Source organism: Manacus vitellinus, unplaced genomic scaffold, assembly GCF_001715985.3.
Source record: "Manacus vitellinus isolate BGI_N305 unplaced genomic scaffold, ASM171598v3 scaffold_1_pilon, whole genome shotgun sequence".
Taxonomy (NCBI): Eukaryota; Metazoa; Chordata; class Aves; order Passeriformes; family Pipridae; genus Manacus; species Manacus vitellinus.
In genome coordinates, this window is record NW_021939396.1 from 23,484,258 (window position 1) to 23,628,436 (window position 144,179).

Consider the following 144,179-nt stretch of genomic DNA (forward strand, 5'->3'; position numbering starts at 1 on the left):
CAAGAAAGTGCAAGAGACTACAAGAGGGTGCTAGAGACACCCTCAGAGGCTGGGCCATGCTGCTATTGAGTAGTCTGCACAGATAGCAGCTGAGATAATAAATCAGAATTGCCATCCCATGGTTGGCTTGGGCACACTGGCATGGTCCCAGGCCTACTATTGCATCTGGCACTGGTTCAGGAACTTCTGCATCACCTCATTGCATGGTAAAGACAGGACCATGGCTCACTGGACACCAGTAGCTCTATCAGAAGCTCCACCAGTACAGTCCAGTGATACATTTGCTTTAGAAACTCAGATTAGTTCCTCATTAGTCAGGCTGTTCCTGGACTAACTTACTTAAAACTATTCCTGCAGCACACTTAAGAGAGAAGACAGATTCTCTGAAGCAAGACCTGAGGTTTTCTTTTAAAACAAGAAAACAAAAGTTTCCAAAACTGTAGGGGTTTTAACATTATCAAACTTCCTTCCCCACCACAGACTTTGTGTTTTGAATTGATTATGTTTCTACCTGGTAACTCTAAAAAAATTATGCCCCTTAGGTTTTGCAAAATTCACAGTCTCATGTCACCTACTATAGGGCTCTATTGTGACAGGAGATAATCCCAAATTGGAGATAAAGTGCGACACTATAACCATTAAATTATCAGTAGTAACTAGCCATTTCAGGTTTGTGGTGTTGTTTCTGTGCCACATCAAGTTAGTGGATAAAGGAAGTCCTGAATGCTCTGAATGGGAGCTAGGGGGCCAACATCCCTTTTTTTTAGGAGCTTTTCCTTGTGAAAATTTCAGTGCAACTCAAATGAACATCTGTTAATGCATAGAACTGACTGGCATAAACAGTGCCTGTATTCAGATGGAAGGTACAATAACTCTTCATGTTTAATTGCTTCCAAAGAGAAAACAGAGGACCAGAAGATCTGTCCTATAACATTTAAAAATTGAATAGATATAATTTTTGTATCAGAAACCAAGTACTCCCCATTAATACTGCAACACATGATGAATCCAAATATTTCTGGAAAGCTTTTCTTAATTCTGTCTTTCTAATAATGACTACAACAATGAAAGAATCCTTTGGTAGTAGGAAAGGAGATGAACTTGAGCAAAGCAGAAACTTCAAGGAGAATGTGTTATTTCAAAAGGGCTTGCCTTCCTGAGCTTTAACAGAATAACCTAGTTTTCATGATATAGTGTTGCCAAATTAGAAGAAAAACATATCTCAGAATACTCTTTGTTCCGTGAATGCATGTCTGTGTAACAGCAGCAGCATTGTTATTCTGTGCCATCCCTTGTTGACAAGCCTGTTTGAGTTCCAATAATGGAAAACTATCATGTTGATTTGCTTCAGATTAACCTCATCTTCTTGTCATACTACAGGTATTTTCCATTACAAGAAACAAATATATGGTGATAGGTAAATGATTTTAATAAAGTCTGACAAATATTTTAAAACAGACGCATAGCTGCTTATTTTATTTTAGAAAAAACAATAGCATCATAAAGACGGCATCTGTCAGATGTCTTTGGTAATTTTATCATTAGGTGTTGTCATGACTTTCTACATCTGGCTACAAGCAACAAATGCTTTTTTTCTCTGTAATAAATATTATTTTAAAAAGCATAGAATTCTAAACCAATCAGTAAGAAGAGCTGAAAATAGTGAAATGACCAGCAAAACTAACATTAAGGACTGTAAATAATTGCTCTAACCAATTATGGTATGTTAGCTTCAGGCTACAATAATTTCATATCCCAGGCACAGAGTTGCTGATTGCTTCTTTTATCTTTTTCCCTTCAGATTCAGGGCCTGGGAAAAGTGACTAGTGTCACAATGCAGAAAGTATCAAAGCATACAGAGGTACACACTTGTATAGTGTTTATAGTTAGCAATTACCAGAAGAGACACAAAGTCACCAACGTTTCTGGCTACAAGAAGACTTACCTCTTCAGTCCCTTCCAACAAAAATAAGTTGTGCAATTGAAACGCTAGAATTCTGTTCCAGAACTGCAATTACTTAGAATGTGTAGATATTGCAAGCCTCTATTTAATCACATACAGGTACTGTGGTGTGCATAGTAACTGCCTATTAGGAAAATAAAATATGAAGGCAGTCTTTGCTCTTTTTCTATAAATTTACCCTTTTAACACCTTTTGCTTATCAAGGGATAAGGAATGCTTGGCTGGTAACAAACCCTTTTGCTTTAACCTCTTTGGACGTCAGTGTGCAGAAGAATGCTGCATTGTGTTTTGTTTATGTTGGAGTCAAGTCACTGGGGAGAGACCTTGAACAAAAGTGGGACTACTGAAAAGCCTTGAGTTGTCCTCTGCATTCCATAATAATTCTGACTTCAGAGATGATTTTGGAAAACTTGTCAGGGGGCCTGCAGATCTTGGTCTGGTATGGAAAGAAAAACCCCATGTGCCCAAATGACAAATCATGTCTCCACTACAGGCATAGAAGGAGCTGGTAGTTCTGTCTAGTGATTTAATGCAAAGCCTTTTAAACTTGAACCCCATTGCCATTTTGATGCCTTAAGCCCCTAATGGTTTTTTTATTTTTCTAATACTTGTAAGTTTTATAAGTAGTGGAAGTAGAGTCTAAAAGCAGCAACCCTCCCTCCCTTGTCCCTTGTCCCTTTCCCTTTCTCTCTAGTACCCTTAGTTTACACATTCCTTAACCCTCTTACCCCATTCTATGCTCCCTATATCACTCCTACCCCCAAATCCAGTAGAAATGTTTAGTCTTCTGTCAAGGCAAGGCCTAGATTGTTGGCAGAACAGCATATCAGGGCCTAAACCACAGAACACAGTCAAAAACTGGGTGACTATGTACCCTTTGTGCTCTGATGAAGATGAAGACGGGATGAACAGAGGGTCCCAGAAAGCCCCCAGACCCATTTTTCAGGGGGTGGACCTGGGGCGGTCCAGAGTAAAGGTCACAGGGTGGACACATCTGGGTTTGGATGGGTGGTGTTATAAAATGTAACATCTCAGGCATGGACAGCGCAGGTCTTGTAACATCTTTGCCTTGGCATAATAAACCCTTTCTTATCTCACCCCTAATTAACTGCTCCAGGAGATTTTTTAAGCACCTAACTCCCACGGCAACAATTTGATGCCTAATTGGTCCATGTGAAAACATTCTCTGGTCTCTCTTCAACTACGATCAGAGAAATGGTCCAGCTACAAACCATCATCATGGTTAGCACTTAATGGGCCATCCTCGGAAAACAGGAGAAGGGCTGAACAGACAGCAAGGCAGAGCTGAACCCTCTGACACGAATCCTCTGAAATAGGATCTTCCTCCCTTGACAGTCCACAGGAAGGAAATTTACCTTGTCTTCATCCTCTCCATAGGTATTACCATCTAGCAGTACCAAATTAACAGCTCAGGGGATGTGAGACTCTGACAGAGACCTATTACAGACCATAGTAGCTGAGAAGGGGACTCCCCCTCTTGTCCCCGCTGTGTCTGCAAGTTCTGGGCACTGAGCCGAGCTTGCTCCTTCAGCTCATGAATGTCCTCTCACACATCCATGATCCCACTTTACCATCCATTTCCCTTTCCTACCTGTGTGAGGTAAGCACTTGGAATCAAATAAGGGTTTCTATTATTTCCACATAGGAAGATTTAGTGCACTTTTAGTGGTATTATTTGACAGTCTAGGCACGAAAGTAAGGTCAGATCTATTCCTAGGGCCCTGTTGGCATCTATAACTGCCTGAGTTGTGCTGTAACCATATGTGACACCCACCGAGTGAATTCATTGTAGCAATCACTTTGAGCATATCTCAAGGATTTCATCATCATATTTTGCTGCTTGCAATGCCAGAGAGAGAACAACAGAATGAAATAAAATGCACAGAACTTCGCCTCTTACGAAAGAGAAATGAAAGAACAGAAAACAGGCTGATTTTCTCCAGGGTAATTTTATGTAAAAGAAAGACCAGCAACATCCTTTAAGGTCTGAAATGTCAAGCTTGTAAAAATAGTATTCTTGGGAGTTGTATTTGATCATTTGTTAAATACTGTGATATAAAATGTAGAAATCCATGTGTAATGCTTCAAATCCCTAATCTGGTTTAAAAGGTCAGTTGAAGCCTAAAAGGACTTGACATTTTGCCTTTAAAAATCTGACTTTTTGACTCAGAGCTAACAACATTTGAGCCTGAATGACCTGAAGGATAAATACAAAAGCTGATTTCAATTGAACTATTTAGAAAGCAGGGGATCTTCTAATTTGTAAGATAGCATTCAGGGAGGTTTTTCCATTAAGAACTCAATCGACTGAAAAATGATTTCCTTGGGTATTCCACAATCTTTCAATGCTTGTGTAAATTTTACACAGGAGGGGGCAGTGAGTGAGACTGAAGATGTATAACACAATGCCAGGAGAGCAGAAAGCTCGTTATGAAACAGAGGTAACTGGTATTTGCCTAAAAAAAAAGTACCCTCTTTACTTCTTCCTTCACTGCCTTGGCAGACTGAATCTACTTCAAAATCTTTAGTGTCCAGTGCAGATGAGGTTTGCAAGCAAGTACCAATGTCTTGATAAGCACGACTATAGTCCCTTCCAGCAACACCCCTTCCCACACCTCAGACTTCATTTGGTTCACAATGAGTGCTTCATCAGAGTTTGATGGCTGCTTTTAGGAAGGTGTGCACTGACCACCTGCCTGGCTGTGTGGATGTGGTTCCTTGCAGAGCCTCTGGCTCTTCTGTCTGGCCCCAGCTCCACCAGAGGTTCACTGTGGCAACTGAAAGCACAGTCCCTTTTTCCTCCTCAAGCCTCCCCTATTCTCTGATCACCTCCCTCCCTCATGCTTTTCAGTGCCAGACCTCCTCCTGCTTGCTTTGTCACCATCTCATCTGTTTTTACCAATGCCATGATGGAGAAACTAGGGATGCCTGCAGGCAGGACAGCCTCACCCCTCAGGCCACTCATGCTCATGGGCATTGGCCCTGCTATGCACAGTCTTCCCAGTGCCCCGTGAGGGTGATGGAGGGGTGACCCCTCACAAAGCTCCCACAGAAACTTTCCTGTATTTGGTCAGGAGTGGGTGCCTGCTTTCCCTGGACAGTCAGTACACAGCTCCCTGAGGTGCGCTGAGCACCACTGTGCCACACTGACACCCGTCAGACAGAGCATACTCATCACTCTTGGGGACAGAAATACCATTGATTTAACAGTGTTGTCCCAGGATGAATGTCTTCCAGCTTCCCTGGCATTTGTTTTTGATAAATGCCTCAGTTTCAGCTCACATCCACCCAGCAGCTGGGGACTATTATGCTGTGACAACCTTCTATTCCATTGTCACAGTGTCAGATGCCTGAAAAGGATAATAGGTAGATATTTCTGCTTTTTGGATGTTAAGAAATAAGTGGCATTCCTATTTCTTATTTAGTTACTTCTTAATTTTAATTAATGGCTTTAGTGATAATTACCAGATTCCTATATTGATAAAAACTGGCACATTCTGCATGTTAATAATAGCACAAATTTTATATTTATGAACTGCTGTTCTTTTGCAAATATAGATATTTGCTAATCATCATTATGATGATAAAATTCATTATAATTTGAGAAACAACCTATTATCCCTTCTGCCCATCATCTTTTAATTAAGTAACACAGAAAGATTTTATAAGACTTTCCTAGTCACACTGTAGAGTATCCTTTCTGTAATGGAGTCTCTGTGTATAAAAATACCTTCATTTCAGTTTTGATAAACTTAATGAAAAGACTAAGAGAACACTGACAGTAGATTTATTCCAGAATGTATTTCAGACATTTCAAAAATTTTAACCACTCTTAGTTTAGCACATACTTGAAATTTGTTTGGAAGAAGACTGGAGTTTGAGTGTAGACTGCTGGAATCTATAATAGGATTTTTTAGTTTGCAATAGGAGAAAACTTTTATGATAATTTATTCTTCAGAAATTTCTAGCAGTATGACTGCTAGAAAATTTGTGAGGTCACTTACTCATATTAAAAGTTCACTTGTATATAAAATGACAAGTAATTCTCTTTTTTAACGTGGATTTGGCCAAGAATCAAAAAAGTATGGGGATGGATTAGATTCAGACACATTCAAACAGTGCAGGCATTTGATGAGGTTCAGTCAGAGCTCTCAGTCCTCATCTACTCCTGATCTATGTCATATTTAAAAATTTTAATCTGCATTTTGAATGACAAAAATATAAACAGTATTAAAATAAGTTTTTACTTTTGATCTCCTGGATATTAATATCAAGACAGAATAGATTTCTTAAGTAATAGGAGTGTTTTGTTGTTATAGTCACAACCTTTAGGGCTACATCCACAACAGGTAAAGTTTGTGTTATTTGATAATATCCTAAATTGAAATCTCAACTTGTCAACAAACACCTGATATTGTTACATTTTTAATGCATATATTTACCTGATTTAACCAAAGACTTACACTAACTTACTTTGGTGCTACCTTTTTAATCAGTAGAACTGTCAAAAATACTGCTTATTTTAAGAGTTTTTATATATTTTAATCTTATTCCTGATCACTTTGATGCTGGATAATACTCATGAGGGTAGCACATACAGCACCAGCAAATGTTTCAGGGAAAGATGCAGCCTGTGACTATCCTATCTTTGCCTTTCAGTCTTAACTAGGGCCTAATATACTAACATATCTGGCGGATTCTCATGCATACTGCGATACATCATCACTGTGTTCAGCCAAGAGTGAAGGAAGCAATTTTGTGAGGTCACAGGATGGTCAATGCTCTTCTATTTGAGTTTTTCTTGGGTTCATCCAGGCAATTTTAATCTCAAAAGGTTGTTCCCCTTCTTTACATAGTTAATTCCTTCCTCTAAAAATCTGACATAACTCATTTGAAGAAAGCTACATTGGAGTTTCTTCTTTCAGACACAATCTGGTGTCATACAGAGGCTATGATGACACAATCACAGACAAACTAATGAAAAAAAAACCCTCATGAAACAGAAGAACAAAATATTTCCTCTTACTGAGTCCAAAATTCACTCTCATGTTTTTTTTTTTTAAATTACTGAAGCTAGCTGGGTAAGTAAAATTCCCACTAGAAAAAAACCCCCAAAAATCCTAAACAAAAGACAACCAACCAAACAAGAAAACAAACCAAACAAACAAACCCCAAACAACAAACACTCCCCCCTATTTTAATTTTTTAAAAAAATAAAACCTCAAGAACTGAAATACTTTGTCGTAAATGCAAGAATTTAAAGTTGAATATGATTCTGCACCTGGGATTTGTGTTCCTTCTCTTCCCACCATTGTACGAGGGCTGACTTTCTTTGGCAAACTGATGCATCCAGTGATGCATGAGAACCACCTCTATTCTTGAAGAGTGATGGTATTTCAAGGAAAATACTATCCTGTCCACACAAACACCAGAATGAGGCAACTGGACTGCGACATCCAAGATGTGCTACAATTGTACTACAGAACAGGGGGGAAAAAAAAGCGCAAAACAGTTTGATCCCCAAATTGAGACCTTTTCTGTAACGTTTGCTTTAAAATCAAAGCACAGTCAGTTTTCTCAGTCTTTCTCTAAAAATCATATAGAATCACAAATTTTAGATTAATTTTCTGATAATCTGCAAATCAGTAGAAACCTGCTGGGGTGGTGAAAGCGTTTCCCTTCCTAAGTTTCAGAGTCTAAAGTGAAGTTACCTCTAATAATGCTGAATTTCTGTGAAAACATTTTACACAATTTTTGTTAAATATACAATTTTGTTGCTTTGAAATGACAGAGAAAACAAGCTATCTTAGTGCAGATAGTCTGCCAGTCCTCTGCTTGAGTACTGTCTTTCATGAGTAATAATAAAAAAGTGAAGGAAATATGATTTATATCTCCAGAAATTTCCAAGGGATTGCCAAATGTTGTCTTCAAGCACCCTGCTCTTAGGCAGCCGCTATAGTGAAAATGTTCCCAACATCTTTCCAATGCAGCAAGCAAGAATAATGTAACACTCTTCCTCCAGATGCATTACATTGTTAAGCACTTAATCTCAAGGACCTTTTTGAAGTACAGATAGTCCTACTTTATTCATCATCTAGTGTTTAGTTTAAAGTAACAAATGATTGAGCTGAAAGTCTTTCAGGAACAAAATTCCTTTTTTCTCCATACATAAACAGAGTTGCAGCCTTTGCATTTTTTGCCATCTGGCCCGCAGTGTGAAATGACATTAGTAGCATGTCAGGTTTATTCCCTTTCAAAGAAAGAAATGAAGAAAGAAAAAGAAAGAAAAAACATAATCCTAATCTATAGTATGAAGAGTATTAAAATGAAACATCTGCCTCGCTGAAATGAGTGGATGAACTCTGAAGTCTACAAGCTGCTGGAGTTTGTCAAGTACATGTTTACATTGCTGACTGTTGTAAATTTGCAGGATGATGACAAGAAGTCCACAAACTAAAATATCTTATTCAAATGTTTTTAAACATCTGTTTCAAACAGAAAAGGCCAGAACAATGAAGTGGCACAGTGATCACAGGCAGACTGGGGACGCAATAATATTATAACTTGGGTTACATAATAAAAGACAACGGAAACAGAGGCTGCAGTAACTGGCTTGTACTCGAAAGTCAATTGACTGAAATGCTGAGATGGTTGTGCCTGCTGTTGAACTATATGACTCCATCCAGTGTAAGGACAAAATACAGTCAAATGATCCTTAAAAAGTTGGCTTTTTCTACAGCACCTGCTGATTAAAAAGCCAAATAAATTCTGTGCGCTGGAGAACAGTTTTGAACACCTCCAGGAATGAAAGATATCAGGTTTCTCAAGAGCTTTGTAAAACCAAGAAGAACTTGACCAATGAGATTGTATTGTTTAGCAAACAGACTTTGTCTTTGCTATTGAAAGGTTTTGCTTTGCAGAACTTCAGATTAAAGTCCTGGGATGTAGTCCTTTTTTCATCACCATCATGAACTTGAGATGTTGTCATGTACTGAATAGTAATCTTTATTCTCACCCTAAAAAAATACAGAGATGGTTAATAAGAAGGCGTTAGATTTTTTTTACTTCTCACTTTTTTGAGAGGCAGCCAAGAATGAAACATAAAAACCCAGTATCTTCCTGGTTCATAGTCAGTACTTCTTTAAAAAACAATTTAATTAAAAACAATTATTATTACTTCCTTATTTTCTTTGTGAGATGATATAACATTCTTCCGAAAATCACTGAAGTCTTTTGGAGAAGACTGCTGGGACCTAAGCACTTTTGATATAAAGCAGGGAAAAATCTGGGATTTATATAAGTCCTTAACTCAAGTAAAATTACAATATTCCACTGTCTTCAAGATACCTTTGAGCTGATGAAGCACAGTACCAGGAAGCTAGGCAGAGTGACCATGGCAAAATATAGCCATGGCATTAACTATGGCCGGGGCTGTTCATACTATTTATCGTATTCCCCCATCCAGTTTTGACAGCTACTAGACAGGTGTGCTGAGGGACACTGAAAGGAATTAGGGTTGCTCCCCGATGGATTATGTAGGACAAAACTGTTTCTCTTGTATTTTTGGCAAATAGAAGGCAATATGAATTAAATTTAATTATATGGATACGAGATGTCCACTTGCTTTGAAAGTTAGAAAATTGTTCTTGGTCACTTTTATTTCCTAGTATCCTTATGATAATTTATTTCAGCTAGCATTATTACAAGCAACAGAATTTTACTGTGTATTTGATTAATCAGAATGATGCAATAGTACATTTGCACTATTGCTTCATCACATTATCTTGGGAGGATTAATTCCCAGTGACTTAATTTCATGTTTATGCACCTGGGTTAAGAATGCAGATGAATGACAATATTACTGACTGCATCAGAACAGAGCAGGGTGAACCATCTACCTGCAAGGGAAGTGCATGTCCCAGCAGTACAATCCAGGCTGCTCTGCCAGAATGACCAGACTAGGTACTAATGTATAGATGTAGGTGGAGTTTCTCAGGGCAGTCACACAGCAACACTACCACATTAATGTTGGATCTTCAAGGAGAGGAAGTAAGATGAAGGCATGAAAGGGAAGAAGGGTGATTTATAAGCTAATGATAAAGGAAGGAAAAAGGCACCCTCATCCATTGCCTGCTATAGAGCAGTACGGGTCCCTGTTCCGGAGACATAATTCAAGATACAATTTATAACAGAAAATGCAGTTAAGCTTCACAGTTGAGCTCTTATTCATCTTTAACATAATTATCTGATGGGTTTCAGATAGCTTTTAGTATCAGCTTTTTAATATTAGTGCCTGATTTACCATATCTCCACATTATCTCAACCTTGCTTAAACTTATAGTTAGCACTACTGACTAAGAGTCTTATTCTTTATTTTCAGGGTGCTTGCCCTAGAATTCCTTTCAAGGGGAGGATCCCCATAGCAAGTCGTCATCATGTAAAATACATGATTTTCTCAGAGGCTTTGTATAACTTACACTTTTAGAGCTTGGCTATCCCTTTAAAGTACATCTTAGCTTCTTTGTGCTTGCTCATAGTAGGATCCAAGATTAAGGATTTGACTTCTGTAGCATTTCACTTCATCTTTTAGGGTCCCTACAAACTTGGACTATATCACATAAAGACAGCACAGAAAAGTAACAGCCTGTATAGGAAAGAACACAAGTCTTATGAAAGTGGTTTAGACAAGGTATATTTAAAGTAACTTAAATTAAGAAATTACACAAATAATAATAATTGCTTCTGTACATAACAGTTTTGTCTAGGAGGTTCTTAAGTCTTCATAGACTTAATACCATTATATGTTCCTGTAAATACTTTTTTCTATGCTGAGATTGAACAGAGAGGTGGCGGTCATGTGTTTTGATAGGGAATTTTGGTGGAAAGCAAGCTAGGGTTTGACAGAGATACAGGGATGGATTGTTAATAAAGGTGTTAGGTCCAGCAGTCAGTTAGGCAACTTGCTTAGAAGTGTCTTCAGAAGCACTAAGAACCACTGGTTAGTACTTACCAAAGTAAAGGACTGCCACTTGCAACACTTCTGCTCAGCTGCCCCAGGCTTGGCTCTTTTTCTGGTGAGATCACTGCTCTTCAGCACATGTTCCCAAGTTAATGTGTAAATAAATTTTCTCCATCGAGGTGACATTTTCACCATCTCTTTTTTATTAACGTTTTTTATTTCACTTGAATGTAATACCCTCTTGCATCTAATTGTTCATTTATTAGGAAAAAAATGGTTATCACAAACTTATGTACTGGATTTTCTGACTCCTTTATTATCAGTGAATAGTGTTCTTAATTTAGCCTATTGTCCAGTTCAGCTAAAAGCACTGAAGTGAAATCTTTGAGTCTGAAAATTTAGGAGTTTAAGGGGTATGTAGTCATTCACTTAGTAAATCTATTCCTCCAGAAACCACAAAGCTTACAGTTACCAAATGTGCAGGCATCCCTGATGATAGAAGTATGTTTCTTAAACTTAGAAAAAAATAATCATGCCTTAGTTAATGATTTAAACGCTATTTAGATGGGAAAGAGAAGGTAAATACTCACAAAATAAAGTAGCCTTTACCTGCAGAGCACAACTTTCTTTCATATGTCTTGTGGGTTCTCAGTTCATCAGATTGAAGTTGAAACACAAGTTCAGAACAATTCAGAAAGAGGAGAAAATTTACAATCACAGAATCCTCTTCTATTGCCATAATTTCAATCAGCACTAAAGCACTGCCTTATTCTATCTAGAGGTATAGGGATATAATATGTATATGTAAATCCGTCTTGTGAAGATATGTGCATATGTTGTGTGCTGAATAGGCTTAAGAAAAGGTCATTTGTTGGACTGTATTTATACTGAGGGCAAAATCCACAGGGAAAGAACAAACAATCGACCTCACTCAAAATATGCTTCCAGCACACTGTCTAGGAGAGGGTATGACAAGCCCCTGTGGTGCTGGTAGACTAAACTGCATTTCATGGAAGGGCTTTCTGTGAAGCTGCAGCAATGCTAACAAAGATTTGTCATTCTGAGCACTCAGGAGCTGTGTCAGCTCCACACAAATGCAAGCGTAGCACAAAGCCCACTGGATCCTCTGTTGAAGTCACTGGAGTTACACAAATACATAATTTATTAAAATCTTTATCTAGACACAAGATTTCTGTTGTAGTGAGGCTGCCAGAAGCATTGTTAGTTTCTCCAACTCACTCTGAAAAAGTAAAAGGACTGATGAAGTATATCACATGCATGGGTTCACCTGCTATACTGCATGGCTACAAAAGAACAGAAAAAAAACATTTCATGAGAAGATAATGTTTTTGGAGAATTCGCTCTTCCTCTGTGAAAAGAAAATTATTCCTCATCAGTGCTAAAATAATTAAACTGATAGTTTATAAATATTATAAATATTAACTTTTTTTGCTGCAAACAGAAAGGCTTTTAATATGAACAAATAGTGGAAGAAATTGTGAAAATTAAGATGAATTAAGAAGAAATCTTTCTTTCCTATTCAGTGTTTTGGTAGGGAACAAGGAAGGGGTAGGAAAGTGTCTATGAAACCAAAACTCCAGACTGCAATTTAAAATCCACAGACTTTTAATCTGCTGAATTTTGATTGAAAGAAAGTAAGCTGGCAATTGAGCAGCCTTTCAGAAGCATGAGTATCTGAAAAGAATTTGAAAAGTGGAGGTTACTAAGGCTCCTAGAAATTACAGATTCCTAAATGAACAAGAAATTTGTACAATGGAAAAAAATTATAACAAAATATTAAGAGTATAATTGAAAATTATAATTGTGTTATGGCTAAATATTTTGGCAAATTCTTCATTCTATATAAAAATATATCAAAAATTTAATAATATAATGTACATTATACATTACACTACCTGCATTGCTCTTGTCAAGGAAAATATCCAATTTACCAAGTGTCTTTTACTGATAATAGAGTCGTTCAGCTTGACTTTAACTTGATAAAATTCTGACTTATCCAACAGAGTGCTTAGTACTTCCCTCATGAATTCCTGGGGTCTTCTCACATGCAAAATATTTCATGAAGGGCCAGGTTTTTCTAATTAAGGTGCTTCTGCTTTCCAGTTTATCTAAAAAATGCATTACTGAAAACCTTTTCCTTTCACAGGAATTTTGTCTATTGTTTATATAGGTATCACAGAGAGATATGTTTGATACAAATTGTTTCAGTTGGAAAGAGCTCTGCCAAAGAAAACAGACAGGCAGCTGTTTGCATTGCATATAAAAATTTTGTTAAATATGGCTGCACCTGTGTAAACACAAATTTATTTCCAAGAAGTACCCCTGCAGCTGCAAAAGCTTTCAGACATTGCCAGACAAGTTATTTTTATTAAACCATGTAACATACTAAATAGCTCTTTCAATGGTTGTCATGCCTTAAGAACATGTAACATAAAAAATCTTGTCCATTTTTAGGGAAGATATATTTTATTTTTATTTTTCAAAAGTTAACAGAGCAATGGGGCCACTTTATAAGTTAGCATTATGCTATATCAGTAAGAAAATGTAAGACAATGCATAGATGTATATAGTTTATGAAGTGTGTGCACACATATGTGGAATTTTATACTTTGTTAGTGCCTTAGTATCTGCCTGATCCAGGGTCTATCAGAGGTGATAGATTTTTTTTGCCTGCAGCAGACTATGAATCAGTGTTAATTTGAAATACTTGTATCTGGAGTGGTGTTATATTTTCTGTGCTTCACCTCCAGAAAGCTTAAACAAGACTATTTAAAGACTGGGAGATGTCCAGATGTCCCATGGCGGGCAGAGGTGGAAGATGGGGAAGGCACAGGGTCCCTATTTTCTGGCATCCACCAACACATTCATGCTTAAGTGAGACAGGAGCGGAGAGGTAACAAGTCTTCTGGGTGCTCCGGAAACCTGCTTGGATTGCTAGGAACCTGCAGCCAAATTAAATGGCGAAAGAAAGCAGCATGACCGTGCAGGATGAACTCAAGTGCTGTCTAGTTATAAGGTAGAATTTCTTCCCCAGCTCTGGTTACCCTCGAAGACACAAAAGCACCTTGCCAAAGTGGGTACAAATGAGTCTCCAGGGATGGCCTGTGTGACCGGGGGACACAGTCCATATTTACGAGTATGCATTCTCCAACCTTTAGTAGCCCCTGGGGTAGAATTATTGGACACGGTGTGCCTAGGCTCTGGGTTTCCCTATGCAGATGCATATTATGTAATTTGGTTGTTGTATCTGCAGTCACTCTGAGGACCATTCTGCTCCTGTGCCAGACTTGGCTAAAAATACATGTATCCTTATTTAAATCTATATGTATACACCTTCAGTCAATGTGCAACGCATCAAGTGGTCTACCTCTTCTTAATAAGTTCACAGATCTCCCACTGACATTTCTTTTAGTTATTTAAGGAGAAGAGAAGCGCTTTTATACACTCTAGGCTGTATGAATGGCTTCTCCAGAAAGCCGAAATCAATAGTGCTTAGTGATTCAATCAGTGTTAGGTGCAGAGCCAATTCAAGAATTAGGGAACTTCATTGAATGGGGCAATATGGTGCCATCTGAGCTTAGTTCTCCTTCCTGTCTCTCCAGGGTGATGCAGAGGACAGCACTTCTTGAATTACAAGTGTAAACTGAAGTAACAGTCAGTGTTTTAAACTAGAAAGTGATCTAGTTGGACGTAGTTCTTTTTTAAGGTGTATTTCTGGTAATTACTGTGTAAATGCAAACACACAGAGACACACATATATAAACATACTTTAAAAAGACATTTGTCAGTCATGTCTCTCTTGACCAGTGTTTCTCTGCTACCAATTCAAGTGCTAGAGAAAGGATCTTCAATAAATGCCATAGTACCTTTTCTCAGCAGCCTCAGTCTCACTACCCATGAAGACCTCAAGGGCAAAACTAATTGGTATGTTGGATATCATGAAGTTGCCACAGCAGCATTCAGTGAGAAATGTAAGCATCAGAGCAGGTTCTTATGCACTTTAACACAAATGCAACCTAAATCAGCAGGAGGAACAAGCCTGAAACACTGAGAGAAGTAGACTAAATATAGTTGGCATGTACTGCTTGTCATAAAGCACCCAGATTTCACATGCTACTCCATTTCTGACCAGCAACTCTGGTTGCAAAGGTGATAGTGACTCGAGTTTGGAGAGGGGAAGAAATGAAGCCTACAGATGTAGGAAAGAGAAATAAAGCAAAGGAAGTATGATAAAAAGGGATTACCAAGCAATTGCTTAAATTCCAAGGGGATGCTGTTTCTGTTCTTCACAAACAAGTTGCCTTTGGCTCCCACAAACCTTTAGAGAATGATTTTTTGAACATGTCTGCTGTGACAAGCACTGGGATCTGCCATGTTAGATCAGACAACCACTGGCATGTAACTTGCACCAGATACATGAGGAAAATGTTTATGGAACCTACAGGAGGTAAAGTTAGAAGTAATTTGGCTTTCAGAAGATCTCAGACAAGTCAAAAAGTAGGGATTCCCATAATTTCAAAGACTGAACTTTCAGGTTTCTGTAAGAATGAAGTGCTGAAGTATTGTGATTGTGGAGAATCTTGCTATTAAAGTGAGTTGCACATATGCATAAGACCACATAAAATTTATTGTTCACTACTGAGGAATTTTTTATTACTGTTTCATAATTTCAAGTTGTTCAAAGAAAAGAAATTATGAAACAAGTAATAAGAACAAGTGTCAAACAAATAAATGTTGAAATATGATTATGAATTCAGCCACAATTGAGTAATAAATATATAAAAATGACAAATCACACATTCATGAAGAAAAAGCAAAATCAAAACACAAGACCAGTAGAGGACAGGAGAAGGAAGAAAAAAGCCCATGTCCAAAGAAACACCCTCCCACATTCACATTTCTGCTGGTGGGGGAAAAACATGAACCTCAGATTGTATGTGCAGCTCTCCTACCTTGTAACAGAAGAGTTCATGCAGCAAGTGTCCATCCCAGAATCAGACTGTAAATAAACAAGTACGAGATTGAACTAAATTGTGTCCATATCCTGGGACCATGATGAGCAAAGAGTAACTGCTTTCTCTCCCATTAGTGCATGAGCGAAACTTTGATCCATGTTCTGGAAGTGGTTTACTCTATACTCATGACGATGGCTATAATTGTGAACTTGACTTCTGTGAACAGCATATTCTTTATTAGTTTATATGAAGCTGGTTAGTTAGAAAACAACTCAAAGCCAACAGAAAAATAAAAAAGACAACACCAATATGTCTCCAGTATTCTCGGTAAGACTTTCACATTCCTAACGAGGGAGTCTTGACTCCACCCGCTGGAAGAATATTCTCCTTCAGTAATAAGGACATAGTCCTGTGTCAGGAGGCAGAAATAGACAGTGCAGGACATACAGTTTCCTCAGTGGGAGGCATGATGGCATCTGCAACGGAAAAAACATGGCCATCAGTTTTCCTGCTCCATGGGTAAGGAAACTGATGACAGCTATCAGTTTGTTTTTTTTCCATCCAGTCAAGAAAGATCATTTTCTTAACTGTCTGCTGTGTCCAGAATGTACAAGAGTCATTTTGGTTTCCTTATTCCTGGGAAAAAGTGCAGCATGATTGCACAGCCAGCACTGTGCAAAGCCGTCATGAAATGTATTGTCCATGTGGTAATTCATTATTTATTGAAGAAAACCCTAAAATATAAAGTGTTGGTTGATTATGGGTAACCAAATCATGCTAGATGTCCATAAGCAATTATAATAAAATATTAAAATAGTTATATAGTCTAGCAAAAAAAGGATAAAAATATAGAGCCACATACTTTTGATTTAACTGCTTCAATTTCCTTTTTCGTACATTAAAAATGTATATAAGAACTGCCATTTCAGTTGCATAGGATATCAAGCCACTTTATTTTTTGAGAAACACCAACCTAAGTACAGTTGATTTGGCAAGTCACAAAGATTTGTCCCCACTAAGCTGCACATAACTGAGTTATGCTCATGATCCCTCCTTAAATAATAAATTTAGAATCCTTATTAGAGAAAGTGTTGCTGTCTAGCAGGAGATAAACTATGCTGCAGAAGTCTCTCGAAAAAGATAGAAATAAGTCGCTTAATAAAGTCTAAATCATTCCTTAGGTTAGCTAATAGAAGCACCCGTGGTTATAAAATTAATCAGTCTGTGCTATTACAGCAAATTGGTGAAGATTGTATTGACACATCTTCATCTGCATGTCTCATCAGAGGTGTCCGTGCCATTTAGCTACAAAACCCTGGAGGCTTTACTCTGCACAGAATCTTATAATACTTCAATTAAGGGACACCAAGCTGCCAGCCAGACAGCAGAGCATTTATTTCTTGATGACTCCTTAAGTTGTGCCACAGGCCTATCATTAAGAGAATATTTTTCACAGCATGTTGCAAAGATCCTCATGCCATTAAAAGGAATTGAAAAAGCATCAATTTGTTGTTTCCACCTAACACAGATATTTTTCATTGCTGGAACAGCCATTAAAAACAATCTGTTTTATTGCGTTCTGAAAAGATCACAGAAAGTACACATTGTGATTTTTTTTAAGTATGACATTAGTATTAAAGGTATAGAAAATCAGAAGTATTTGGAATATAATCTTAAGAAAACAAAGTATTAAATATGCTTTCTTAAAAATTTTGCTGAAAAATCCTTTGTCATGCTTTCATATGAGACCTTCAGAGATTCTTAAATGACCTTGAGGGGATCTTTGCTTTTTGAGAGTGAATAAGACTCTTTTGGCCATGTGACATTCAGAACTAATGAACAACACCATATAATGGATACAAAATTGAAAAGTGAATTTTTGTCCTCATATGCCTCTTGTGGCTGTGACCTTTCCTCAGTGTGGGTTAATACAACCTCCAGGCCAAGGCACAAGGAAGTTTTACATAGAATATAATATATATATTAAATAAATTACACTTTCTCTAACAATTTAGGACAGATCTGCAAAGGGACTTCAGCATTGCTCAGGCACTTGAAGTGTTTAACTTCAATAGCAGGAAAAACCGAGGTCCTCCAAAGCAACTAAATCCCCAAGTGCCCACATTTCCTTAAATACCGAGGAATTGCCAATATACCTGCCAGTGTGACAGTCCAGTTTAACCTTACAGACCTGCTGTGTGCCCAACACCTGTGTAATCTGAAGATCAGCAAGTCCACACTGATCACTCCTGCAAACTCTAATCTAGAGCTCATTCCCAGAACTGTCTCCTCACTGGAGTCAGGATGTCCAGGGTCTAGCTGAGTGATATGTACTGCATTCAGCTCTGGGGCCCCCAACATAAGAAGTACTTGGTCTTGCTGGAGCAAGTCCAGAGGAGGGTCATGAAGATGCTCAGAGGTCTGGAGCACCTCTGCTATGAAGACAGGCTGAGAGAGCTGGGGCTGTTCGTCCTGGAAAAGAGAAGGCTTTAGAGAGAGCCTATAGCACCTTACAGATCCTAAAGGGGGCTTAAAAGAAGGCTGGAGAGGGGCTTTTGACATGGGCACGTAGTGACAGAACAAGGGGTAATGGCTTTAAACTGAAAGAGGGTAGGTTTAGATTAGATATTAGAAAGAAATTTTTGTGAGGGTGGTCAGGCACTGGAACAGGTGTCCCAGAGAAGTTGTGGATGCCCCATCCCTGGAAATGTTCAAGACCGGGTTGGATGGGGCCCTGAGCAACCTGGTCTAGTGGAAGGTGCCCCTGTGGGGAGTGGGGCTGGAACAAGATCACAGAATTGCAGAGGTACAGAATATGATGAGTTGGAAGGGATTTACAAGGATTATCCCCCTGCACAGGACCATCCTCAAGAGTCACACCATGTACCTGAGTGTTCAAGAGTTCTTGAACTTTGTTGGGTTTAGTGATGTAACACTTCCCTGCGGAGCCTGGGAACCCTCTGTGTGAAAAACCTTTTTCTAGTATGTAACCTAAACTTTCCCTGACAAAACTTCAGGTTCTGTCACTGGTCACCACAAAGAAGACAATCTTTAAGCTCCCTTCCAAACCAAGCCATCCTATAAGTCTGTGATTCTATATACTTGGTTTTACCAAATTGGTCGAGTGAAATGAGGCTCTTCTCTTTTTTCCCATCATCACTCTCTGTAGAGCAAAAGTATAAGCACAATTATCTCCCACATGTGCAAGGGAGTCCGACATCTGCCAGGGTGTGCTCTCCTCTGGAGTAGGTCTCCTCTAGTGTCCCCTGCTACTATCGCTGGTGGACTCGGCCTTGGTGGGTCTATCTTGCATTTTCTCTGTCAGACATGGGGGGAACTTCTGGAAGCTTGTCACAGAAGCCACTTCTGTAGCCCTCTGCTACCAGAACATTGCCAAGGTTCAAGAACAACGCTGCATTTCTTTTCCGATCTTTCCACTTTAGCAGAGAGTTTCTTAAATTTTACTGCTAACTGTCCTATGTACAGAGTGGATAAGAACCTCTCCAGAGCCCACAGAACCCTTAAGTTGCCATTTTCTCCTGAATACCACCACTGCTACCTCTGTGTCCTGGAGTATATTTCTAAGCCACTTCCTTCTGCTTGTGCTTGAAGGAAAACCAACTCTCACTGAGTATGACGTCTTTCCAGTGCTTAGGTCCCTGGTGACCTCTGCCCTTCCACACTAATGCTGTAGTTTCATGGCCAATTTTGAAGGAAGTGGCTCTCCCATTTTACAGTTTAAGAGGAGCATCACTCTCTCCCTGGTGATGGCACAGCTATTTATACAGTCACGGACTTCAGCTGGGCAAATAGTAGGAGTTGAAGCTAAACCGACCAAAAAAATAGTTGTTTAGTTTTCAGCCTGATTGGTCCTTGACGTGTTCAATGTAGGGTTCCACAATTTCTTGGGTAGACACAGGTCAGAATGGGTTGAGAAGGGAGGAACAAACAACGTGGAGCAGAACAGAGCAAGAATCCTTTCACCAGGAATAGTGCCAAATTGTATTATTCCCTCATGGAATTTTAATGCTGGTATGTTGTTTAGTTAGAGCTGGTTAAGCAAAAAATAGCATATCTCAAATCTTATGAAAAGTTTGCCTCCAGAGCATCTCTAACATACAGAAATGAAAAGTAGAACTGAAAAGTGTTTGTCACCCAAATATGATTCCTTGAATTGCTGTTTCAGTGTAAAATGTTTGCTTAATACCAAAGAGCAATCAATTATATTAGCCAGTGGTTTATCTGACCTTAATATTGATCCTCATATGAACAATCCCACTGAATGAAAAAAGATCTTTACCAGGATTAAAACCTTCCTGAAGTAAATATTACTAGGATTAAGCTCCTTATTTGTAGTAAATTGTTTTGGGATGAGCCATTAGCAAGAGACATCTTCATTTTAAATCAGCACTAAACTATTATGGTAATATACCATATACAGAGAGAGATTAAATTATCTGGCCTCCTACCCTTATTCATAAATGTGAATTTCTGAAAATATATTGAAATAAGTAGCATTTGCAACTTAATCTCCTCTCCAATTAATTTATTTAAAACTAACGTATGGAGAATGACAATTTTGTGCAGAAAAAATACATTATATAACGAGGGCCAGACTCTATAGCTCAAATTCATGTGAATAGTCTTGCTTGCGTGAATAGTCCCATTGGTTTCAATGGACTATTCACACCAGTTCAATGGCATTATTCACACACTATGGCATTTGGGATGAAAGGTGCCATATAAATGTAAACTGTTATAAAAATATTAATAATATGCATTTTTAGTTACAGCAAAATATGGGTTTATCCTGGTAGCCGTTATAGCTCATAAGGTAAATCATGTTTGAGCTAAGAAACTCCTACTACATATCCAAAACATTTATTTAACTGTGCTACTAATAAGTAGGTTTTTTGTAAAAATACAAATACACATTTACATGAACGAAAATACTACATCTATTTAGGAAAAAGCTTTTGAGAGCTTTCAGGTAAATACTATGTATGTTTTCCCATTCCATTAGGGCAATATATTTTCTTTTTTCTTTTTCAGAATAAACAAAATACAAAGGTCCAAATTCATCTCTGCAGTAGTTCTATTGACTTCAACTGAGTTTTACCAAAACCAGGAAGGCAATTTCACACAAAGGGTATCACAAAAAAACTCTACTGCCAATGATTCAAAGGACCAATTTGCAATGTGTTGTGTGCAAGCAGTTCTTCCAAATCAGCATGCAACCCTTCAGCAGCTTCAGAGGAGTTGAATTGCACATTAGGCAATATTCACATTTCTAATGCCAAAACCTAGAAATCCATAGTTACTGTAGATCCACAGAAATTCATAGATATCATTCATAGATTGCAGTAATAATAATAATTAGAGAAAAACTGACATTCAAGTTACATATGAAGAACCTTTCCTCAATAAAATAGTGTATTAAAAAAACTCTGTGGGGGCACATCCACAGCCAGTGTGACTCTGCGGTCTTCAATTCAAAGTCAGCCAACTCCTAAAGAATAAAAAAGGGGAGAGAAAGCATGTGAGTGATGTACAGTTTTATGCCTCCCAAACTAATAGCTGTGCAGTGAATTAAAATCACATAGTCTAGGAAATCAGTCACTGTCATGGAAACAGTCTGCTAATTTATTTGTTTGTTATTAGTCTATTTTCTTATTTATTTATTTCTTGCCAATTCTTCAGGATGCCCAGTAATGCAGTGAGTATAATGCAAACCCCAGCAGTATCCCTTTGGCCTGAGAACCAGACCTTTTTAGGTAACCAGCATGACAACCTAGTGTAATGAAACCCTATGTTTGCGCTAGATGAAGCGGTTCCTCAGCTCTCTTCACACTTCTTATTCATTCTGCATAGGAGAGAAAATTGGTCAGAGATGATGGTTGGAACTTGTTTTTTTAGAGCTGAGCAATGTCACTTCCATCAGTGACCACTTGGGCTCAGCACTTCTACCAATATATTTCATCAATGTGTTTTTCCTGTCCCTATGTTGTGTTCCAACCAATGTGGATTTACAGGCATGAAAGAGAGGGAGCTGTGCCTGTTCAGCATTAGGAAGAGAAAACTGAGAGGGGACCTCATCAATATATATAAGTATTTGAAATGGGGATGTCAAGAGGATGGAGCCAGGCTCTTCTCAGTGATGCTAACCAATAGGACAAGAGGTAACAGGCAGAAACTGATGCACAGAAAGTTCCACCTGAACATGAGGAAGAACTTCTTTAACTGTGCACTGGATCAGATTGTCCAGGGAGGGTATGGAGTTTCCCTCACTGGAAATATTCAAGAAACATCTGGATGCAATCCTGTGCAATGTGCTGTGGGATGACCCTGCTTAAGGGAGATTGGATCAGATGACCCACTGTGGTACCTTCCAACCTTACTCATTCTGTGAGTCTGTGAATACCATACATCAGCATGGCACAGAGTAGGAAGGACTGAGGTTTGATTTGCTGGGGCCTTGAGTGGTTCCAGTACTGTAAGTCCACATTATGGTTTCAATGGCAAGGAGGTGTGGATCAGGTTCCAGTCCCAGGCACACACCACCTGTGCACAGAGGACAAACTGGTGGAGGATCCTGCAACCATGCTGTAGGTGCACCACACAGATTTTGTCACTGTGTCTTCAAATTCTTCCAGTAAAAAGGGAAACTTCAAGTGTAACAGTGTGTCTGAATGCATGCTGCATTGCTCCATGTATAGTCATAAGGCAAATTTACAGCCAAAAGAAGCCCTCCCATTTACTATATTGACAACTCAATGGAGATTTTAACCTTCTCCCTTCTTTCTTCCCTACTCCTGGTGCTGGTTCTGGTATGGTTGTAGCACCAGATGATTTTCATGTGTTGTGCTGCTCTATTTCTTCCTTAAATCCTTCATCCCATGTGTGAGACTTGAGAAGACAGAGAGAAGCAATGCACAAGGGTGAGAATAAAAAAGCAGAAGCTTCTCTCTGACAGGAGTCGTGCCATGTAGACCAGCCCCCTTCACATACCTCTCTACATTTCACAGGTACTAATTTTCAAAGCTCATTCAAACTACACTTGACTTTCCAAAGTGAATAATAAATTCTGATCTGAATGAGAACTGTAGTGGAATGACTTCAGTCACAGCTGAACTTGAACCAGAAGTATGCTAATCCATATCCCTCAGTCTCCTTTTTTTGGCTTGCCCTTGTTTTCTCCTTCCTCAGGTGAAGTATTTCATCACATCTCTACATATTTGCTTTCAGTTTTCTATCCCATTTCTTAATCTCAAAAAAACCACAACAAACCAAACCCCCAAAATAGTACATTATTCTAATAAGTCTGGAGATCTCAGAGGTCTTTTCCAACCTAACTGATTCTGTAATTGTGTATTCCACAGCAAAATATACTGGTCCCTGGGACTCTTCTTTCTTCCCCTTCCGCTTTTTGCAGTGGGGAAAGATGACTGATCAACTGAAAAGCACAAAATTAACAGGAGGGCCAAAAGTGAATGGAGATGACAACATGGAACTGCACAGCCCAGAGAAGAGAAAGCAGTTCTAATCCAGTGATCTGAATCTTACACAGTTTCGGTCCTGAGCTTAGTGACTAGGGAAAGGCAGCTGGGTGCCTGAGCTCCAGTGGGCCATGGGAAGATCTGAGATGTTAAAAAGGAACTGTGCTTTGTCCTGTCAGATCCAGCTCAAAGTCTGGGCAGGCTTCAGTCTCTCAGAAAGATCAGACAGACACATTCCAGTGGTTTCAGAATGGCCCTTGAAAGCCTGCTATTTTCATCAGCATCATAAGAAAGACTGGTATTTTCATCATCTGTAGTGACTCTTTTTGCACAGCACTTCTATCTGAAAGCAAAGTAATAAGCAGGTGATAAGGAAAAAAAATTAAAACCACCATTGCTTTGTGACTGAAGGTTCTGTTGGGTCAGTCATGTTTAAAAGGTACCAATGAACACATCTTACATAAAAGCCTAATCTCTTCTGAAAAAAAAACCCACAAATAAAAATGCACCACTTTTTAGTGGTTTATTCACAGCCTTGGAGCAATGAGTTCCACAGTTTAAATATGTCTTTTGTTTTAATTCTGCTGCTTGACTTGGGAGTCACTCTTACTCTTTGCTTTTGGTTAATCTTGTCTTCCTTGATCTCACTATAAACCCAAATATTTTTCCCATTTTAAAAAAAAACCTGCTCTTCAACTGTCACCCTATTTCTTTCTTGTCTCTTCCATTTCAAAAATCTAGAGTTTTTCCTGTTCAAAAATTTTTCTGCATCCTGCAATCTGACTTCCACACCACTAAGGCTGGAAAATTGCCCTTGAATCTCCCACAAGGCTATTCTGACCACTGAAGCACTGCATAAAACAGAAGCAGTGGCATGAATTCCTTTTCCAGATGTGCTTTCTGTGGGAACAGCAAATTTTCACAAAGCTGTACCTTATTATTCTCTGCACAGCCAGCCTAGAATTCTCCCTTTTTTTTTTTTTGGTGAAACCTACAGCAAACAATGCTAAGACTGCAGCTTGTTTTGATGTTCCATTTAACTTCCTTACATCCATCTGCCATATATTCTTTCATCCTCTGAAACTTACTTTGAAACATGTCTTTTTGTTCTGCACTTGTGCCTCTCCTCATACACAGATCTCTGCTGTGCAGATGAGACTCCCAGATACTGCCAAGTTGCAAGCAGCACTAATAACTTCACATCCTGAAATCATTTTTTTGAATGTGGAACATGTACAGATTTCCTCTTCATATGCAATGTGATTAAAATTTTGTCACAGGTAGAATGACACGCTTAAAAAAACCCCAGGTACCTATTGGTAGGAAGTTTAGTATAAATGCCAGCATTTTTAAGAAAGCCAAATGCAAAGTGCTGCACCTGAATTACGGCAATCCCCAGTATATACAGGCTGGAGAATGAGTCGATTGAGAGCAGCCTTGCTAAGAAGGACTTGGAGGTGCTGGTGGATGAGAGCCTGGACATGAGCCAGCAATGTGCGCTCACAGCCCAGAAAACCAAATGTGTCCCAGGCTGCATCAAAAGCAGTATGGCCAGCAGGCTGAAGGAGATGATTCTGTCCCTCTACTCTGTCTCATGAGACCCCACCTGCAGTGCTGCATCCAGGTCTTGTGTCCTCAGCACAGGAATGACATCGATCTGTTTGAGTGAGTCCAAAGGAGGGCGACCAAGTTGACCAGAGGGATAGAACACCTTTCCTATAAGGAAAGGCTAAGAGAATTGGGACTGTTCAGCCTGGAAAAGAGAAGGCTTCGGGGTGACCTAACTGTGGCCTTCCAGCACCTGAAGGGAGCCTACAAGAAAGATGGAGAGAGAGTTACAAGAGCATGTAGTGACAGGACAAGGGGCAATGGCTTCAAAATGAAAGAGGTTTAGGTTAGATATTAGGAAAAAATTCCTTACTATGAGAGTGGTGAGGCACTGGAACAGGTTGCCCAGGGAAGTTGTGAATGCCCCATCCCTTGAAGTGTTTAAGGTCAGGTTGGATGGGGCTATGAACAACCTGGTCTAGTGAAAGGTGTTCCTGTCCATGGCAGGAGGGTTGGAACTGCGTGATCATTAAGGTCCGCTCCAACCAAACCTGTTCTATGATTTTATTCCATTCAATCACTCATTTTTACAATATTTTAGCCCTCTGTTCATGAAAGGGATGAAGCCAAGATACTTTTCCTCCTCTAATAATTTTGATGAGAAGTAAATCCACTTTTTGTTCTTGCTGCAAGTTAAAGGCATGGTCATTGTGACTGCTTGACTGGGGTTACCACCAAACCAGAGGCTGAATTAGGGCATATTGAGATGCTTATCATTCAGCCAGTTGTTGCCCCTCTATCAAAGAACAGTCGTCCCTTACCATGTACCAATTCTACTTTATTATGACAGAAGAAAATCAGGGTACTTAAGACAACAGTGGGCCTCCAGTCCTTCAGCAACTCTGCCACTGTTCTGTGGGCTCTACTTAGTCTCTAGAATGTCTAAGTTTCATTCTGCCTGATGCCTAATTTTGCTTATCTATCTGTGTCAGTTGTGATTGTCACAGACCTTTCTACTTGTAATGCATTTTTTAATTTTATGTGAATTTGGAAAAGATTCAAACACAATCACAATTATCAGCTTTGCCCCCAAACACAGAAATAAATTTTATAAACTATTAGGTATTGGAACCACATTATTTACACACACACAATGAAATACATGTATTAATCTCTGAAGTTCAAATCCTATGTAAGCACAGAACAAGAGTAATAAAATTATATAATGAATAAATTGGGGAAAAGAAAGATGTAAATACAGGTGAGTGTGTGGGAATTTTTGACACTGAAACAAGAAAACACTATGAAGACTGCAGACATTGGTTTGAATAACTCAGGTCCTCTGTGTAAAGATTTGTTTCAGCACCTGAGGCTCTGAAACCAAAAACATGAATTTTCAGCTGATTCCTTTCCTTTAAGAAGCCACCATAATTAAGTAAAAAATGTGCTTGTAAGCATAGTAATACCATAAACATCAATGAATGCTCATTCAAGTTGGACTTTTAGTAATAGACTTGCAAGTCGCTGTCAGATGATTTGTTTCCATAAGATGGCTCATTTTTCTTACATAATTTAGGCAGCTCAAGGCATGAGCATTATCTCGATCTAAAAGGAAAAAAATCTCCATATACAGAGTTTTGTCTAATTCTGGCAAAACTCCCCCATGAAAGAACTGATGTGTTTCAAACACCCCACTAATGGTACAGTAAATTACATTTTCACATTTGGAACATTGTAATAGATTTCTCTACAGAGTGATTTATCATGCAACAATTAGGAACCCTAGGGAATTAGATGACCATTTTAAATTTTATCAGCTTGTTTCAATAAACTGTTAATGTGACCCTAATGTTTGGGAAGCACTTTAATATAATCAGATTTCAGTTGTTCAATCTACTGACATTAATGGCTACCTCATTAATCATAGGATTCTCACTGAGACCTCAGAGGCTGTGCTAAGTTCAGTGGACCAGTTTTTACAATAATAAAAACAACAGGCAATTTTCAACAGGGAAAAAATCTCACTTTAACTGCAAAACATTGGTTTTTGTTATCCTCCAGGAGTTGACAAGGTCATTTAATAACCCTGAAAGCTTCCAAACCCAACATTTTTGTCTAGTTCAACTTCATTTGTAAATTGGTCAATTAGAAATTATACAGTCATAAGAACTGCAATCTCATGCCGTAAACAAACAGTGCAACCTAAGATGTAAAATACGGGAGGAAGACTATGTAATAGCCTGTGTACAACTGGATGTTATGGTGCAGAATATCTACCCCATGTACCTAGGGACAGTGATGTTTCCTCCCTGAAACAGCTGTGTTCCATAGTGATGGCTCTCACCTTGCTGAATACACCACTAATTACTAATAAAGCTTACCAATGTAAGGTATTAACAGAATACTGCAGTGGCTTCCCTGCCACCCCCATCAAAATATCATTTTATCCTGAGGAGCTTGATGGAAGATCATACCAAAAGTTTTGTATCAGATAGGGTGTTAGAATTTGTGCCTCAAGGTCTAAGGAAATATTTATGACTGCCCTTATAAAGGCCTTGACTGCAGGTTGTCCTTATGGAATATATTAGGAAACACAGAGTGATATTTCAGTGCAAACCCTGAAGAGATATAGGCATGGTCTGAAGCAAAGTTGAGTTCTTTGCATGAACAGATAAAAAAACCAAACACTTGAATATTTATTTTCTCTCATTCAAAATGTTGGTAAGAAAAAAGGGGTGGGCAAGGGATGTGAGGGGATATTAAAACAATTTCTGAGAAATCAAAACAGAGCAAAAATTAGTAGTATAATAAAATACTGTAAACTCAATTCAGTAGAAGGACCTTTTCCCTTCTAGTTGCACAAGCAGGTTTAGCAGCTGCTGACCTGCTTGTCAGCCTTCGATGGACAGCAGAATGGTGGAAACTTGCATTGCCTCTGAAAGAAAATATTTTTCCTAATAAAGTATCTTCTGGAAATGCAGGAGCCAATAATTGCTCATAACTCTAACACACAGTCTGAGAATGTCAAACAGTAATCAGTAAGCACTGAAACAGTTAATTTTAAAAGCTGATTTTAATAGGTCTTAGTTTATTTATTGATAATGGAATCTAATTCTAACTTAGGTATATATAATTGATAAGTTATTCACCTGACAGTCAATACAGTTAATGTGTACTGGTTTATTTGCTGAGTTAATCTGTCCAAAAGAGGAAAATGGTTGCAAGCCAAGAGGATATGTATGGTATTGATGTATTTATCTAATAGTTTTTTGGGGCTCCAATAAAATTAGTTTTACCAAGTTAGAGTGTCAGTTCTTTAGGACATTAGCAAGGATCATGTATTTTTATTCCTACTTTGTTTAGTGATGAAGTTAACAAAGACCACTAAATTAAGTCTATTTTTCTAATGCATTTGAAATACAAAAATATGACTTTGATCTTATCAGATAGATGTGTTCAGAGCAGGAAATGTTACCAGCATTTTAAATAAACTGGAAGGCAGCAACACAAAGCCTTACAGCAGACGTGATTGTTTATTTAGCACCCAAGAAGGAGATGTAGCTTTCCCAGAAATGTTTTTTTCAAGGTCAGTGAAAAAAAGCAAGGAATAGTAAAAATCCCATGATCACTAAGTCTACATCCTGGCTGTCACAAGCACCACACCAGGCCCTTTCCTTAATGTCTGTCTTAAATAGGGTCAGATTTCTTGCTACAAATGCTTCCATTGAAAACTACTCCAGTCCTCCTGCTCTCAAATGATTAGAAATCTTCTTAATAATCAAATAAAAGTTATCTATGGTGAGTTTTATCATTGTATTACTCTTTCATAAAAGCATTACCATACTTTTTGCTATTTGACTAGCATTATCATCTAGCTTAAATGTTTTCCTACCAGGCATTGCCATTCCCTTTGCATATATCCCATAAAACTCCAAGTCTTCTGTTCCACTGCCATAAAAATATATTTCATTTACCTGAGCATCCTATGCTTTCCCTTTTCTATTCTAGATTCACCTAATTCTTCTGGAACACAGCTGACGACTCTTGCAGAAGTGGTCTCATCAGAAGGGAACCTAATATTGGTGTGCAGAGAGCTATGACAAACACATGATGGAGTGGTGGATTTATAATCAGTATAGAAAAGAGGACTCTGATAGTAAAGACTGAGAACTGCTATTCTGAACTAGCCAGATACCCATACATGTGGCTATAGCAGAAATTGTACAAGGAAGACAATTAAGGAAAGTAAACTCATGAGGTAAGCTGTTGTATGACAAGCTCTCAAAAGCTTATCTTCTAGTTCTGTAGGATTTTTTACTTAGGAAAAATCCTACAAAAACCCCCCTGATATAATTTAAAAGGGACAACGTGAATGAGTCAGGATTAGTGAGGGCAGAAGTATGGCAGTGACAGCCACCATTAGAAGCTAACTACAAAAGTTTGAAAGCTTCTGTAACACAGGACCTCTCTATAATGTGCAAATGCAGGAACAAAATGGAGGGAAAGAGCTTCATGGAGGAGACTGGGGAGGATAAAAAGAACTATCAGAGAAATAGCACAACTGGAGGCACAGGAGATCAGAATGAAGATACAGGAAAATGAATGACACTACAAGATTTGGAGAGATTGAGTCATTTTAATTTTGATTAAAATCCTTATAAAAAATTTCAAGCCATAATCTGTTAGTGATTATATGTGTGGCCTTGGCTGATGGTCCAGTGGAGGAGTTACCTGATGTATGGCTTTAGTGTGAAATGTGACATTTTTAGTACATGCTATCAGCAGTGATCCATCACAGCATAATATGTAAGATTACCGACTGGAACCCAGTATTTTTTCTTCAGGTGATTTTATTTATAGTTTTTGCAGACACAGATGCAGCAGTGAATCTAGGCTAGCATTGCAAGAGTTGAACAAATGAAGCACCTTCCTTCTTGATCAAGCTTTGAGACAGAGACGGTACTGTTAGAGGAGTATCTCACGTAGAAAAGCTATGGACGGCTTTAAAGGGACACTTAACTCCAGGACACAGGTCTGGCTGTTTGCTCTGGGTTTTGAATAGGAGGAAGAATAGTTAGGGTTGGTGTTTCAAGGAAGGATGTCATTGCTTGTATTTAATTTATTTTGCTCTTTCTGATTGCTGTTTGAGAAGGAATGGCTTTGAACTCTTAATTGTATATTTTGTTTTTATCAGAGCACAGACCCATCCTGTCTTTCCTCACTCCCCTTTCCTTTCTCCTGCAGTCCTCATTTTACTGCTTTCTTCCTTCTCTCTTGCCTTTCATCTTCCACTCTGACAATAAACAGTCTGAAGCTGAATCCAGAACACAGAAATGGCTCTGATTCCCTTTTCATCCAATATGGATCCCAATAAAACTTTAAAATGGCATCCAGATCTTAGCTTAGGGTCTGCCTCTAGCAAAGAAGAAAGAAACACATCATGATTAGCCAAGGAGGGAGATTTTCCTTGAGCAATCTTCCACACTAAAGAAGGTGCTCCCATGTTAGTAGGAGTGGTTTTGTACAAGGAAATGAGCACTAGGAATGGAAGCAGCAGCAGCTTAGGAAGGGGTGGAGTCTGTGAAGAAAGGATGATGAAGATGCTAAGGATTAAGAGCCTGGATGCCTTATGATGCACCAGGTATTTATGTCAGTAATTCTCATTAAGTTTAATGTGAATAACAGTCACAAATCCCCTGGGGACTGAGAGAAGAACAGATTCCTTAATGTTTCTATGAGGAATACTTTGAAACCTTCATAAAACATTCATATTTGATGGAAAGAAAAACCTACTTTAATAAAACATGTTTACCATTATTATACAATCAGCAGTTGGTATTTTATCTAGTATTATCTTGAGTATAATGCATAACATACTTGCACTACCATTATATATTATTAGGTTAAGATTGCTTTACTTCATATTATTGGTTTGTTTATCTAACATTAACAGTTCATTTTACTGTAACCCCAAAATGGAGCATTTTAACTAAGTAAGCCAGAATGAACTCAAGTTGACACAACAGGTTTTTTTTTTCTTCCTCAAAGACCCTATTTCTGAATGTGGCTTCAAAGACAGACATCTGTACCACAGAATTGCTGAGTTCAAAGTTATTGTTTAAGATTTATTTTACTGCCTTAAAGAAGGTCAGAATTAGGTTTGAGTCTCTTGTTCTGGGCACTGAATAAATGCAGCAGACTTTCAGAGGGCTAGTTTTCTGACTACAAAGGCGTGTCCCAAGACACCTGATGTGCCCTAAGGTATTTCACTTGGCTGCTTCAGAAGGTAAAATATCCTACAGTTTCTGTTCCTTATGTGCCAGTCCTGGGGGGAGGCTCCTAATACACCACAGCATGCATTAGATGCCTATGTTCAGGTAACTTAATCCCCCAACTTTAAAACGTCTGCTGCTTCCAGAATACATCCAGAGACATTTTGTTTGTGACTGCACACCCTCAATGTCCTTTGACTATAGAATGGCACAGGACATCCACAAAACAAGGCACATAGCTTTTGAAAATACTCGGGGTTGCATATATGCTGGTACGGAAACAGATACAAACAATTCAGAGGACAGCAAGAAAAGTAAACTCTGCTCCATAAAAACCTTCCTCTCTCCCAATGCAATTATCTTCATACAATATTCCAAGTCAAACTCATGGATATCTATTGTTAATGAAACATACTTAGCATGGGTTAATTTTAACTCATGTGTGTACATTTTAGAAATTGAGGATAAAATCTGTTCAAGTTCCTGTGCAGCTGAGTAAGTACAGGTGTGTGATCCCCAGTGTTTTATATACCTTCTAATGATTGCTGGCATTTCAACCATTGTAAAAATAAGAGTAGTACACACTTAAAGCTTACATATCATGAGTAAAATCTGCAACACTTCTTGAGGAAATGTTAAAATGTTCAACATCCATGTTCTCAACAAGTAAATACCACATTATAGGGCTACATTATGACCAGATTATATCTATTAGTTACTGCTGTGCACCATGTAAACCTCCGGATTCCCCTGGGAAATGAGAAAAATCATTTCAGACTTCAATAACTAACAATCAGTTATTGCTCAGGGCAATAATAAAACTGAATGCAATTACGTAAAGTGAAGTTAGTAGTGTAACAAATGAAATACAGATTTCTTTCTCTCCTAAAATAAATGTAGCATCTCCTCATCACACACTACTGCATGGTATAATAGGGTCTTCTAAACAGTGTTTTGTCTCAACAGCCTATTTCAGATTTGAAATATATGTAAGTAAAACTTATAAAAGTTACTTTTTATGACATCACTTGCATGATTAGTGCTGGAAAAAGACTAACGGCTATGAAACTGCAAAAGTAAAGCAGTCATTCTAGGAAAACAGATTTCAAAACAAGATTCTCTGCTCCCAGTAGTACTCCTCTTTGCACAGTAAAGACAATTTATCCCAAAAGGGAAATAGAAAATTTCTGTTCATAAAATGCCTTTGATCAGATTTTTCTCAAAACATGTTAGAGCTGTAAATGCAGCATTTCAGTCTTTATACTTATCCTACTTCCTGTCACATTAATTTATTATTTATTCTGCTAACATGAAAATGTTCAGTCTGTCAAGGAGGAAAAAGTGTTTTTATTTTAAGCTGATTTTTAAAAGAAATATTTGAGAACTGAAGTCCCTAGAAGCTAGAACTTTTCTCAACTTAGCACTGGATTGTATAATATAAAGGACATACATAAATGTTTGCAGGATGAGGGGTTTTGCATATAGCTCTGTAATGAATAATATTTTCAGCAAGAGTGAAGAGATTAGATACTGGATGAAAGAAAAATATGTACAAAAATATTAATAACTAAGAATAATACTGTTTACAGCTATATTACCTTTTGCCTTATTATGGAGAGTAAGTATTAATTCTCTGTGCTGAAGTATTGCTAATTAATTATTTGCATGTACTTTATTTTTGTCACTACAGAATTCAATTATCCTGGAAAAGATTTCCCAGTAGAAAGTTAATCCTAATTCCTGATCTTTTGAGAACCCAGCTTTTAATTTATAAATACAGATTGGGCTTGAACCAAGAACATTCCAGTTATATCAAGCTACTCAAGTTTTTTTTTTACACGTAATGTTGAAGAAATAGCTTCTTATTATGTAACTGCATGATTTTTTTTTATACTTTACCCTAAACCGATGTTGGCATCTTTTAGCAGATCCTTGGAAGCTGATAACCCCTCTTTCAAATTGTGTCCACTATTTTGTTGTTGCAAAGTAGCTCATTAGTGTTACACAAAGCTCATTTTCAGACATTTTCAGGCAAAGAATACCTTTCTTGTTGTATGTGTACATGGTGCATAGTTTGACAGAATATTATCAGTATTAGTAACACATTTACAAAATGTGTTGAAGCAATTCTAGTCAGATCTGGCTGCCCTTGATTTCAGTACATGCTCTATTGGAATAAAGATATTGAAAAGATGACTCACTTTGGTTGTACTAATCGTGAATACCCTTTTTAAGTAATTTAGTTTATATTTAGATCATTCTGATAATTCTGATACAAATCTCATTAAAAAAAAATTAAATCCAAGCAACCATTAAAGCAAGGCAGCATCAAGAAAAGCCCCGATACAGAGCAGCTGGGATAAAACACTACAGCAAGAAGCTGCATCATTTTAGCTCAGTATTGTCTCAGTTAACTGGAACTGCGTTTGGCAATTATTTGTAAGGTTTGAGAAGTTCCAGCTTCTTACTACTCTAGTCTTACTCAACCCTTGCAAAACAAGGAGGAGAATAGGGATGCTCTCCATGAATGCTGTCCATCATTATGAGCTTAAGATTTGTTGTCCAAACTCTGGGTCTAGTAACATTTAGAAAGTTTCCACAGGGGACAGTGAAACTCACAAAGCCCTACTGCAGTGAAGGGGAATTAAAGAACTCATTACCATACATCTTTGGACTCTTGGCCAGCCAGGAAACATGGGTTATGCCTGTACTTACGTTAGTGGTTTGAAGTGCTGACAGAGAAAGCATCCACATTATTCTGGAATTCAGGCTGTGCAAAAATGCCATCTGCTTTTCCTCACAGGTGATGCCAGGATCTTTCTAGGAAGGATCCTTCTGTCTTGTGTCAATCATTACCAAAGGGAAAAGGTGCTGGGACGGACAGCCTTGCCAGGCACAGCATTCCAGCCACGTGGCTGCAGTGCAATTGCCATCTTTCCTCCCAACAGCAAAAAAAGGACCAGCGGCGAACACAGTCCAGAGGCCTGTAGCCACAACGCACCAAATCAATTAGGCAAAGGCTGTCAAATTAAAAGACCTGCTCTCCAACTGTAAATTTGTTATTAAAATTATTAGGGAATTTTGGCAGTCCACTTGTGTTTGTGGGAAGAAATGGTAAAGCATAACTTTCTTAATAACAAAACAATAGAGCACACATTAAAGATATTAATAAATAGATGGTGAACCAAAAAAGTAGCTATTATTGAAGATACACTTTTAATGAGGTTTTTGCAGGGAATGACAGCAGGCCACATGTCCTTTAAGATTTTTGCCAAAACCCCAGCTAGGAATGTAAGTTTATTTTTGGACAAAAAATTAGAACAAAAAGGTTGGCAGATAGCAAATAACACTGAGGATGGAATTAATACAGTGGTAAGAATCTGTTGTTAATCTGGAACAATTAAACCATTTTTTAATGAAGCCAAATGAAGAATTATGACTGATACTTAGAAAGGTGGGAAGCTTTATTCTGAAAAATAATGATTTGAAACTATTAAGGTCACTGCTCCCAAATGATTCAAGGCAGTTTGCCAAAGCAAAGCTTTGACAAAGCACATACTTAGTTGCTGGATATAAAACAATGTAATAAAGTAATGGTCAGGGTTAATGATATGCTTTAATTCTGAATTTGTCTGACTGGATCATTTTTTGAATAAATTATGCCTTCTATCATTTGTATTTTGGAAAGAATTTTGATAAATTAGACAAACCACAGCAGACAGCTGTAAAAATTATGTGAGAGCTGAAGGGAATGCCTAGCAGTAAAAAAATCTCAGTAAAACTTCCCAAATCTCAGTAAGTATAATTTATTAAAAGGAGGGTTAGATTGTGGTCTGATTACAGTGTATAAGCACCTTCGCAGAGAAAAGATGCAGAAGAGTCAATGGCTGAAAGAAGGAATCAAATAGATTCAAATGAGATATTAGAAACAGCTTTCTTTGGCTGTTATTTATTGTTTTTTTAATCTTAATTATGAATGAGATTAATCATGGGAACCAACCACAGTAGAAAAATGTCTGATTCTCCATCTCTGGATTTCCATTGCTCCTTTGCAGAGTGTACAACACATTTTGTTCAGACTTGTGTCCCTGTGCTCAGCAACCCTCAGCACAACAGTGAGTTGGCAAGTTTTAACAGAACAGGATATACAGACTGTGAGATCAAATAACCTAACCTTCTCTTTTCACTATAAACTATAAATTTGGGGAATGTAGACACCATTGTACACCTGTCTGTGACGAACTAAACTTTTTCTGAGATACATGTAATTTGTCATGATGAGTGAGACAAACCTCTGCAGGAGACATACTTACTGAATCATTTAATCATCTCATTGAATGATCTTGTCAACTGTTCATAAAATTTACTGATTATATAAAAGTCTAACATTGTCCACATAAAACAAACATTAAGTGGGAAGAAATATTTATAAGTGGGAAGAAATATTTATAAGTAGCCTTAACCACTAACTATAATCTAAATGCTATTCTGCTGGCAGTAACCTTAAAGTAACAGAAAATCTTTTGTAAAAAAGAGATAAATGTCATTTATCCCCTCAAGGTGCAAATCTATACATATACAGAGTTTTACCATACACTAAGATACAGAATTTCTGGCTAAATTATAATTTACTTACAAAAGCAGGGCTCATCCATAGGACACATAGTCCAACAGCTGGAGGAGGCTGCAGAGCAGGAATTGGCTTCGCCAGCAGGACCCAAAACCACAGCATCTGTCATGATGGGTGGATCTGGGGAGATAACTGGGTCTACTGATCATCCCAGATAAGGCAAAGCAAGGAAGCAGATCCACAGTCCTGAAAAGATTTTCTGTTTTTAACCTGCTGCCTGATTTTTTTTTTATTTGGTGTCCTCTTCTTTTTTAGTTTTAGGAAGCAGCAAACAATTTCTCCTTATTTACATCTCTGCAAACAATGACTTTGTTTCCCTCTCTCATGTTATCTCTTTTCCAGGATGAAGAGTGTTTATCAGTTTAATCCTCTCTTTTACAATAGCCAAATCTGAACATTCTTGTTACCTACCTCTGTAATGGTTTTAGGTTTTATGTGTCTTTCCTGAGCCAGGGTTACAAGATGTAGTACTCAAGAGGCATACTGTTGTATAGTAAGGACTTCTGTTTTGTTCTGTTCTCTGTTCCTTTCTAAGCAACTCTGATTATTTTATTTTGATTTTTTGACCTGTGCTAAGCACTGTTCCAATACTTTTAGATAACATTTACATTTAGATAACATTTACTTTTAGATAACAGTTACCTCAGGTTTTTTTTTCTTGACTGCTAATACAGACATAGAAATACAATGAACTCTGCCAAAGGCTGATTCTGGGCACTTGCATTTGATCATCTGTGCTGCTAAATAGCTACAAAGTCCCAAGCACAGCGCTGGCCTATGCGAGCCAGCTCTCTTCCAAGCTATTCTCAAGCATGGTTCAAGTTTCCTGAAGCACAAGTCATCGTCTAACAATTACTAACAGGTAACTGGCACTGGTAGCTGGTAGTTGACACACTGTTCTGGAGGGTTAGAGGGAACAGTATTATGGGCATGTGCCATGACCTCAGTGTTAAAGAAAAGTCCTGAGCAAAACTAATGTGCAAGTATGTTTAGGTGACAAAAGGAAGACTAGGGAAAATGTGGGCCCATTGCTCAGAGAGACAGACGCTGTGGTGACATGGGACATGGTAAAGGCTGAGGCACTGAGGGATGCCTTTGTCTCACTCTTTACTAGCAAAATGAGCCTGCAGGTCCCAGAGACCAGGGGAAAAGACTGGAGGAAGGAAAGTCTGGAGCATTTCTTCCCCTCTTTCTACTTCATTAGAAACAAAGACTAGATTTCAGGTCCCACCCTTGCTAGGATAGGGCCCTAAGGATTCTGCTGTTGGATAACTAGGCATATGACAAACAGCTCTCTGCTTATCCTGCTGATGTGTTCAATTCTGTATTAGTTAATGGAACAGTACTGTATAAAGGGGGACAGTGTATACTTCACTTAAGGCACACATCTGGGATGGGAGAGAATTAAGTTCAACTCCAGACTTAACAGAATACTTTATTATTTGTACAGAATAGGGGAGAATTCTGTGGGAAACTGAGGAGAACTGCATCAATCTAGTAATTTGGGGCACTATCATGCAATATGGAGAATATGGATCCCAAATTATATTACAAATAATTTATAAAATTGTAAATACATTTTTGTTTCCTGGATGACCACACTAATATTTGGAGGCAGAGTATTTGTTTGGTTAATTTTGTCATCACAAATTCCATATTCATTGTTTGAAGCTGAGCTTTTTGTTTGATCGTATAATAGATAACTATTATGTTGATACCTTATGGGTTACCTTTTTAAAAAATTAAACAAAATAGCATCACAGTAATTTTAAAAGATGTTATGTTTTTCCATAATGAAATATATCATTGCAATTACCCAGTTAAATCAATAAATATGAAAAACTTATTCCACAACACAGATGACAGTTGTTCAGGTGTAAGAACTGTATGTATTACTCAGAATAATATTTTCAAGTACTGTATCAGAAAAAATATCATAAATTATAATGTTATCAGCCTTCAGTTGTTTTTGGGACATGCTTATCTATCTATCTATCTCTATATCTATATATATATCTAAAATTATCATTTAGGTGAATGAGGATGTCAAAGTGTTCAAATTCAGTTCATAAGAACAGAAAATCTCTATCATATAGGAAATCTGTTAATATTGTAGAATATAAGTAAGGGTTTTTTCCTTTATTAATTCTGCAGTGTCCCCAAACAAATTACAGCTCACCTCTGCCTTGTAATAGGGCCTGTCCCAAAGACCTCTGAAGTCTCCAATTGCCTCAACAGGCTTTGGATCTGGCCCTAAAGTACTAATACCTTTGAGGAATGTCTATAGATAACCACTTAGTCAGTGCTGGTTTAAGGAAAGCAAAAGGAAATAAATTAAATGCATCTTCCAGTGACATAAGTCTCATGAAGAATTAACTAGGATAAGCACTTATTCTAGTTGGTGCACTGTCAATCTCAACAATGCAGACAAAAATAATAATTAAAACATAGCTTCATGCTGAGATGAAACTTTCAAGAGTGTCTACTGTGTTAAGCTTATGATTTTTCTGGTTTTGTATTTGCAAGCATAATTATGTCTCAGAGGCAACAGGAGCTAGTGCTTGTCAGTCCCCATTTACCCTCTGATAGGAGATTAATTTCTTTACACAGAAATCCAAAAGTTGATGTCAGAGCAATAATAATAATAAAGTAAACAAGTATTTTATTCTTTTAATCTGGAATGCATAATTTTAGGGCATAGTTATATAAATAATGAAAATATCACATCTACTTTAGACAATTAAGGGTAAACTGAAGGTAACATTTAATGTAGTATTGATTGACCATACCAAAAAAATGACAGCAGACATCTGTATGGATGAGAGCAGTTAGGAAAATGCTACCAAGTCTATCAATACAGATTAAGCAGGGGTGGGATGGAGCAGAGTTGATGGCTCAGAGTCCTGGTAATGGAATATGGAGCCTTTCACCTCCAGCACACTGACTTGAGCCAGCCTAGGTCAGTCTGTCACTGAAAGTCATTACCATCAGATGGTTCAGTGAAATGAGTTCGTCCTAATGGCAGGCTGTCTGTGTCAAAAATACACCATCTATCATGACTGACACCACGTTGAAACTTTCAGCTGGAAGGCTGGAAGGAAAGAGGATGGGCTCCACATTCCTTCTATCTCTGTGGGAAGCATGGGTAAGGACAGTTATCTGGGGGTTAAGAAATGTTGAGGTTTTAGAAATGTTTGATTTGAGAGACAGTGGTGTCAACCACTAACCTGACATAGAGTGAGAGGAAGGTACTTTTGCTGAAGAAATTGCAACTGAAACGTAAGACAAGACATGAACTAACAGGTAGAAATAGCAAATATGGGAGAAGCATGACAGGAGTCGGCTCAGCACACTAGCAGCATGAAGTTACAGTAGCTATCCTGCTGTAGGTCTCTTTTGGATAGATTTGAGAATAACAGTGTCACATGGGAAAAGCAAAACAGGATTTAAAAAAAAAAAAAAAAGTGCAATGAAAGCCAGAATTCTACGTTAGTCAGAGATGAAAAGCTCATATATAAAAACTAAGTGAAAACAAGAAGAGATAGGACTAAAGGATTTCAAAATGAAGGTGAAGTGTACACAGAGCAGGTAGAGAGATGGGAAACACTGGATAGATGCAAAGTGAGGAATTACATGGATAAAGGGATGAGCTAAGGCGATTATTTCTTTTAGCAACAATTCTGGTTGGATATGAGAAGAGCAAGACTGTATCTGTCAAAGCCACCAGAAATTACATTGTTAGGAAGTGACAGGAGCATAAAGAGAGTTTTAGCTTTGTTGTTAGATGGGGAATATTGTACCTTTTAGAAGTTCTGGAGTAAGGTATTGCCTGAAAGATTTAATGATAGACTGAACAGCAGTCCTAATTAAATAGCTGTTTTATTGGCAACATCCAGGCTACAGTTCTGGATGAGAGAAGGGGCAAAACTCTTACTCAATGATGGCAAAATTAATAGAACAATAATAATTAAGAACATTCTTTCACATCTTTGGGCTTAACCTGGTAGTTAGACATACATAAGGAGACATCAGCTTAGACAGTAGACAAGTCGTTGCATTTTGGGGAGATAGTTTTCTGTATCTGTGTTGTCAACTTGGAACAAAGATGTTGAGCATCATTTTCCAACCTTTTGTCTAAAACTAACTAAACTCTAAAAGCTCAAGAACTGCTTCTCAGAGCTTTGCAAAAGATAAATAAAGAAGCCTACTTTCAGTGGGCTTAACTGAACTTCTATTAAAAAATCACAAATCATAAACTTGGAAACCACTGCCTACAAGAACAAAAAGGGACAGATTCTTGTCAAATTATCAGAGTAAGCTGAAGATCTTTTGAAGGAATGAAAAATAGGGGAAAAACCAGGGAAAGAGTCACTGAAAACAACACCTGATACATTTTCTTCAAAATTTTGTGAGCTAAAACCATTTAAGTTAAAAATACTTTTGGAGTTGTAAATTCATCTGCTCAAGGGATATGACACAAATTGATGAGTGTAGCAAGATCAATAAAAATTACTCTCTGATTGACATACACTTCAGTTATAGTTACATAATAGTAATGGTATCCATCCTGTATTTATACCTGTAAGAGAGATTTAAAATATTTCAAGGGATGTATACTTCACCCAGGCTGCTTCTTATCCCACAAAAAGAAGCAAGTCTGTTTGTAGTACTTCATCTAAATGTAAACTGCCATTCTGAACAGTGGGAATGCCTTCTCTGCAGAAGAAACCTGCAATGGGAAACATTTTTCCCATAAAATGAAGATTAGGAATGAAGAAATGAAACAGTGAAACTAAAAATGAGAAAACTTCTCAGGAATCCTTTTCATGAAACTGTAATTCCTTGACTTCTTTATGGATTCAGTTTCGAGGCTGCTGGGCATACATAAGTTTATTACTTAGAAGAATGACTTGATGGTGAAATTAATACTGTGATTAGGTGAAATGAATATTGTGATTAGGTGAAATTGTGTCCAGTTTTGGTTACCACAATATAGGAAAGATATTAAGCCATTAGAGAGTGTTCAAAGGAGGGTAATGAAAATGGTGAAGGGCTTTGAGGGGGAACCATACAAGGAGTGGCTGAGGTCAGTTGGTCTGTTCAACCTGGAGGAGACTGAGAGGAGACCTTGTCGCAGTCTACAACTTCCTCAGGAGGGGAAGAGGAAGGGCAGGCACTGATCTCTCTTCTGTGGTGACCAGTGACAGGACCCAAGGGAATGGCCTAAAGTTGTATCACGGGAAGTTTAAGTTGGATGTTAGAAAAAGTTTCTTTCCGCAGAGGGTGGTTGGGCACTGGAACAGGCTCCCCAGGGAAGTGGTCACAGCACCAAGCCTGACAAGAGTTCAAGAAGCGTTTGGACAATACTCTCAGGAACATGGTGTGAGTCTTGGGGATGGTCCTGTGCAGGGCCAAGAGTTGGACTTGATGATCCTTGTGGGTCCCTTCCAACTTGGCATATTCTGTGATTCTGCGAAATGAGGTGAAACTGAACTAGAACCAGATGTTCTTTGCTACTAGAACTCACACAGACAAACACCTCAGCAATGGTTTAGATAATGCAAAATCATGTAACTGAAAACACGGATTGTATATTTCTTCATATTTATTTACTTTGGTTGTGATTACGCAGTCAAAATTCATGTATTCCAGCTATTTGAATGTGATTGCCATTTTGCACATAATGCTACATTCAAATATCCATGAGCATAGTCATGACTTGGGTTTAATTGAATCATAATAAACCAATCAAGAAATCAAAATAAACTATTAAAATATTTTATATGTATATGATTCCTGGCTTACTATTAGGAGTCTGAATGAAATAAATTATTGTTCAGAATTCTGAACACAGAAGTTAGAAAAATCAGAGGAGGTGCTCACAGTGGATGTGACAACACCAGCCCCAGAGGGGGACAAGATTGCTTGGGAAGAAAATGTAAGGTCGTGTTCAGTGAGCCGCCATGTTCAAAGCAGCTAAACACTCTTAGTGTGAAATTTCTCGGCAAAAAAAAATGTACAAGAACAATTTTGTGTTTCATCACTCAAAATCAGGACAGTCTATCTTTCTAGGAAAGCTGTATCATTTGAGCTATTTATTAAGCTTGCTACAGAAATGACTGGAGAAAACTCTGTGGTTTAGTATGCATGCCAGATACAAATTGAGTCATCAACTTTTCTGTAGGCTCGCTCTCCACTCTGTATGCGTGTCACCTAGAAAGATGGGAAAGTTCAGCTGGGTACGGTTTTCACTTCCGAACTTGCAGAGGTAAACAAATGCAAATATTTCTTTTTCGTGTATCTTTCCTTACAGGGGAGTGTTACACTTGGTTATCAAGAGCCATTTTGCAGGAACCAAGGCATGCACTAGCAATACTAATCAGTAAGCTGTTCCAAGAGTCAGTGGCTTGCTTCTTGCACTGAAGTAAAGCAATTATCTGTTGTAGAGGACCTAGCATCATCTCAAGGTGGCAAAAAAATTATCTGACAGGGTTCATAATTTGCCATGTGTTATGGTTTTATGACCTTAAGTTCCCAATTAAGTGGGATTGTGATGGTGACCATCGCAGGCTGAAACTAGATTATCTTTACGGTCCCTTTCAATCCAAACCATTCCGTGATGTTAAGGTGTCTAATTGGTTTTCACTCTACTTGTCTGGAGCAACAATTCGGACACAAGTAGGATATAGCAGTAAAAAGCGAGCAGAGGGCGTGAACGGGGTATGCTGACACACTCCACGGCTGAGCTTTCAGCCTCCCTCAAAACACTCTCCCCACAAAATCCAAAGAGACAATCGAGGGCCGCAGGCAGGCGGGAACCCTCCCGTCGCCGCACGTGCCGCGGAGCCGGGCCGTCCAGGGCCGGGCAGGGCGGGCGACCGGGGCGGGGGGACGCTGGGCAGACCGCGGCGGGAGCCCCGCTAGCACAGGAAGTCGCTCCGCCGAAAGAGGAGGAAGAGGCAGGATCGGAGCTGTGCCGCTCGGCCCCGAGGTACCCGCCGCGCTCCAGACAGGGCGAGGGGCCCCAGTTCGCCGGGCCGCGGGGCTGTCACGGCGGCCCGCCCCTCCCCGCCCGCGGGGGGCGCCGCCATTGGCCCCGCGCAGGAGCCGCCCGCCAGCGCGGCCAGCACGCTGCCCGCCGCGGCGCTGCGCGGCCATTGGCCCGCGGGAAGCGCTCCGCGCCGCCATTGGCCGGAAGCGCGCGCTGCCAATCGGGGCGGCCCCGCCCCCGGAGCGCGGAGCGGGGCCAGGCAAAAAAAGCGGCCGCGCTGTCCTGTCCGGGCTGGGGGTGCTGCCCTCACCGCAGGGAGCCTCTCTTGGCTGCCTGGGCTGCTTTTCCGTGTACCATCGAGTGTGCCGCGCTGGGGTCCCTCACCAGGCTACCTGAGGGAAACAAACCCCCCGTCAGGGTCTCGGCGGCCTTTGTTGCAGGTCTGGCCCGGGCCCGCCACTCTGGCCGAGCTGGCTGAAGCCCGCGATGCTTCCATGGGAGAGTAGCTCGCGGTTTTCCCTCGAGAGCGCGACTCCGCCCGTGCTGACGGGCAGTGGGGTGTGGTTGGTGTGAAACCCCGCCTGCCCGGGGTGTCGCGGTGGCTGGAGGTCGACAGTCCGCCGCTCTGTGTGTGCTGACCCCAGGCGCTCAGCGAGGGCGGGACGGGCCGGAGCCGCAGCACCTGCGGTGTGTGGCGGTGCTGGGTGTGTTTGGCCGGCTGTGGGTGTGCACTAAATCTGATACAACCCGGAGTTGTTGAGCTGGCGGTGTTTACCTTCCAGGCGTGAAGCGTTCCGGGTACATTGGGCTCCTTTGTATTTTCTGCAGAGTGCGCTGGTCATGGTTGCGCTCAGAAAATCCTGGACGGAATTATGTGAGAATATGTGAGCTGCAAAACTTCTGAATGTGAGGTGTTGGCAGGGGATTCTGCCACCGTGTTTGTGTGACTCGGAAGCTGCTCCACCTTCCATCAGCCTGCACAGTTACGAGGACAGAGCACAGCAGTACCAGAAAGCCCCTTTGAAAGACCTTATGGTGTAACTGGGCTGTATATACAGCACACATGTTCACACTCAGTAATTCAATTACATTTCTTGCAGGTTTTGAGTTCTCCCCTGTTGGGGACCAGGCTCATTCCTAAATAGCTAATCAGAATGAAAGAGTGCCTGTTACTAAAGATATATTGACTTTCATCCAGCCTTTGCTACTGATATGTGACTTCTATAGTGGAAAACTGTATACAGTGATTTTTAAGGGATACACAAAATTCTACAAATACGGGGAAAATTGAACCATTTTTTAAGTATTGCTGTTTGGCATGTCATCCTTGGCTGAATCACTTCCCGTTGAATCACAAAATAGGCTAGGGACAAACTTCATTGTTCAGAAAATAGTTTGTCTGTTCACGTAAGGAAAAACTTGGCAGGTTTTTTTTGTTGGAATGATCATCTTTGATCATGAATTAGTACTATTTACCTTGTGGGACTTCTTTTCTGTCTTCATGGAAGCAGTGAAGTTCTAAATCTACTTCAGGTCAGTTCTGTAAGTGTGAGCATAGAGAAAACAAAGTGTTGACTTTGAAATAAATTAATACAAACAGTTGACAGTTTTTTAAAAAAAAGGTGAGTTGCTCACTTTTTTGTTATTTTTCCCTCGGTATGTAAATCCCTTTTGTAATTTATTTTCTAATTTGTAATTCTATAATTTATGTATAGTCTTCTAGCTAAACCTGTTTGAGCAGGGATAGATGAGCACAAATAGATTGCCTCAAGAGGTTCTTTTCAACATCAACAATCCTGTAATTCTGTGAATTTGATTTATTAATGTAGCCAAGTAGAGATTACAACAAGGTTCTACAATTGACTTCTTAGTCTGCTTAAGTTAGTATTTTGTATCTGCAAAAACAATACAGAAAATACTCAGTTACTGTTTCAATGCAGATGTGGGAGCTCTTCAGATATCTAGATTTGGAAAGATTGCTTCAAATCAAATGACTAAAGCAGAGATTCCTGTTAACATTGGTAAAACTCCCCATATAATTAGCTTTAATTCTTGTATCAAATTACATACAAAGATGTATATGTCTTTCTGTTAAGTCGCATAAAAACAGGACTATTTCAGAGGAGCAGCTGAATTCCAGAGTTTAATTACTGCATTACATTGAATGACCATGATTTTTCCATACATCTTTCCTTAAGAACATACTTTAGCAAAAGGTAATATGCAAGGGGATACATACTTTCTTCATAAAATCAGGAGTAAAGGCAGTGATTTTATTACTGGGGCTTTTTTGGTTGTTTGGTCTTTCTTTTTATAAACCTGAATGATACAGAATAAGCTTATATGCACTCGAAGGTTCCACACTGACTTCTGCCCGTCCTGTGACTTCATAGCTCTCGCTGTTACACTCTGAGGCCTTTTCAGAGATGGAAGCCAATTTGTGTGCCAGTTTTGTAGCAGGTACGGGAAAATCCTCCCTGTTGGTCACAAGTACAGAATGGAGACTAGTCATGTAAGCTAATCTGTCAACCTGTGGTACTGCCCAGAGTATCTTTAGGATTTACTTAATTCAAATATTTCAGCCAAATCCCACAGCCCAGTCTAAAGGGCAATTTAAGCTCACTGTACTCTATTGCAGCAGCTCCAGGAAACCTCTAGTCTACACAGAAAACAAGACAAGGCTTTTATATTTTTTGCTGTGCAGTGCAGGTATTTTCCTTGGATTTTTCTGTGAAATTTGTTTCTTGAGACCATGAATTAATATTGGCTAGATAATTTTAAATGTCTTTAAAAATGAATCAATACCATCAAGATTAGTTAGAGTTAATTGCAGTTAGATTTTCAGAGTTTCTGTGAGATTCTTCTCATAACTAGGAAGTTGCTTTGTGGGTTTTTTCCTTTGCAATATTTCCATATTAATCTAAATTTTTCATTAGGCATGACAAGCTGTGAATTATAGATGAGGATAGGATACTTCGGAAAGTCTTTATATGTTGCTAAAGTGTTCTAATGTTACAAAATTAGGTTACTTGTTAAAAAACCCTAAACCAGTTGAATATCATCTTGAAGAACTGAGCCACCGTGTTAAGGACTTAGGAAGAATAAGTGAATTGTTGTGTTTACACATTATGAGATACATAGAGAGATTGCAACATAGATGGTTGTAAGGTATAAATAAAGAAGCCAATGATTTCCATTTGCAGTAGAAGTCTCCCTCAATCCTCTGACTCTCATACAATACTACTGTTGTAATGCAGTTACTCCTGAGAAACAAGACTATGAATGTCAATGTTATCTGACACAAATGCAGCTTTAAATTTTTCTACTCTTGTGGATTTTTTCATTTGCTTGCAGGTTTACTTTTGATTGAGGAAAAAATGTGAAGAGATTTATGGAATAAATACTAACTGTCATTTTTTTTTAATAAAAAATGAAGTGTATTTCAGTGAATAGCTATTCTCGTTTCAGATGAAGTCTGCAATGATTAAATATTAAAATGATCCATGGTTCAAATTAATATAAAAACTTTTCAGGACATTATTACAAAGATTAACATGTTTAATGTTTTAATACTTACATAGTTTATCAATCACAGACACAGTGAAACTGTTTTTAGTTATGAAGCTGATGATCCCATATATTATTGCAGTATTATGTACAACATATCTTATGTATCTTACAGCTCTTTAATAACCAGTTTTATTCTTGACGTATTTTTTGACACACAAAATAAGCAGTAACATTTTTTTTCCGTTTTGAGAAGATAAAAAGAAAGGGTATTTCTGTAAAAACTGTGGTGTTTGCCATTGAGGAAGGAACTCTGTTTCACATAATGACAAACACAGATGGTCACTGGTACAGCAACAGAAGAAGAAAAAGTTCTTGCTTATGTTTCCAAATAGGTGTTGAATTAATACAGCTTTAATATCCCAAAATTATCTGCAACAGCCTGATACATTTTTATTTGTTAGAGTTATGTTTGAAGGTCATGTGAAAATGTCAAGGCATCCCAGGTGCTTTTGTATCACTAGCTGTGCAAAGATGCTCCTGTAGTTGAGTAGGTTGAGTAAACACTTCAGGCATTCTTGACATGGACAGTGCTAATTCCTTTGTTTCTCATTTCTTTTTCATTTTTTTTAGCCACAGGGCTAAAAATCAGCATTAGTGATTTTTAAGTTTTATTCTGCCTCTCTAACTACACACTGCAGTGATACAATGGAGCTTTACGCAATACAGTTTATTGTGTCCCAGGACTTTTTGCAGTTTTAAATATGATAATTCATACGTCAACAAAATATTGTTTATACATGTGTTGTGATTGTTCTTGTCATCGTCTTTCACTCAGTATGTTTTACCATCAAAACCAAGGCAGAATTGGGAAGAAACACTGTGGTGAATTAGCCAATGTAAACCCAATAGCAGTTGTAAAGAAGGATGGGAAATGGGAAAGGAAGGGAAGGGTGCAATAGAAATTGCACCTGGAGAAGTGAATAAATGGGGAAAGACTGTTCTGACAGCAGAAGCTTATGGTGGGAGAAGTCCTTTACAGCAGAAAGGACAAGTGTGAGAGAGGAAAAGAGCAGAGGTTAGCACTAATATTGAGAATAATAATTTAACATTGGGAATGGTATTGGGAAGTTAAAATCCAGAGGGCAAGCTGAAGCACACATTTTGTACACAAGTTTATTGTCAGCTATTAATGCTGTTATTTCTAGTCTTAGGTAAGACAACAAAATAAAAGGTGGCATTTGTGTCATCTGTAGTTGGTTGCCTCTAGCCAGAAACCAAATTTATCCTCATGTATTTCTGTTGAAATCAAATAAATAATGGAACAAAATAATAACCTTTTATGTCACAAACTGGTTTTTATACTGGGAAAACAGATTGGGTTGGAAATGTAATAGATTTCAAAGTTTCAATTGTTTTCTCTCCGGCTGTCTTGTGTGGTGTAAATGAAGAAAAGGTTAAGTCTACCCATGATAATTCCTTCTCACATTTATGCTATCAGTCTTTGTATCTTTTTGTGCTTTTATCTGTTGTGTTTTCATTGTAATCTTTACATGTGAAGTTCTCAATTCTACAAACTCTTACACTGAAATTTATTCACAAATGGCTCTGACAGATGTGCTCTGGAAGCCTTAGATGCTGTGGTTTAAGATGCTGCCAGCTGGTCTCTTATCCCCACTCCTCAGACTGCAGTCTGGAAGGAAGTGCCAGCAATACCTGTGCCTCAGTTCACTTCCCTTGCCTGAACTCACATTTCTTTTGGGTGACTTGTGCTGATGCAGAGGCTGGGAATGGGATCCCAGGTCCTGGGGGCAGATCTTACACCTTCTTGTCCTTTCTTACAAGTTACTCCAGCAGAAAGATGATTAAGCACCTGGGTCAGCAACATCTTACAGCCTCTCAGACACTCAAAGTTTGTTTATGAGACCCCCCTGTATTTTTAAGTTGAACATGTTTAAAACTTTCTATTTTAAATTACCTGTATTTTCAATTTGTTACTGTACCAAGTCAGTGTGGAGGACATTTCCATACTTGGTTTTACCATACCAATCTCTACTTAGTAAACACCCCATGGTTCTGTCTGCTCTTAAAAGTGATCATGCCTAAAATCTTATATTAAAAACAACAGATCTTTCTTTCATATAATATGTATGCCATAGAAATTGTTCTGGTTTTAGTGTTGCTCTCATTGTGTGTGGAGCTGATTATGTTGCCTCCAATTAAGATTGCATCAGTTACTGCTAGACCAGTTTTGTATTACTTATGCTCTTGCCAAAAGGAAATAGTTAACCTGAAGCAGTGTTTTGTTTTATTTTTGTGTGTTGACTGTCAAACTGAAAGTACATTATTTATATAGCTAACATTTAAATTTGATTAGGTCCTTGATTTACTGTTACTCAACTAAAATTAATTTTAAAATTAGGACTGTACAGTAAAATAAAATGGATAAAGAGCTGGTGAGCTGCCAGCACTCAGAAATAATGGGTGGAAGGCCACTGTCAAAGGTTGAGAGTGTTGAGGACTCTCCCCAGTGTTGGTGTCAAGTGTGATGTGCTTTGCAGTTTTGGTCAATTGTGTGTATAAAAACATAAAAGCAATAGTGACAAACAGGGGATGGTTCAGTGATTGCTGGACTGATAAAAAAAAAGATGTTTAAAGCAAGGCTGAGATCATGGTAACAGGAGTCTGTTAAAGTGCAGTTTATCTAGGTGTGTGGAGGAGCAAGGAACGCTGGAGGTGTGTGCAGAATGGAAGATTTTTATCTTGTAAAGCTGTGACTGAGGGAGGACTTGGGGGTTAGTGAGAAAGTTCCTGTAGCCAAAGGGGATTCAAGTGCATGACAGTGTCGAGAAGAGCTGGTGCTGCCTAGTAGAGGTGAGAAGAGAGGCAGGAGCATGGTTTAAATCCCATTAATAATACCAGGGCTGGAATGTTGCATCTAGTTTTATTTCTGTGAAAACCATGTCCTGAAAAATTTGAAAGCATGATGAAGGTCCCGAAAGACACAGACTTAGTTCTGTTAATAGCACTGCCCTTGGTAGGTGGGCTTGAGAGTGGGTTCTGGTTTGTTGTGTTCATTCTGACCCCAGGTCTGCCCTACCTTGCCCACTGTGGAGCTCAGCAAGCTCTGTTACTTCTCCCACCCACCTGCCTGCTTCGGAGGCCCTCCTACATACATATTGTTGAGTGTCCTAAGTGAGGCTGTGCTACATCTGTGTGAATTTATCGTTTCTTCCCTTTTTCAGAGGATGTGAAAAGCATTGTTTCTATTTTGTTGTGTATATATGTATATATATATGCAGCATGGAAAGCTTTTTAGAATATGCGTTTCAACTAACTTAAGTATGGTTATAATGGAACCGCTAAGAATTGCAGCAGCTGATAATTTAGTGAGTTTTTTAGTTCTGAAATCACAGGGTGGTCAGAGCAAGGGTGGATGTTGCTTTCTTTGGAATTTTTTGACATGTTATTTAATTTATGAATGAATCTTTCTGTAAATTGGAGTGGAAAGGTTAATAAAGCATTCTTACTTTTTTAAAAAAGCTGCTTACTTTTTTATCTGAAACATAAGATAATTTGAAAGCCTGTGTTATTTCAGTATCTTTCTGGGTATATGAAGCTAGAGACCAATAGGCTAAATAGGAAGAGGGTATTGGAGGAAAATTATTATAGAGACAAAATCTATTGAAAAGAGCTTAAGACTATTTTCATTTTAAGTACACCAGTGGGGTTAAATAATATTAGTAACTTCTATTAGAGTAACAGATCATAATAATTTAAAACAAAAGTTCCCAGCGTACTTGCTAATATCCTTTATGGCTTCAGTAAAACACATATGAAATAATTTACAAAGCAAAGCTTCTGGATGAATTCTTCCAGCTCTGCACGGGAAGAGTGCCTGTTTATCTTCATGCATGTTTATAGAGACCCATGGAAATTATGATCTAAATGTGGGTACCGTACTAAAACATAGCCATATATGCATAGTAAAGAATTCAAAGCACTTGCATTCTGTCATTTATTGCACACAAATAATGTATATTGTATAGACTTGGTTCAATTCTGTATTCTGACCATAGAAGGACTCTATAGAATATGTACTGTATCTTGAGAAGACTTTCAGGGGGATGGAGTGGTGTGTAGGAAACCGCTCAGGACAGTGGCTCCCTGACCAAACTTGTTTCTTGGCTGGTTTTGAGCCTTCAGACTTAAGCACTGTCATTGCTGAAAATAGTGAAGAGCTGGAAGGATGTACTAAAGTGTTATACATTTTCATTTACTCACGGTATTAAAATAAATAAATAGATCAGTGTGGAAACAACTGGGACAGCTGTAAAGCTGAACGCATTGGATAAAGTATTTCGAAAAGTAAAAGTGGAAGCAACTTAGCTAAAGTCCTTTTCAGAGTTGACCCAGCTCTCCTTAAACTTTTAAGCTTGGTTATGGAGCTGTACAGCTATTGGGAGAGTAGTGGCCAGATGGGGCAATTGTAGCAGGAAGAGAGCAGACCTGCAGTTTCTTGTGATGTTGGTGTGTTCTAACCAAAACCAAACTGAACTCATTTTACTGTATGCTCTAGAAGGGGTTTTTTGTTGTTTTTATGTCATCTACAAGGCTAGATTTCAGGCACTGCATCCTCCTTCTCCTAATGTGCAGGAAATGTGCAAGTGGGCTTTTGTGATGGTTTTTTTGTTTGTTTGTTTTCTTTATGGCAGTGCTGAAGCATAAATACTCCTTTGACTCTAGCTAAAGGCATGTGCAAACTCCTAGTGCTTAGAGAGATGCACTCAGGAAATTAGAGCAAATGGAGTGGATTGTCATCTGCCTCTTTATCTCAGGCTACCGTTCCTGAAGAAATGCTTGCAAGCTACTCATTGAATAATCTCTTTTAGGAGTCCCATAACTATTCCATTCATAACTGATTTGAGGTATAGGAATCTCTAATCAGAGGTATTTTTTTAGGCCAGAGGAGGCCAACCTTTCACATGTCAGAATCCAGGATCTTAAAAAGATGTACCATCTCCTAAAGCAGCAACCCATCAAAAAGTGTTCAATTTTGTATTTCACTAATACTTTTATAGTAAGTAGAATTTCATGTGTACCGTATGACTTGAAACATCCAAAGTAATATTTTTTTTTTGTCAATGTGTTTGTCTCAGTTGGTGTCATCCTTTCCTTTGGTGTTTTTCTGGACAATGAACCCTGCAGCAAAATGTCTTCCTTGTGACACACGCACACTGTTCAGGAGCAGAGGGAATAGATGGGGTCACAGTCTCCTCCCACCCCATTCCCATTAGTGGGAAAAGCCATGAAAAGAGCCCAAGCAGACATTTGCACAAATAGTTGCATCCAGCACCTTCAAACATTCATATAATGTTCTGCTACTTCAACTGATACTTTTCTGCTGGTTGATAATTTTCATTTTCGCTGCCTTTCTTCCCAACTGCACTCCATACTTTTCTCTGTCTTAAAATGAGGCAAGTAAGCAGTTTACCAGACTTTCTGATGGCTATCAAAGCTTATTGTTTCATTTGGTGCATAGAGGTTTTAGCCTGATTTTGATCCATGCCTTTAGTTCAATTTGTGTTCAAGATTCAGATTTTTGATGGATATGAATGATCTTACATTCTCCTCTTTGCCCAAATAGAATATAAAGCTCCCAAAAAGCTTACTTTATTATTTATTTTAAAAATCATTGCCTTTAATGGGATCTCTACGTAGGTTTCAGGAGAGCCAAGTCTTGAGCAATTTAGATATAATCTGCAGAGAGTGTGCTTGGCCTATTGTTTTGAACTACTTTGAAACTACTGAGCCAATATTATTTAAGCTGTATTAAACTCTTCACCCAATTATGGTGTAATCCTTCAAAACAATAGAGTAGGACTTGGTTTTGAAAATGCTGCTGCTAATATCTATGGGTCTGTTCACTAAGCCTGGCTGTTAAGCTCATTATTAAGTGCTGCAGGGCTGAACTTTACATTTTATATGTTGACACTAAGTTAGCTACTGGTTTATCTACTGGTTTTTGCCTCAATTTTAAAAAAGAAAAAAGTACAAAAAAAAGATGTATCATGTTAATACCAATGAAATGCATGTCAACTTTATCTTCTGATCTTTATGGGGAAGATTTGCATCTGGACTCAGTCCTGTGCCATGTGGTCTAGGAAGACCCTTTTTGAGCAGGGAGGTTGGACCAGATGACCCACTGTGGTCCCTTCCAACCCATTCTGTGATTAACAGGTTACACTATGTTTAATCAGTTACTGAAAAATGGAGGAAAACATAAATACCAAACCCACCAAATTAAAATTCTTTACACTTAATGTTTCTTTTGCCTTGTGACTAGAATAGATTTATTTTTTTTAAGCTGAGTTGCTTGTCTGAACGCCTAATACAGCATGTGAAACAAAACATAATGCATAAAACTATTTTCCTTCCTTCGTAGATCAGTCTGTTTAATACTTATTGAGCTGTAGTAGTTTCAGAGAAAGGAAAAAAAATGCGCATTCATTCTGAACACTGGATAGAAAGATTACCTTTTAAGTCCTTTTGAATACCAAGTTTAGTAATGGAACTAATAATTCAGTTTTGCTGAAGTGTTACGATTAGGTCTACGTGGACTGAAGTATTATTTGCTGCTGTCATTTGTAGTGTGCTTTCAACTTTCGTAAGCTTGCTCGGGGTAAGAAGTGTAGCAATCATTAGGCTATAAACATGATGACCAGTTTTAGCAATTAGAATGACTTGAAGTCACATGATGGAACGTTGTGTTATATTACAGTGGAGTATGTCACAGAAGGGCATGTTTGTCTGTCTCCCGCCTTTGTGCCTGTGTGGCTTATTTGTGGCTGTTTTCTCTTTTGGTTTTCAGTTATTAGGTTGATTTTAATTGCTGAGAGTTGGGTTTCTGCTTGAATGATAGACAAATTCAATGAAAATGGAGTCAAAATAGATGGAATATCAATATTAGAATTAATAGGGAAAAATTAAGCTGAAACTTAGCCTAACATACTTCAAAAAGCATTTTTTGTTAAAACAGCATGAGAAGAAAGGAAAAATTCCGGCAGTTTCAAACTGTCTTGTTTTGATGTATTGCTTCTAAAAAACTCCTTCAGCTTTTATATCATTCACTCAGAAATCTTGTGGTTTTAATAGTCCAAGATAATGCAAGGGAAAAGAAAGGCACAATATAAACAGAAAGCATGATCAATTTTTGTGTATGTGAATAACTTAAGAAGTTACAAGATTTATTCTCACTGAAGGTCCTTATCCCATTTTACAATATTGAAAACTTTGTGAAACCGACTGTCCTCTGGATGGTCGTGAACTGTAGTTTAAGATTAAAATACTAAAGGGAAGGATAATTATTCCCTAAGTAATTCTTCTCACTTAAGGAAGAATCAGAATTTCATTTCCATCAAAATGAACCTAAGCTTAAAAACCTACAACTGAGAAATTAACAAGTGTATATAATTAAACCACTCAGGCTTATAGCAAGCTATATCTTGTGGCAGTCCCAGGAAAGAAGTATCATATAGGAAAAATGGAATTTTTGTCAGTTCCCCAAATTAAAGGGAGAGGAGAATAGAGAAGTTATTTTCTCATTTAAAGAAGGGAAATCACTCTTTCCTTGCTATAACACCTTTTTTTTTTTCTTGGTTTGGAATAAGACTTCAGGAAAACCATGTAGGATTCTATTAAATTCAAGAATGGCAACTTCATAACATATTAGAAGTGAAGTGCTCAGCAGACTTAGCTGATTTTGTAATTTAAGGTCTATGACCTCTAGCTTTATACCTGTTTTATTTAAGTTATTCCCTACTTCATCAAAGGAAATGAGTGCTGAAGGGATGTATGATGGGCATCAGAGAGGGAGTAAAACTGCCTGGATTTAACTGAACTGTGGAATGTTCACTTTTGACGCTTCAGTTACTGAGGTGGAGCAAATAATTGTTTCTCATTGTTGCTCTTAACTCTGGAGGCAGAGGGTGTGTGCTTCATTTGTGTCTTGTGTAGTTGAGGTGGTGGTGATGTCCTCTGCACCTCCCCTCATACCACAGAGGTGGCTGTACAGCATCTGTGGTCGCTCCCATGAAAGCTGTATCCATGCTTGGCAGATGTGCCTCTGGGCATTGGGATAGTCTGGATGTCTATTCTCTTTCTACCCTTTTTAGCTCTGATTTCTACCATAGTCCTGTGTCTATCCCCTGCACCTTCTCCACCCCACCCCGCTCCCCCTCAAAAAAAGGAAGTTTAGACAGATTCTGTTATTTTGAAGAATGTTATTCTGAAATACTACATATGATGTCATTTATTGTGTAATTTTCACTTTAGCAGATATTGCTCTGGGAAGTACTGCATTTTGAACTGCCTGGCAAGGCAGAATTGAACCACATGTATGCTTTTTTTCCTTGATGAACTTCTTTAAGGATATCTTCTTGAGACATCAGTGCCATCATAGATTCATAAAAATGAAAAAAAAAGTTCATCCTTGAATGTTTGGAATTTTAAATTTGTTAGATGAAAATCTGTCTTCATATTAAATATATGTTTCACAGATGGTATAGCTCTACTCATATCTGAAGTGAGTAGGGAATTTTTTTCTGAAGACAAATAGCATCCTAATAATGAAAAATAAACATAAGGTACCTAGAATCACTACAAGTAAGAATATTCTTCTGCAAAATGTCATGCTTTTTTATTACAAGTATAACACCAATTGCTAAATAGGTATCTTCTGTATAAGTAATGTTTTTATTAAGTGAGTTTTGGCCTAGTACATTTTGATTCTTCTTCCTGTAGAAGCTGTGACAAACTGTATTCTACCAGGAATGGAAGGAACCTTTTGACATATTTAATAACCTCTTTTTGCTTAAGAAAATGTAGTGGGTTGACCCTGGCCAGATACCAGGTACCCACTAAAGCTGCTCTTTCACCCTCTGAAACTGGACAGAGGGGAGAGAAAAAAACCAGCTAAGAATTCGTGAGTAGAGATAAGAGCTGGGAGAGGTCAGTTACTGATTACCTTCACGGGCAAAACAAGACTCAGAGGGGGGATAATACTTATATTTATTACTAACCCGAGAAGAGCCAAAGAGTGAGAAATAAAACAGTCTTAAAAACACCTTCCCCCCACACCTCCTTCCTTCCATGTTCTCCCTCTTCCCCCCCAGTGATGCAGGGGGACGGGAATGGGGGTTGCAGTCAGTTGTTCTTTCTGCCACTGCTCAGGGAGAGGAGTCCCTCCCACAGGAGACAGTCCTTGATGGATCTCTCCGGCGTGAGTCAATCCCTCAGGCAGCAGCTCTTCCCAAACTGCTGTCCCGTGGGTCACTCCTCCATGGGGTGCAGTCCTTCATGCATCAGCTGTACTGATGTGGGTCCCCCACAGGGGCCACAAGTCCTAGGCAGGAAAAACCTGCTCCAGCGTGGGCTTCCCTCTCCACGGGCTGCAGGTCTCTGGCTGGACCCTGCTGCATCTTGGGCCTCCCGCAGGGTCACAGCCTCCTTCATGCATCCACCTGCTCCAGCATGGGCTCCTCCATGGATGGGTCTCTGCACCCTGATGGTCCTCCATGGGCTGCAGGGGCACAGCTGCTCCACCATAGTCTGCACCACGGGCCGCAGGGGCCACAGCTCCGGCACCTGGAGCACCTCCTGCCCCTCCTTCTGCCGCGGTCCAAAATGGGAAAAGGATCACGCAACAGCACAAAGGGGTTTGAGCCAAGTAGAAGGTTGCTCCAAGCTATCACATTTTATTCTTGTCAGGAACTCACTTATGCAGGGTAGGATGGGTAAGGGTCCAGAACTGGGGGTGGAGACACACCATATATGGAAAGGGTAGGAGGGGCTCAGGCCTTATTAGTGTATAGGGGAGGAGAAATGTCCAAATAAAGGCATTTAGGGGCGGAACAATACCAAATAAGGAAATACTGCAATGCAGTAAATTCTAGCCAATCAGAAACAAGGAATAGAACATAAGGGAATAAACATATTAGAATTTGATAAAACTGGGGTACAAAGCTTTTCAAACCATGCATTAATAATTCTATAACTGTCCTTTGGTAAAGTTAGTTTCTCTTGTCTGTAATGACGAGATTTTACGGCATCAGCAAGTGTCCACATGCCTCTGTCATCTTTCGTACGCTTCTTACCATCTTTGGAACTTCCCCCAGTCTTCTCTTGTGCCCACTGCATCCTTCTGTACTGACCTGGGTGTCTATCTTGTTATTCCCATGTTCTCACTCCGCTCTTCCCTGGCTGGAATTTCTTCTGCACAACAACCTTCTGTTCTTAAATATATTATCACAGAGGCGTTACTATTACTTCTAATTGGCTCAGCCTTGGCCAGTGGCAGGAAGTCCATCCCGGAGCCATCTGACATTGGCTCCACAGGACAGGGGAAGCTTCTAGCAGCTTCCAACAGAAGCCACCTCTAGCCCCTCCCCCTCCACACCAAAACCCAGCCGCAGAAACCCACTACAGAAAGCAATTTTACATAAATACGGAGTCTTTTTAAAAAGTCTTGTTCAGGTTTTGCAACTCCTGAAATTTTCACTTTGTTCCTGGCTGTGAGTAAAGTTAATGATAATCTTTTCAACTCTTCGGGTGTTTAAAAACATTTAGCAAAAGTATGTAGATTTTTGGTAAAGGAGCAAATGCAAATATTTAGGCCTAAATATTCCCACCAAATTTTAGGCACCCTGAAGAGGTTTAGGAGCATAACAAGAAAGCAATATTGCTGGAGGTGATTTGCATTCCTTACCATTACATATCTTTCTTCAGCCATTATAAAGGAAGGAGAGGTGACCTCCTGTATAACTTGTGTGTCTCATGTTCCTGAAATTTAGTGGAACTAATCAGGGCTGTTGATGAAATTTATTTTTCATAATATATTGCCTTAAGATTTTGAAACATTCAGGAGAATACTCTGAAAATTCATGTGAACCTGTGTATTACTTTCGTTAAAAAAGTGCAGAGCTAATTTCATGGGTTTTGTAGGTACTGTATAGCTGTCAAACAACAGAGCGAGCTGCTTTCCCTAGAGTGCAAAGGGCACTTAGTGGAAATGACAATATATGTTTTGTTCCTAATGCTTACATGAAGCTGTGAAACTACCTGATATATGTCAGAATAAAAATTGTAGTTCCTTTATGATTTGAATCTTGGGATGTGGTACAGCGTTTGTTGTCCTTGTGTAGAAAGTTAAGATTATTTTAATATCTGTTCCAGCTGGAGTTATGGATCCTGATTTTTTGATTAATTTTCCCAAATTTAATTGAATTTAAATCACCTCTGCTGCTTTCCAGATTAAATTAAGAAATGTTAAATTCCTTTTATTAAAAGAAAAATAAATAAATCCCAAAATAAAGCAAAAGTAGATTCTGCAAGAAGCAACATGGGCAGGGTACTCTTTCCTTTGAAATAACAGTCTCATCCTTTGAAAAAGACTTTCCAGAGGAATGGTGAAGACTACTGTAAGACTTATCAATAAAATATGAATTTATTTTATTTTCCATTTTTTTTATTTGTGCAAGGTTATTTTAAGTAGTGGTGGTAAAGATTTCTAAATTCTTTCTCTTGGCTGAAGTATGGTTGAAGAATTCAACTGCATTGTTCTTGCAGTTCTAGTTGCAGACTTCTTCCAGTGCTATACTGATAGACCTTAACTGCTGTACTTCAGCAGTATACCAAAAAAAGCCAATTAAAATAACCAACAGCAGTTATTTCCAAAATACCCAAAATGTTCAGATTATGAACCTGCATTACATCCAACAAAACAAACAAAAAAGGAATTATTTTTAAGGTAGATAGCTATTTGCAATTAAGGATGAGCACATATAGAGATGCTGAAGACTTGGTACAATAGTGTTACATTTGTAGTGGTTCTTTTCTATCCCGAAGTTTTACTTGCTTTTCTCTCAACTGACTAGTAATACTTCAGCTACGGAACCAGTCATTTCATTGATTATTTCTTTTATGTGCCCTCTGTTAGGTAACTTACTGTTGAAGAATACAGACATACTATCAAATATCACTGCTAAGAAAGTTTGTGTGCATGAACATATGTATGTCTTTTGAGTGTTCACTGGTTCACATTTTAAGCTTTATCACTGTTATTAATCATTTGTATTGCACCAATGATGTTCAAAATGCAATCTTTGTGCTATATAGTTCCTATTCTTATTTTTATTAGTATTTTTACAATCATTCATTATAAGTTTTCTATTTCATTAAAGAAATGCTACTTCATTTTCTTTTTTTTTTTTTTTGTTGATGTACAAAACGCTATGTATATATCAAGAACAGTGAGCTGGGATTCAAACACTCCCGTAGCCAGACCTTGAATGGACATTCAAAATTAGTTTTTATCTCACAAAATACTATTGGTAGTTGAAGGTGATAGTAGGCAAACTATTATGTGTTTTAATTATTTTCAACCACTGCTTAGGAAAAGAAGAGAAAAATAAAATCTCTGAGGTTTATACTCTCTGAGAGTATAAACCTTTAAAGGTGAATTCCTAGAGGGGAAGTGAAAGGGGGTGAAAAAACAGTGAAGGGTACCACAAAAACAAAGATGTCTTTTAGTCTTGTAGTATCTCTGAAGCAGAAATAAACAAAAAAATAATTCGTTTGGGCCTCACTTTGTTTTCTTAAAACCATCTTATATAAAAGCTTGAAAGTTGAGGACAGCTCACGTTGCCTTCATATCGTCTGAAATTACTCTTGAAGTATTTTTAGTTGCCAGTAAAAGGAGCAGTGGCAAGCTCCTTATGTGTTTTTTAAAATTGTTATGTAGTCATTAAAATTTCAGGGAGTTGAAGGCTGCTTGGGATGCATGCAGCATGGCAGGCTACCTATCCCTTTGGTTGGTGAAGAAATTCAGGAGAAGCCAGATCCTCCCCTTGCTGACGTCAGAGATAGCAAAATGGCCAGAGACTCGAGTGCAAATCTCATTTACAGTGAAGATGACCTATTATTCTGGGGTGACCACTGTTATTTTAAATGGGGAGAATTAGTTTTGTGACTCATAAAGGTTTCAGGCTTTTCCTTTATGTAAAAATGGTCAGAACGTTACATTGAAAACCACTCCTACAGCAAGGTTCATAAATAATAAATATTACCTCTTATTAATCCATATTTTAGCTTAAGTCTGGCTCATGGCAAGTTGCTTCCTCAGGGAATACGAGATTCTTTGCAAGAGAAGGTGATGAGCCATAGTCCCCAAGGAATTAAATTGTGAAAACAATCTCAGTTTTGTACATACTAATATAGATCCGTTATTCCCTTTCCACATCTATCACAGCACATTCTAAATTGTGGCTGATCTTTTATGCAAATAGCTGTCTTATTAGACATCGGGCTGCATGTGCCAATGTCTCCATGGGTTTCTCGGGCGTTTGCTATCTAACCATCAAAGCAGTGGAAATGAATGATGATTACTGCATCCCTTTGAAGAACAAAGAGTTGAGGTTCTAAATGTGGGAGTCGGTGACACTGATCCATGGAGACAAATGCGAGTATCTCTGTGGCTCATATTAAATCATAAAGAAATAAGTCATTAAGAAATAATTTTTGCCTGTGTTTTCTTCTTGTGTTTTATTGGCATTGCTAAAACTGCAAACATCTTTCACAGCTGATGTTTTGTTACAAAACATTAGTAACTATTGAAATTGCAAAAGGCAAGTCAAAACAGTCTCTAACAGTGGTGTAAAAAGACCAAGAACTAGTTTTGCAGTGTAAAAATGTATCTGTTGTCTCCTCAATTAGCTGAAAGTTCAAATAGTTCTTTTATTAATTATTATGATGTGAACGTTATGTGCAAAATGCAGCTCAGTCTAGAGAATTTCTGGGAAGTGTAATAGAAAGAAAAAAAACCCCAACCCAGTGGATTACAGTTCACCGCTTATGTGTTTTACATAAAACAGGGAGTATTCTCTGAATTCGACGAAAGTAATGTATGGAAACATTAGAACACTATAATTGAATTTTCAGTTCAGAATAAAAAATAGTAGCAGTCTTCTGTACCTTGCTATTAGTCCTGAATGCATTTAAAAAAGGTTGCTGACTTTGGAGCATCTAAGTTAATTCTATGCCCTGTGTCCCACATGTGAAATTAAGGAGCCTGGATTTGTTGCTTTTCATTAAATTCTAATAGTTACTATAGAATAGATAAATACAAAATAATAAACTTTGTGGTTTTAAAATGCACAAATAACTGGGCGAATCATTTCTGCAGCTATATTTTAAACCTTTTTTGAAGCTATGAAGGAAATAACGATGAATGTTTAAGCTTGGGATGCTGACAGTAGCCTATTCAGCAGTGCTGTGGCATGCTTTTTGGTTCATGATTTGGCATCTCAATGCCTTCAAGGGCTGCACTTCCCAGACAGCGTGCCTTGGCAGAGACTAGGGAAGCTTGTCTTGCTGTAACACGGCTGGTTATGCCTAACAGAAAAGTACAACTCTTGCAGATACTCAAAGGCCATATGTGCACAATCTGCAGATGGTTTATGGCTGAATCCAGGGTGATTCAGCCAAAGTTTGCCCTTCGCATTGTGCTCGCCAAGGCTGGTTGGGAAAAGGCAGGGGTTGGCTGCTGTGCGTCTTTAGTGCTTGAACCACAAATCTGACACTTTTGGAAGATGTCAGTCCTCTCGTGAGTGCAGGCGCTGATGCTGGGACTTTTGTGTCATAGAGGCAGTCAGATGGTGGGGCTTATCATCACTGTGGTGCGTAATGTCTTCAGCCCAGTCAAACTGGTTCAGTCTCAGTGTTTTGAGCAATAAGCCAGTTATTCCTTAATTAGGGAAAAAGAGGTGAAATTAGCGTGTTTGTAGGATCTTTCTGTATCGTTTGAGTGGCAACCTTGTGAGGGGATGAATACAAGACCATAAGGTTTTGCATGTTATAAGGTACATTGGAAATTGGGTAGAACACTATTCCGATGATGCTTTTTCAGATACATGGGTGGTGTGGGAGCACCAGTGTACCAAAAAGAGCATCTTTGGATGGATCAGAGTGCACTTCTCTGTGCAATCCTAGTGTCACCTGCTTGCACTGTGCAATACATGAGAAGCCCATTCAGGAGCTGGGATGGTTGTTATGTAAATGCACTGAAGATGATTTAAACTATCAATACCATGGCTGAGAGGTGTAAAATGGACACAGACCCAGCTCTCAGTTTTTGTTCTCCACTTTCTTTTGATTCACAGATATCTAGACCCCATGGCAGGAAGGTAGGAGAGTGTGGGGTTGCTGTGTTTTAGGTATCTGTTCCCCCCTTTTGCTCAAGGTGGCTGGAGGGATGTGTCTGCAGGTGGGTTTCCCGAGCAATTACATCTGTGGGTGCACACATGCCTAGTCCTGCCTCTGACTCCTGTGTGTAGTGCCAATATGTTTGCCAATAATGGAAACAGCTCTCAATACTGCATTCACTCCCTGGTTTACTAAAGAAACAAATTATATAGGAATGTAATTCAGTGGTACCAAATGCAGAATTACAGTGCAATCAGTTTAAATCCTTTCTTTTTTCTTTATTTTTATACAAACTAACAGGCATTATGTAATGTTAATAACCCATGCAATGGAGAAAAAGGTATGTTTAGAATGTATCTAATAGTCTTCAGAATAGTGATGATTAACTCCAATGTCTCATTGTACTCTGGGAAGGCTTATGTCTTTGTGTATAATCAAGTAAATGTTGCTTGTTACCATTTTTTCTGATATTATAAGTAATAGATTTTCTTAGTAATTTATTTAGGAATAATGTTGTGCTTTTGTGGTTTTTTGTTGTTGTTTTTTCTAATGCAGTGATTTTTTGGATTGAAAACAATGGGTAGAAAAGATGCCTCTACATCAAGGACTCCTGTTGACCAGTACAGGAAACAGATAGGTAAGAGTTCAAAAGAAAAGTTTGTCTGCTTTAAAAAAACCTTTTTTTTTTCCAGTCAGACCAGCTACTTTAACAAAATGTATTACTCCTCTTCAGAAACTTAATTTTGCAAATGCTGTTGACTAATTCATTCAGTAAAACCTTTTATGAAGGCAGTGTTTTGAGTAACTTGATCAAGTTCATGCTCTGTGTTTGGAAATACTAGTGAAATACTGCAGTGAAGTGACTTCACAATGTTTCTGAACTGTAGGAACTTTCCTTATTTTCCTGATTGTCTCTAATTTCAGATATGGGCATTTGTAACAAAATGCTCTTCCTTATTCATAACAATTTTTGAAACACTGAATGACACAGACCTTTACATTGTATAACTGCATTTATTCTCACATTAATGGAATACTTTAAACATGTTAATAATTTCTTTCTGTAGGTCTTTTTCTGTCCTTACCTGTTGCATATGTAGGTAACATGTATACAGAGTACGCACATGCGCACATGTACACTCATATAGATGCTTACACAGCAGGCTCAAATCCCTATTTCTTTGCTTAAATGCAAAGGTGACTTATTTTTGAAATCCATACATGAGGATTCTGTCTCTACGTGTTAAATAATATTATAAAGCAGTCACCGTATTTAAAAAGTATATATATAAAATGAAGTGCCTTAGTCTATACTCAGTTATTTAAGTAAATTACTTTGTTTTACAGTTGCTAAGCACCCACATCTGTGTTTAAATATGCAGAAAATAGCAAGTGTCGGGGAAAAAAAAGTTGTTTACAATGTACATTCTTATGGTGAATGAGCTAGGGTTATGTGAATAATTTTATTTTTATCATGTCTCAATTTTTTTAGTGCTGCCTCATTATTTTAATATAACTGTTTTAGTGGTCTTTTCAACTTCCCATGAAGTTGAAAGTAAGGGATTATTTTGTATTTTATTTGGTTTAGATAGCTGTGAAATGGTCTATGTTTCTTAATCTTGGGCAGTTTGTGTGGCTGACTTCTTGGCTTATTCTCTGAGATAATTAGATACATGGCTGAAAGCTTCTGAGTGCAGATAAAATGGAAAAATGTTTCAATAGATGAGCTCTCTGCTTTTGTGTGATTTAGATTTTTGTAGAAAACCTTGCAAGGAAACTGTTACCCAGTAGATGACACCACAAGTGTTTCACCCAAATGGGTTTGGTGAGAAATGGGAGCCCTGCAGTCGTCTTTGGGACAACTTGTCCTGTGTAACTTGGTCATTTAAAAGAGGATGATTGTATCAGCTCTCTGGCATTTTCTCCATGTCTGTTTCATCACAGTCACTTCTTTTTCAACCATCTCCTTTAGGGTTGCTTTTTTTTTTTCTTGTGAATGCTTTCAGGTGACCGTGGTTAGAGTTGTTCATTGAAGTCCTCTGTAGGGTGGAAGAGTCTGGTGATCAGTGGGATCACTGGAGAGACCCGGAGGATGTAAAGCTGCATCTGAGACTCAAATAATTACCTCCTGCTCTTCCACAATGCAGTCTGTTTCTTGCGAATTGCTACCATGTGGCACAGTGGTTGGACATGTCACACCTGTGAGATGCCAGGACTGATCAGATGTGCCTTGAGCAGGGGAGAGAACACTGTGCTTTAGCAAGGGGCTAAGAGTATTTGTATTAGGGCCAAGCACTCAGGGAGACCCTGTTATGTTGCTGACTCAACAGTTTTGGCCTGGCATGTTGTCTGAACAATTTGGCACCTTCCCTGTTATACAATGCAGCATCGTGATCCATTGGGTACTGCAAAATACAGTGGGGGCTCATAATAAGCCAGTTTTGTTTAGATGCGACACATTGCTCTTAACATGGCAAAAGCAAGTGTTAAAAATTATCAAGGGGAAGAATCTCATGCTGACAGGCAAATAAACTACATAACTTAGTAGGTGTTTCTGTGATTGTAGTATACCATAGAGGACAGAGAGCAAGAACTAAAATAGACTGTGCTCTGCCTGTGCTCTGCTGATGGTTGTTTCAGCTCCCATTCTGGTCATTCACTGATATAGCTACAGAGTTTGCCAATGGAAATTATTTCTCTGAACTTAATGAATGTGAGAGGGAGAGTTTGAAAATTTATGGATACTGTTTTATAGTTTAATGTTGCAGGTGTGTGAGTTTTATGTAAGCATTTTGGGCTAGCTTTAGGCTTGGTAACTGAGCTTGATGGAGTGATCCCTCTAGTCTCATTATGCCTTTAAGTGTATTATAGGACAAATAGGTGTACTATTGACAAATATGGTCCAATATTACCCTGACAAAGATGGAAATATTTCAGGTTTTTTGCCATTACTTCTTGGTTTTTTGTTCTTATATAGTTTTGCGTAACTGGAAATAATTCATCCATTTATCACAAGGTTGGTGAGGACCAAAGGAGATCATTTCATCCAACCACCCTGCTCAAGCAGAGACACAGAGAGCTGATTGTCCAGAACAGAGTTCAGATGACTCTCAAGTATCTCCAAAGATGGGAACTCCACAACCTCTCTTCCTATGTTTAACCATCCTCAGAGTAAAAGGGTTTTTTTTAATGTGTTTCTGTTTGTGCCCATTGCCTCTAGTCCTGTGACAGGGCACCACTGAGAAGAGTCTGGCTCTGTCCTCCCTTCAGGTATTTATATACATTGATGAGGTCCCCCTTGAGCCTAGTCATCTCCTGGGTAAACAGCCCCAGATCTCACAGCCTTTTCTCATAGGAAAGATGCTCTAGATTCTTCATTTTAACTCCTCTTGATTCTTCTCGATCTGATTTTATTCCAATACTTATTAAAACTTATACAGAAAGAATTTAATTTCTTTCTTAAAATATGTTCATCCAATAAACTCTAGATTTGACAGCTTAGGTACTTTCAGGTACTTTTATAGGGATGCTTCAGAGTGAGGCTGTTCAACAGATGACTCCTCAGAATAAAGAATGTCCTAATGCTCCAGACTCATTTGTTTTGGAGATGGACATTTGATCACCCTTTTTGAGATAGGTTATATCTAGAAACAGTGAGCAAAATGAGGCTGCACAGGGCCTGCCTTTAAAAAAATTAACTTATCAAATGCTTTTAAAGTTCAAAATGTATGCTTGGAGTGATTGCTATCCTTCCTTTCCAGGCATTTGGTATCTATGGATTATTGAAAATATTATGATAGATGCTAGCTGAACAGCTATCTCTTGCTGACTAATGGTGTGATGTTATTTTTTAGCTCACTATTTAATGTTTTCTAGCCTTGCTGGATAGAAGGTAACCAGATTGAAACATTTTTCATACCTTTTTTTTTTTGATGGAAAATGGCAGCATTCAAGGAACAACATGTCACGAAGTCGTATCAACTTCAACACAATTTTCAGTTAGATGTTTAGTGGAGTAATTTGAAATAAAAGCAGATTTTTAATTTCATTTTGTTCCAAGCTTTCTGTTTTGTTGTGAGTTTCCATACGGCATGCCACATGTTTGCTCTGTGCCACAGTTCAAGTTCATGTTGATCACTTCAGTTCAACCGTTTGCCTTTTCCTCTTCTCCATGAGAGGAGAGGTGTCTTGTTTGCCACTGTGCCGCTAGCAGTTGTTGTTTGCTTCAGTAGCATTTTCAGAGGATTCCCTCAGCACAGAGATTGATACTGCTCTTCTCTGTCAGCTGGCTTTCAGCCATCTCTCCTGCCACCAGCCAAAATTTGTCTGTAGTGCCACTTAAGCAAGTGCTCTGGGTATCTGACAGTGGCATTGCCTGTTCAGTGGGGAGCAGAGGCAGTTTTGGAGTTACCAGACCAAACTGGCACTGGCTTTGTGATGCCTGTCCCCAAATGGGACAGGAAACAACAGCAGCAACCTTCTCAAACTGGCTTAGGCTGTGCGTGGAGGAGGGAGGATGGCACTGAGGGAGTCTCTCCCCATTCAGATCTCCGTAACAGCCAAGGCTGTGAAAGAAGCATGAGCAAAAGTAATTTTAACACTTTTTATTTATCTCTCACTCACATACCCAAACATACACCTGCAGTGCAGCAGCAAGCAGGGCAGCTCCTCTGCAGAGCGTTTCCTTCTCCCTGCTGCTGTTTGTGCTGCTGTGCTTAATTTGCTGGAATCTGTGGAAAGGTGTGAGGCAGTATACATCCTTCTGCATTTATGCAGCTTTGCTCCACAAATGCTGTGAAAATAGCAACAGGTTTTATACCATATTTGCTTTGTTTACTGTTATGTGTGCTTTAAGTTCCCAGAACAATTCCACATGTATATTTTCCATCCTTCTTCATCTGGTGTGTCGTTTGCTCGGCATGGAAGCTGCAGGATTTGTGGGTAGTGTTCATGACTCGTGTGATTGTGGGATCCTAAGCAGGCATACTGAGAGGATTATAGCATAACTAAAACCTGGTCTACAAACCAGGAATAGACATACTTTTGGCTCCCATTACTATTGTGTTGCTGTAGCATAATTTTTCATGAGGAAGGGTTGTTTGCCAATCATTCAACCTTCAATTTGTAGACTCAAAGGTCTGCCTATTGTCTGCTCTGTATCTCCTGACTTGCCAGCTTGATCCTTTAGGAACTGGTGCTTATATAGGCATAAGCCAGGGGTTCTCTGGAGTAAACTAAGCTCCTCACATCCCCTGGAAAGGAGTAAAAATTATGAATGAAAATACATTCTCTTTTTGTTTTGAAAGCACAGGGTGGTAGGCTGAGCATGATGACTCGGTGATGGAAGTGGTACTCATTGGCATCACATATGCAGAGCAGTGGACTGGTAAAAGGGACTGGGTGGGAGTACTGAGACGCTGGCTGTATCAGCTCAGGAGGGGAGAGAGAACTGCCCACCTGAACTAACAGATAAAACTCTGTAGGTAAAGTCAGCCCTTTCTTAAAACTCCTTGGTGTGGAGACTGGTGACTTTTCCAGAAGAAAGACACCTCTTCCTAGTGCCAAGGTTTATAGTCTCACTGTAGCCCTGATGAGATAGAGAAGAGCTTGGAGGCTAGTGGCAGCAAAAGCATCCCTAGAGTTCCCACCCCCAGCTACCAGCTGGAGCCTGGACCTGTTGTCTCCCTGTCTCTGGAGGGAAGCCTTTCTTGTGTCAGATTGCCATCTCCACTTACTCTACTGCTAAAAAAATTGTCTTTACTCTCTGCTGCCTCACCTTTTCTCTGTATTCTGTTATTGTTCACCTTCTCTGTGTTTCTACAGAGTTAGTGTGCCTCCAAGTTTCTTATTCTGAACAGTGCAGTTACATACTCAGAATAAACTGGCCACTAACAGCCTTCATTTTCAGCTTAAAAAAAGGGAAGTGTTATATTTTGATAGTTTCTTCTGAAATACATTGCATACTTTGAAGTGAAATGTGATTGTTTGTTTTGTTTTGGATCAGGAAATGCTTGTTATCAGCATGAAAATTTCAGATTTAATTTCTGAAACAACAGCAAGAGCAGCAAGAGTAAAAAGTGTTTGGACTGAATTTGTGCTGAAAATTTCAAAATTTCACCATTTGTCACAAAACAGATGAAATTCTTCTCTGTGAAGAAAAGGCAACAGTACCAGAAGGCAGCATTTACATCAAGATTGCTCTCCACTGTCACAAGCGAAGGTGTAACAGGACTGATATCAATGGAAGAAAAATGATCCAGTCTAGTTTTTTAGTTAGTCATCTTTTTTTCCCCCGTATTCGATGTCAGTCACCTATTTACTGTGGGAAAGAAAGGGAGAGGAAAAGTATATAAACAAATACTGACTGCTCTAAGTTGAGACAAAAAGGGGAGAGATCTCTCCTACTATTTATTTACAGTGTAAGAAAACCCCAAGAAATAAGCAGTTCCAATGTACAGAGGTTTTTTTTGCATATGGAACATTACATTTGCTCTCTTGAATTTTTCTAATAAAAATCTACTATTAAGCACATAATAAAGAGAAGTAAAAAAAAAAAAGCCTTCCTTTTTGCTATTATGTGTGACTGTTGGCAAGTTTTGGAATCTGAGTTTCATACTTCACAGTGATATGCCACTGATACCATGTGTAGTCTCTTTTTTTTAGGAGGAGGTTTTATGAAGAATGAATTTTGGTATTACAAAAAGGGAACTAGGTCCTTTGGTCAGTGATTGCTTTTTGATTTTAATTTTATGCCAGTGGAATCACTTCTTGGAAACTAAAGCAGGAGCAGCTGAGGAAAACACTGCTGTGAAGTGAAACCTAGTCTGGCTATACTAATTTAATCCACATTTTGTGATGATTGGGATGTTTCAAATATGTTCCGTGGAGACTGATGATGGATTTTAAGCATATACCGTTTGTGATCATGTATTTTTTTAAGTCCAAAACAGTAAAGCTATATTTTATTGCCTTAACTTAGAGCATAAAAGGTGATGGTAGATCTGTATATGTACTTACGTTTGTGTGGATATTATTTAGTTTTCGTTTGCTGGGCAGACATAGTCCCAGCCTGAGCAAGGATGGGAGGGAGGGGCAGCTGCCGAGCCAGGGTGTTGTGGGAATATGTACATATACCATAAAGAGAAGCTAAGGAGAAAGGTGGTGTATCGAAACCCTTGCCTCCCATCCCCTCTTCCACAGCAAAAGCTGAGTTTCTTTGAGCTTGTTTGATTATATTGCTTTTACTCTATGTTCATACTTCACTTGTTTAGTACTTTTATACCAATGGAGGCTCATAGTCTGCTCTTATTTTAATCTCATCAACAATATCACCATTTCACTCAGCGGAGTTGCTACAAATTTGTAATAGGTGTAAATGAGAGTGAAATTTGACATGTTTCCAGTTGGTGAATTGCATATTAGCCTGATGTTATTTCAAGAACTTGCAATTCCTGTAAGGTGTCCGGTGTCCATACCAGCTCTTGCAATGATACATATTTGTGTGTGTACTTACTCTCATTTCTGCGATCAAAAAAAAAACAACCTAGAAAAAGCTCTTACAATCCTTTACAAAATACATAAAATTTTCACTATAGACACATAAGCATGTGTATATTACATTCAGAGACAGAGCAGTTTAACATATTTAGAAATTCTTTCACCAGGCTTTGAAAATCTTAGCTCATATGTGAAAGCTGGACTTCACAGTACTTACGTCTCAATGTGAATATGTAAATCTAACTTCAGACACCCATTTATAAAAAAATCTTAGACATAATTTTTCTATGTATACAATGTTCATATATATGCATTCTCTTCGTGTAGTGCAGGTGCTTATATTTGTAGGCAATATTACATCAATATAAATGCAAGGAGCGTTGGGCACTGAACTACAAATATGATTTCCTCTCATTTCATCATAACAAAGCAATGGAGAAGGCATAAGAATGAAACACCCAGTGCAGATGCATCTCTCAGGATGTGCTTGATAGATGTTTAAGTTGGACATAATTAATAGTTGTAACTGCACTTCTTTAGTTACAGTGCTATGAGATGTAGCACTAGTTTTTTGTTGATTGCAGTTAAGTTTTGTCCAGCCATTGTCCTGCCATGGAGGATGGTGGTCTGTTAAGCTTCTGCTACTGTCTGGGCCAGCAGGAATAAAGGCAGCAGGGAGTCTGGCAAGCATTGCAGGGGTAGTGGTCTCAGAAGAAAGACACAGAATCACCTTGGATCAATTCAAGAGGTTTAACTGAAGAGATTGTTGTATTTCATGCTTCAGGATGTGACCTGTGTGTTATGTAGTTCATCAGGCATTGCACCTTAGGGCCTTAAAAGAATGTGTTAGATCTCCATGTTCAGGGTAATTATGACCATAGAAGAAGTCATCTGGTTTTTGTAATGAATTTGTTCACCTTTGTGATTGCTGTCATGCAGTCCATTAATTGAATGTTGTCATGGATCTCTGTAACTGAATTGTTTTAAAAATATTTTTTTTCAGTGGAAGCTTTTGTTTATATTATACCTTATTTTGGAAGAAAGCTAGGAACTGGGTACATTGTGGTTTCCAGGGTCTTGAACTATTTATGGGATTGTCTGCTAGGTTCTACATATTACTTGCAGGCTTTTAAGTGTTGGATGAGAAAAAAAGTTACAAGGCAGACGCAAAATAATATTAGGAAGCTCAAACTGCTAGAATGAAAATATGAAAAGGCAGTTGCTTGGTTTGAATTACAGGTACAGAAGTCTCAAATATCGTGCAAATAGCTTTTGCTTTTACTTGATGGTAAAGGCTGATTAGAATAAGTACTATTGAAAGTATTCACAAATTCAAAGTTATTTTGAGATTTTTCATTTGCGTAGCAGTTGAATCAGTACAGAAAAGCACCATGAAGTGAACAAAGAGCTCTACAATAAGTGGAATGTGGGAAAACAAATAATTTGCCCTGGTTTCAGTTAATAAATTTACAGATAATATAAGGCAAGTCACTAATATGTTGCTTAATCTTTGAAATACTTTACTTGAAGTCTGGTCCTTGTCATTATCCCAGCTACACAGATACCCTGTTTACCATGGGACTGTGTGAATTTTGCTCTGCTAAGCTATTGATGCTGTTCTACAATAACTCATATATTAAATAATACTATTTTCAAGAATTTTGACTGTCTGTTAAATAAGAAAGGTGGAAAAGCCTACCTTTTCCTTCATTTATTTTCTGTGAATATCTTATCATTATCAGCATATCTGCTGTAAGATTTGTAGCAATATTGATTGCAATATTTGATTTTTCATTAACAAGGTAACAGTAATTTTAGAATGCATGGTGTTTTTATTGTTAGAAATAATTTTCCTGTGATATTTTAACCAAATACCTGTGGGCAATTCATAAGACTTGGGGTTTGCATAATCTAGGGTATGATAGGTAAGAGGATGTGACACAGCTTGTCAGTAAATCACTTGCTCAGGTTCAGCCTGGGTGATAGTCATGGGAAGATGGTAACTGCCTGGCAGATGTTGGGTGGCATTTATGATGCGTTGTTTGTGCATTCAGTTCCTAGTGGAGAAGTGTTGAAAAACATCATTATTTGTTGGCAGTCAAAACAGAGAGGAGCTGGATAATGAACTAGCATATGGAGTGAAACAGTGTCTCAGCATTAGACATGGTCCCTTCAGCTCAAGGTTACAGCATACTGATGAGGTGTGCCCAGATTCACTGAAGCTGTTTTGAGTAAGTCTGAGCTCACAGGCTGCATTAAACCCCTCAGCTTTGAGCTTTTTGAGCGTAGAGCTCATGTTGACCTGTCTCGTAGCAGCGCTAATTAACTTGACCATGATGCTCTGTATTATGGCAATGAATCTCCTGCTTGCACCTTGGCAGTTCCCATCACAGGCAGAATGAGTCTGCAACTGTCAGTTTAGACCTGGCCTGAGAGACCTTCGATCATTGTAAACTGGAGAGCTGGAAGAAGTTTTAAGTTAAAGTAGAATGCAAGTGAGGCCTCCTAGGAGTTTTGCAGGCATTGAGTGGGTATGTGTAAGAATCATCTCTACAGGCTTCTGTTCTAATAGGTGAAGGGTCTGAGTTTGGGCCGGTGATTTGTGTCTGCACTTGTAGGTTAAAGCAAGTGTAGCACTGCTTTCTGACAGAGAGGTCAGCTGGCACTGAATAACCTAGACCTACTATTAAACTCTTTTATCCCTAAAACCAAGCAGTTGCTTGCAAACTGCCTGTGGAAAATTGCTCCAGACAATTTTCAGTTCACTCTTGAGCCATGTGTAGAAAGTGTTTGGGAATAGGCTACAACTGTTGGGGACTTCTGTAACAATTGGAATGCACATACCACTGAATTCAAGTTTCTATTCGCATTGTCTAATATATTGGTGCAAAGTGACCTTTAGCAACACCTACCTCTCTCTACTTGTTCACCATGTCGCAGTGTATAGTATACCATCCTCTTGAGTGGTGCAGCTGTCTGTGTGCCATTTTGATCCAGCTTGAAGTAAAAGATGTGCTGGGCATTTTGTGAATTGAATGAATGCCCTGATTTGCTTCATCATCAACCTGCATGTACAAACTGAGCTACTACACATCAAAGACAGGACAGCACACTGCAGGGACTGAAGTGTGTGGCTAAATTCAGGCCAACAAGTGCCATAAGCCAGTATTGCTGATCAACACATTGCAAAGCCAAGCTACACCTCAGCTGAGCCTAGGAAGAATCTTTATTCTGTAAAACATGCAGGTTGAACAGATTAGGAAGTGCAAGAAGGATTCGCTTCCTGTGTAGGTTTCCCTCAGCTTCTCAGAATCGGTTTTGATTTCAATTCAGTGGCCTCTGTAGGTCAGATGAGGCCTGCAGACTGAGTTACTTCATGAATAATAGCTACAATAGTTTTAATCCATGTATTTTTAGAGGTATTTTACACTGTCTGCAGTGAGCGATGATGTTGCCTTTGATACGTGTGGAAGGCACAACAAAACCTGAATGCAGTTCTTTTTTTGGCACAGCCTTCTCCTTTATGTTCAGGTATAGTACACTGGTATTTTGCCTACTGAGCAGTGAAAAGAAATGGAGTGAAATGACTAGTGGGGTTATCCTTGAAGAAAATTCCCTGAAGAAAAGATAGACTGCAGTCCGCTCTGTCTTTTCTGGAATAGAAGAGGACTGTGCAAACTAGAATGAACTGCACAGGGAGAAACATTGAATAAATTGCAAACCAAATAGAACTGAAGGTACAATCCTTAACATACTTCACAGTGTGAAGTGTCTCAGAAAATCATCCTGTTAAGTACAATACCAGATGGAAACGATTGGTAGAGTTACAAGAAAATCAGACTTATGTCTGTAACACAGGAGGCTCCGTGTATCTTCATAGGCAACTTGGAAAACCACAGACCTCATAGCATATATATTCCATGGAAGAACTTCTGTCCAAATAGCTTGATGGAAGAAGGAAATATGAACCATTGTGTTTGTGTAGAGAAAAATTACCAAATTCTAATGAGTAATCATCATGAAAAGGACAAAGAGGGAAGTGCTTTCATGTATTCTTCAGAGAGGGAGAATAAAACATTTTGGCTATGACAAAAGCAGAAAAAATGTACCCCACAGAGAGTTGTCTTCCTCATCTTATTTCTGTCACTGATGCAAAAAGAGAAATTAAAAGCAGAGTTAAATGTTATGTTTTTTGCTTTATTCAGCTACCTTTCAGGTAATTTGTAGTCTGAAAAGAAACACTTCCTACAGTCAGGAGACCATGAGTAGGAAGGTTGGATTTTCTGGTGGTGGAAATTTGGGACAGGTATCACACTACTGAATTTAGCAGTTATTTCAGAGGCTTATCCTTGTAACTGGGAGCAAAATCCAATCCATAAGTGTGAAGTTGGAATGAATAACATTTAGATAGAAGAGCTAATTATGTTTCTTCACAATTTGTTGGTTGTCTATGATCAAAATAGTATCAAAGAACTACACACGTTGATGACCAGCTAGTTCACAACCAATGATGTCAATTCATCAGCTGGAAATCTTAGAGGAAAAGTCCCCTTGTTTCTGTTGATCACTTGTGGTCATGAAATAACTGTGTTTTATCCTTGCATGTATTTAAAGTAGTGATAAGAAATAATAGAGCCATTAAATAGGGCACTGGGGACAGTGAATTTGAAGTACTCAGTACTGCTTTACTCATCCATGTTTAAGAAAGAGGAATTGAAAGAAAAGCTGAAAGAACTACTAGGGTGACCAAGAAGAACCTTGTTTAGCACAGCTGAACATGAATTAAGACAAATATGGTTCTTTTTGAATTTCCCAAGTTAACACTTGGGAAAGACAACAGTCCATGTATATCCAGTCTGTAACTGCATATAAATTGTCCACAGAGCAACATAACAGGAAATAGAAGGCAGTTTCTTAAGAAAATAGGAGATTGAGCTTCTTGAGTAATGTCCTACTGATAGAACTAAAGACAAAAAACAACCCAAAAAAACCCAAATCCAAAGCTCTAACTTGTTTTCCAGCTGATCATAGAAAACAATCAGTTTTAAAGAAAACAGGATGATATATGTGCCTTCCCTAGGAGAGCACTGGATTTCAGTAGTTCACCAAGTCCTTCCTAGTCATATGTTCCATATGGACAAAGTTTCACTGTGAAGTGAAACAGCTCTCTGAGATATTTATAGCTAGAAAATGTATTTGGAAGGATTACCATAACTTTCTTACTGAAGTTTTACTTGTGGAAAAATTAATACTGAGTATTTTTACCAAAATCAAGATTTCAGGAGAACTGAAAACATAATCTTGAATTTCACAGGCTTTTTCCTTTTTGTTGGAAAGAATATGAAGTTTGTGCTGAAAATCCATGCTGAAAAGCAGAGATGAGGGGAAAAGGGCACATTTTGATTAAACTTTGCTTTTCAGTGCCTGTGCTCTCAACACAGTGTGACAAAATTATCAAAACATTTCCACAGCATCATCTTTTTTAGTTTTTTTGGGGATTTTTTAATAAATTGTTGAGTGTACATTTGGTGTTACTGCTTTTTTTGTTCTTTTTGTTACCGAAGTCCAGTACTTAACAGTCTACTAGTAAATGTAATGTGCAGTTTCTCAGAGGATACCCAGTTGTACATCTTTGACAGGACTTTCATGTGTTACCCCTTGGGTCTAGCTGTTGCAGCATGTCCCACTGGTAGGAATAGGTTGTGACTCAGGCATTTTGTGATCAAAAAATCTCAATAGGAAACTAAAAAATGGTTCTGTAAAACTAAATTAAAACTTCTAGCAATTAGCACATCTCCAGGGAGGGATGGGAAAGAAAAATACATAGTGTCTGTAGGTTGACAAGGAACCTGGGAACATATTTCATTCAGTAAGTAAATAGGAAGAGTTTGGAAACAGTTTACAGCAGGTACCAAAGGTGGTAGAATAAGAGCGTGGTAATATGGTCTGTCTCCACCTATCTATTTATATATGCAAAATCAGTAATTTCCCAAGAATTATTTGAACCTAGCTTATCACATTTTGAAAGAAATTCATGCAGATGTGTAGAAGAAAGCATTACTGAAATCTTCACCATGGAATTGCTTGGATCTTGGAAGTGCACACCAGTATGGGGGACACTGAAAGGGCTTTGTTCTCAGTAAATCTTGGAATAGGTTGATATATTAGTTTAGAGTGGGTGTGGTGAGTTGACCTTGGCTGGATGCTGGGTGCCCACCCAGCCACTCTATCACTCCCCTTCCCAGCTGGACAGGGGAGACAGTAAGATCGAAAACAACTTGTGGGGTGGGATAAGGCAGTTTATTAAAGCAAAAGCAAAGCAAAAGCTTGGCGCATGCAAAGGAAAAGCGAAAGATAACAAGGTTTATTCTCTACTTCCCATCAGTAGCAACATCTGGCAACTTCCCAGGAAGAAGGGGTTCAGCGATGTGTAATGGTTCCTTATCATTCATTGGAGACAATGAATGCCTGCTTTCTTGCTCCTTTCCTTAGCTTTTATATCTGAGCTGACATCATATGGTATGGAATACCATATGGAATATCCCTTTGGTTAGTTTGTGTCAGCTTGGGTCCCGTCCCAGAAGGAGTGTTACAGCGCTGATGCTGTGTTCAGCAGTAGCCAAAACACTGGTGTGTTATCAACACCCTTCTAGCTACCAATGCAAAGCACAGCACTGTGAGAGCTGCTGTGGGGAAATGAGCTCCACCTTAGCCAGACCCAATACAGTGGGTTATAGCTGAGTAAACACCTGGAGTGGAAAGTGAGGAAGGCACACGTATTTCTGTGGATCATTGGTCACTAAGGTATCACATTCATGTATCAGCTAAGGCTGCTATTTGATCATGGCATGGGATGCTGGCCTCAGAGAAGAATGGGGTAACATTATTGCCATGCGTTGCCTCATCAAATCTCTGCACTTTTCCTAATCCAAAAGAAGGAAGACTGTTACCTAGGACTGCATGTTGGTGAATCGAAACTTGAATGTCTTGTCCAAGATCATACCCAAAACATGTGGCTGAGAGAGGAAAATATACTCTTGTCTTCATCTATTACCCCAACCATAAATCCATTTCTGATCTTCCACTGGTCCCTTGCCTCATTTATGACACATACAACTTGATTGATCTCTCTTACTGTCCATATTTACACAGCTCCTGAAAGAGGAAGGGGCTTCTGAGCAGCATACCTTATCATAAAATGATAAAAATACATAAAACTCTGTATTCTGGTATATATGTTAGAGCAGACAATTTTATTCCTTGACTTTTCAGTGCCTACCTTTGAACTTGCCAGTATCTGTACTAAAAACACAGGTGGGTGCCTAAAGACTCTTCTTATGGCATTTCTATGAAGAAAATAAAAACTAAAGCACCAGCACATCACCGAGTGAGTCCATTTGCTGCACTACAGCCTTTTTATCATAAGAAAAAAAATTACTGATGGCTTTAAACTGAAAGAGGCAGGTATAGATTAGATATTAGGAAGAAATTCTTCACTATGAGAGGGGTGAGACACTAAAACAAGTTCTCAGAGAAACTGTGAGTGCCCCATCCCTGGAAGTGTTCAAGGCTAGGTTGAACGAAGCTTTGAGCAACCTGGTTGAATGCCCCTGCTCAAGGCAGGGGACATTGGAACTAGATGATCTGTAGGGTCCCTTCCAACTCAAACCATTCCATGCTTCCATGATTAAAACATGAACATTAAATTAGCATTGTAATTCAGCCGCACCTTTGGATTTTGCAGCAAAAGAACTTGATGTAAATTTCCACTGAGTGCATGTTTCACTCAAATGTTAGTTGCAGTAATACTGTTTTAATAATTTAGTCTCTTCTATTCTACATATGCAAAATCCCTTTGCTAAATTTTTAGAACCTGGCATAATGAGATTCACTGGCTTTTTCTTGGATCTAGGAAAAGCATGTCTGTCACAAGGACTGTGTTGTTACTGAAAGTGAAGTTGTGTCTCTTTTCTTCTGAGGAATGGAGCTGTAGAAAAACAGGCCATAGGGAGGGTGTGTGGCTTTTTGGTGGTGGTGTTCTGTGTTTCTATATCTATTTATCTATCTATGAAATGAGACATTCAGAAAAATTTTTCACTCCAAACGTGAGACAAACTTCTTGTTGTGAGGAACTGAAAAATGACTGAAAAAACCCTGCGTTCTTCACTCTGCATGTTATGTTTAATAAATGTGTCCTTTCTGGTATGGTTAAAGAACAGAATCAATCAGATTGAGAAATGTCAATAGAGGACCATTCAGAGAGTTTACAAATAAACTCTGTCATCTGTGCTGAGCAATGCCTGTCCTGTCTGCTCGGAGCCCACCACCACGGGAGGTGGGGGGTTCTCTCTGTTGATGCTTCTCATCGGGACTGTCTCACAGGAGATGGAGTTGAACATCACTGTTGACACATCACTGATGTTCTGTGTCACATGCCAGACTACACTATGTGACCCTAGACAGAGGAACCTCTTCAAGGGAAGGTGGGGGATGGTACACAGGAGCTTTGTGATCAGAGCAATGTTCACATACAGTTTGTGAGGAACAAAGCACAGTTAAATTTTGTTTAATTCTTTTTAATTTTGTATGCTTTTAATTCCAGAAACTGAAATTGCATTGTCCATGGGTTTATAAATATTTAACACACATTTTTAATGAATAAGAAATTGACTGTAAGGGTCAGGAGCAAATTCAGTTACTTTTTCAGATACTTTTTTTAATTGTTTCTCATTATATTTGTAAATGTAATTTTAAAATCTTTAAGAAGAAATTAATATAGACCATCAGAGAATCATCTCTAATAGATAACATTTATTAGTGTTTTTCACTTCTATTGTACCATTAGACCAGGATTTCAAGAGTTTTTGATGAGTACCAAAATCTTACAAGGAAAAGAGATTTCCCAAGATCATGCAGTAATTTTGTGGAAGATTCAGGAATAGAAAACAGCTCCATGCTTTATCTGATCTAATCAAATAGTTTTCCAGATAGTCAACTATTTTCCTCAGCAGTCTCTCCATCTTTTGTATGTTTCCTACAAGAGGCAGCATACTGTGGAATAAAGATTTGGAAAAAATGATGCTGGGAGCAACCCTTGTTTCTTTGAATAAACTGCCCTAGTACATCACTTTTACTATTTAAATAGTTTATAATATAGTATGGTCAAAGTAAGGCTTACTGAAACCGACTGATTTTATCCATTAAAACATCAACAGAGCACTGATGCTGATGCAAATGGTGAAATAAAATCAAAAGGTCTCAGATAAACTCATTACCATCCCTGATGGCAGTTACTTGACAGATTTATATGCCTAAAGAGAAGGTATGAAGTGAAGCCTAACTATTCTTCATGGTATTTTTTAAATTGCAGTATTTGTAAAGGATGCCAGACATTCACCTGTCAGGCAGTAAGTACAGTCCTGAAGTAAGGAGTAAGATGGCACTATTTTACTATGCACACACATGTAGTTCCTTTTCTGTGAGCTTTCAGAAAGGGAAAAGAAAAAGATGGAGTAGTATATCTGGAAAATTAAAAATAAATTTAAAAGTTAGACAGGCTCCTCTATCCTATTATCTTAACAGCGATCTCATCACTGACTGTAGCCCAGTTTGGCTCTTGAAAGTAAAATTGTGTCTTCTAATATGCCTTCAAGACGTTACTACACCTTTAGTTCTGAGGTCCATAAGCCATTACTCTGGGTGCTCATAAATATGCATTTCCTTTACACTTTTAAATAAGCTGTTATTGCTGTCATTCACTGCTAGTTAAGACCTGTCAGGTGGTGTTTCTGTGTAAGGAAAGAAGTTTAAATTATGAGCGAACTGAAGATATGTAGTTCTTAGGTGTGCTAAAATTATGAGTGAGTTGGAGAGATTATTCCTCACAAGTAATTTTAGGATCCCAAGGGATAATGGTGATGTATACAAGAGATGTTCCCTTCTTGGCTAATTCCATTAAAAGCCTCCGATTTCTGCTTTGCTGGAGTGAGACTCCAAAAATCTGCTTTTCCATCTTACATAATCACTTTCGCAGTATCCTGTGACATCCACCTCTGCTACGACTGTCAGTGCACTGACTTCTGGAGTGACAGTGATATATAGGTCTGACAAAGCATCCCTCGCAATGTTCTTCATTGAAGTAAGAACTGCAAATGCTGTCAGTATTACTGGAAGCCTTTTACTTAGGCAGAATTAATAAATTACAACTTGTATTTTGGGTCTTGTTATATACAGCTGGATCTTGTTTTATACAGCTGGTCCAGAATGATATAACTAGTAGGAAATTGCTGCACCTTGGCGGCATTCAATTTATGTTCAATTCTGAGAAAAGTAATATCCACTGGATAAGACACTGGATCAGGAGATAAGGTATCCAGGATTGCAGTTGTGCCATAATTCTGGTGCCTGACTTCATGCAGATCTCCTCACTCAGATGTTTTCTCTTCCTTCCCAGACTTCTTCCTTTCCCTCTTTAAACACGGCTGTGATCATTCATAGGATGTCCCCTTCAGCTCTTGCAGCTTTTCCACTCCTAGGTGAACGACATGAATCCCATACTTGGACTAAATCGTAAATTTACTTTGTTCCCCACAAGTTCTAGCTTCAGTCCAGGCTTTGCTTGGTTCAGACCTGGGAAGCTTTTCTTTAGCACATTGTGACCGGTGGTGAATTAATGTAATCTTGGCAGCAAAAACTTAGGCTGATGTTAAAAGGGATTTCAGCTCAACAAAGCAAGCATTAGAGAGGAGTGATTCTGGCTTCTCCTGAGCTCCACTGTCTCTGAGACTCTGTCCCTGGTTCATCATGCAACTTTGTTTGCTGCAAGGCTTCATTTGTTTTTCGTAAAATCAGATAGATGATTTAATTCTAGGTGATGTTTTAATACTGTTCAAATGGTGCCATACTATGGAGTATGAGAACAAAAAACTGAAACTGATAGAAACAGATGTGATGTGGTATTTGCAGTGGAAGTCCTGTACTCTGTTTCATAGGGCCTCATCTATTCCCCAAGTTGCAAAGGTTTTCTGTGCCACCTCCAACCTCTCTGTTCCAATTGGGAAAAAGAAACCTGTGGGTGACAGGTTGTGTCCCTGCCTTCCTGGACTGGTTGTCGCCATCCCTCCTTTAAGCAAAGCCCCATAATAGAACGGTTGGTGAGGTCTGTGGCTCCTCCTGTGGTTGGGAGGGTGCTTGTGGAGAAGCAGGGGCATGGGAGAAGGGATGACTCCAGATTCATGTGGTGCCACAGTCCCAGTATGACATTCCCCCAGGGACAGGCCTCAGTCATCTAATAAGGTTGGACACATCAGGTAGTGTGATGTTAACTACAGCAGAGGGAGAGACATCTTCTCCTGAAACACCATGACTCTTTATCCAAAAGGTTTAATACTGTTGTTACAGTACTTGGTGATACTGTGGTGCTTGTTCAGCAACCACTGTTGTGAATGAGTTAGTGGTGTTTCCTGGCAGGACCACGATACACCCCAGAGTAAATTAGAAATCAAATTACTGGTGTTGAAAACATTTTTCATGCAAGGGGTGGTTTGATCCTGCTTAATAGCAGAGATGTGGTCTGGAAGAGTTTCTTCCTGGTTCAGATAGGCTGAGGCTGCTGAACAGGTTTTGTCTTCAGTGAGGAAAGAAGGAAGGTGGCATTGCTTTCCTTTTGATCGTGGTCTTAGAATAATTTACATGTGTGCTGACTTTTTCCTAAAAACATGCCCCAGTAGGGTATCCTTGACTTCTCCTGTGATTTCAGTTGCTCCTGTTCTGTTTAAAGTGAAAATAAAGTAATTAATATAAGACAATGACAGAAGTTCCTGGTTATGTAGTTGCAGAGATAAGAAGAACAAAGATGTTTTGTGGAACATCTGTTACATTGATATGTTTTATTATGGGAAATTCAATGGGATGACCTGGTCATCAATCTCTGTGTTTTCCTTTATTGTCTTTAAGTGTGCTTGGTGGAGAACTATTACTAGTATTTTCTTACCCTCCTGCCTAAGCACAGGCCAGCTTTTACTAGAGCTAACCTCTGGTATTTATAAAGCCAACATCACAATAACAAGCAAACAGATGGGACATATAATATTCATAAATTATTGAACACACCTTCCTCATCCTTCACAGTAAGCTCTTCAGGACAGGGGCAGTGTCTTGTAAGCACCTAGAGTACAAAAAGGAGGTAAAAACCAGCCAATGTGGTTTGTTACATCAGTTCTATTTTCTTCTCTGACAGAGTAGCAAACTTTCCATTGATGAAGAAGACGTACCATACAACTTGACCTTATCAGGGCTTTCTGACAATGTATTCTGGTAAACAAACTAGAGATGCATGAATATTAAACTACTGCAAGATAGGTACCAAAGTGTTATGAAAGCTATTCTCAGTAGTTACTAATGCATCCACAGTGGCCTGTCCTGGGCCCAATATTATTATTGCCACTGGGATAATGAAAAATTTTACCAGTATGAAAGGCGGTAAAGAGATGAGTTTAAAATTAAAATTCAAACTAAATTTGAGAAATCAGTGAAATGGCTTGGAAAAGTAGAATATAGTCCAACAGAAAAAGGGCAGAATTCTTAACTTTGGTATAAATATTCAACCTAGAAACTGAATATGGGTAAGAAATGCTTATGCAATAATCTTGGAGAAAGGGTTTGTAACAGTGAGTAGAGTCACAGGCAGACTATGATTGAATGTGCAAGAAAAGTGTGTACATAAAAGATACCAATATGGTCTATTTCCACTTTTTTGCAGCCAACAGTTAATAAAATCACTGTAAGGCAAATTGCAGCTGGGTGCAGCCTGTCTCAGAGAGGCAGAAAGACTCTTTGTGTGCTGTATGTCCCTCTTACCACACCTTATGCTGCCTTTTTCACACCTCTTATCATGAATGAAACAGTATGATAGTTTCTATTGTCCAAAAATTATCTAATCAAATGTTTGATCAAAATATGGCTTTTAATTGCAATGATGGTGGATACTTCTTAAAATCATAGGATGGTTTGGGTTAGAGGGGAACCTCGAGATCATCTAGTTCCAACTCCCTGCCATGGGCAGGGACACCTCTCACCAGGCCAGGTTGCTCAGAGCTCCATCCAACTTGGCCTTAAACACTGCCAGGGATGGGGCATCCACAGCTTCTCTGGGCCGCCCATTCCAGTGCCTCACCACCCTCACAGTAAAGAATTTTTTTGTAATATGCAATCTAAACCTACTCACTTTCATTTTGAAGCCATTCCCCCTTGTCCTGTCAATACATGCTCTCGTAAATAGTCTTTCCTAAGCAGTAGTATTTTTTTGTTTTCTTTTCTCATTTTCAGAATTAATACTAAAATATAGTTGCTTATATGAAAATGTAACTGCTAGTAGTTGTTCCATAGCAAAGTAATAAAAGTGTGTTCAAAACTAGGTGTGCACTTCAATGTATGTATATATTATGTAGGTGGAGAAGAAAGAAGAGAAACACCTACCCAGTGATCTGTTTCAAATTATTTGTATTAATTTATTTTTAAGAAAGGTATTTATTGTTTTCGTAGTTGTTTGTTTAAGTGGAAAATATCATGGAGATTGTTGGAAAAGTTACTTGAACTGCCATCATGTGTGTGGAATCTACTCCTTTGGCATGGAGCCAGTACTTTTTAATGGCTGTAGGCATGCACCTGTTGGGCTTGAGCATAAGATTGCAACAGATAGTTTAGCACTGAAAGGCATGAGAAAGGACTGCCTATCAAATTATACCTAGTAAGCATCAATATTTTAGTACTCTTCTTCAGATCTTTTATTATAGTCTTGCAGTTGAGTATATTATACAGGTATTGAAAACAATTAAATTACCTGAATAATTAGTTTATTTAAAGTACTGATGTTATTTTTTGTTCTGTACATTATTGATAACCAGTTTCCTGAATTACTTTACTTAAATGCATATATCAATTTTTAAAATACTCCTTAAAAAAGTATCAGAAAAGGTGCTACTTTTAAATATGTTCTGAATTACTGATTACAGTGTATGCCTTTACACAAATTTTAAATGTAACACATATTTTTTAATGAAATGCTGCTTTTCATGGCAACTCATAGCAAATTCTGAGGGATTTTCTGTTTACAGTTAGAATGTTATATTTAACAAATATTACCAGACTACTGGTTTGAAATGAGGGAAATATAGCAATAATTAAATGGGTATATTTTGGTTTATTAAGAATGGATTATATTCTGTGTTTTTTTAAATCTTGCATGCAGCATAAAATGAACTTATTTTAATGCATCCTTCTTGTTGGCTTAAAGCTGAAATATAGTTGCTTGAAAATTAATTTACCCCTCATGAATGACTGGTTGGATTATCTTTGTAGCATTAAATGTCAACCCTGAGCTCAGAGCACATTGTGTCTACGGTAAAAAAGTTGTCCCTGAGCACTTAATGTTGTGTTAAATGATGATGTGTCCTTTGCAAATGTATTATTAGTGTCAAGCTGTTCTGTCTCTCAAGATTGAAAAATGGTCAGTGATTTGAGCTGCCATTAAACCTGAATAAAATAGAGAGACTGTGGGGGGTTTTCATGCCTTTTCTGAGTACAGACATACTCTTGTGTAGATATAAGACAGATCAAAATCTTTCTGTTAACCTAAGACCCAAAAACTCCCTTTGGAATCACAGCAATTAAAAATAAGAAAATCTCACTTCCGCTTCTCAGGAAAAGAAAGCTCATTGAATGCATCTGTGTGACACTAATAGCACAAAAAAACAATAATAAATTCTTGAGAGCTTGGTCTTGTTTCTGTAGATGTAAGCTGGGGCAGTACTGCTTATTCTCAGACGTAGGTTATAAAACTGTTACCAATGTATGATTTTCTGACTGATTTTTAATGAAGTTAGGCCTGAAATTCCTCTGGAGTTTTGTTTTTCTGAGGTTCCTGAACATCTCAATAAATAGTTATTTCCAGTTTTAGAGTGTTATGAATGAGGCAGGCATGTTTAAGATGTGATGTGTGTGAGTAGAGTTTCACAAAGTTTCACTGGATTGAAGTTCTGTTACTCAGTGAATATATAGTGACTGGTTTAAAGTCTCAAAGATCGTAGAGTCATAGACTTACACATGCACCTTAGGAGCTAGGTGCCTAGATACTTTTATGGATCTGGATGATATTACAAGGCACTTCAGAAAACACTTCCCATGCCAGACACCTAACTTGCTGGCATTTAGAAAGGCACTTAAAAGTTCTACTACTATGCATGAGCTCAGTTTTGAAGAGTCCCAGGGCACATAGGAAAAAAAAAATGCTTGTATTCCCTCCTACTAAAAAACAAACTATGTAAAGTTATGAAATTGTTGATAGTACAAATTTGAATTTTTAGTCCATTGACTTGCTGTTTACAGACCCTACTGAATTCCACTGATGCACAATAGTTACATTAAGGTACTTCAGGCAATGGGATTTTATGGCTAAATTCTCCCTCAGTTTTCAGTCATTTAGCTGGTTCCAGGGAAGTGGTTCCTCAATGATTTGAAAAAGGCAAATGCCATGCTCATCTTCAAGAAAACTAGATGGAGGATATGATCATACTAAAGTGAGTCCAGTGAATGGTTGAAATGTCTATCTGGAGCACAGGATGTACAAGGAGAGGCTGAGAGAGCTGTCTTTTCAGCTTTTAGAGAAGGTTCAGCTGAGATGTTACTGCTGTTGCAAATACTTAATAGGAGGCTACTGACAGGGTGAAGCCTTAACTTTTCTCAAAGAGGTACAGTGGTAGGACAAGAGGCAAGTTAGAACATGGAAATCCCGCTAGGTAGGTGGAAAATATTTTTACCAGAAGGATGGTCAAATGTTGGAAAAAGTTGCTCAGAGAGGTTGTGAAATCTCCATATTTGGAAATACTCAAAACTCAACTAGATAAGCTGAGCTAGACTAGCTCCCATAGTAACTTGAGCTGACTTTCAGGTTGAATCCAGTTTAGAAGTTGGCTCTGTTCTAAGCAGAGGGATGTACCATATGACCCCCAAAGACTGTAGCTTAAAGTGGGACCACAGCTGGTACACAGGAACAGTTCTGAAGCAGCAGTGTGCTAATTCTGGTATATCTTCACCACAGTGGCTCTGTAGTATGGACATAGGTAACTGGCTTGGGAACAACCACGTCATAGCTGAGCTATGTTCTGTGGGATTTTGCGTAGGGTTCTTGAAACCTTCACTAATTCATATCAATAATCATGATAAACACATTGATTTTGGTTTAACCAGGTATGTGATTTCACACTTCTAGTTTGACAGTAAAGCTTACCACAGTCTGCCTCTGATTTCTGATTAGCTGTGTATGCATTTTAGTATGGGTTTCAGCATCCGTTATATTAATGTACTTTAGTTAAACTACTATTGGTAACTAAAATTTACCCAGTAGTTGTAGTTTTATTACATCTTAAACAATACTTTAACATATTAAATGGATTACTGCTCTATGGAAAATGTCTTACTAATGTTTTGATTATGACTTTAATACCAGCATAGAAAGATTGAGGACAGCAGTTTGTTGGTGAAAGTGTTGAAAGGAATTTTAAATCTGTAATGTTGATTAGCAAATTTTACTATCTGTCAGGTTTTTTTGGCATGCTGTAAATAACTCATTTTCAAATTATTTGTCTGAGTAATTAAATTTAGATTGCACATTCCTCATTTCAAATATTTTGACTCTTATCTATTTGGTTTTCCATTGTGGCTTAATTGGTGTGGTCTATATAAATGGACAATAAATTTATATACCTTTGTTATAAAGATCAGTCATTGAATAGAACTTGGTATTCATCCCAGACAGAATTATGATTGAATGTATTTGCAAGATTAAAGCACTGAATTTACTTTTTTCTAATTAAAGGCAATTACAGATTTGCAGACACAAATAAAAGACAATGAATTGAGGAATAAGTGTAGGAGCAAGTCCATTTGCAGGTGAAAAGAAGTGCCTTTGAAGCAGAACCAGCTGTATTTTCACTGAAAGAATAACAGTTTAGGAAGCTTTTCTCCATGTGCTTGCTTGATAGCATAATGTACTCATAAGCAGCTTATGCAGTACAGTATTCAGAAAATAGCAGTGCATTAATTTTTAAAGTAGCAAATGCAGGCGAAGAGCAATGCTGCCACATGATGATAATGAAGGTGGATATTGTGAAGTCTGCTGAGAGAAAAGAAAGCAGGGAGCTCCTGAAATGTGAACATTTATAAAACAATAACTAGATATTCATATGATAATAAGCTTGGACAGCAGCATCAACAAAGGCCAAAGAAGCAGTCCTGTTTCTGCTTAAGCCTGATGAATTGAAAAGCAGAGAGACAGTCTTCAGTCTGTTATTCAATTCCAGTAATGAGCTATTGTTAGAATGAAAGAATTCTAGAAATATCTAGAAGGGTTGGAAATATAATGTTTTTTCTTGTGGAGTTATTCTACAAATTTGTTCAAGTTGTATCTTAAACAGCAACATCATTAAATACAATCTTAAATGTAGTCAGTTTTCTTAAATGTTGTTCTCAACATGCTGTATTCTCAGTTACATGTATAACGGAGCTCAGTATATATGCAAAGTACAGTGTAATGCATACTACCTGGCAGTGTCACAGTATTTCTGTAGACTGAAAAAAAATTAACCCAGAACTTAATGAACTTGTCTAGCTCATACATATTATTTAGTTTAAGTTTTGCATTTATCATTGCACCACTGGAGGTTTACTTAAAAAAGAATGCTCAATATACAAGATCAGGTCATCTCTAATATGTATTAAAACTATTGAATAGAAGGTATATATGGGATCACAATTTCCCTTGTAAGCAGAGTTAAATAAAAAAATTCTTATGAAATCCATAGATTATTATTCCTAGTTACATGAAGAGAAGCAAACAAACTCATGGTGTATATTGTATGAATCCCTAATATTCGCCGTGAAGGAGACATCCTTTAGCTGTGTTTAGTAGCTAAAAACTCTCTGTTTTCACCCTTATCTTCACCCTTTTCTAATTCTACAGCTAGTAGAATAGACTTCATTTCTACCTGTGGGAAGTTTTCCAAGCAGGATCTCTAAACAGAGCACAACTCAGTTCCAGTGCTACTGAGGTCACTTTGCCACCAAAGGAGTGGAAAAAACTGTGCAAGAAATATGGAAGGGAGGGGCGAGGTGCAAGGTGAGCTCTGGAGAGCCTCCAAAGGGCAAAGGGTACTTCAAACACTGAATGGAAAGGTGGATGATCTTTGCATCTGGTCTTGAGAGTACCTGGCAGGAGGCAAGATGAGCAGAGTGGTAATATCTGTAGTCAGTAAGAAAAGTTACCCTATCATGGACTATTTCTTTGGCCTTAAAAATGAAAAGGAAGTGATGGACTTGGAAAAAGAAAAAAGTGGCACATTTAAAAAAAAAAAAAAGGAAAGAAATTGAGATAGTAAAAAAAAAAGGAAAGCTGGCTTTCGAGTGATGACAATAACAACAATGAAAAGTAGAAGAGGAAAGAACTGTGCTTAAGTAATAAAAAAAGTAAGATTTTGTCTGGAAATTTTCCAATTCTATCTTTTGGCTTCTTCTTGTCTTCATATGTTCCCTCAGGAAAACTCAGTGTCTCAGATAGGCATTGGATAAAGCAGACAAATGGGGCTTTGTCTGATGAGTCCGTCTTAACTGGCTTTGGCAATCACTTCCAGGGAAGAAGAAATAGCTTAAGCTGATGACTCTGACAGATAAAAGTACAAGAAAGCTTGCAGGATAAATGAGATAAAAGTAGAAAACATTGAGAGTGTGAATATAAGTATTCCAACTGGTTGAATTTGCAAACCCAAAAGAGGGGAGGCTGTAGGAAGCCTGTATTATTTATTTCTGCTTATTTTCCAGGTGGCAATGATCAGTATTCACGTGGTAGGGGCTTTGCATTTCATAGTTCTTTATAGTCCTGTAGTGCAGATGTCTTTCCCAAGGCTTCAGAAAGTTCACATGTTTTAGGAGTCTTTTTGTACTGTTGATGAATCTGGTTTTCATTACAAAGAAGTCCACAGATGCCCTTTTTAAACTTTTGCATTTGGTGGACTCAGACCGTTTTCCTTACCATAGTTTGTTTGGTTTTGGTTTTTTTTTTCCTTTTGGCTATCACATTTAGCAGTGTGAGTGGTAAATTAATGGCAGGTGCTTGGATTTGGAGAACTACCAGCATTAAAATAGCCTATTTGTTATATAGGGGGGTTGGTTGGTCATATCAGACTTAGTATAAATCTAGAAGTATTCTCTAGATAAGTAGAATCCAATTTTAGTTGTAGCCATGATACTGGAATAAACAGTAGCTGGGTGCCTGAAACCAAGGGAAAGAGCACCAATAAGTTTTCCCTTTCAGTGAATAGATGTGGTCTTGCCAATAGATGTAACTCACAGACTGGGTCTCCTGTGCAAATATTTACCCCTGCTTTTGTCACCTTCAGACTTGAGCCTTGGAGAAGAGGAGGGAGAATGGGCAATGGTAGGAAGAGGAAGTGGGTTCCACTAGCTGACTTGTTTCCCACTGCTAATGGACCTTACAAAGCTTTCTAGTTTTCATTATCTGATGCCATTGTCACTGGAAGGGAAACCTCTGACTGCCCTAGTTCATTTACCCGAGATGGGAGCAAACCTGAATGATGAGAGCTGAGATTGAACTTAGCGCTTGTCAGTTATATACTTCTAAATGAATATATTTTTCATGCTTCAAACATCTCAGATTGATAAATTTCTATGGTTTGTTCACAAGTAAGTAAGAACAGCTGCACCACTTACAAAAGTTGGCTCCTAACAAACAAACAAAAAATTCAAGGCTTGGGTATATCTATGCCAAATTTCAACCTGGAGTGTATTTTTAAGAGTTATAAACTCCTGCCATTTATAATGGAAATTCTGACAGGTCTTTAACTATTTCATAGCAGAAGCATGACTGCAGGACTTCAGGGAGAAGAAACATGTTCTGTGTCTGGCTGGCTTCATCTCATGACTTAACCATTATTGTGGTTTCTGCAATTCTTTCCCTAACTGTTCAAAAAAATGTACTGTACTTCTTATGCATCCTATTATCAGATATCATATATATTCTGAAGAATAATGCTGTCCTGTCCTGCTAATGAGGTGCATTGACTGGATGAATATGTTGGAGCATCAGACATAAATCATCATTCTGTCATCTTTTCTTCACTATGTCCTCTAAGAAAGTTCCTTGGAGATATTCTGCATTTTTTTTTCCTAATACACATGGTTTCAGTTATTTTTCCTTTTGTCATTGAGTATTTTTAAGTTATTTTAAGTCTTTTATTAATAATACCTGGCCAAAGGATAATACGGAGACCTTCACCATATATAATCCCTAGGGTTGAGGAGAGATTATACAATGAAAGCAAATTTGTAATGCAAGTTCAGCATCCACAGTATCCTACAGAGAGGATCTCTGTATTGAGTATAAGCAGAGTGATAGGAGGAGTAGACAAAGGCAGAAGTCTGTTTCTATGAATCCAGTATATCACTGGAGAAGACCTTTCCTTTCCAATTCATGTTTCAGAATTTCATCACTGCTCTATAAAACCCCAGCTTTGAAGATAACCATAAAATAAGATTGCATTATTGGTTATGAATGTAAGATCACATCTCATTAGGCAAATAGGACACAGTTTTAGAGGAAAGGTTATTTGACTGTAACAGTAATGAAAGCTAATGTACAGATAGGTAAAATTAGTGATTTAAAAGTGGGAAGACATTCTGCTTTAAGCATTGTAGCCCAGCTTTGGAAATAGGCAAAAAGGACAAAAAGGCATGTATGCATTAGGAGGCAAAAACCGGAAAGGACTCTTTTGAAAAGCCAGAGTGGTTGTACCGAAGCTCTACCCCTCTGAGCAGTTTCTTCACTGATTCCTCTTTTCCTTCTCCTCCTTTTCTGACTGTATCTGTACCTTGGCTTCTGTTAAAGAAGCTACAGTTCTTTACAGAAGCTACATAGTAACAGTCCTTTCAAACAGCAGAAATATCCCTGACAGTTATCAAGTGTTTTATGCTTCATTATTAAGTTGAGATAAATGATTTATACCATTTCTAAATACTTGCATGACCTCCTCTAAACTCAGTTCATACAGACTCATGGTAATCAAGCACTTGGCTGCACTCTGTGGCTGCAAGAGATAGTCCCTCTAACTTCTAAAAAGTACATCTAGAAGTTTCTGTATAACATGTTTCTACAAGCAGATGATGTCGGGCAATGGTCTACACTTACTTGGACTGACCTGCATATCTGTGAGTTCTGATACCTGCAAATAATGTTCCAGTTCAGAATAATGAAACATTTACATTCACGAGAATGGCCTGTATTGCAGATTTATGTATGCATTAGAGATGACTAACCGACAAAAATTCTAATGAAAATTTTTGTTTTGGTTTAAATCAGAGGGAAAAACATCATGCACCTTTAATCTACTTCTTTGCTGTCTGATTCTTACTGAACAAGTTAATAAATATTGTAGTAGTGGGTATCTATCCATATATGTATTTTGATGTCACTCTGGAGTAATATGCTGATTTGTTGGCTCTTGCTTGTTGCTATCATTGTCTGTTTTAAGGATCATTGTTCTATGGATCAAGTCCCTGTGTTACAACGTAGCTTCTTTTTAAAGTGATGGACTGTAGGATGTTTTCAAAATGTTGTATCTGACTTTTTAACTGAAATAAATGCTCACATTCTTTGTTTTTTTTTTGCATTATTTTCATTAAATATGCTTTTCTACTCTAGGAAAACAAGATTATAAGAAAACCAGGCCTATGTTAAGAGCCACAAGATTAAAAGCAGAGGCCAAGAAAACTGCACTAGGCGTAAAGGTAGAGATCTCTTTGATAGCTTAAACCACCTTTGTGTATATGTTTTTTCTTTTCCCCATAGATGTACTGTGCGAATATTGATTTCTGAGAGATATTGTTTATGACACTTCAAAAACTAAGTAAAATGCTAGAATCTAAAATATTTATGATGAATTGCTTTTACTTAACCCTAAAATAAATTGGATAGTTGAAATGCTGAAAGATTTTAAGTAGTCCGTGTCCTTGTTATGATGCATACTTTAAGGTAAATAAAGTATTGTGTGCTTAGAAAATTGATCCTTTTTGGGAGCCCATCTAAACACAGGCCAAGTTATTTAACAATTTCATATAGTTAGACAAATTGCAATAAGCATCTTCCTTCTTTCTTTTCATATCCCGTACCTAGTAGTAATTTTAAAACTGGGTTTGTTAGGTATTATCAATTCTCAACATTATTGTCTCAGTCCTGCATCTTTGTGTACTGCCTCTGACTTGGAAAAAGAAGGCTTAACTAACTGCAAAACATGTGGAAAGGTACTAAACCTTATTTTGAAAATATCCCTTTTTCAGGGAGATAGGAAGTATAATAATGAGTGACTGATCATGGCTGTGAGTATGACCAAGGAGGACAATTAGAAATATTTTCTGCTGTTTACTAGCCAGTGTGTCATCAAAATGGGATTTATCTGAACATACATTGTTTATTTATGTTGCCTTCAGTATTTTTCCTTCAAACTTATTTTTTTTAATCTAATTGATACACAATTAGCTTAGCAGCAAGGGTAAAACCTGAGCAAAATAAAAAAAATGGATCAATTAACTCAGTATTCTAGTGAAAGAAACTTCAGAAATGTTAAAAGGAGAACATTTTCTTGTTTCTGGCAGATGAGAAATCAATTTTTTCAAGTTATAGCTTATAGCAAATGCCAAGGTATTACTACCAAGCTGTAACAGCTGTTGAGCTACCAGATGATGTATTTGGTTGTCTTCCAGAATTTGCTATTATAATCACGAAACAGTGCTTTCTTTTTGCTCCTGATTGCTGGTCTCGATCAAGCATTACCATGCGATGCAGTATGTTTTCACAACATAATCTCCTCAGTTAGTGCTGTGTGTCAGGTTTTAATGAGAAAAAGTAGATTGCCTTTTTTGTTTAAAAGATAGATTATTAACCTTTTGAGTTCCGTTTCCTTCCTTTCTTATTAAATTTTACTTTTCATTTTATTTTCAATGATGTGACCTTTTAAAAGTGGTGTTCTACTTGGAGACTTAGTGTACAGCCTAGTTCTTGTAAAATGTACAAGTTTTTTCATGTGTCTTTCACAAGTGAGAAGAATATGAACCTTGATCTTTCAAAACATGTTTTGCTTCCTTATTTTCTGAAGTAATTCTTCCTTAAAAATGAGACAGAATAGGAAAGCATGTATGTAATAATATATGTAATCAAGAATTAGTGAGTAAAGATATCAAGAGCAGTTTATTTTGTAGAATAGTGTTTCTACATGTTATTGCAGAATACCAGCTAACTTTCAGGTAAGATTGAGTTTTGCCATCAAGGTGCACACATGCTGTCCAGGTCGTAGGATGTTGTGTTTATGGGGTGCAGGACTCCGCATTTGCTTTTGTTGAATGGTACTAGATGATTCTTCTCTGTCCATCTCTCCAACCTCCCAAGGTCCTCCTGAAGGACTGCATAGCATCTCTGTCAAGCCTGCTGATGTCCCCATCCCCCTTCAAATTTTGTATAAATCCTCCTGAACGAGCCCTACTAACTCCTGAGCTAAGATCCTTTTTTCCCCTTTGAGACAGGTGGACCCTGTTTGTTGCCGGTAGGCTCAGTGTCATATAAACAAACCCACAATCAAAACCCCCAAAATTCTACTGGTAACACCAGTCTCAAAGCCAGGTATTTACCTGCATGATTTTCTTGAGTTTTGCCCCATCATTCCCTGCATCTGGCAGGACAGAAGAGAACACAACTTGTGTTCCATATCTCTTGACCAGTTGCCCACGGCCCTGAGGTCCCTCTTGATTTTCTGTAGTCTCGTTGGGACTTCATCAGTACTCACCTGGAAAAGCCCAAGCAATAGTCAGTGGGCCATACCAAGCTGGGAAGTTTCTTGGTGATATCCCTTACCTACGCCTCATGGAAGCAACACACCTCCGTATAGTTTGGGTACAGTTGGCATGTTATGCCCTCCGTTCCTCTCAGAAGGGAATCACCAATGATTACCATCCTTCTTTTTTTCTTAATTGGGGAGCTTGTGATGTTGGGGGTAGGTTGCCCTGCCCTAGGTGATCCTTCCAAATTGAATGGACTTTCATTGACATTCTCATTTCCCTGGTCTTCAGATTCCAAGGCCTTATACCTGTTGCTGAAGGGCACCTGGAGAGGTGAGGTAGGTCAGGAGGGGATTTCCCTGCCACCCTGAGGAGAAACCCATTTCCACTCCTCTGTCTTTAAGGTCTCCTCCTTGTGCCTGGTGATGAGTGATGGTGATAAGCAACATGATTCACCTTCCACAGGCTGGGATTTTAGTCTTTTTTTTATTATGTGAACCCCAATTCTGTGCTGTGACAGTTGTTTAACTTCAATCTGTGTTGAGGGGAAAAAAGAGAGATGTAACTACAGTGTAGTATAATAAGTAGACACTTTAAATAGAAATGTCCAAATAAATACCTAACGCAATAAGCACCATACAGCCACTTAAAACTGTAGGATTTTTAGTGTCATTGATAACTCTAGAGTATTTTTGTTGTAGTGTCCTGAAGAACTTATATGCCTGGTTGTAAACTAAAACATGCTGTAGTATTTAGGGGGAAAAAAAAGACGCCTAGAAAATAGTGAAGGTATTTTAGTCCTTAATTTCTATGAAAATAATGAAATTCAACTGTTGTGTTTTTCACTATGAGAGCTGACAACATTAGCTAAAAAAAGGCCCCATAAATGACATAAAACTTTTCAGAACCAATCCCCTGGAGATCCTTTACATTTCATCGCTGGCATACTAATTAGCTTTTCTTGTCAAACTTTGATTGCCTTGTCATTTTAATGTAAGGTTTGAAGTAACAAAGTTTCTTTCAGTCACTGGCATTTAGTACTTTTTAATTTCCCCAATGAGAGATTTTATCTGTGTTGATAATGTCAGAGAAGCAGCTGAGCAGTAATAACTTATCAAAAGTTAGTTCGAGCAGGGTGACCATGCTAGTACTTAGTGTGTAATATTTACTCTTTAAACATGTTTACAGATTAAATATTGTAGCAGAACTGTTGTACTGGCTCTGTTTGTATATGTGACACTAACGTAGACAGTGCCAAAATATATTGTGTCTCTTGGAAAAGTAGGACCCCTGTCTTGAGAAACAACTCCAAGAGAATGCAGTATACTGTATGTGTTTGGATAAGACAAAATTCTTTGTAGAAGTACCAAAAAGGGAGCCTCTGAACTTTCTCTGTGTTCCCCCATGAGGGGCTTGTGCTGGTGGGAACCCAGCTGCTCATCCTTACCAGACAGAGCAGGAAGGGCTTCGTACCATGGGTGCTAACTCTGCTCTCAGTGGATGAGAAAGAGCTGCCAGCAGGAGGGTGACAAGCAGAAAATGGTTTGAGGAATATGGAAGCTTGGCCCCCACATAGCTCAAGTTTGGTATGCAGAGGCCAATAGTAATAGGACTTCTTGGGAAGAGATTTTTTTTGCAGGCTGCAAGAACAGGTCAGTGGTCTGTGGGACAGATGATGAAGTTTTCTGTCTTGTTGAAAGGTAGACACAAATCTGAATAGTAGTATTTGCAAAGTACTTGCAAAGACATGATTGACTGAAGAATACCACTCCATAGAGAATTATTAGCAATGCAGTACGTTGATTAAGCTAAGGAAAAACTGTTTCCTAAACAAAGTGAGAACTTACTGTCTGTCATTCTTTTGCATATGTACTTAATCTATTGTTTAGCTACCTCGCCATGAAGAGTTTCTCTCATCTGGAACAAGTTATATATGAACAGATAACAAGACATTCCTAGTGTATTTTGGCAAAGGATATTCTCTGATTTCATGCTGTTCATAATCTGCTAAGTTAGTGAACTACATTTCTCAGGATACAGTTTCATAAATTTGCAAAAATTAAGGCCACAAGAGACTATTAGATCATTTGATCTGAACTTCTGTATGTTACAGATCATAAAAATTCATCCAAATACTTTCTACAAGTCCAAGCACTTTGTAATGGCCAAAATACTGGGTCTTCAAACCAGCTTATGTGCCTCACAAAGTGTAGAGCATCTTAATGTGCCACCCATGAATATAGTGTGGTATTCCCAGTGATCCTGATAGTCAGGCTTTGATTCCTGACCTGGAAATGAAAGGGAGAGGAAGCAACACGTAAAAACAGAACAAAATCAGACCCTGGCCTGACCTATAAATGCAGTAATCACAGTGGTTTGAGCATGAGAAGAAGATATACCAAGCAAGAGCTCAGGAGGATTTTCTGTACCCTCCAGAAGCAGTAGTCCATCTTTCTCAGGCCTACTTATGTCTCTACTTTTGACTAGTCTATGTAACACTTCAAATGGAAAAGTCTGGGTAGCTAAGCAGGAGGTGTCATAACTTTTAAAAACCTGATACTTCAGGGGTTCAGAATATAGCACTGACCATGTAAGTAATCCCAGTCTTCCCAGGGTCCTGAAAGAGAGGAGCAGCTGGGAGGGCTGTGTTCACCAACTCCAAGGTTGGCGGTCAGGACCTACTTTTCACACAAGCCCAAGTTGAAGTATTCTTTCCAATTGCTAAATAAAAATGTACTTTTTTGAGGGAGATCTGATGATAAAAGACTCATAGCTATGGAAGGCCATATTTTCCCCAAGAGGTAACTGGAATGTTCAATCATTCTTGCCTCTAGGAAATGGTATATTATTTCAAAACTGAGCTTATCTAACTGCAGATGGACCTTGAGAGGTTCTTGTAAACAGGATAAAAGGACCTCACTCTATGAAGGGCCTTACTTAAATACAGGTGTATATAGTTATATGCTGTAACCAAACTGCCTCTCATTCTTCTCTATGATAAAATAAATACCAATCATCTCCCTACTGGAAATCCCTCTGCCTTTGTACATCTAGAGATCACACTGATGGAGTAGTTACATCTGAGTTCCAAAGACCTTTTTAAGAGTCATAGTTTTTTAAGGCAGAGTACTCCACTTTGTAAGCACTATCTACATCTTTGATACCTGTGTATATTATTTTGCATTTAGCTATATTAAAACAAATCCTGTTGCTTTGTGGGTGAATGATGACTCTGTAAGAGTACCTCGTTCTCATTATTTGAGACAATAACGATCTTTGTTCTGTCTCAAATTTTTATGGTAAAAAATTCTTGCATAAGAAGTGCAGTTAAAAGTTAATAAATTATTTTTGTGACCTTCTGTTAGCTGTAGAATGTCCTGCATTAAGGAAGTAAGCATCCATATTTAAATATGATTGTGTTGAAACTCTAAAAAATGGTCACAGTGAGTGTCCAGATAAAGTCTTCAGTTAAAAATTATGAGATAAAAAGATTGATTGTCAACTCCATATATGTTTGTTTTATTTCTACAGGTATCCTCGGTCAGCATGTTTGTGTTTTTTTTTCATTCCTTTTCAGAAAGAGACAAGGATAGTTTAGCATTTCAAATAGAGCAAGTTGTAGTACTCTTTCACCTAGTTTTAAGCTGCTTTCAGGTAAAAAAGGTATGATTCTCTCGGGAGGACAAGAAGAAATATGTAAAAACACCCTAAAATTTCCTGAAAGTATGATATTTCTCTATATGTGCAGGGTATGATGCTGCCATGGTGTCCGGATTTGTATATAGTTATATGCTGTAACCATATATATGTAACCATGGATATTATTGTAGCCAACATTTTTTCCTCACCCCATCTCCTGATTAATCTTGTTTAGATCCCAACTCTGCCACTTGTTCCATTAGGGTGAGTTTGAGGACATTATCCAAGTATTTTGGCGTGAGAGACATAAAACTGACAAAAAATGAAAGGAGAATTAAATCTACATTATTCTGTAATAGCATGTGTTTCCTGTATGAAAAGTTTCTGAAAAACTTAATCAAGCTGAAATCAGTAGGGTTCTTCAGACATTATTCTAAGAGAATATAATAGAAAATTCTGTTCCTTTTTAAAGGCTTCTTTGATCATATTTTGGGATTTGAGAGCAGAGATGTTGTTTCCTAGTGGTTTGTACCATGATATAAAAGAAAAAAAAAGGAGAAAAAGCCGCATGATCATTTTAAGTTTATTTCTATAGGACTTCTTCTATATTCTTTAATTATTCATGATGAAATCCTCTGAGTAAATGGATTTTGCAGAGGGATGATGGGGATGATCCATAAAGTACAAGAGAAAGGGAGCTATATATGCCAAGTGGGGAGTATTTTAACATTTCATTTCTATGCATGACTTAAAATACAAATAGCAAAGTCTGATAAGTATAAAACAAATTAAAATGACAAGATATACTGTTGTTGCAAGTACAGTATAGTAGTGTAGCCTCGCATTTGCTATTTACCTTGCAAAATTTATGTTTATAAAAGTTCATAAACTGGATGCAATTCCTAAGAGACTATGTGTCTCTAGCTGAGAGCCAGGTATACTTTGTTAGGCCATTTATTTGAGATTTTTGTTACTCTACCTTTTTCAGTAACTCAAAATTAACGTTCTTGCATAATTCTGAAACCTGGAGTTTCAATAAAGCTTTTCATTCCCAGGGATAATAAGTACTGATCCAACCACCCAGTTCCTAATGGCTGTGTAAGGAAAGTAGTATTGTTATCACAGTGTTATTAATTGTAAAACTTAGGCAGAGGAATTAAAGAACTGCTCCCATCAAGCAGTTACTGGGCAGCCTGAGAATAAAACTCATGATTTTCCCGATTTCACTTCCTTTGAAACAAATCTTTAATGCCGAGATTCCTCAAAATCTTGCTGCTGCTACCACAGCATTTCATAAGGGAGACTGAGGAGAAGGGAGGGGAAAGGTGAACCTATTGTAAAGCAGTAAGCGTGGCAAGCGTGGCATCCAAACAAGGGAAAAAACTTTTTAATACTGGAATGAATTTGCTCTCTGTGTCAAGTGTGAACGGTGCCTGCATTGTGCGGTTTTGTTGTCCACTCTCCCGAGCAGATGGAGCTTGCAGTTGTATGTCACTTGTTTATTACATCCTCTTAAGATTAGTAGCTGTGTGGCCAGATGGGTCTGGGAGCACAGCTGTGGATACAAGGAAATAAATGAAACCTGTCTGATGCTGCCATGCCCTTTTGTGAGATACTGACGTGTTGCAACTGCAACAAAGCAAAAATCACTTTCCTTTAATATATTAGTGAATTAGATGTACTTTCTCTTTTTTTTTTTTTAATCAAATCATATGAAATCAGGAGGATGAAGTTCAGAGGATGATACAATTCTAATAGGAAAATGTAGTTGAAATCTGTAGCCAACAGCCTCAGCAAATTTCCAGAAGCAATTTTAATGAGGTAAAATAAATTTAAAGTACATCTCAATTAATCATCCGTATAAAATGTAAAGCAAAGGTTTCTATAGAACAAAAAATATGCTCCTATAGAACATACGCCAACTAGGCAGTAGTATTTCAAAATTTATTAGGTGGCATATGTTGAATTATTGATCCAACATTCTGATAAACTATATAAATGCATTCATGTAAATGCAAATGAAATGCTGTTCTATAGAAGAATGCCAGATTATGGGCTAGACTTTAAAAAATGAAATGCACAGTTTTAACTCCTTCATAGCAGTGGACAAACAAAGCTGATCACAAAGCCACCGCCAACATGTAGAGATAGTGGATAGGATTCATCCTACAGTGCACACTAGAGGTACTATCTACACTCTCTTTCTGGTCTAAGGGAAGAAATGGGCATTTTTGGGAAGAATTCACCTGGCTTCTCCTAGAGGACACAGTGAATCTTACACCAGAGGGTCAGATTCTGTCCTTGCATGGTAGACAGTGTCTTATTGTCTGAGTGAGGTGTAGGCATCTCCTTTCAGTCCCACTGGTGCAGAGTAGGTTTCATGTGGCGTCTTCAGTACCAATTTAGATTAGTTGTTATAAAGTCACTGAACTGTCTTTTTTCTCTCCTTTAAAGTGTAGAGCAGGATTGTTCTGATGTAGTTGTTTTATACCTTAACATGAAGCAGAGATTTGGAGCGGAGGTTGTTCCTTCTTTCTGTAAAGGGAAAATGGGGTTTGGAGGTACAAACTAACATGTTCCTTTGGAGAATCTCAGTGCATGATTTTAAAAATACATCATGATGATAAGGAAAATCTGAACTAGTGTAAAGTGTGCTGTACCTTACAGAAAAATAAATCTTAAAAATGTGAAATAGTGTGACTTTGAAAGAAGTATTGTTATAAAGGAGATGATCATTAATTATGAGATCTAAAGTCGGAGCTTAACAGAGTCCAGCCTTAAAGATGATAGGCAGTCACATAATGAGTATGACGTGTAGTACAAAAACATTTTTCTGCTTCTGAAAGCTGCTATAAATCATGTATACTTTGGAAGACTCTTTTATGTTAATTAAGAAAGATGCAGCAAGTTGCAATATTTTATGGGAAGAGAGGCAAGTGCAAGTGCAAATTGTTGTGCTTTTTGCCTTATTGCAGAGAAGAAGGAAGAAAAGTTCCAATTCTGAAGGATTTTGTAGCTCCATATTGTAATGCATGCCAGGAGGTTGGGAGGTAGAGGTAGCAATTTTCATTGACTTCCACCATACTGTGTTTGCTTCATTAAAAAATTACAAATTTGTTGGCAAAAAGCAGTAACATATTGCTAGAAAACATCAAAATTCACAGTGTAAATTCATAACTTAAATTTGTGTTCAAAACTGTGGTTTGTGAATTCTGTCTTTTAAAAAAGAAGGAATAGCATAATAAAAGGATATAAAGCTCCTATTTCCAGGTCAGACTAAAGATTTTTAAGCCAAATATCCTCCTTCTGGCAGTATATCAGACTCACCAAAATCTTTATTAAGTGAGTGGATTTTTTAATATTTGAAATGATAATCACAAAAAAGAAATCATTAAAGCATCAATGCCTTATGCAGTTATATATGTCTGATATTATTTTGATGTGTTTTATAGAAGGGAAATAATATTTATTCCTGATTACTCTGAAAATATGATGTTATTTCTAACACATTTTGTTTTTCTTTTATTTCTACAGGAAGTTGCCCTTGTCCTTGCAGCTATACTGGTATTTTTGTTGGCTTTCTATGCTTTCTTTTATCTTAACATTTCCAATGAAGTTGACCTTGATCTGGATCCAGATGAAAACTAGCAGATGCAATGAATCTATCATCAAGATTTCTTCTGCTTCAACAAGACTGCATAGGAACACACAGTCCCTTCAGTGTGAGACCGTAAATGATGCCATTTCTTGCAGTCCAAATTCATAAGAAAGTTTTGCAATACGTCAGTCACCTCTACATTCTAGATCTCCAAAATAAGAACACTTATGCCTGGCCAAGTGTATTTGATTAACACCAAGGCCAGGAGCAACAGTACAATACATGAAATTTATTGTTTACATTATTTTTGTCTCAGGCAGAGAACTTTGATGTCAAAAGACAGGTACTATTATTATCATGGATATTCATGCTGACTTCACAGGAGTGTCTGCCTTGACCAAACTTAGGAATCAAAGCTTCCTAATAACCAAATTAGTTTCCTTTTCCAAAAGAAAGCAGAAATACCAAATAAAAAGTCTTTTATTTAAAATATATCAAAACACCCTCATCCTCCCTCTCCCTTTTAATCTTTCTTGGGCATGTGTGCACACGCGCGCACATGAAGATGGAAGAAATTGTAGGAGAAAAAAATCCTTTTAGAAGCAGTCTGTCACCTTCTATATGGACTTAATTTTATGTCATCCCAGATTCTGTGTGCTCATATATCTGCAGTAATCTTTTTCATTCTTTTGCCAACTGTTCAGCACACATGTGTTCTGTTAGAAATGGCACCTGGATGACAGAAGCTCTAACATTCGCATATGCTTCTGAAACACAGTTCTTTGCTGCTGTGCTGTCTGAACTAGTGTAAATAGAAAGTTCAGTTGATGTTGGTTTTAATTAGTATATTAGTCTATTATTAATATAAAGTCAAAATTGTATTTTAATTATACTCTTCCTGATGGTTGTGGTATCAACTTGCTCTACCCGTTAGGGGAATGTTGTAAAAAAACGCTCCTTTCCAGCTATACAATCATTTTAATCATCAAACTAATGTAAGAAGTTGTAAGTAATAAGAAAGCACTTTTTTTTCCAGGTGTACTAATAATTGGGTAAATCTTGGCTCCATGACATGTTTCAGTTCTTGCAAAGTACCTTTCAAATTATGCACTGTAGATAACATTTCTGATCCCTTTGATAGCCACAGGTCGCTTGAAGGAGTTGGTATGTCAGAGCAGCTGCAAGGAGCTTTAGAATTCTGGCTTTATCCTGTTCTGCTTCGAGTTTGGCATATAACGAAACTTGTGGATATAAAGGTTCAGCTTTGAATCCTTTAAACGTGTGGTCAGTCTTTGTCTGGTTCAGATTCAGTTTGATATCAAGAAAAGCGTAGAGCCATTGGTACTGAATGTGGCAAGGAAGTTAGGCAGACTGACTTCCTGAAAAGTTTTCATAATTTTTAAGTTTTATTAGTGAACTAGCTTCACTTTACCTTTGATACAAATTTCAGGGCTGAATGTTAGGTTTAATTGCAACTGAGATATTTACTGTCTTGTTCCCGAGATGCCTAAGATTTCTTGTAGTGATTTTGAAGACAAAGGGATACAAATCACAGCAAATATTATAATGGAAAATATATTTCTTTTAAATTGACACAGTCCCATTATCACCACTTAAGAAACTTAGATCAGTACAGTTAATTTTTAAACCATACAGTAACTGTGAGCATATACATTATGAGTCTCTAAGGATTCACTTCTTATCTGTCATACTCCTTACTCACTTTATGCAATGCAAAACAACTCCTCTAAAAATTAAGAGTACAACAGTCTTCCGAGAAGAACACAGAAGAGAAACATGTATGTGCAAATATTTCTCTTTTTCTAATTATGACTCTTACAGACACAAAATTCTAACATGTATGCATGCATGTGACTTATAGTCTGATGCTACTTGCACACATGACCACACACGTAGCAACATGTTGAATTTATGGTGAAACATTATCTGACACATGGCCTAATTTTCAGTGGAGGGAAAAGTGTATCACAAGCTGTCTGCTTGGATGTGACATGCCTTTTGCTTCACCAGTGTCCCACCACATGTCACAGAAGCTGCACACCTTTCCTGTTACTTTGCATTAGCAATTTTCTTGTTCTATAAGATACTGGAAGGATTGCTTTCTTAATGTCTGCATAGAGCTCTCTGGGTGATGCATGGCCTGAGAAAGATGTGTAGTTACTCCCTTCACACAGGTTGTCTTGTAACCTGCTCTCTGAATTGGTTATAACAAGCAAGCAATTCTTACTGTCAAATTTATTAACATGAAGTTCCTAGAACAGGAAGGTTACCTTTCCCATAATTATGAATCAGACAAAAACTAATGCATATATATATTGTAATTCTAGCAAGTTCCCTGATGTGCGGCTCATAAGTCTGTATTGCCCACAAGTGCCATAGTTTGCAGTGTGTTTGCTTTGTTTAGATATTAGGCATTTTCATTTACGTGAAAGATCATAAACTTGTAGAATGGATCATCGAATCATAGAATGGTTTGGCTTGGAAGGGACCTTAAAGTTCATCTAGTTCCAACCCCACTGCCATGACCAGGGACACCTTTCACTAGACCAGGTTGCTCAATGCCCCATCCAACCTGTCCTTGAACATTTCCAGGGGTGGGGCATTCACAACTTCCCTGGGCAAGCTGTTCCAGTGTCTCACCACCCTCAGAATAAAGAACTTTTTCCTAATGTCTAATCTAAACCTCCTCTCTTTTTGTTTGAATCGATTCACTCTTGTACTGTCACTACATGCTCTTGTAAAAAGTCCCTCTCCATCTTTCTTGTAGGCTCCCTTCATGTACTGGAAGGATGTCCTCATGTAACAGGAACATGTCTTTTTGCTTAGGTAAACTGGATAGACTTCTATTCAGTGTATGTAGAAATACGTGGTAAATATTGCAGCAAATACACTTTTTTTTCTTATCAGTATAATAATTTCTACTGGGACATGTGGTTTAATTTGCTCTTAATTGTATCTGAGATTGAAACATGCCTCTTGGGGTTTGGGTCATCTATCTTTGTATGAGTTGCTCAGTGTCTTTTTTATTAATAAAGAATTTTTTACTATTTTGGTTCTCTTATTAATGTTGAACACACTGAATTATATATATAGATTTGAAAGGACATTAAAGCAATCGAAACAGCACAATGTTCGAAAGTGAGCAGTGATATCAGTTTTAGAATATCTGGATTATTTTAGGCAGTTCTAACCCCTAAGCTCATATTAAAACTAAATGTGGCCTATGAATACTTAAAAGACAATGAAGACAGCTTCCTTTGGCACGCTATCCAATACCAATAGAGCAAGGCTCTTTCTCCAGGCATGGTTTATCCGTGTAGTTCTATCCCTTCGGACAAATTGACTTTATTATAAAAGTAATACTTTTATACACTTGTTTCAGAGAAGGATTGCTGATCAAATTCTTTACATGGCAAACTTGGCTTAATGGGGCAGGTTTTCTCAAGGATATTCACCTCTAGGGGAAGGGTAGACATCAGTAGTGTTGTTGTCCTCTGCTTGTGGAGTAAACTGAATTTCTTTCCAGCAGAGGTTGTGGAGGAGATGCCTATACTGAGTCCTTGTGCTGTTGGTGGGAGCAGATGTCGTGTCTGGAAGAATCTCTGGCTAGGAAGGCACAATAGTCTTCCAGCAGTGATTTTGCTCAGTTAATCTTTCCTTGGTGGTTTTCCTTTTCTCTTTGATCCTACAAAAGCAGAAGCAGCATGTAGACCATCTCAGTGAAGAAACCTCAGTATAGTAGTTTTACTGGTGCTTCTAGTGAACATTGCCAAGGAAAGGCTCTAGCTCTACTACCTAGTGTCTCTAAATATATTTTACTGGAAACTTAGGAGGCATGTTAAGCATTTCCCTAGTAGACTCTAGAGATACATTTGAACTTTTCTTGAAGAATGCTTAAGTTAAAGTTCACTGTTGCATATCATATAGACATCATGTGATTCAGGATCAGTCATAGCTCCATCCATGCATCAACCAGCTGTAGCAGGGACAACACTGTAGACTGTGAGATTATGCCAGAACATGTAACTGCAGATAGCCACAGCATGAGCAGACTCATCTGTTTGCTTAGGTGTCCTCTGGAGTAGTTGACCTAAAATTAGACAATGCTACTAAACTGTCCTAAAGAAAAACAAAGTGAAAGCCCTACAAAACTGCTCATACCATTTCCATGAAAATTGCTACCAAGGAAGAGGCTTATCTGCTGAGTTAGGGCCAGGTTTTGAATGCTGCCCTTTCAAGAAGGAAAATGTTGCTAGCAGCTCCCAGTAGAGTGATAAGTAACGTGGGATTGTGTCTGTAAGGCACAACTGAGCCAGTTGGTGAAGGCCAAATGCATTTAGGACCGTTCTCTGTAAAGGACTGTACTTGAAATGCATAATAGGCAAGTTAGGGTGCCAGCAAACAGGATACTACAGATCTTGATTGCATTTCAAGTTTTACTTACAGTAGCGTAATAATTAGTGGTGCTTATGACTAAGTAACAATATGGCACATCAGTAAGACACCAGAAATGTGATGTTGGAACTGCTTCTTAAAAGATTTTACAGTGGATTATGCCTGTACTTTGGGAAATGAAGCCATGAGATGAATAAACTGGCAAAGATTGTCTTACAATATTTTTCCCTGAAAGAGCCGATGGAGATATTTTGCAGTACTTTTCCCCATCATCCTCTTAGTTTTATGTAACACATTTTTGTAGGTGTATTTCTACACTTTCCCAAGAGTGAAAAAAATATTTTGGTTGTAGTTCATCAATTCATTTAATTGACAGAATCCTCTACTCATCCTTTTATTCCCCCTTAATCACAATCAAATTGGTGGGGAGACAGCCAAAATGTTAGGTACCAGTGTCTCTCAAGCAGATGTCACACCACTATTTTTTAGCTCGTTTAAATGAATAAACATGTTAAACTGTGAAGTATTACATTTTAGATTTTTTCATTAAAAAAAATGGGACAATCTGTTTACTGTCCTTAATTGAGACAACAATCCTGGTGGTTGCCAGTTTTGGCAGTTGTAATGATGAACTATAAATATTGGGACAAATTAACTAACTGATGATTGTGGAGGATAGTTCAAGCACAATTCTCATTCTGAATGAACAATTTTTTCAGTGCTATATTTTCTCTAACTTCCTTAACTGTTATATTGGTTTTGCATGTTAAAACAACAAATAAATACCTGACTAGTCAATCAATAGGCTTGATTATGTTGTCTTATGCTTGATAACTAAAAACAGCAGATAAATGCTGACCACCCTGGACCACAGTTCATGCTTTGCCCAAATTCTCCCTAGCAAGTGTGTGTTCAGATCAATTATAAATGTGAAATACGAAGAGCTTCATTTTGCTGAATCATGGAAAAACTGAGCAACATACAGATCTTCAGGACTTTGCCATTTCACAAAGAGATTGTAGGAATTTAAAAGAGCACAGCCGAAGGAGGTGAGTATGGAGTTCGGAGTTTGGTGACAAACTGGTGTCATTCTCCTATTGCAGTTCCTCCAGAAACAAGAGTCGGAGAAAATAAAAGTAAAACAGCCCATTCTTGCAGGAGACAACCACCTCACAACTCACCATGTTGCTCAAGAGCTAATTCTTATATCAAATCAGACCTACCACAACTACTTATTTTTCATAGGACATTAAAAGGGCAAAGATGAGATAAAGGTGTCTAGAGCAAAGCAGCTTCTCCTTGGATGGATGGTTCATTTACTTAAGTAAGAAATAAACAGGATTTGGGGGATTTACGCATGTCAGGTTAATTGCTGCTGCCTTCATTGTAAAAAAGTCACATTATGCCAAGTTAGAGTAGCTTTGTGTGTCTGTTACAGAGTTAAATATAAATGTACTAATACTGAGAACGTGTGCATTTCTCTAGAGGCACCTCCTTCTCCTGTCATAGTATCAGCAAAGAGGAGGAACATGGAGGGAAATGGCAGGGCTGCCCTTTTGCTGATTCTGCACTCCTAAAGCATCGCTCCTGCTCCATGGGGAGCTGCTGGTGTTTAGAGTAGGACTGCAACCCTGGATTGCTTTGGAAAGGCTACAAAAAGAACAGAGCAGAGCTTAACCTACAGGGTGAGTCTCCTACCATCACTGGTGCCTGATTTGTTACAGCAAATAAATAGAAGCTGAGGCGTTCAGCCTTTTTACTTTTATTTATTAGGTTCTCAGGGAGGTGCCAGAAAAATTGTCTTTTGTTATCCTTTTGAAACTCATTTCTGCATAGTTGTTTCCCTTCTTGTCTTTCCAGTCAAAGAATGCCACACCTACTTCTTTTGGTAGTATCATGCCTACTGCATTATCCTTTTGCAAGGAGGCACTGGGGAGTGACCTGCTGTCTCCCCTGCTTTTGCATGGCTGAAACTGAAGAGGCCTCAAGTAGCTATTACTGTGTAATATAGTAAGACTTGCTCTGGTTTGGCAAGGGCAGCAAATTCTGAATTCAGGGCAGCTTTATTTAGCCTTTCCTGCCTGAGGAACCTTCAGAGCATCAAGCATGGTGAAAGTCAGGTTTTTGCCTACTTCTCTTTTGATGACTTACTTGCTTCTCATTTAAAAGATGATCTAAGGTGCTATCTTGTCTACTTAAAGCAGAACTGTTTTAACAATAGTATCATGGGGTTTTGCTGCCCTAAAGAGCTTGTGATTGTTCATTCTTAAAAAGCAGGTGACCATATTTGTGTTTTTCTGTTCATTAATCGTAGCCTTTCTTGAGCTACTTTTCTAAGGCAGTACTTTATCTTTGTTCCACTCTATCTCTACCACTAAACGGAAAAGAGAGTAGAGCAGCTTCTTCAGATCATTACCAAAGACACGAATTAATTTAAATTAGGCAATGTATGTGGGGGACATTTTCCCAGTGCAGTATATAGATTTTTATGTTGAAGAGCAAGCCTGTTCACATGAACGTTTGTGAGTTCACATTAAGATAAGACAAGGTATAAACATGATTGTGTGACATGAGAATATGTCTGAATTTTTTATTTTCTCATAAACTGGTCTTCAGCTGCTTTTAATTAATAGAAAGTGGCCTTTGTTTGTGAGTGGTACAGTTTGGTCAAATGCAGCTTCTCATCTGAAATGTTACAGAATGATAATTACATCCCGTGGGTTAAGGGGTGCCTCAAAATAGGAATTCTCATAATACATATACACAGTCTTTTTCCAAAGACTGTGATGCTAAAATTTGGTAAATCCTCCACAGAAATATGAGATGTATGACTTCAAAAAGAGTAATAATTTTGAAATTTTTCCTTGTCTACGAGTTCTGCCTTCTGTATTAGGAAATTTTCAAGTCAATATCATGACAGAGTGGGAAATGCCTGAAGGACAAATGCAAGGAGTGAAATAAATGCTCAGGAGACTGCATTATTCAACATGCATTATTCAACCTCTTATGTACACACCTTTGTGACTGGGCTGTGTCAGTGTTATGGAGTGATGGAGAGGCAACACATCTGAGACAATCTACTTTGCTTGTGACTGTAGCACCCTCAAACCCACATTAGCAGGTGTTTCTTCTACACTGTAGTATGCTCCTATACACAGAAGAGATGTCTCTTACTAAATTAATTCTTATCTACAGAAGAAGATAAGTTCTATTTTATATGTCTTCACAGATAGAAGAAAGAAAAAATGCTCCCCGTGAGCCAGGGCATTTGGAAACAAAAATCATTCCTGCAGCACAGGAGTTGGGCACAGACATAAAACATACTCAGTATAAAAGATAATACAGATATAGAAAGGAAGTTTTCATTGATCCACCATTCCTTACAGTACAGATCTCTAGAACAGTTTCCACAAATCTATTATTTCCACTATTCCATCACTAGTTTGGGGATCATCATTGCCAACTCAAAATGAAAAATGATCTTTTATTTCCCAGAACTTAAACAAGAAAATTAAAGTATCTTTGTTATTCAGTTCCTTTGAAAGGGTCTACCAGAGGGTATGTACAGTAATGTATAACTCAAAGTGATGTAGAATAACAGAAAGAAATTATAACTGACTTTCAACCTAGCAGCTAACTATGGAGCTGGCCTGGGGGCCTTCAGCACTGCCTTGCTGCTTCCTTGCAAAGCCTTAGGGAACAGATCTGTCCCATCCACTCATCAACATTTATCTCAGTTACTGTCTTAGTTTTCCTGTCCTGTGCAAAGAATTAAAACTTCAGGGTCATTGGTCTGGAGAAGGCTGGATTTGATCTTTGCACCTAGATCAGGCCTTCCAGCTGGCTCAGATCAAGGCTCTTTGGCAAATTTCTTCCAGAGAGCCGTAAGCAGTTTGAAAAGAGTCTGTGTACTCTTCCATCGGGTTAGCAATGAGATAACACAAGTTGAAGACACTGAAAAACTGACACAGCCTTCCTTGGAGAGAGAAGTATTTGCTGAGGTTGTCTGGCAGTGGGGTACCAGATATGTCAAGCTCTGTATGAAGGGAGGAGTGAGTCTGGGCAGACGGATCTCAGGATGTCAGCAGGGACTTGATGCAGATGTTCTGCCAGGTGCTGCTTCTTATGGGCTCCCTCCTCCAATGGCACAAACCCAAGAAAACTTATGAGAGGGCTCCAATGCAGTCTTTTCATCATCCTTAGCATGAGACAGACTTCTCATGATCTTGATTCTTACCCCTGAAAAGTTGTTCAATTTATTAATAACTCAGGATTATAGGAACCACAAGTGCTAAAATAAACCTTCCTTAGCCTAACAGCAAAGGTTCATTTGTAAAGCTTCACAAAAGCCCAGGCACATTACAGATAAATAAGCAGTTTAATTCTTGTAATGAGGAAATTGATGCAGCTGGATATGAGAGAAAAAAAATACAAAACGAAAAACCCCATTTCAATAAGAAATATGTTAATTCTGTTCCAGAGGACCTACAGAGGCCATAGCTCTGGTGGGGTCTGAGGAAGGAGTCATGTACACTAATGATGTCTCCTTTCATCCTGTGCTAGTAATAGGGTAACACATCTTTCCACCCAGCCAACAGGAATACTTTAATTAAGTAAAACAGGATTACAAAACACCAGGCTACCTAACTGCCCCAGTTCAGAGAGCTGCAGAAATAAAGCTCTCAGTTCATTAATTTATGGCTTATATAGATACCCCACTATTACATGCCTCACAGCCAAATATCAAAAACAGATCCACCAGCAACATATTCACGCTCTGTCAAGTTCTCCTTTGTCTCAGAAGTCTCAAGGAATACAGAGACTGTCACATATGTGAGAGATTTTGTATTGCTCCTCTCACAAGGTGTTCCTTGACCTTAGCGTGGGCTGAGAGATGAAGTTGGCAGGCTAATGAGGAGGAAAAAGAGGATATTCTGTAAAACCCTTGCTTTATGGTAGTCTTAATTATTTAGAGGCAGACATCATAGCCGTCCTTGGAGGTGGAACTGGGATAAAGTACTCTGGGAAAGACACGGTTCCTCTTTAGAAGGCACAGTGAAAAAAGCTTTGGGCCATCTATGCCCAGTGGACAAATAATCTGTGATGTGGAAGGTTGAATAGATGGCATTGAAATGAGGACAGCAACCAGCAAGCAGAACAGCCCCTTCTTCCAGACCTCGAAGTAACGGCAGCGCCATGGCCCAGAGGAGCAGCACTGCCTCTCTATCCAAAGCCCAAGCCTTTGGCCAGCTCACTCAGCTTGGGAGCTTGGGAAAAACAAACCTTGCATGACCCTTCACAGCAATTATGCAGGAGGCCTCTGCAAGAATGAAAATTTGCTCACACAGGAGAAAAGAGTTTGAAAAACTGCGTAATACTCCCACCCACCAACACCCACTATTTGTGAATTGTATCACTGGATTTCATCCCTCTGAAGAACAAAGTTGATTTGACTAATACTGTTATGTTCCTAATGAGTTGTTTTTTGGATATATGGCAGCTGCATTAAGGGAAAAAAAAAGCCCACGCAAATAGTGGCTTGATTCAATGTGGTTGGCACAGATCACCCTTGCTGATAGAGGTGGGTTCAGTGTCTCTGGCAGGGCAGCTTGTTTTGGAGTCTGTTCATGGTTATGCCCTCATGACAGACTTCTCCCAGTGGTATTGCCTGCTCTGAGAGTCTGGAGTCCCCATAGGGCCAGTGCAGCTGATGTGCTCTCAGCTGCTGCATCAACCTTCTGAGCAGTTCTAGTACTGACAGGGCTTCTCTCTGCAGTAGACCTGAGCCAGCAATACCCTAGAGGCAAAATCAAGCCAGGAATGCACATGAGCAGAAGCTACAGGGGACACAGAGCCTATATACACTAAGTTGTCAGGAGACTGGTGTCTAAATCCAGCTCCAGTCAGAAATGAAAGGAATTTAGAGGTTAGTTTGGTTTAGGGTTGCTTTTAGGTTCAGCTGATCCTGAATGTACAGTGAACAGCTGTCCACTCCAGAAGTCTCTGGAGAGCAGAAGGCAATCTGGAGTTGCAGATGTGTGAATATGCCACCGCAGGACTGCTGCCCTCTGGGATGTCTGCTCCCTGTCCACAATGGGACCACAGGTGACTTGCAACAACCTGTCTGGTAATGCACAGGTTTTCTCTGGCATAATTATATCCTTTTTGTTTATGACTTGTGATTTGGTTTTTTGCCAGTGTTTTTCACACCACTGTATCTCTAAACACCACTGAGATTTTAGCAGAGCTTTAGGGGACTGTATCACTTCTTGTCTCCCACATGTGTCTGTGTTTTCTTGGGGTGCATTAAATAAGATGGTTTGCACTCACTATATTCTGCAACAAGCCAGTATGACAAAATTGCAACTTCTGAATAGTGCTGAATTGCAAATATAGGGAAAAAAAATAAACCTAGACCATTATTTCCAAAAAATAAATTGAATAGTATACATTATTCAGTCATGGATTAAAATGCTTATTTCTAATTATTGAATCATTAATAATTTAAATACTTTTAAGTATTTTTAATTGAATCTACTGTGCTGAAAAATACCAAATTCATTAAGATGAAAGCAATACATTGGAATGAAAATAGGCATCTTAAAAAGTGGATCACTTCGCTCACTGCATGGTGCTAACCGTCTTTGTCCTGAAACCTGCTCAGGCAATGTTTCACAGCTGCAGTGCTGGTTTGTCACACTCAGGTTTTTCCATCCTCTAGTGTGGTGTTGGGATTGCTGAACAGCTTATGATTTTGCCATTAGAATTAAGAAAAACTCCAAAACCTAATAATTAAAAACACCCTGTAAGACTTTTCTTCAAAGTAAAGGGATTTGAGCTGTGGTTTTCCTACAAACCTGACCTCAAATAATTTTCCTTTCATTATTACTTAGTTATAGTACTTATTTCTTCTCCTGATCTAATCTATCATACAGGATTGACATTACCCATGTTTAAACAGATGTTGTGATTCATTATAGAGGTGGCTGCATTTCAGTAACTGGATAAAGTGGTTCCACTGCATCATTTTGAAAGTTTGTAGAATTATTTCAGGGAAACATTCTATTTAAATGTACATTATTTTACTATTATCATCATTATTGTTATGAATATTGTCATCAACTACTAGGAGTGAATACTAAGAATTTATCTATCCACATTAGGAGTAGAAAAAAGCACACAGGAATACAGCAGAAGTGTTTGTCTACCTATTGCTTACTGTGAATGAATTCATAGTTTACTATCAACTTTGTATTTTTTGCCTAACTGCGGTAGTAGTAAATGCAATGAAAACAGTTCAGAAGTATTTGTCTGAATACAGTAAACAAGTTGTTTTAAACAGATTCGAATATGAATTTCACATTATGTCTTCATTTTCCTGTCAGACTTTATTATTCCTTTGTAGGACATCATTACACTGACTGTGTGAAGCACTCAGAGAAATGGTTTACAGGTGCATCTCACCTGTTGCTCATTGGGATGAGATTCACATCATAACTCGTCTAAAATGTTCTGCATGGAAACGCATCACCAGATTATCTAAACATAGTGCATACAATTAATTCCTAATAAAATCTGTCATTATAAACATAGTCTGTTCTCCAACAGGGGAGAAAAATCTGTCTTTTGTACCTTTGAAACGTACTGGCCATTGGCAGAAAAATATTTGGAGGTTCCCAAATACAAATCCCAGGATTTAAGAGGATTCAAGACCAATGAAGATTTTACCTATCACAACACTGTACTGCTGTGTATGCAGTTTCTCAGTCCCTGATCCTTAATTGGGTGTCCAGGATCCATGAACAGCACATGGAAGTGCCAGAGGGTGGAGCCTGCTTAATCACAGGATGTGGAGATGTAGAAGTCAGGAGCCTGTCTGAAATTCCATGCCCTTCCCCACTTTGGAATGGCTTTTTAACAGGCTTTTCAATTGCAGTGCCATCAAGAGTACTTGTTCCTTTCCCCACCATCTGAATGCTCTCTTGGTGGTAGTAGGTGTCATCTCTGTCAAAGGTGGAGTAGCTGTCACATCTCTAAATCACAGTCCTCATGGAAATTACTATTCCTTTGCTGTGAGAAGGGATGAGGAAATCTCACACTGACTTCCAAGGAGATGAACTCTCCTGACTAGAGTATATCAAAGAAGGAATGAGCTCTGACTGGGCAGAGTGAGGCATTGAGCTGTATCTCTCATATCCCATTCAAATACTGCAGTAGCTTAGACAAGGGGAGGACTCCAGTAGCCATATTTCAAAAGAAATCAATAGCTGCTATTGTGTTTTATGAAAAATCCAATTTCAGAGCTGTTTGGTAGGAATTTTCAAAGCACTCAAAGCAGCCCTAGGGGAAGATAAACAGAGGAACATATTTTTGTGTCCCAGCTAATCTGGTGCCTGAACTGGATGTTGGGTAACTTGACCTTTATTAAGACTGAAGAGCTCTTGGGGATAACCAGAATTCAAGTTGTCTGGGAACCTTTTGTACTGGCAGCTGAACTCAGAGTTTGGAAGCCTCCTGAAGCAGACAGCTGAATGTCTGTTTTGGATGTAAGCACATAAATTCCACCTCTGCTAGGGGTTAAGCGTGTAAGTTCTTTTCTGAGTACAAAGCCATGACAGATGTACAGCCACCCTTCCATCTGAACTCCAAGTGGCTTTTTCATTCTTATTGCACAACTCAGGAAACTTTTAAACCTTACCTTGTCTTTGATGTATGTTGAACAGCGTGCTGGTTTTGGCTGGGGTAATTTTCTTCACAGTGGCTTATATGGGGCCATGTTTTGGATTTGTGCTGAACACAGTGTTGATAATAGAGATGTTTTTGTTATTGCTGAGCAAAGCTGATACAGAGCTAGGGCCCTTTCTGCTTTTCACACTGCCATGCTGACAAAGAAGTTAGGGGTGCATGGGAGGTTGGGAGGAGACACAGCCAGGACAGGTGATCCCAACTGACCAAAGGGATATTCCAGACCGTATAACGTCATGCTCAGGAGTCAGCAAGTGGCTGCATGGAGCTTGGTTGCTGACTGGGGTTAAACCACAGAAAACAGCATTTTTATCTTGAATTTTCCTTCCACCATTTCTTGCTAAACTAGCATGCAGTGGACATGAAAAAGCATGATGGGTTTCTATAACAACCCTGTGAAATAATAAATACCACAAAGCAACTCTGCAATCTCCAAATGATGTAAATGTTTTTTTCATTTAATTACTATCCACATTTGTGTCCAGCTTCAGAATAATACAGCTGCAAAAGTAATTAATTAATATAGAAATGCAGTTTAATAACAGCACAAGGGTTCTGTGTTCACCGGTTGGTTACGGGCACTAGCTAGCATGCTGATAACAGGTTGTTGCCATTGTTGCCACCTCATTAGAAAATCAGTATTTAATTAACTTAGGAAAATATGGAACATTTTTGATATGGGAAATATTTGTACACGTTGTCTATTGGAATTAAAAGCTTCCATCCAGCAAAAAGCGCAGCAGCCTCTACAGCTGGTGGCTGTTGGCCCACAGAAACTAAATAGACTTGCTGATCTGTGAAGCTACAGCCACTGCCTTTGATTTGGAGGGGAAAGGGAAGCTGTGAGATGCATTCTAATCTGAGGCATCAGCTGAAAGGAATGATCCATCCACGACATCAGCACTCTCCTTGCAGGCACCGTAGCAAGTCCCCAAAAGTATTAATCCGTGGACAGTGCTGGCCTCTGAACTGTTAAGTAAAAGCTTTGAAGAAAAGATGGCTCTACTTCAGCCTGGGCTTGATGCAGCCTCCCCTGAAGCCAGTGGGAGTTTTCCCACTGGCTTCATTGGGCTTTGCATGGCACTGCTGGGGCTTCCTGGCCCAAGAGCCCCAGTGCTGACTTGAGCCAGACGCAGGGAGAGGCAGGTCAAGCTGTACGAAGGTTAACTAACCACTGCTGGTCTTGGGGGGCAGAGGGTGGGGAAGAGAAGGGGACAGCCAGAAAGGGAATGGACTACTGAAAGGTAGCTCGATTTTCTTGCTATTGCATTGTTGCTGTTCACACGATATGAGTGATCTGAGGTTTTATGTGTTCTTGTGGATCCTCTGAAAAGATCCTCTTTAAATTGCAGTGTGGAAGGACAGCCTTAAACCTCCTGCTAGCAAACACAAAACTTAAAAACATCCCTAGTTCCTAGGGTGAATTGTTATTCTGACCAGACCTATGTAGGTTGATGCAAAACCAGAGAACAGTCAGATGACATTGAGCCTTGCTCCTGCAGGGTGAGGAATTCACACCTACATGTGCCAGCACTGCCATGCACATCTGTGGGGGATTCATCCAGGCAGGGGTAAATGGCTATATCACTTCTGTCATCCCTTGGGCTTGGGAGCACATACTGCAAACCCTCTGCACGTGTTTAATGTTGCACATGCAAAGCCATGGAGTCGTGCCAGCATCCCACAAGTTTCTCTCACTGACGTCCCCACAGCTGCAGCTGCAGCAGCAGGATCTATTCTAACCCCAGGCTGAACCAGCACTCTGCAGCAGCCAGCCTGCCTCAGCTGCTCTCACAGCCCTGCTCCAGCATCTCCAGGTACTTCTGACAGAGATGTTCCTGCCATTACTAGCAAAAACTGAGCTCCCAGCTCTTTGCTTGTCCTTCCCCAGTCCCACCAAGTAGATTACCACCTGCCAGGAGTGCTGTGGCAGGACACCAGGGTCTCGCTGAACAGGATGGGTGGGCTGTATTGTGAAAGGCTGTCTCCCCTGGGGTGATCTCACTCCTGTCAGTGCAACGAGCTGACAGGTAGGGACTGACAACACCCATCAATCACACCCTTAACAGCCTGAAATGCTGCCATTTCTCTTGTGGAGAGCAACAGCCAAGCCGACAGGCTGCGTGGGGCTGTCAACGAGGCAAATGTCCTCATTGAGAGAGCTGCTCCTGAGAGGATCTCCCACAGTTCCTGTTTTTCCCGAGCAACTGCCCCCTGTTCTTCCTCCTGTTGTGAGGTGAACAAATAACAGAGCAGGACAGATTAAGAATGATTGTGTTGTGATTGGCGCAGATGCTTTTTAGGGCAGATGCTGAGGTGTGAGACACTGCTCTACACTGTGTGTCAGAGCATGAGGCAGGCAGATAAAATGCAGTGGTATTCCTTCAGCCAAGGACAGACAGACCTAGCATGGCAGGGATGAGGAGTGCACACCTGCATTACATGCCTTTAAATGGTGGCAGAAATTAAAGTCTCTTTGTGCATGTGAAGCAAGGGATGTAGATGAGCATAAGTACAGAGGCTTCACCATTTCTTTAAGGGGAAAATGATCTGGGCTTAAGAACTGCAGCAGCATCTTATCACCCAAAAATCATCTGGTGCATTCAGATTAAGATCAGTGCTGAAGGTCAAAGGTGGAAAAAATGTAGCTCGAAGTCCTTTCAGTGCCCAGCAGCAATGGTTAAATATGTGAAGGGAGAGACATGTGGTGTTTTCTCCTGAAGGCCCCAGCCCACATCAGTCTGTGTCATACAGTGGCTCATCAGGTCCTGCCAGACAGGGCTCTGCCCTTCTGCTTTCGCATTGAGCCTTCAGGAGAAAATTCCTGTGTTCATGCCTTGCTCTCACTGCCAGTAATTTATCTTTGGTGAGATTTGGATCACTTACTTTTGTGCTAAAATTCAAGAATATGATTTAAAAACCTACAGGTGACTGTAGCTTAACCCTGAGGCACCCACATCCATTTTAGACCCCAGAGCTCCCAGAAGCAAACACATTCTCTTCTTGGAAACATTCTGACATTTAAAGGAGCACAAATTGGAGCACAGAGCCATTGTCTTGTTGCGTGCCTGTTCCATATACTCTGTTCCCCACACTCGGAATACTTGTGGGACATAGCTGCATGAGCAAATCACACCAGACCAGAACTTGATTGTGTCTCCCACAGTTGTCTGAGGTGTTTCTTTGTCAGGTTTCTCCCCAGCAAAATTTGTGCCTGAGCCCACCTGCTATGGCCAGTCAAGGTCTGGTGACAATCTGGGGCACTGCGTCCATCTTTGCTCATCCTTTATGTAACAGCCACCTCTGCCGTCCCTGGGTGCAGACATGCAGTAGCTGAATCCTTACAGCCCATCCAGTCCCAGCTCTCAGAAAATATATAGAGAATTACACTGTTGAACACTGATGAAATTTCAGGTAGTGCTAAATTCTCCCTGTGCCACAGTACCTACATTCTGGCATTTCACTAATTTGAATTGCTGATCTATTTAAAATGTAAATTGCTGATCTATTTAAAAGGCTACAGCAGGAGCACAGTTTACATGGAGATCCAGCTGGGATAGAGGGTCAACATTCAAGTTCAGTGTTTTCTTTCTAAACAACTTGGCTGCTAGAACAACACCTCGAGGATTTGAATTTAGTAGATCAAATTTTCTTCACAGTACATTCCCACTGACACCACTTAGGTCAATGGACCAGCTTGTGAACTCAGTTAAATCAGCATGTATTGGGAGTAACATTACAAAGAGTAGTGGAACTATTCCAGATTTATATTGGTAATAATGAGACCAAAATTTGGTCCAATGTACTTGCAGAGATCTGAGAGCAAAGCATTCATTTCAGTCCTCAAGTAAAATACACTGCCCTGCAGACTTTTTTAAATCCTTGAGCACAAGTCTGTGTGTAACAATAAGCATAAACAGAGTGAACACTGTAGAATAAAAGAATAAAACAGTAAAGTATAAAAGATTAAAATTTATCCACTAACGTATACCAAAACTAGAGAGTGTTCTTGCATAGATGCAAAAAAATATCAGATAAACTACATGAATTCTCAAATTGTGAGTTTGGAAATATTTTTAAAATGTTCTCATTTAACACAGTATTTTGAGATGAGAAGTATAATTCAAGGTTCCAGCCTTGCAAAGGCAGAGCACACTACTTTTGTTACTGGTACCAGCATCCCATTTACTTTATTCATATGTTATTAATCACACATATGATTCTTTGTACTTCTACACTTTAGACTTCTGGCCAAATACCTGTCAGTTCCTTTCCGTTTACTCTTTCCACTTTAGCATCTTTGTGATTTGCTGGCTTTTTAAGCAGGTATTTTAGAAAGTGTTTTGGTTTTGTGATGGTGTTTTTTTTTTCATTATATGCATGAAAATTTTATTGTTGATATCAGAATGATTACCAAAATCAGAAAAGATTAGTTCAAGTTCTTGAATGCTTATTATGATAGAAGAGACTTCCCCTTTTTTAACTTGTTGGAAATGTCTGTATTCTTCCTGTTTGGACACTGAAAAGTGATAACTAGCACTCTGATAGCCAAGCTCCCAGTGTTAATACATGTGTGATGGAGTCGTAGAAACCAATATACTGTTCAAAAATAAAAGTATAAACTTGAGAACAACCAGAACAGCTCCAACTCCTCCAGCATCAGTAAAGCTCAAAAGACCTGACCTATTTGAGCAGAGGAACAAAAATATCTGGATATTGCTTTCCACCACGTTGGTTCCTTTTTCCTGGTGATAGTCTGAAAGAGTGAGACAAAAACCAGCAGGAAATATTTTTTCATAAAATGAAAAACAGTGAAAGAGAGAGATTTAGCAAACACATTTCTGAGCTGTCCTGTCCCTTTCCTTTCAAATTAGATGAGAACACAGAAGGGGGTTGGGGGGAGAGGAAGATTAGAGCAGGGGAATAGGGGAAAGCTAAAGGAAGGTTTTAATTCTTCAGGGATGCCTCTGAAGGAGGATGTTTCCTGTCTCCCTGCTCTGGGAGTCCCATTTCTTAGGTTTTGTCTTTTTGTTGTTGTTGTTGTTTGTTTGTTTTGTTCTTTCTTCTTTTACAGATTTATCTACATGTACTGGGATTCACTATAGAATGCATATACACAAGCTGGAGGCTCAGCTGTGTAAACCACTACAGTTTTCATAGGAATCAATGAAGCTGTGCTGATTTGAATGACAAGAGGATCACACCTTTATACCTGGTATTTAAACTGAAATAGCAAACTACAGGTGGCATAATTTTTACAAGGTTTGTATTTCTGTTTTAGCCAGTTTCTGATACGGACAAGGCAGAAAAGCACACAGAGATCTTTATTATCATCTCTAATTAGAATCTGAGCTCCAAACTTGATAGTATGTGACTGTGCATAAAATTAACTAGACGTGTCTGTTAGCAGATCTGAAGTTGTGCCTGATTATATTCTGCATGCATATTTGTTTTCAGTCATATTTACAGGGGTGCCTCTATCCTGATGCTTCAGTTAACTGTTACTTTGAGGAAATAAACAGAGGTGAGGGTCCAGTCACCTTCAGCTGTTGGAAGTTAATAAGGTGTTAATGAAACATTGGCAAATAGCAGCAGTTTAGCACTTGGTTGACACTTGATTTTTAAAAGAGACAGAGTGTAAATAAGCTGTGTTTGCAGTGAAAATTAGAAAAAGTGGAAGGTGGGGAAACAAATAACACCCTCACAGCTTATTGGTTTTAAGCACGAAATACTCAGTAGACCACATCAGGGAGAGTAACTAGCATGCTGCAGTCACTGGCAGCAAACAATACCCAATGGCAAAGGAGTCTGTTTTCATACATGCCTTTTTAAGACGCTCTTCTAATATATGACCAGCTGATGCACATAATCAGTGTAAGAGCGCCCTTGGCACCTCTGCCTCTGACCTCTGGAAGTGCTCTCTGGGAGCATCTGGCCTGCTTCAGACCACAAATCCTATGAATCCTTGTGCTTATTTATGAGGGATGGGCAGTCTCTTTCCGCAGGACACCTAAAGCTGTCAAGGAGCTTGAACTCTGTTGTTCCTGCTACATTAAGGACAACAAATGACACCATGAGAAATAGTAACGCTCTGAAGATATATCAACTAAGATAGTACAGCATCATTCTGAGTGAAGCTTTTCACCACTTGAAGTATAAAAGTGGGTACGGGAGATGGTATAGCCAAGCTATACCTGGTATCCTGCTTCTAGCTCTGAAGAAAGAGGATGGTGATGGACCAGGATGGAGTGAGAGTGGAATTAAAGAATGGTAGTTTAGCAAGCTAGCACCACAGAGAGATGAGGGAGGAAGCCACATTTCAGAGTGGCTTCTTGGAATAGGGATCATTGACATCAGTACCTAGCATAGGTCTAGGCTCAGTAGGAAGAGGAATATTTGTAACTGGAGCACTGCGGATTTTCTGTTTATGCAATATATCCAGAAAGATTCCTTGATAAAATGTTCTACAGTAGAAGAGTTAATGCCAAGGCAATTCAAAAAGGGGACATCACTTTTTCTGCATAGTTAAAAAGACGTTGTTTGTTTTGCAGGTGAGTAGTGTGTGAGTGATATTTCCTTGCCAGGCTAGAGAGATTGGTGGGTTCTAACGAATTATCAAACTACTTCTGAAATTACTTTAGCAGTGTAGAGTTGTTATAGTTAGAAACCTGAGTTACGTGATGTATCTTTTCTGCCATTCTCATGTGTCACATTCATTCACAGCAGCCTGTACTATAGTGTACCTTACCAGCATAAGGCAGCTCCTTTGGCACACATACTGTATAATAATCTCTTACAGTACATTACAATTGCAAATTAGAGCTAGCTTTAATTTAAAATGTAAAAATTTCATTTTCCTGAGGTAAGCATTGTCAGAGGAATAAACCTGTGGGTGTAAATATACCCATGGGTATTAGCAATTCTGAAGTTTTGAATAAATGAAACACACAAAGCCTATATTTTTGTGTAGGGTAAATAATGCCACACATAAATATTGAAGTATTGAACATAAAACACTCTATGCAAAAACACAGACTTTGTTTGCTTGATTCTCCCTGATGTGTTAGAAAAGGTTTCACCCAAGGGGGACTGTAAGTGCAGCCTTTAAAATTAATTCAAGTGTTGTGTGTTGTCTATAAATTTCTGTATTGAATTACTGTCTTATTTTCAGTTTGAGGCAATATATAATTTTGTTTATGAAGACTACAGTGTAGCAGGTATCTTTTTGGTATCAGCACACTGTTAGATAAACATCTTGCAATATGCTTGAAAGAATCTGAAAATTCACATTTCCCAAATGAGACAGAATCCCATGTTCTGTAATGTACTTCCTAGTAGCACTGGAGTTTGGCCGCACTCAGAATCAGGATGTTGGGCGGGGCACAGGGGGTGTCCTAAGGTGGCTGTGAAGCAGTTTGGGTATGTGGCCACTCAAACACTGAGGACCTGAGGTCAGGATTTCCCTTGACAGGCTGGCAAAGAACATTGAGAGCCCTTTTTCAGCTTTTGTAGTATATGGTCAATTTCCTAGGATAATCCATTTTTTCACTAGCAGCTATTATGAGGACATAAGACACCAGGAGGTGCACTTTGACCTCTTCTGTTCTCTTCTGTCATACACAGAGTATTTGAAGCTTTTGGCCTTTTGTACCAAAGGTCCAGTTTTGTTGTAGGATGTCAAGGCTCCTTTTGTAACGGGCACAGACCATAATTCCTATGATGCTTTTGTCACAACAGTGTATTTGTTTTAATGACAACTAAGCCACCTTTAGCAAAAGCAATTGACCCTTGGTGATGGACTGACTTTCTTGCCATCAGAGCATGGAACGTTTGTTTTGACATTAATGCAATAATACCAGTACTGCTATTTTCTCTAAGTATTTTTCTCTGACTGTGTATCCAAAATTCGTGAATGCAAAAACTGCATGTTCAGTAGATAGAATATAGAATCTGGGTGAGGAATCTTTTGCCAGTTGAATTTTCATCCTTTTTCTCCTTGTTTAGCATTTAAAATAAAGAATACAAGGTCTGTTTTCTTCAGATCCAGGTCAGTGCAACAGAAGATTATATAACCACTTAGAAAAAGAGTCATTTGAGGGTATGAAAAAAGGAGAGAGAGAAGATGAAGGAAAACCGCTATCATTTATGATGTAGCAGAAAGTAAAGAGGAGACTGAGAGGAATAGAAGGAATAAAGGAAAGAGCACTAATATTTCCAGAATGAAATTATTTCCTCTGGGATATTTTAAAGGAAAATCAAAAAGTAATAGGAGATTAATACCCGAGGAAGAGCTGTTCTCTGGTAGTGCTGTGAGTTGCTCTTTGCTCATAAAGGCTGAAAGTCTGAAAATTACCCATTTAGATTAGTCAGGAGCTAAAAAATTCCTGCTCAGACTTCTGCTTGATTGCAGATCTTGGGGAAGATTATTCCAGGTGTAGCTTTTCCTGAATCCATGAAGACAAATTTTCCTAAGCTAGGCTAGAAGTTCAGGGCTGTATTCAGTCTGAGATTAGGACGTGCATACTTGGGTACCTAGATGTCTTAATCTAAAACAAGACTAAACCATCTGACCCTCCATGGCTATTACTGACAATTTCCATTTATGCTTCTTGAACATGAATAGTCCTCTCCAGAGGAAATGGATTCCCAGTCTGTGGTCAGGACTTCAAAGTGAGTGGAACAAAACTCCTCGATATGCTCAGATGGCTAATTTGGATTAGACACTAAGTAAATTTCACTAAGGTGATTTCTACCTGCCTTTAAAATTAATTTTTCAGCTATTCCACATTCCTAACAGTCCCTGAGATCTTTGAAAAACAGGTTGTCCTGTATTAGCATTCATGGGTGTCATGCCACAAGGACATTGGTGATTTACAGATGCATTTGATGAGCAGGATGCCGCACTCTCCTGGGGACAGGTTTTGGCCTGAACAATAGCATGCTGGACATGCAAGACTTCTGCTCTGGACAACTCTGGAGGAACTTACGGCCTCATGTTGCTGATCTGTCACTAGTTTGCTTACAGTATGAAATGAAGAACTGAGAACTGTTGTTTCCCATGTTCCGATCAGGATTGTTTTAAGCAGTATCTAGAATGTACTGCTTATTTTGCTGCCCTTCTACACTGTTTGTGAAATGAGCTTGTAACCACTCTTTGGTGTGAGGTGTTTATTAGCTGGTTTTCCTATCAGCTGTGACACGTGGACTACAAATATAGCTTGCATTCAGGCTACTAGCCATCTTGGGTAGCTTGTTTGGGGCTTATAAATATCTTGCACAGGTCCAGTAGCCCCATGCATAAATCATCATCACAAATGAAGAAGGAAGGCAGATCTGGACAAATGGGTCGAGTTCCTAAACTGGCAGTGATGAAAAGGATGTTGGGACCTTTCTGCCATATGTAATAATACCTTGTGATTTCTCTCACTGTGGCTTGTTTGAAGGTTACACAGGAGATTTCCTGATGGATACCTTTTAGGGTACTCTGATCCCAAGTGACTGGACCGCTAAAGCTGGAAGCACTGTTTAACTGCATTCTTCGTGTCCAGATCAATAGTCGTTTTGTTATGAAGCAACAAGCATGACCGTGCAAAAAGGGTTGAGTCCTTTTTAATTAGGTGCTCCCATGATGATTATTTTCCTGGCATACAAAAAAGGAAAATTAACCTATGCATAGTTTGCCTCCAAGCACTCTTCAAGGATTTAATTTAATTTGTCAGTGATACAGAAAGAGGACTAATTTCTTAGTAGATATTTATCTGGAGGGAAGAAGGTGGTAAATAGTTACCCAGGCCTGTGAAGTGCAGGTGTTCATTAAGTGTACCCTGACATAAATATCTTCCTTTCTTTCGTCTCTTCTGTTTGTTTGCTCTCTTCTGTTTTATTCAGGAGCAGCCAAGTGTTACCCAGCAGGGATATCCACTTGTGGCCACTGGTCATTTATGTCGTAAATGTTCCTGGACGCTCATTCAAATAAATCTAACTCCCAAGCAACTTTTGATTGCTTTTGAGCATTCTCTTAAGAAACTCTGTAGCCGACATTTTCTTACATCAAAATATGACTTTTTTTCTCTTAAATGCACTTGTCTTCACTTCAAAAAGAACTAGTTGTGCTCTTTTTAAGAAGTGAGAGTTAGAATTTCACCTGTAATTACAAGACCATATTTCCCTAATAGGCTACAACTAGAGCCTTAAAAGAAACTCAATAACAAAAAAACCAAAAAAAACCCAAAAAAGACCCCATAACCAAAACCCAAAACTTCAGAAAGCTTGAAACTTTGCTCTGCAGTTTGCATTACTAAGTTATTCATTGTTAAAAAACTTACCAGATAAAACCTCTCTTTTTCACATTTTTTTGTCTGGCTGTCTGGTTGTGTTTTTCTGCCTCTTAAATTATTGGGAAACATTGCGGCGAAAGCATGTTCAAATCAAAAGGGCCTTGAAGTTAAAATTCCAAAATAATTGTACTTTGCGTTTTTCTAGGAGTTAGTTTCACATCTTCCTCCTCTTCAAATATTTTACCTCCAAATTTCAAAAGCCTTCATTATGGTTCTGATCATTTACAGTAAGCTTGAGCACATGGAATTGCAGCTACCTTGGTGGTTTCTGAGTAGAAAGCAATTATTTATATGGCAGTGACTTTACCTGTTATCTTCTTTGAAGATTAGAATCAAGGCACTGAGCTCATGCAGTTAGATTGAGAATTAGATACGAGCACACAGAAACCCCTGTTTTTAGTGCCTTTCTTTTGGTTAAAACTCTAATTCCTGTGTGTAATTTGAAGTATATCTTAGGATTCCTGATAGATGCATGAAGCTTTACCAAAAATAACTTGATTTGTTAAAAATCAAAGATACTATATAGTAAATTTTTTTTCATGCTTTATTAGGATTGTTATCATGTGTGATGAGGTAATAAAATCCAAATAATTCAAACAGAAAACTCAAAGTGTCTCTGCCGCATTCAAGTTTACACAAAGGTGTTGTTAAGGGATTGGATGCCATTAATTTTAAAGCTTTTTGGCACTTAGTCAGAAGAGAATAATGATGATTTTGTTTAAATGCATATGGTTGTGTCTTTATTTCACTAGAAAATAATGCTAAAGAGAAGAATAGAAGCAGTAGGCATTAAAACTCAGTTGTGACCAACTCTAAGATAAATTTTTCAAGGTGGTTCTCAAAGGCAAGCAAAGAGGACTACAAAAATCAAGACGGTGTCAGCAGTTAAGATCTGGACATGATGAAATTTAATCCATCACAACTTGGAGATAGGATTCTACAAGGCCTGGAGACCCAACGTTGTCTACTAGTGGACATTGCCCTTCCAGCTGGAGAATACTTGGCAATGATGTTAAGTGTAAATCAGCTACTGATACAGATGTACTGTCCACAGCGTTTCTGCCTTCACATAGCATACAATATGTAGAGCATACCTGCCAGTATGACATTGCTCTTTTCTTTCTGTAATAGGCAACTTCCCTAGCCGTACTTAATTGATAATTAAACGTTTGGTCAGCAAACAGATATTGGAAAAGAATATTTGTCATTTAGATAGTCAGATAATTAATATTCAGCATATGTTATATTCCAGTGGGGAATAACAGGATGGTGTGCTTAGGGATGAATGCATAAACCATTCAGGATCTGTTTGGAAATAATTAAGGAAATAAGATGCCTAGTGTATATAAAGTGGGCTTTTAATTATAATAGAAAAGAAATTCTTCAGAAATAATTTGTGAGATAACTTACTTCTCAATTATATTTTGGCAGGATTTCAAATAATGTATCAGATAGTGATCACATATTCTGTGACAGGATTACAACTAACCCAACGTATTATACAGGCCCAGCTACCACAGCTCAGCTCCCATCCAAATTTAATGGTATCCCGGGAAGGTATTGGAAAAATTCAATCTACATTCAGGTACTTTTGTGTGCAAGATTTTCTGATACTGCATCAGAGGTAGAGAAGCATACTGTTTGCTCTGAACTATAAAATCCCGATCAAAGGATGTTGATAGGATAATCTCTGCTGGGAATGTGAAAAGCACTTACTCCCCTTTGCAGGAAGGTGGTGACTGCACAGTGTAGTGTCTGGTCTGTTAAGTCCAGATGTGATCCAGATCAAGAATAAGTATGTGAACATTTCTGTTAAATTAGCAAAAAAATGCACTACATGGTTTAGACTTCATGTTTTTATGCTGGTTATGTCCTTCCTCTGGCAGGACAAAGAAAATGGCATTACGGCTGTCAGTAAGTTTTGTCGCAACTTTTGCATTAATTTGGTCTGAGAACACAGTCCTGAACGTGGGAAGCCCAAGCTCGCTGTGTCGGTTCACTTACCATTAATATTGTAGTAGCACCTAGAGAGAAGACAGAAGAAATTCAGAAAACATCACCTTAGATTATAAGCTGCTGATTAAGGTGTTTTCTCAGGAAGATGAAAAGGAAAATATGTTGGATTTGGTATATGAGCTACCACTTGTGGCTGTGAGAAGGCACAAGGCCATGTACTATAGCTGGTTGTATATCATTGTTGCATGCCCACCACCTGCAATGCTAAGTGTTAGAGAATCACAGAACAGCTGAGGTTGGAAGGTGTCTCTGGAGATCATCTAGTCCACCTTTCCCCCAACTCCAATTTTGGGAATATTCCTGCAGAACAGGGAGTGAGTCCCACCTAACTTTATACTCTTGAAACCTCTAAACCTGTGATAGTCTTCACAATATAACCCTTGCATATAATACACTGAAAGTAATTATAATAAAATCTCTCTCTTGAAATGCATACAATTCTTTTGAATTCTCTGCCTGGCTTGGAAATTAGTGTAATATTTACAGTTTCTGTAAACTGCCCTTTGCAAATGGTTTCTTTTCTTCAACTGTGAATCTCAGGGTGAATACAAAGCGAAGGGTATAGCCCACAGTTTGCATTAAGTAGCATTTGATTAGGTGGTAATAACATTAATTGGCACCCAGAATCAGTTGGCTGTAGGTGATCTGAAGCGATAATGCACTAGAGCCTCTAACATTCTAAGTCAAAATGCTCCCTCAGCCTGGGGAAAGATGCAGGTGTTTGGGATAAAAGAGTGTTTTGTAAATGAAGAATTTTAACACCGTGATTCCACTTCATTAGTCTTCTGCTGTTGCTTAATATAAAATAATTATTGCCACTTTTCTTCTGTGTTTTAAAAGTATTAGAAAATTAAACAGTGAACCCTAAGTCTGACCCAAGTATTTTTTGGAAAAAAAATTCAAGTCAAAGAAGAAAAAGGATATTGAATACCTACAAAATCATTTAGAAACATTCCTGATTCAAACCAATGTATCTGTTACTAAAAGATTTAATAATTCTTGATTATCTTGCTTGCCTTTGTGACAATGAATCCCTCAAAACATTGGCCTTCCCTGAAAGACTATTTCACCTTTGTGGATTAGGGTCTTCATGGAGATAGAATATATGTATGCAGCTGGCAAAGCAAGTGTCTGAGTGAATGGTAATTGTTCCCCAATTCTCACAAATCCTTTCATAACGTCTAGGACCATAGGCCTTGTTCTTTTTTAGTGTTCTTGCTTACATTTCATTAGCAGCTGAGCCATTGCTGAATTATACTTGATACACTCAGGAGTGAAGCTTTAGCAAAAGTGGTATTCAGCAAAGCCAACTGAGGGATTCTGAGTGCTCTAATAATTTTGCACCCTGGGGAAAAGGCAAAAAACATGAGCAAAAAATTATGAAAGCCTCTAAAATTTGTGTACATTATATATGGCCATGTAGAATAGAGTCATTTGACATTGTTGTGAAACTGCAGGTGTGCATTTCACTTCTTATTGCTTACTCTGAAAACTTTCTTTCCTGTATTTTTCAAGGTCCAGGACCATGGCTGGAAGAAATGCTCTGTTACAAGTGCAGTAACAGGGCCAGAGCAACTCTGGCAAGACCAGGGAGGTTTTCTACAACTAGGGGCCACAGCATTTAGTTCCTGTGCCAAGAGCCTGTGTCTGGCTTCAGGCAGACTATGGCATGGGATGGTCAGGCAGTAAAGCAGGAAACATGTCTCTGGTGCCTTCGATAGTCTTGTGCAGGAGTGTGGTCTGCAGCTCATGTTGTACCAGTGGACAATGCTCCTAATATGAGGTGGAGGCAGATTGTATGATCTATAGGATTAAACACAGTTTTCTCCTTTTAAACTTATGCACTGTATTTGTCTGTAGTCTAAATTATTCTTGTGTATTATTCTGAGCAAGGTTTTAGTGTCCTCAGTTGTACCCAAGAATAAAATTGGCTTTCTTTATTTTTAAATAACAGGGAAGAACAAGAGTGGATAAAGCTGTGCATAGAATAAAGCAGCATTTAGACATGTAGATCAGTATTTCTTAAGTTAAGCTATCAGAACATCTTGGAGTTCAATGGGCAAATCATTTGTATAAAACACGGAAGAGAAATGTGTGGCATAAACACAACAAAGATCCAGTTCTTTTCTTTATGCAGTTTACATAGCTTGTAATTCCCAAACAAGAAGGGTTTTGTCAGACAGGGAACAATGTGCATTGCTGCAGGCATGAGAAAGGAGAGTTGCGTTTGAAAAGTATTACAATTCTAATGGGAGTAGATTACGAAGTAGATAATTAATGGTAGGGATACAGGATCTTCCCTTCCCACTGAGATTCATTCTCACTCTGTTGGTGTAACTTATAGCCCTGAGGAACACTCTTTTAGTTTCAAAACTCTCTTTTCTAGTCTCTAGGTCTTTCAGTGTTTTATTGCGTTGGTCAGAAAAGTTCAAGGAGGTCACTCCAGAAGATATTCTTTCCAAGAGATTAAACTGACTCGGAGGAACAAAGTAATTTGAAGTTTTGCAGAAGGCTTCTTCCACCTTTAAACTACAAAAAGTCTTCTCTTCCACTCCTCCAAGACCATTTCTGAAGTGCTATCCCTTCTGATTTATATCATTCTTCTTTCAGGAAGATCAGAAAAGAGTATGTAAGTCTAAATTGAGTGCACAGTTATATCTAAACAATAGAAACAGTGTATTAAAAATATACATGCTTGGAAAATTACTCTGAATGATGAAATCAGTTATTTATATTATTACTGATTAATGTAGCATTGTTCTTTTTAATTACATTAAATAAAATAGTTTTCTCTTCTGAAGTATCTTTTGTTATGAAAAATAAAACTTTGGCTGAAGAAAACTGATTTACAGAGGATGATACTTCAACTAATTTTTTTTTTAAGTCATTCCAGTACAATAGTGTAGATTAAAGGGCTGGTGTGAGATTTATTCCTGAAACACTTAGAATAGTTGTTGAACATAGTTATTCACATAGTTATTAGACTTAAGAAAGCAGCACAAACATTACAAGCAGAGAAATCATTCTTAAATTTTGAATTGTTGACTGGTCGAGTATATAAACAATGAATAAGAAGCATAGGTTACTATATTCTTTAGATTATCTGATACAGATTATTGTTCACTTGGTGTCTGGCCTGTAAATAGAAATCTTCCAATTTGTATGCTAAGCACATATATAAGAACAAGAGAGGACTTGTAAGTGAAACACAGCATCACCTTGAAGCGCTTCAAAGTTATTCAGAGTCATCAAAACAGTAACTCAAAGTATCATCAAAGCAGTAAGCATCATAGCCTCCATATAGCAATATGTAAATAATTAGCAGAGAACCATCTGTAATGCATTATGAGCAAGTGTGTTCTTGTTATTTATCTATTAACACACATATATATTAATGTGTTCAATGTGTTGAGATATACCAGGCTGTACATAGTGGCAAAATAAAGGAAAACTATATTTAAAAAATTTTTAATTTGTACTTTTTTCTGTGTGCACTCAGGCATTTCTGCATTTTTTTTCTTAAATAATAATATTAAATGTAGCCTTGATTGATTATGTTTATGTGAAATAACTAAGTCTTTTAGTAGGCCAGTTGGTATGGCCTACTGATATGGGTATAAAAGGCTTTTATCTAGTGAATCCCTTGTGGCCTAACACGCATGCATATTGTCCGTTCAATTACTGTATTTCAGTGTAGAGTAAAAAAAACGGGCAAGTTTTATAATTGCTGAAGTTGCTGGAAAAAAAATGTATATATATTCATGAAGTGGGCCCTGTACTTTGATGTTTTGCATAATATAAGCCCTAGAAAATCACCAAAAGACAGTCCTGCTTAAAGAAAAATGCTGACTATATTGTTTAACAGGAAAATAAAAAATATTATTAATTTTGTAGTAAAATTATATGCGCAGAACCTAGGTAAGATTGAATCATGTCTAATTCATAGCTGATTCTATTTATTTTGCAGGTTTTGTGCAGTTCAATATTGTTGAAAAAAATAGCATTTCTACAGACTCAGGCTTAGAGTTGTGATATGATAAGGTTGAATAGTATTGAAATATGTAGGTAATATCTTAATATGCATAACATTTGTGTTTTATGAATATCAGATAGATATAGTTTCACCAAGTCCTCAGATAGTGTTTTTCTTTAGCAATACTAACAGATTAAAAAAAAATAATAAAATATTATTTTAAAATTTTGCATTTCAGATTTCTTTACTCTAAACCTTTTGCAGTATCTTTTATGAAAAGGAAAAAAAATGTAACAGTTATTTAGGAGAAAGAAGCTCCTGTTCCAGTGTTTCTGTGGATGAAGCTGAAGAAACTAGACAGAGAGACAGAGAAACATGTGTAAGTATCATTATGTCATATATGGGAAAATGACCGGGAAGATAAATTTGCCAGCACAAAGTTATTTAGGGAAACTTCAATATAACCAAAAAGCAGGTCATGTATCTGTTCCCAAGTCCTATTGCACGTTGTTAACCACAAGACTGATTTTCCTTTTTCAATTGCAAATTAATAATAGCATTCTGAAATCATAATTTCACTCAGCTTTGTTTCCTGTTGTGCTGGCTGGTGGTTTTCAGTGTAGCTGGTATCTTGCCTCTTATTTTTCATTAATTGGTTGGCATTTGATTAGCCACCAGCCTCCTGAACAACAGGGAATTTTGTATCTGAGCAAGCTGAGGTGAGAATTGAGTCCAATATAAGTCATTTGTGTGCAGCTGAGCTGGAGATTCAAGGTGTTAAGTACTTACTGAAGACTGTTCTTATAAATCAGGTCAGTCTGTGTATATACAACTGTGCAATTTGAATTAATACACATATGCATATTCTGTATTTTAATAGAGCTGGACGACGGAGGTACAGTAAGGAACTGAGCAACTTAGTGAAAACCTAAGTTGCCTTAATGCCAGTGGGAAAAAAAATATTGGCATATTTACCTACAGTGTAACCAGACTTTTTTTTTCTTTTTGAATTTGCATGTTTGTCTACCCTGAATGTGAAAACGGAGGAGTGAGGTAATGTGGGACACTTGGTTTGTTAATGTACTTTTACTTCTGTTTAGCAACTATCATCTTGCTTCTCTCCCTCAGCAAAATTGAGTTTAGGACAGCTTATAAGAAAAGAAGTTCTACAAAAGCCTGCCCTCTTCCCTAAGGAAAGATTTGGGTTTAAGTTATTTTTTTTTTAAATATATGTATATATTATATAAAAGACCAAAGTGCTCCAATTCACTTCTGTCTACTGTTGAAAAGGGCTGGCTTCTTACAGTCTGTCTCTTTTTATGTTTCATACCTTGGGCAATGCCCTTTTACCACATATCAGAGAAACACAGATCCCAGTAAATGCAAAACACAGAGTTTGCAATGTTTTGGAATCAGAATACTTTGGCACAAAAGTTTCCTATTTTTCCAGCATTATAGGAATGAGGAGGGTCCATAAATTTGTAAAGCAAGTCATTAGCTTAAATGTCATATGCACTATGCTTGTCATGCAAATTTAGAACCTGATTTACAAGCTGAAAGTGTTATCAGTTGAGCTAGAGTATTATGTAATACCTGAAGTAACTGCTCACCCTGCATTATTCAGAGGCATGTATTTATTAAAGAAAAACAAATTGAGCTCAAGGTTTTTTTGTGTTAAATTTAAAAAGGGGAGCAAACTGACAACTAATCAGTCAGAGCTTATAAACATGATTTGTGACTAGAAAAGGGAAGGGAAGCTAAAAAAAAAGATGAGGGGTGAGGTAAACATTGTACTGTGAGGACTGGTTGTGCTTTATTCTGGAGCAAAGTTGTTCAAATGCATTATAGATGTTGTAACTCAATAATAAATGGGGAGCAGGAGAGTACAAGCAATAAAATTACATGAATGCATAGAGTTCTCTGTATTTTAGTTAAGTGGTGCTGTACTGTGGTAATAGAAGTCTGTTACCTACATACCCTGTTTTAATGAACATTGCTTCGTTATACTGCTGTTGTGAATGTTTCTCATTTCCAAGAACATAAGAGGGTATGTTACTGTGGGGAAAAAGATATACTCATTAAAGTGCAAGTTGCCAACATGCCATTCTTGATATATACATATACACACACAAACACACACATGCATATATATGTACATAAAGTATAAAATGATTAAAACGTTCCTGAATGCATGCATACAATTTCATTTTTGTAATATTCATTTCATCTCTTGTCAAGAAATGCTGTTTAATTTGACTGAGACTGTGAATTTTGCAAAATGAGGTGGTAATAGCATTTTACTTAAACTTATGGCATCTCTGTTCGTTTTGTATAGTTCAGGAATGGTTTCTTCATAATTAAAGTGTCAAATACCTACATTTGAATCAAGAATGATGAAATTCATTCAGGATGATTTGCTAAAGAATAATAACTTTAAACTTTCTCCCTTTAAACAGAATTGTTTAGGGCTTTCTCATCAGTTGTCCAGGGTTCTCTTATTTCCTTTTCTTGTCTCTTACAATACTTCCTTTATTTCTACATGCTCTGCATATTATATACATTTTATGGGTCAATTATTGGAGGCTGTTGTACCAATGATTTACATGAACATCGATAAATATTTTTTAAAACTTTCCTGAGTAAATAAGAAGATGCAACATATTACAGCTCTGGTAAAAAGGGTATAATCATTAAAAGTCTAAATTTTTGCAGAAATGTGGAGACTTCCAGGAATCCAAGTTGATAAATATGAATTTATCAGCATGTTGAACTTGACTCCACAATATTTGGCTTATTAGTTCACTGCTGAGCACAGGATGGTACCTCTGGCCTTGATTCAGCAATCTTTAAATAAATGGATAAGTGCTCTGCTGAACTGGGGCCAGTCAAGTGCAGTGTCAGTGTAGGGCATTTTGGGTGAAAGAAAATGTTGACCACAGCGGTTGATTTCTTCTTTCCTATAGGGGAACAAATATGAAATAAATCAGGAGAATTGTGTGTATATAGAAACAATAGCAAGAAAGAAGATGGACTGAAAAGCCTTAACTAAAAGTAACCTAAAGTTATGTGTTTAGAACAGCAGTGGTGTTCTGTGAGATGGAAAAGATATGCTTGATCTTCGATATTATTTTTTTAATTACTCACTGGAGTTGTATATAATAAGTGTGGGATTTACTGCACCTTAATGGCTATCTGAAAACTGTCTAGTCTGAGCTTGTCTATGTGGAAAGAGACAGGCTCTCTCTAGGAGCTGATTTATCCCATCCTAAGGTACTTGTGGTTAATTATCCCCCGAGATGATGCTGTGTGGAGGGAAACTAGTGGACTCTAATCAGATAGGAGCTAGGTGAGATGAAGAAGATGCTACCTGACTAAATAGAAAAAAAGAAAGCTTATTACACAGGTGTCTGTCTTGTCTCTTGCCCAGCAGAATTAAGACATGAAACAAAGGGAAGAAATTATGTTTACAATTTACCTCTGTGCCTGTGTGAAGCAGGTGTCTGAACGCGAGCCAAATAGCCAGCCCTTAGATCCAGCTTAATTTCTGGAGAATGACTGCTATAGAAAACGTTCCCAGTGTTCCTCACATTGACCTGGTTTTCAGTGTTATCTAGTGACTCTGTGTTAATATGACACGGTGTTTCTCTGCTGTTCACTGTCTGGTGCATTTATTTTATTTTTTCTTCTGTTTACCATCGGTGTCTATACTCACCAGGCATCTAATCTTGCAAAGTGCTAAGTCCCACTCGGGAGGTATGGGCTGTTCTCTTTTCTCATGTAGCAGGAGTCAGGCTGCCCCATTTCTCCTAAGATTAGACTGGATAAGAGACAGGTAACCATAAACAGCATTGTAGCTGGTTTTAGGATTGTATGCCAGCAAAGGTCAAGCATAATGGTGCAATGAAAATAAAGCATTTTGAGTCATTTATTCCTTTAAAAAGGTTTGTATCATCCATGCAGCTGCAAAGCCATAATGCTTTCATTAAAAGTCACATCTGTGCTGAATTAAAACACAAGCCTTTTGCAGCCAAGGCGTATTTGTCAGGTTGAAAGTTTTTCTCATAGCTCCTGAAGGTTTTTTCCAAAATCCAAGGACTGAGACAGAGAGCAGACCTTGTCACGAGCTGGTACTGAGGTTTAAGTACATTCCTGCTATGTTATTCACCGTCTGGCTCCAATTTGGAGGTACATCTCCCTTGTGTTCACTTTATTAACCTACATATGACTGGCTCTTTTGTTTAATGGGGAAGTGAAAAAAATAGACCCTGGGCCCAAGAAAAGTAGTCTGAAAACATCTTTTTCCAGATTTTTTGCTCCTTGTGGCACATTAACCACTTGCATGGAAAATTTGGTGGATAAAATATCTTTTAAAAGGTGTTCTTTGAGAGTAGAAATTTTTAACTTTAATTGAAAAGATTTAAGCAATCATAAAATCTTAGTCCACGTATCTCCCTTTTTTGAGCGCATTTACTACTTTCTATCAAAACTGACTTCAAAGATAGGAGTGTACCAAATCAATGAAAATTTACTAAGCAGATAGAAGAGAATAGCCAAAATTAATACCTCAACTGAGAGTGTGTCTGGAGCATGAGCCCAGCAGCTGTGCACTGTGTTTGGACCAACAAAGGAACAGATGTACATTCCTCAACAAACTACTGTATTCCCATTTCACAAAAAGCCACCACAAAAGCTACTACTAATTTGTCCATCTGATGGCTATGAGACCCAGTAATAAGTGAGGGAATAACTTGAAGGAGGAACTGGAGGTATTGTGGGAAGATCTATGGTGGATGTGAGTGTAAGTGTGAGTTGCTGGGAAGTCATGTTTGGGACAAGCAGCTTTGCCAGTTCTGCTGCTCATAGGCCAGCTGACTGAGAAGAGGGATGGAAAGCTTCAAGGTACATCTTCATTTCGGTGTGACCACTTCAGTTAAAAAAGACCACAAGCAGCTGTCTGTATGACAACCGTAAGCAGAGAGCCCAATGAAGTTGGGTTTCTAGAGCTCTGCAAATTATCTTTGTTGGGTTAGCGAATTTTTATTTTTTAATGCAAGAGCAGCAAGGCTTTGAGAAGTAACTAGGAAGAAAAAGATGGGCGCATCTTTACCAACACAAGTGATACCAAATAGTGCAGTGGGACAAGAAGGGTAAGCTACCTTTTATGCAACTGTGCTGCCAAGGAATCTCTGGTATTATCCAGGATTCCTTGTGCTGATCTTTGGATGACTGAGAAGAAAACGTCCCTGCCCTCAAGGATCTTAATCTACTTTTTCTGGGTAAAATAAACAAAATTCCACAATTAGTCAGGTTGTTAATGTCTAACATACGTAATATATGCATGAATCAACTATCTATCTATCTACACTTGTGTGTACAGAACAATTCTGAGTGCATCTTCAGTCCTTTAGAAAGGACAACAAGTGAAGAGATCAGATTTTATTTTAGAAACAGTAGCCTTTCAACTGTTTTTTTCCCTTTCTTACTCTGACATCTCACATAGCTGATGACAATGTCTTACCCAGTCACAGAATTATGCTTTCTTATTTTTACCAGTAAGGACTGTCATCTCAGAGGGAAAGTGGTACCAAGGTTTCCTCCAGGTTTTTGGCTGAGCTGCTTCATGAGGGAAATATTTTGTTTGAAGAATATGTTTGGATGTATTACAAACAGTGTGAGGAGCTTCCCTCTCCGCAGAGAAGGGGGAAACCACCTCCAATTCTTTCTTTTTCATGAGAAGTGGCAGATTTTCAGGATGTGCTTAACAGTGCTGTGCTGGATCTTATATCCTGGGGAGAAGTTCTGGCTCTGTGGAAGCTCACATCGATGCTCCTGCCAGCTCCTACGAATCCAAGCAGAGGCAGGACTCCCGGGAGCAGGGAGGATCTCATTTCTTCCTCGATCTCTGCAGTAAGGTTTGTGGGGGGCATTCCCTCTGGAGCCTGCATCATGCCAGGTGTCTGAGCTCATACAGCCACAGCTCTCCCTTCCTTTCTGTTGTGGAAGAGATAACTTGTTTCCATTGTATATTTTTTTTGGAAATAAATTTAAGGAAAATACCCCTGAAAGTAACCTTTGATTTAGGTGTTCCCTCTGGGTTGATTGCTTAATCTTCTCCTTGTGCAATTGTTTAAAAGGAGAAGAGGATGGAGATATATGTGAGGGAAAGTAGTATTTTTCTAAGGAAAACCAAGGGAATTGAAGAAAAAAAAAGTTGTAAAAAAGCACTTCTGAAACAGTCCAACCTGGCTTTGCAATGCTGCAATTTCCCTCACCCTGTAAGGTTTCACTGCCTCCTATCTCTTAGGAGCAGAGGAGGGGATGGTCAGACTTTGCCTGTGTTTCTTCCAATAGATATTCTTGGAGAGGTGGTGGCAATCGATATTAAAGCACACTTTCATATTTTCAGGTTCCAGTAATTGAGAGTTTCTGAATTTAGCTGTCAGGTGCAAACATTTAAAAAGGATGAAAGGATTTCATTATTGCCAAGTTGCAATATTGTTCAGAACCCACTGTCTCTGGAGGCTGACTGGGCTCTTGTTCCACATTCCTTGCAAATTAAAGGAAAGAGGGCTTTGACGGACTTCCCCACTGCACGAATTTTGCCAGCTGAGAACAGGCATCTAGAAAATTAAAAACAAGAAACGTAAGTTAAACACTTTGACATCGGTAAACTCACAGCAGTGGAAATTTGTATGCTGAAAAGCTGTTAATTCAGTGTTTGTCTTATCTTACTGTCTATTGGCTCATTTTAATTTTCAATATATTTAGCCTTTAGAGCCTCTGGACGCAGGAAGAGCTCGTTATTTATTTAACAATAAAATCATTTTGTTTATGGCCATCTTTCTCGTTCTGCTTCTTATCACACAAGAGGGTGGGGTGGTGGGGCAGGGTTATCACTGTAACCATTACTTCACTGAAGAGGAAATGCAGATGATCTCCTGGATCTATTCATTATTACTCATTGCCTTGACTTATTAACCATTACGAATAGATGCAATGTGGATGCAGGTGTCTGGTGCAACGTTGCATGATGGAATAATGTGTGTTGAAGACTTGTGAGAAATGTCTTTCTCCCAGGAAAGCTTACCATGAGGAAAGCACTGGGTAAAAAGCTTGACAGGGCTTTCCTTTTGAGTGTTCAAACCATAAGGCATTTCCCTACTTTCACCCAGGAAGGGAGAGGTCTGAGAACCTATAGCACATGCACAGGGGAGTATTTATGTGTTTGCAGGACCACAAGTTCGGTGCCTAAAGGATCTAGAAAGTGGAGGTAGAAGATCCTGATAGCTCCAGGCCATCAATGCTGAGGACACTGGCAGTGTTTTGATTAGCTAACCAGGAAGTCAAGCAGAAAGGGGAACCTATGATCTTGAACCCCAACTTTTCTTTAGGCAGGAGATGTTGGTTAAGGTCTCCTTCACCTGTCAGGTTACTGACTTAGAGGTGGAAATTGATATGTCCGAGATCATTGTTTGTCAGTTAAAACTGGCTGGAAGCGGTCAGGTTAATTCTTGGCAGCAAAGGTGCCAAGGGGCAGTGCCTGTAGGTGCTTGGGCAGGGTTTGTGGGATTGCTATTTTGAACAACAGCACCTAGACTAATCTAGTTGATAGATTTGAGGTTTGAATTTGACTACAAAAGCACTTACTTTTCAAAATTTCATGTGCTTTCCCTGCATCTCCAAGTACCAGCACAGGTCCCTCTCTTCAGAAATGCAATGTTTCATTCACTTGCTTTGCAGTTCTCCTTCGCTGTCATCTTCTATGAATGTCCCTTACCGTTTGTATGTATGTCAGACAGCTGAGTTCCGTGATCAGGATTTGAATTTCTAGACACAGAAAGGTGATGTTCTTTGTACCTTTTCCTATTTTTAGACTGTACTTTACCATTGGGTTTCTCATAAGAATGCTTTTGACCCCCATTTAGGTTTCCTTGCAATGAATTTTTATCTCAAATTAATGCATAGTGAACCAGTAGCCTGCTTAAAGAAATAAAAAAGAAAAGAGAAAAACAGAAAAAAGCCATCCTAACAACAAAGTAACTGCAACAATAATAATAAAAAAACCTTTTTCTTACTAGGTTGCAATCTCAATCCAATCCACTTTGACTGTAGCTGTGGCAAATTGCTGTCTGAAAATGACTGCCCTATTCATCTGTTGATATTGTTAGAAAGAAAGCTACAACTGTACCTATCAGTGTAACTAAATTAGAGCAGGTTCACATAAGGCAGGCACACGTAAAAATGTACTTATGAAACAGATGTATCCCTCAACAGGAAAATGACAGCAATTCTGATAAAATGCTTTTATTATTTACTTTCAACAAGTATCTATTGCTGCAGCTTGACTATTTTTAAATCATTTCAATAATCTCATTATAGGCCTGGCAATAAAAGGAAAAGCACTTCAGCACAGTAAAATGGCCTGGCTTCTGCCATCCTCAGTGGCATGGCAGTGATATGGTGATACTTTTTTTTTTAGCTGTCAAAACAAACAGCAGCATTGTTTATCCAGGTGATGAACTGCTTAGAAACAGAGCACATTGCTTGTGGCACAAGTTGGGCCCTGCTGATGGGGAATGAATGGATGGATGGATGGATGGATGGATGGATGGATGACTGGCTGCAGCGTGAGGGAAGCATTGGTTCTGCTGAGTGCAGGAGTTGTACCTGTGTGTCTTTGAAGTAAACACAGCAGTGTGAAGAATTACACTGGAAAATGAAAAAATAATCTTGACCTTAAACTAAGCAAGTGCCTGCCTGGTATCTGAAGACTTCTGCTTCTTATATGCCATAAAGTTTATGGTCCACTTACAGGCTCCTCTAAAACTGGTGCCCAGAGCTTGTCCTGTTTCAAATCTAAAGTTTTTTGGAGATGGGTTGTGTGCATTTTGAGAATGGATGCAAAAGGAGATGGATAGTTAACATTTTCACATTCAGTGTCTTTCCAGGTTTTCATAGATTTTGGAAGAACTGTGAGATGATAGTTAAGTATATGCACAAAGCATGGCAGTTGGCAAGTATAGAAGTATCTTTTGCTATCTATAGGAACACAGAAAAATAGACTCAGTGGCTTGAATATAGTCATGTAGGTTGTTTGTGGCAAAGTAAGGAATATCTTTAGAGTATTTAATTTTAATCTGCTACAAAATAACATTGATTCAACTTCAAAACTGTGGAATAGTTTATTTTCATCTGTTCTCAAACTTGCAGAAATTTTCACAGCTAAGCAGAGAATGAAGCTCAGAGCATTTCAGTACAGGAACTGAAAATGTCTAAAAATGTTAAATAGTGGACAGTATCTATGAGAAATTATATGAAATGCAAAATCTAATGTCACAAACCTGTTCTGATTCTTCTGTTAATTCTGGTAGTTTCTTCAGGTGAGTATAAAAACATTCTTTAGCAGAATAGGTTAAATTACAAGCTCTGGTGATGAAAGAGTTAAGATTTCTGTAGCAACATGGCATTGCTCTTACATTGTGCATATTATTCTAGACAGTAAAACCTTTATTTTAAATTTTCTGAATATTCAGTGTAAGAACATACTGTAACTGAAGTCTTAAGCTTTTTATTCTTTAATATCTTTTGAGGATCTTGGTGTGAAATTTGCTATATGACTTTTGCTTTTTATGATTGTTTAGATTTATATTTTTTCTACTATGTTCATATCTCTTTAATAATATTTCTTTTCACAGTTTGCTTTAGTATGTATTGATTGAGAGACAAATAAATGTATTTATAAAATATTTGTTTAGAATTCATAAGTTTTTGAAACTTTTTCCCCTTGCTCTGAAACACACTGTGATTAGATACCACCTAAAGGAAAATAATTATTCTGAACATTAGAAATAAATCCCAACCTCATTTCCTTTTTGTTTTCCTTTCATTTCAGACAATGGGAAGTGAAAAAGTGCTCCATAGGTCAAAAATATACAATTTTAATCTCTGTTATTCCAAGAAGCAAGATAAATTGTTGCATTTTGAACTGTTGCCTTTGTGAGGACCACATACTTGTATAGTTTGATCAGAAGTTATCACAAATATCTCAGGCAGTTGCCTAAGCTCTTCCTATGCATGCTTGATGAGTCTCTGCCAAAATATTTCAGGCAGCAAATGAAATTGCTTCTCCTCTGAGAGCTCCTATTGCCTTTTTGCCTTGCTCAGCCTGAGAGCCCCAAAGGAATGGTTTGAATGGGGAGATTATAAATATCTCAGCCAAACAGACATAAAACCTACAGTGAAAAGGTAGTGGTAGAAGGAAGGAGGGAGATTGGAAGTTTTTTTGGGGAACCTGGTTTTTTTTATCTCCATAGGGAGTTTCCTGTTAGCAGGTGCCCTACTGGTCCCAGTTCACCTTAACTAAGGTTTCCATCTAGATTTCTTTTTCTAATCCACTTCATGTAAACTTCATCATCAATTTTACCTGACTCATAGTTCAAAATACTTTCAGCACTATAAAGATATTTTCTTTTAGTGACATGAAAATTGATTTCTGGTCAAACCAGATATTCTGAAATGCCCATCCAAAGCCCCTAAATGGAGAAGCCAATATTGTATCAGTAAAAGCTGGCAAATGTAGGGAAAAAAAAGATTTATTCATTCTGCTACCAGAGCTATGTAAACAAAAACAAAACAATCTTTCAGGAGAGAACATGAAGAACTGGCAAGGAAACAAAAGTGTAATGGAGAAGATTTCTAGGCCACCCAACTGCCTAATTGCTGGCAGCATCTCTGAATTTTTACAACATGCCTCTCTAACATAGTCCTTTGGAAAACAAATGTCATATAATGCAAACAGTTACAAATCTAAAGCATTTTGTATCCTGTAGACTTCAGCTTTTACCTACAGTGGGGTTTTTAAGACTCTTGTACTGCATGTTGAACTAAATAGAGCAGTCTATCTTTTCATGACATATTAAAATTTAATGATGAGTGAACTGCAAGTCTAGTTTCATTTTCCAACTTGATCCAGAGGGCAGTGGTGGCATTATTTCCAGATTTCTAGGGACAATAATGAAATCCCTGGATTAATACCGCCTCGTACTTGCAGTGTCTATACCGTGCTGTTGTTGCTAAATAGATTTAACCATTCTCATGAGTATTGGGATCCCATCAGCAATGTCAGATATCTGATTCTTTAACAGTATTATTATGACTTGATGGGGTGGAACTAGGTTATTTTTGAGCGCTGCTAGCAATGTGTATTAAGATGAAATACAAGAATTAAAAAAGAAAGCAACAAAAAAAACCCCTCAAACCTGCAGGGACAATAAATAGGTTTTAGTCAGCTCCCTGAAGCTGTGGCCTCCTTATAGCTGGAAAAGACCTTTAGTTGTTCTAATACTGCATTTCCTATTGTAAACATACGTATAAAATATGTAGGTAGCCAAATGCCTCGTCATCTAGCTAGTGACGCGGATGAATGGATGAATGAGATTCCCACTGTCCACACCTACTCTCTGGCGAAACCACAGCCAAGGGAACGGGCTTGGCGGAATCAGCTGGGAAAGAAGACCCTATTGAGCTTGACTCTCGTCTGATGCTGTGTAGAATAAGTGGGAGGCCAGGCGCTGGCTCAGCGATGCAGGGTGATCAGCCTGCCAACGTCCCGGCCATCAGTGAAATGCCACTACTCTGATTGTTTTTTCACTTACCTGCTGATGTGGGGGGTGAGCCCCGAGGGGGGCTCTTGCTTCTGGCACCAAGTGCCCAGCTTGCCAGGCGGGACCCACTCCAGGGACAGCGGCAGGTGGGGAGTTTGACTGGGGCGGTGCACCTGTCCAAGCATAACACAGGCGTCCTAAAGCGAGCTCAGGGAAGACGGAAACCTCCTGCAGAGCAGAAGGGCAAAAGCTTGCTTGATCTTGATTTTCAGTACGAATACAGGCCATGAAAGCGGGGCCTCATGATCCTTCTGGCTTTTTGGGTTTTAAGCAGGAGGTGTCAGAAAAGTTACCACAGGGATAACTGGCTTGTGGCGGCCAAGTGTTCATAGCAATGTCTCTTTTTGGTGCGACAAAATGTGTACAAAATAGTACAGATGTATGTAGTTATGAGAGTATTTAAGGTTTATTTATGTTTCCTTGTTTTGAATCTTTGCAGTCTTTCTGGGTTTAGAAAAGCATGTTGAAAGTACATTTCTTTATTAGGAAAAGTCTTTTCTTTCCAGATCTGAAAAAAGCATTACTCGATTTTTCCTTTAATCACTACTCTTCCATGATGCATTGTTGATGCTGTTAATAGTTTTTCTCCGTATTAAACTTTGTTATCACAGTATTACTGGGGGAGTAATTGCAATCCATTTAGCACAAGCAAAAAAAAAAAAAAATTAGGTGAGTTACTGCTGTCTCCAGTGACTAGTGTTAATTAACTCTGGCTTCATCTGCACTATAAAAATGAGCACTTTTTAAATGGTTGTGAAATAATCTTCTGACTCAACTATATTTATAAAATGTATTTCCATTTTTAATCCAAGAAACTATCCAACAGTTTGAACATTTTACAGATCATACCAGTTAAGAAAAAAAATGTATTAGTCAAATATGTTACATGTAATTCTGTTTACAAGAAAATATCAAAATTTTGTTTCATGGACACAGGAAGATCAAATGACTTCAGATTTTTTAGGGGGTTTAGTTTGTCTTCTTTTACTTGTATCTTTAAGCCTGTCCCAGATAACAGCCTTTGCTCCATATGGGCTTTTCCACTGAGCCTCACTGCAATCCTAATTCTGTCACTAACAGAATTTGTCCCCAGTGCCTCTAAGGGTGTTTCTTTTTAGCTCATCCTGGTCCATTCCTACACACAGAGATCAGTAAAGCTTTGGCATCCATGTAAGTTAGATTCCTGAGGGGATTTGCATATTTCTGTATTTTGCATTAGAAAGCTGTGTCAGTCATTACCTGTTTGCCCAAGTATGTTTCTTGCCTTTTCCCAAACATCTGACCATCAGGTCAGTAGCTACATAAGCCATAACAATGTTTAATCCAAACTGTAATGATATATTATTGTTTTCTCTGTTCATTGACAGGTAAGACCACATTTATTGGAGCTTATAAAAGCATATATAAATCTTTTTAGATGTCTAGTTTCTGTGCATAGCATATGTAGGTCTGAGTTTGCAAAATTATTGTCATCTAGTCCCCATCCAGTGCCAAGTAGTTCAGCACAGGAAAAAAAAATCTCTTGTAATGAAGGAAAAAAGAAAGCAGTAAAGTTAATGCAGACTGCTCTACCACAGAGTGTATCCTGCTAGTGTGAACTGACTTGTATAACACTTTTAGATAGAAGACACAAAACCAAACAACTAGCAATGGACAATCTGTGGTGAACATCCCAATATATTGACAGGCTGAGCTCTGGCAGATTCCATGATCTCCAGAGTATCAAAGAGATTTTAGGGCACAAGCTAAGTCCAGAAGGAGGAAAGTTTGGTACTTTGGCTGATGGTACTGTCTATATTTTCCTGTGCCTGATTGTCTAATCACATTATTCACTCAAGGTCATGGTATGGTAATCAGTGCGTGTTTCAGAGAAGGAACTCTGAACTCACTGTCTCAGGTGACTAAAATTGTCATTTCACTCTGTCCACACATATTGATTAGTTATTCTCACCAACATCAATTACGAATAGTACTGCTGTGGTCGTTGCCAGATAAAAATATCCTAGGGTATCCTCAGCCTTTAGCCTATTAATCCAAGGCCTTACCCAGTTCAGATACAACATGGTTGCCCAGACGTCTCATGTGTATATTCAATTAGATCAAATGTGTATCAGTGGATGGTGACATGCACCAAACCTGTGAACTGCACTGCTATGTGTGTTGCTCATTCCTTTGTGATGCTGCAGTGGTACCCTTTAGTGATTTTAAACCTTTAGAATGCAAGGGAGAAAAAAGGCTTGCAGTAAGTACTGTTGATTTGCCAATTGCTACTCATTGTGCTAAATTTTTAGCATCTGTGGGTAGCTTGCATAGAGTGGGTAGCTGTGTTCTGTCTCATTCAAAAACAGAAACCAGAAAATATTACACTGCTACCGTTCAGTACTTGTATAATCTTGGATTGCTATGACATTGCCACACATAATACAGCACAATGGCAACAGAAAGCAAGAAGCATTCTGGCCTGTGAGAGTGTTGGTGTAAATACGTAATGAAGCTTTCTGTTGTGTACAATGATAATAGCATAGCGATGGAAAGAGATCTTTATGCAATAGCAGTTTTGATTTATTTACTGGGATTTATATAAGGCATTCTTCATTATTCTCTCCTCCTGCACAAATAATTACATACAAATTCCTCATGCTAATATATCAGAGCCGTTATCTATTGTAAGACCTTTTGTACTTGTCCAAACCATTTAGCCACTGAATAGGATAAAGCTTTTTTAACTGAAAAACTCCTTGTGATCCCAAACTTTTTGAGTTGCTGACTTTTGGACCCTTTT

At 38.4% G+C, this 144,179-nt stretch overlaps 1 protein-coding gene and 1 long non-coding RNA gene across 3 annotated transcripts; one reads left to right on the forward strand and one right to left on the reverse strand.

Moving 5' to 3' along the window:
- Positions 1–41,778: 41,778 nt before the first annotated feature.
- LOC108640725 lies at positions 41,779–45,227 on the reverse strand. The gene is made up of 4 exons (XR_001921427.2): positions 45,096–45,227; positions 44,333–44,396; positions 43,632–43,716; positions 41,779–42,078 (listed from the first exon to the last, which is right to left on the reverse strand). It is a non-coding gene; the product is annotated as an uncharacterized LOC108640725 (long non-coding RNA).
- On the forward strand, positions 43,595–102,795 carry TRIQK (triple QxxK/R motif containing). Of its 2 annotated transcripts, none has more exons than XM_018078569.2 (4): positions 43,595–45,368; positions 62,177–62,258; positions 90,885–90,970; positions 100,184–102,795. In XM_018078569.2, exons 2-4 carry the CDS (start codon positions 62,198–62,200, stop codon positions 100,295–100,297), a joined length of 261 nt encoding a protein of 86 aa, XP_017934058.1. In that variant the 5' UTR covers positions 43,595–45,368; positions 62,177–62,197; the 3' UTR covers positions 100,298–102,795. The 2 variants fall into 2 exon arrangements, with proteins under 2 accessions (XP_017934058.1, XP_017934071.1); XM_018078582.2 differs by having other exon boundaries at positions 43,595–45,316.
- Positions 102,796–144,179: the final 41,384 nt, after the last annotated feature.

What these genes read in the sequence shown, in the direction of transcription:
- TRIQK (XM_018078569.2), top strand. Translation starts at nt 62,198, where the DNA reads ATGGGTAGAAAAGATGCCTCTACATCAAGGACTCCTGTTGACCAGTAC. An exon ending in CCAGTACAGGAAACAGATAG is followed by an intron (nt 62,259 to 90,884) that starts GTAAGAGTTCAA and finishes TTTCTACTCTAG; the next exon opens with GAAAACAAGATTATAAGAAA. An exon ending in AAACTGCACTAGGCGTAAAG is followed by an intron (nt 90,971 to 100,183) that starts GTAGAGATCTCT and finishes TTATTTCTACAG; the next exon opens with GAAGTTGCCCTTGTCCTTGC.